The 111,741-nt window shown below is 40.0% G+C and overlaps 6 protein-coding genes across 6 annotated transcripts; all 6 read left to right on the top strand.

Annotated features, from left to right (window-relative positions):
• The first annotated feature begins 5,914 nt into the window (after positions 1-5,914).
• LOC132780079 (cytochrome P450 2G1-like) lies at positions 5,915-21,946 on the top strand. The gene is made up of 9 exons (XM_060783613.2): positions 5,915-6,094; positions 7,235-7,397; positions 9,673-9,822; positions 12,346-12,506; positions 14,514-14,687; positions 16,233-16,374; positions 18,119-18,306; positions 20,598-20,739; positions 21,765-21,946. Exons 1-9 carry the CDS (start codon positions 5,915-5,917, stop codon positions 21,944-21,946), a joined length of 1,482 nt encoding a protein of 493 aa, XP_060639596.2.
• A 7,751-nt stretch (positions 21,947-29,697) lies between these two features.
• LOC132780563 (cytochrome P450 2G1-like) lies at positions 29,698-44,928 on the top strand. Its single transcript, XM_067460915.1, has 9 exons — positions 29,698-29,877; positions 32,093-32,255; positions 32,540-32,689; positions 36,936-37,096; positions 39,396-39,569; positions 41,118-41,259; positions 42,935-43,122; positions 43,580-43,721; positions 44,747-44,928. Exons 1-9 carry the CDS (start codon positions 29,698-29,700, stop codon positions 44,926-44,928), a joined length of 1,482 nt encoding a protein of 493 aa, XP_067317016.1.
• A 3,881-nt stretch (positions 44,929-48,809) lies between these two features.
• LOC132780084 (cytochrome P450 2G1-like) lies at positions 48,810-60,233 on the top strand. Its single transcript, XM_067460916.1, has 9 exons — positions 48,810-49,003; positions 50,375-50,537; positions 50,620-50,769; positions 51,637-51,797; positions 54,759-54,932; positions 55,083-55,224; positions 55,974-56,161; positions 58,363-58,504; positions 59,522-60,233. The coding sequence occupies exons 1-9, from the start codon at positions 48,830-48,832 to the stop codon at positions 59,701-59,703; spliced, it is 1,476 nt and encodes a 491-aa protein (XP_067317017.1). The 5' UTR covers positions 48,810-48,829; the 3' UTR covers positions 59,704-60,233.
• A 3,898-nt stretch (positions 60,234-64,131) lies between these two features.
• On the top strand, positions 64,132-79,428 carry LOC137094920 (cytochrome P450 2G1-like). The gene is made up of 9 exons (XM_067460914.1): positions 64,132-64,391; positions 65,791-65,953; positions 66,036-66,185; positions 71,502-71,662; positions 74,677-74,850; positions 75,003-75,144; positions 75,865-76,052; positions 77,304-77,445; positions 78,536-79,428. Exons 1-9 carry the CDS (start codon positions 64,212-64,214, stop codon positions 78,715-78,717), a joined length of 1,482 nt encoding a protein of 493 aa, XP_067317015.1. The 5' UTR covers positions 64,132-64,211; the 3' UTR covers positions 78,718-79,428.
• A 4,452-nt stretch (positions 79,429-83,880) lies between these two features.
• LOC137094736 (cytochrome P450 2G1-like) lies at positions 83,881-94,235 on the top strand. Its single transcript, XM_067473453.1, has 9 exons — positions 83,881-84,167; positions 85,642-85,804; positions 85,887-86,036; positions 88,004-88,164; positions 90,898-91,071; positions 91,233-91,374; positions 92,131-92,318; positions 92,604-92,745; positions 93,859-94,235. The coding sequence occupies exons 1-9, from the start codon at positions 83,988-83,990 to the stop codon at positions 94,038-94,040; spliced, it is 1,482 nt and encodes a 493-aa protein (XP_067329554.1). The 5' UTR covers positions 83,881-83,987; the 3' UTR covers positions 94,041-94,235.
• Positions 94,236-98,191: 3,956 nt separating this feature from the next.
• LOC132770220 (cytochrome P450 2G1-like) lies at positions 98,192-111,311 on the top strand. Its single transcript, XM_067460913.1, has 9 exons — positions 98,192-98,540; positions 99,373-99,535; positions 99,618-99,767; positions 103,511-103,671; positions 105,416-105,589; positions 105,711-105,852; positions 107,057-107,244; positions 109,059-109,200; positions 110,839-111,311. The coding sequence occupies exons 1-9, from the start codon at positions 98,361-98,363 to the stop codon at positions 111,018-111,020; spliced, it is 1,482 nt and encodes a 493-aa protein (XP_067317014.1). The 5' UTR covers positions 98,192-98,360; the 3' UTR covers positions 111,021-111,311.
• The last annotated feature ends 430 nt before the right edge of the window (positions 111,312-111,741 follow it).

The following is a 111,741-nucleotide window of genomic DNA, read 5'->3' as shown; positions in this document are numbered from 1 at the left end:
GTCTTCTATTGATCTTGTTAATCCATCAGCTTTGAAGAAATAATTACGAAAGGGGATGCTCCTAGCAAGACTCACCTCTCTGCCTCTGTTTGGGAATTTCTTGCAGATCAAGTCATCAAAAGCTTAAACTCTCTCCTCAAGGTGAGTGATTGCCCTTTGAAAATGTTATCTGGTCATTTGAAGATAGTGCTACATCTAAGGAGATCATTAAAATTCACAGAAGCATTGGACTAGCTTCTCATTCCTCCTTGATCTGCATTCCTTCTCTTGCACAGACTTTAATGGAGCCATCCTTTCTCTTGGAGTGACCCAGCTAAGCATTAGATAATTTTGCCAACATTGCTTCTGCTTTCAGTAATGTGTTAAAAATATACATTGGACCCTTGGTATCCACCAGGGCTTGATTCAAAACCATGAATATCAAAATTATAGCTGTTCATCCCATTATTTTTAATGATGGACTAGAATGGCATCCTATATGATGACAAACAACTCACATGAATGTCAGAGAAGATCTGTAAAATAGCAGATCTGTAAAATAGCAGATCTGTAAAATAGCAGAAGGCTATGCACCTCTAAGGTCTACTTTCTGGAGGCATGGTTGGTTGAATCCATTGATCCAGAACCTACTGCTATGGAGGACCAATTGTATATAGTAAATGATACCTTCATTGTTTTACAACTAATAAAAATTGATAACTTGCTTTGGTGCAAGCAATAACATAGATATGCCTTCTGGACAAAATATCAAGAATACTGATTTACCAGGACAGAAACTATTACAGAATCCTAAAGTTGGAAGAGACTACAGGGGCTATTCATTTCATGTCCTATCTCTTGCCATGAAACAATCTATATAAATAAAAATGTAATGTTCGTTTGTGGGATTAACATAACTCAAAAACTCCTGGAGCAATTGACACCAAATTTGGATGCGATATACCTAACAACCCAACGAGTGACCATCATCCCTAAAAACAATAAAAAAACCCCAGAAATGTACTTAATCCCCCCCCCCCTAACAAAATAAGTTACAATGCATGCACAAAATGACTGCCCTGGCCACACCCCCTCCATCGTGAGGCAAAAGCCAGTCTGAGTTCCCCTACGGAGGTAGCGAAGATCGGGATACAAAAGTTTTAAATAAATAAATAAATAATAGATAAAGAAATAAATAAAAAGTGCACGGCCACACACATACACACACAACTGCCACAATGACCGTACATTCTTCCTCACCACACAATCGGAAGGCAAAAAGTAACGAGTAGGCCACCTTCCCTGAGAGGGGATGATACTGTGCCTATGTCTGGTTTGTTACTGATCGATTGTGTGAACATATACATACACATATATACATATACATATGCACACAGCAATATACACATATACACATGTACACATACATACACACATCTATACATATACACATGAACCCACATATGTACATATATACATATACACATACATAAACACATATATACACACAAATATACCTATAAACAAGCACACACACATACACAATATACATATATCCATACTTTTTTCAGAAAAGGTTGTCTTTGGATTCTGTCCTTAGAAGCCACCTTAGGTCTTGCTCCAGGAAAAGGAGACATATAAAATAAGTAGGTGAGGCAGGAAACACATAAATAAACAAACAAAATAAATATTGTGCTACTTTGTCATTTTTCTTTTCTTTTTTCTTCCCCATGTCATTGCATCAATTTAACTGTGTGGAAAGTTTGGTTCAAAATGTTGTTTCTATCGTCTCCATCTATTTTGTCTATTAACACAGACCATTTCCTAAACCAATCTTGTTCTATTTGACTATTTATATACTTGTTTTTCCTTTGATTGATAAAATCATTAATTATATATTCTGATAGATAGGCCCACCAGGTTTCCAAATCCCATTTTGTATCGTCTCTCCATCCCCGGGCTATTGTGGCCTGTATTGCGGCTGTAATATATTTTAGGATTTCTGTCCAATTATTGTTATCTTCCTTTGCCTTTATGGTGAGGGACATGAACCTGGCTTTATCCCACATTAATTCTTTCCCTATTATGTCTTCCATTACAGTCCTTATTTTACCATAATAGTTCTGGATTTTTCTACAATCCCACCACATGTGGGAGAATGTACCTATCCCCCCACACTTGTGCCAGCATTTGTTTGAGATATTTCCCATTATGTTTGCTAATTGGCTGGGGGTTCTATACCATTTGGAGATTATTTTCCTTTGGGTTTCCTTGATCCTCATAAGTTTAATTTTATGAATATTGTCAATCCAAGACACAATTAATTTCTCACTGAAGTTTTTCTCTTGTTTCCAATTTTATATAAGTGTTGTTTTTGTTTTGTAAGTTAAGGTGATTAATTCCTCATACAGTAGCCCAATAATCCCTTTGTCTATTTCTACTTTCCTTTTAATTCAGTTCTTGTGGGGTTTTTTGGGCTATATGGCCATGTTCTAGAGGCATTTCTCCTGACGTTTCGCCTGCATCTATGGCAAGCATCCTCAGAGGTGAGGTCTGCTGGAGCTGGGAAAAAAGGGGTTTATATATCTGTGGAATGACCAGGGTGAGGCAAAGGGCTTTTGTAAGTTGGGCTAGGTGTGAATCTTTCAACTGACCACCTTGATTAGCATACAATGGGCTGACTGTGCCTGGAGCAAACTCTTCTTGAAAGGTGATTAGATGTCCCTGCCTGTTTTTCTCTCTGCTGTTTTTGCTGTTGCAATTTTTGAATTTTTTAATACTGGTAGCCAGATTTTGTTCATTTTCATGGTTTCTTCCTTTCTGTTGAAATTGTCCACATGTTTGTGGATTTCAATGGCTTCTCTGTGTAGTCTGACATGGTGGTTGTGAGAGTGGTCCAGCATTTTTGTGTTCTCAAATAAAATGCTGTGTCCACAAAAATGCTGGACCACTCTCACAACCACCATGGTGGTTATTAACCTTGGAAGCCATTGTAGATCCTTCTATAGGAAAAGATGGCATATGAAATAAGTAAGTACAGTAAGTAAATAAATGTTATACCACATCGTTTTTAAACAAATTGAAAAGTTATAATTTTCTCGGTCTCCAAACCATCAGTAATGCACCTTACATGTTAATCATTTGGAGGCATTGTTACTTTACTAGTTAGAGTTTTGACTGACTGGTAACTTTCACTAATAGCTGATCCTTGTCTGTCACAGGTCCTGTATTTATTGGTTGTCTCCATAGCAGGATTTAGAAGTAACAGGGGGAAAAAGCCTGAACAGTCAGGTTGTATTACATACAAGGGCGGCTCAAACCATTACGCAAAGTAAGCATTTGCAGTATAGTTGATTTTGCCCAGGGGCGCTCTTGGGGGAAAATAGACCTTGAGATATGCGAGTTGTAGTTACTGGGATGTATAGTTCATCTACAATCAAATAGCATTCTGAACTCCCCCAATGATGGAACTGAACCAAATATGGCACACAGAACTCCCACGACGAACAGAAAATATATATCAGTGATTGGTGGGGGGGGGGGGGGCAAAATACTATTTGCTTACCATTGAAAATTACCTAGGGCTGCCTCTGATTACATACCTCAGATGGCAGACAAGTTCTGAATAACAACATATTTGACTGAAAATACCCTTTAGATGTTAACTGTATAAAGAATTTAGAATGGGATTTGGATACTTTCCCATGTGAATGCTGCTGTGTCTCAACACATTGATGTGCAACACGTCTACACTAAGATCCAGTAAAGGCTCTGACAGAGTATAAATCTGGATTAGCAAAACTGTAATGTATTCTAGGGTTACATTGTGGTGGATCTTCATTCCTGAGATCTATGAAAGCTAATCCTTTTATCTGTAGAAACTACGAACTGCAAATCCATATTTTCTCCTCTGAACCCAACAGCCACAGTACTGGCTAACCAAGGAAGAGTTGAGTGAATTTGACTTACATCTCATAGGCAGAGCATTCAACATATTTGCTTCTGGACCATTACATCCTACCAAAGAAACCCACAGTTGGTAAAATACATGGAACTTTGATTAGAGTGGATACATGACCAGAAAACCTGCACCTTGGAGTTGCGTGGTGCTGTTACCTTCTTGTTTTGTCATCTACCTTTTCTCTCTTGTTATTCCACCAGCTATGATGAAACTATCACACAAAGGGAGTTCTCCTAAGGGACCCACTCTCTTGCTCTATTTGGGAATTTCATACAGATCAAGTAATCAGAAACCATAAACCCTATTCTCAAGGTGAGTGATAGTCCCTTGGAAACAGTATGGACATTTCAGAGATTAGGACGTAAGTGATTATTCTCCATTTGTAGTAGGCTATAATTCTCCATTTATAATAGGCTGTTGTGATCCCATCGGGTCCGGGTGCTTTGCCAAACTTTGTTCTTGTTATTGTATTAGAGATTCTAAGGTACCCTCACCTATAAGATGAGGGAAGGTGTAATACTATATGTATATACACACAGCATGTATGTGTGTGTGTTTATTTACATACATATAGTATTAACCAAGCAAAATGGTTTATCCTGTTTTCTAAGGCAAGAGCCTTTTCCAAAACTGAAAGAAGCACTTGTTCTCTCCACTCTTTCAGTGTTTCTTTGAGGGGAGACATCAAATAATCTCCATTGCCATTTTCCCTCCCAGGCATTCAAAGAGTCCAGAAACTGTACTGAAGCAGGGAGAATGAAAATATGACAATGAGATCAATGCATATTTTATTTTGGAAAGCTGTACATCTTCTCAAACTGTGGCTTTCACCAAGTGCACAGGTTTTATTGTGTTAACAACAACAAAATATTGAAGTACTTTTTAAATTCCTGAAAGTGTTAGCAAATGGTCAGGAACTCCAAATTTGAAACACACAGTCAGACTTTGCCATTACATGTCTCCTTATTATTATTTTTCTGAGGTTTATCATCCTAAGAAAATTAGGAAGTGCTGTAAACAAATGGAAAAACAGCAATTTTTAAAGAGGTCAGTCAACATTGCATCTGTTTTCAGTGATGGGTTAAATATATACATTGGACCACCAGTATCCACCAGAGTTTGGTTCAAGCCCCCGCCCAATGGATACCAAAATGATAGGTGCTCAAGTCCTATTATTTTTAATGATGGAGTAGAATGATAAACCAAATATAAGATAGCAAACAACTCACATGAAAACCAGAGAGAGTTTGAGGGTCTTTGAAATGGCAGAAGGCTACAGATCAGGAAAATGCTTGGTGTCAAGGCAAAACCAAGATGTACATTTTGGAATTTTTGTCCCCAAATATTTTTGATCCATGGTTGGTTGAATCCATGGATGTAAAACCTGTGGCTATGGAGGGACAGCTGTATATTGTAAATGCAACCTTAGGTGTTTTACAGCTAGTAAAAATGGGTAATTTACCCAAGACATCTTAGAGCAGTGGTTCTCAACCTGTGGGTCCCCAAGTGTTTTGGCCTACAACTCCCAGAAATCCCAGCCAGTTTACTAGCTGTTTACTAGCCAAAACATATGGGGACCCACAATTTGAGAACCACTGTCTTAGAGTGTCTGCTGCAGTACAAATATTAAAACACATATGCCTTCTGAACATAATATCCACAACACTGATCTACCAGGAAAGAAACTATTACCGAATCCTAGAGTTGGAAGAGACCACAAGGCCTATTCATGTCATGTCCAGTCCCTTGCCATGAAGGAATAAACAATGATATGTTTTCCTTGTTCCATAGGTTAATGGTCAATATGATTGGTTTCTGTATGCTCTTATTGCTGACTTGTGCTCCAGGTCTGAGCAGTTATGAAACACAGAAGGCGGTGCCCAACCAACCTCAATAAAAGTCCATAAAGCCCCAGCTAGATGAGACCAGTGTTCACACTGTGCCAAAAGAGAAGGACATTTGACAACCTGCACCATGGAATGGGCTACTACACTCATTTCTCTCCTTGTTTTCTTTATTTCTTGCCATCTGCTCATATCATCTAAGAGGAAACAATTGCACAAGGGGAGACTTCCTCCAGGACCAACTCCTCTGCCCCTGATTGGGAATTTCCTGCAGATCAAGTCAAGTGAAACCTTAAAATCTCTTATCAAGGTATGGACCGTTTTTGGACTCTTTCGGACCTCTTATGGAGAAAAAAGACTTTTATGTTTAATGATCAGAAAGGATTGGTTATGGAAAGAAGTGTGCCTGAAACATTGGAAACTATCTTTATCTTCTTTATCTTTTTCTTTACTTTCTTTGTCTTTCTTCTTTCTTTGTATCTTCTATTGCATGGTTATAATCTGTAACAAAGAAGAACTGAGAAAAACGTCTTTCCAATGTGAACCTTAAATTTGCATACTTTTCTATATATTCTTGCATATATATCTCTGGACAAGATGTTATCTTTCCTTCCCTATCTCGTAGTTTGTTGTTTATGGTAAGACTCACATCTACGCTAAAGTACATCAGACACCACAAATGCTATTCTTTGTCTGGATTCGTTTCTGGGATATGTAGTGTGATTCTCCATTAATTGCTATGGCTCCACTCTGTGAAACTTGGAATTTGTAGTTTGGTGAGGGACTTAGAATTATTTGCTAGAGTTCTCTAGTAATAATGATTTAATTCACATGGCGCAATGCTAAGGGATCCTGGGGGCTTGAGTTTTACAAGGTCTTTTGCCTCCTCTGACCATGAGTGTTGGTGTCTCACTAAACTACAACTCCCATGACTCCACAATATTGAACCATTGCAGTTAAAGTAGTGTCAAACTGGATCAATTCTACAGTGTAGATGACCACATATATGGGAAAGAATGCTAGAGAACTCTTAGGCCGATTCTACACTGTCATATAAAATCCAGATTTATCTTCATTAACTGAATGATATTGCAGTGTAGATTCATATAATCCAGTTCAAAGCAGATAATTTGGATTATCTGCTTTGATAACATGGATTATATGGCAGTGCCAAAGGAGCCTTAGAATGTGTCTGTACTGCAGAACTCATACACCGTTTCAACTGGGATAGCTCAAGCATGTGGAACCAAATGTTCATCCGATCGGATCACTACTCTGATCAAGTGCTTGTTTTCAACTAAAATCGAGAATCTGCATTAAGATTCACCATATGTTGAAAGGTGCTTCTTGACCGCAAATGATGCAGTCATCTCTCTCAAAGGACACCATTACAAAATGTTTGCCTATCAAAAAGGTTGTGCTAGATGTGAAAGATTGATTTCCCCTACAGCTACGTGAAAAATATGGCCCTGTTTTCACCGTCTATTTTGGGACACGTCCAGTTCTGGTCTTGTGTGGACACCAAGCTGTGAAGGAGGCCCTGATAGACAAGGCAGAAGAGTTCAGTGGAAGGACTACCGTGCCTTCATTGGAGCCTAGCTTCCAAGGATATGGTGAGGCATCACAACTACATTTACAATAATGGTCCCATTCTTGTTTCTGCTTGCCATGTCATTTATTTATTGCAGAAGGCTTTCATGTCCGGAATCACTGGGTTGTTGTAGGTTTTTCAAGCTATATAACCATGTTCTAGAAGCATACTCTCCTGACGTTTCACTTGCATCTATGGCAAGCATATTCTGAGGTTGTGAGGTCTGTTGGAAACTGGGAAAATAGGTTTTTTTATATGTGTGGAATATCCAAGGTGGGAAAAAGAAACCTTGTCTGTTGGAGCTAGGTGTGGATGTTTCAATTGGCCACCTTGATTAGCATTTCAATGGTCTGACAGTTTTTAGGTGTGTCCTGTTACTGCCTGGGCAGTAATCTTTTGCTGTCTGTATGGTTCAGATATGTGGATGACACCTTCAGCATTTGGAGCCATGGAGAAGCAGACTAAACAGGTTCCTGGACCACCTTAACAGCATCTACCCAAACATCCAATTCACCATGGAAAAAGAAAATGGAGGAAAACTGCATTTTCTAGATGTCCTAGTCATCCACAAATCAGATCAACAATTGGGTCACACAGTCTATAGAAAACCTACACACACAAATAGATACCTACATAAAAACATCAACCATCACCCAAGTAAAAAAGAAGCATAATTAAAGGCCAGTAGACTGTGCAAAAAGAATCTGTGAACCCCACCTTCTTCAAGATGAACTGAACCACCTAAACTGGGCTTTACAGGCCAATGGATACTCCACCACAGACATCAGAAGTGGTGCAAGACCAAGAACAAGCCATGATAGTAAGGACAAAGATCCACCCAGAGGAAAAGTGTTCTTACCATTCATCAAGAGAACCACTGACTGCATAAGGAAGCTGCTGAGAAAACACAACCTGCAAACAATCTACAGACCCACTAAGAAAATCCAACAAATGCTACATTCAGCAAAGGACAAGAGGGATCCTCTTACTTCTGCAGGAGTCTACCGTATACCATGCAGCTGTGGACAAGTTTACATAGGGACCACCAAATGCAGCATTGCCCAGGCACAAATCAAGGAACATGAAAGGCACTGCAGACTACTTCAACCAGAGAAATCAGCCATAGTAGAGCACCTGATGAACCAACCTGGACACAGCATATTATTTGAGAACAGAGAAATGCTGGACCACTTTAACAACCACCATGTCAGACTACACAGAGAAGCCACTGAAATCCATAAGCATATGGAAAATTTCAACAAAAAGGAGGAAAGCACGAAACTGAATAAAATCTGGCTATCAGTATTAAAAAAACTCTCAAATTATAACAGTAAAACAACGCTCAAACACTCAAACACAGGGGAACTCCAGAAGGGAAACAATCAGGCACAGCTAATCACCTCTCAACAAAATATTCCCCCAGGCAGTAACAGGGCACACCTAAAAACTGTCAGGCCATCAAATGCTAATTTGATGTGGCCAATTGAAACATTCACACCTAGTTCCAACAGACAAGAGTTCTTTCTCCCACCCTGGACATTCATCAGCACTGCCTCCGGAAAATCCAGCAAATCTCTTGGGAAGACAAGTGGACAAATATCAGCATGCTGGAAGAAGCAAAGACCACCAACATTGAAGTGATGGTCCTCTACCATCAACTCTGCTGGACTGGCCAAGTTGTCCACATGCCTGATCACTGTCTCCCAAAGCAGTTGCTTTACTCCGAACTCAAGAATGGAAAACAAAATGTTGGTGGACAGTAAAAGATATTTAAAGATGGGTTCAAAGCCAACCTTTAAAACTCTGGCATAGACACTGAGAACTGGGAAGCACTGGCCCTTGAGCACTCCAGCTGGAGGTCAGCTGTGACCAGCAGTGCTGTAGAATTTGATGAGGCATGAATGGAGGGCAGAAGAGAGAAATGTGCCAAGAGGAAGGCGTGTCAAGCCAACCCCGACTGGGACCGCCTTCTGTCTGGAAAACAATGTCCTCACTGCAGGAGAAGATACAGATCAAGAATAGGCTCCACAGTCACCTCCGGACCCACCAGTACACTGATCTTGGAAGACTATCCTACTCGGACAACAAGGGATTGCCTAAGTAAGTAAGTAAATAAGTAAGTAAGTAAGTAAGTAATATAAACCCCATTTTCCTAATTTCCAACAGACCTCACAACCTCTGAGGATGTTTGCCATAGATGCAGGTGGAATGTCAGGAGGAAATGCTTGTAGAACATGGCCACATATAGCCTGAAAAACCTACAATAACCCATGTCATTTATCTCTTGGTGCCTTTAGGAGTGGCTTTTTCCAATGGAGCACGTTGGAAGGAACTGCGCCAGTTCTCCCTCACTGTCTTGAGGAGTTTCGGAATGGGGAAAAAGTCTATTGAAGAGCGAATCCAAGAGGAGGCCCAATTCCTGCTGGAGGAATTTCGGAAGACAAAGGGTAAGAGACGTGCCAAAGAGAGCTTGGACTCATTCTGTTCAGTGAAAGGACTGTAATCCTCACTCAAGCACAAAGTACCACAACCAGGCCTTGTAGTGAAGGGAGGAGGATTAGGGGTTGAAACAACCCTCGAAATTGGAGTAGAAAGGCACAGGCAATTTCACTCATTAACTTTGTCATCACATACTGAGGTCTACATTTTATTGCATGCCTCATGTTAGGAGTTAAATGTTGGCCTCATGATAGGCAGGATATGCATTTCCTGTGGATAAGAAGAGGCATCTAAGTTTTCAACCCAAATGGTTCAGCAGATTTCCCTGGTTAGCTTACTCATTTCATCTACAAGGTGCACTTAGTAAATAATGTGTGGTGTTTGGAGGAGAAGTTAGGGGTAAAGGTGGTCATCAGAAGCTTAGTGCATTGGTTGTTAAACCATTTGTGTGATGGAAAAATGCAATAGAAATTTTCAATGGACACCAAAAAAAAAGTACCAACAGAACAACTTGTGCTTGGCTGAAAACCTCTTGCTAATAGTGGAAAACATCCTGATGTAACCCATCATCGCGATAAAGGAAAGCAGAAGAAAACAGAAGGGAACAGAAATAAATTTCTGGCAATTATGGAAACTATTGTCCTTCAGAACCTTTACACAAAGATGGTAATTTCATGGCTTCATTGAGATCTCTTGCCAGATCAGGAGAAAATTACCTGAAAAGTCATTTTGAAACTGCAGCTATGAATGCCCAATATACTAGTCTTCAAATACAGAATGAGTAGGCATCTGTGGTGACAAGATAGTCCAAAATCGAAAGTTGCAATGCAATTTGGCAGATGTAACTTTTGATGTGAGTAGCTCAGAACAGATGGCAAGCTGTTTAACCTCAGTAGTCTGAAAGCCAAAACCAAGGTCACAACAACATCTGTTACAGAACTCCAATATGACAATGACAATGTAATCTGTGTGCATTCAGAAGAAGACCTACAAGTCACTCTAAACACCTTTGCAGAAACTTGACCATCAAAACCAAAGTGCTCTTCTAGCAGTCACCAGCCAATCCCTCTGTAATGCCAGAAATACAGCTTAATGGTGCAACATTAGAAAATGTCAACCATTTCTGTTACCTTGGCAGCCACCTCTCCACCAAAGTCAACATTGACACTGAAATACAACATCTCCTGTGCTCTGTGAGTGCAGCAATTTTCCCAATGAAGCAGAGAGTGTTTGAGGACCAGGATATCCATAGGGAGACCAAGGTGCTTGTTTATAAAACTATTGTCCGTCCAACCCTGTTTTATGCCTGTGAAACGTGAACTGTCTACAGACGTCACACTCAACTCCTGGAATGATTTCCTCAGCGCTGCCTCTGAAAAATCCTACAGATCTCTTGGGAAGACAAGCGGACAAATGTCAGTGTGCTGGAAGAAGCAAAGGCCACCAGCACTGAAGCGATGCTACGCTGGACTGACCACATTGTCCGAATGCCTGATCACCAAAGCAGTTACTCTACCCCCAACTCAAGAATGGATAATGTAATGTTTGGGGACAGGAAAAGATATTTAAAGATGGGTTCAAAGCCAACATTAAAAAACTGTGGTATAGACACAGAGAATTGGGAAGCCCTGGTCCTTGAGCATTCTAGCTGGAGGTCAGCTGTGACCCGCAGTGCTGTGGAATTTGAAGAGGCACGAATGGAGGGCAAAAGGGACAAATGAGCCAAGAAGAAGGCACGTCAAGCCAACCCAGACTGGGACCGCCTTCGACCTGAAAACTGATGCTTTCACTGGAGGAGAACATGCGGGTCAAGTATAGGGATCCACAGTCACCTTTGTACCCTCTGCCAGGACACTGCACTTAGAGGATGATCTTACTTGGACAACAAGGGATTGCCTAAGTAAGTAGGTATGTGAAAGAACTTCAGGAGATCTTTAACACAACAAGATCAATGGTTGAATCTATGGGTGGAGAAGTTAGGATTCCTCGCATATGTTCAAAACAGACTTGTCAAAGCATGAAAAGTCATTTTCAACGCTGAAACATTTGAAAACATACATAAGAAACACAATGGGACAATGAAGACTGACTGGACTTGCACTCTTGGGTGTCTGCTGAAGTCTATCAGTGGAGTCTGATTTCTGCCAAAGTGTATTGCCACAGTTTTCAAATATTACCTACAGACAATGTAGTATTCTTTTGTAACCACTAAATTACCAATTAAGAATCATTTTCAGGTGTTTAAAGGACTTGAAACATTGTAACTAAAATTCAAATTTGATTTAATTAAGTCTATACAAAATATAGAATTAATAATATAATTTAAATTATTTTGGGTTATGGACCTAGTCTTCATGATTCGCTAAAAAAAATGTTTCAACTCTCTCTCCCCAAATTTATTTCTGCCTATGGGCCTGATTACAGCTCCCATTGCATGTTAATTAGTGGACACAGGGTGCATTTGGTCCTGTTCTTTGCACCAGAAAGACCTGCTGTGAACTGATTCTTCATTCATTCTCTTTTCTGTGCAGAAAATCCTTTTGATCCTACCTTCTTCCTCGGCTGTGCATTCTCCAACATCATTTGCTCTATTGTTTTTGGGAACCGCTTTGACTATGAGGACAAAGAATTCCAGGCCCTCGTAGTGATGATACATAAATTCTTCTGGAAAATGAGCACTTCCTGGGCACAGGTACTCTTTCTGCCAGGGGCGGCTCAACGCATTACGCAAAGTAAGCCTTTGGAGTACAGTTGATTTTGCCCAGAGGCACTCTTGAGGCGATCTTGGGGGAAAATAGACCTTGGCATATGTAGTTACTGGGATATATACTTCACCTACAATCAAAGAGCGTTCTGAACTCCACCAATGATGGAATTGGACCAAATATGACACACAGAACTCCCACGATGAACAGAAAATATAGTGATTGGTTGTGGGGGGGGGGGGCACCAAAATACTGTTTGCTTACCATTGAAAATTACCTAGGGCCGCCTCTGCCTTCTGCAGTAACGCTCAGGTTAAATAATAACAAAACAATTTGTCTTAATCATTCCCCTGAGGTTTTCCTCTTCCTTTCCCATATACCTAGATGTTCAGCTCACATGTCCAGTCACAAATCCTCATGCTCTTGTGATCCCATCACCTATCCAACTGCTCTTCCTCTTCTTTTGCTTTCCATGAAGATAATCTTTCTCTCTTTCCACATGAGTGTTCTCTCTCTTTCCCCTATTTTCTCCTCCTACACCTCACTCACAATATTTTTCTTTCTTCATTTTCTGTCCTCACCTAAGTACTCATTTAGGGTTCTTTTTTCTTTTTTCATTTTGCCAAAGCCTTCTTGGGCTCCCTTTGTGAAGATCTCATAATTCTTGGTGTGGGAAGCCAAGTCAGCTTGTTTTCACTTCCACGATTTTGACCTTTCGGAAAATAAAGGAGTCAGCCTTGATTCCAGCTTCCCCTTTCCTGGTTAGGAACACTTCCCATCTATTGATTGATGATTATACTGTAGGCAACAGAGAGATTTAAATTTTATTTAAAATATAAAACACGTGGTGTTCTTTGCTCGTATGTGTCATATTTAGGTATCTCAATTCTATCGTCTTGAAGTAACATTTTTCTTTGACTCACAGACACAGTGATAGAATGTTTCTTTCACTTTCTATCCTGATCTCACTGTTCCTGCTGTATCTGTTGTCCCCAAGTCTCTCTATTTTCCACCAAAATGATCAAAGTTTTGAAAGTCAAGCACTCTTAGAAGACGATTAGGGAGTTAAGTATGTTTCGACAGGAGAAATGAAGGCTGAGCAGGGATATGGTGAGCCATGTTTAAATATTGAGGAGGGAAGAAGCTTGTTTTCTCATGCTGTAGAGACCAGTACAAAGAGCAGTGGCTTCAAGAGACAGGGGGGGAATCCATTTAAACATTAGGAAAAAAAAATCCTGACAGTAAAATCCGTTCAGCAGTGGAACATGCCACCTCAGAATGTGGTGGAGTGTCTCCTTCTCTGGAAAATTTTAAGCAGAGCTTGGATGATCATCTGTCAGGAGTGCTTTGCATGTTCTTGCATGGCAGGGAGTTGGACTGGATGGTCCTTGGGGTCTCTTCCAACTCAAAGATTCTATGATTTTACATCAAGCCTTTGCTTCTATTATATCTGTTATGCTGTGATATAAAAATTTAAAAAACTTACAAATTATGACTTCCAAGCCTTTCTTCATATTTTTTTGAACTCCTATTTTCCTATCCCAGGTTCTTTGCTCCCACGCTTTTGCTTTTCCATGTCTAGGGACCTCATCATACACATGAGCTCTCCCCACATCTTGTTTCCTTTCACCGGCAATCACCATCACATAGGGGAATGGGACATGGCACCCCCGCTCCTGTTTCCATCAGATTGGAGAAGGGTGGCAATACGTGTTGCCCTTTAACCCATCAAGTTGGAAAAGGGGAGAAAACACTTTGCGTCAAGTGTAATAAGATGGCACATTTGCAAATAATCTTTGAGATCACAATAACCCAGTTACTAAACTTAGGAGGCTCACATAGTTTTCAGGATGAATGGGATATATTTGCTCCATCCTATTCAGAACTAAATTGAGTTAGTGGATGTTCCCTTTGTTACTAGCAGCAGAAATCCTGTTGATGCTTAGATGGAATACAACAACTATCAGTTCAGCATGGTTTCTCTCCTTGTGCAGTTTTATGACATCTATGCCAACTACTTGAATTACATTCCGGGAATCTACAGTAAGATCTATGATGCCACGGACATGAAGCTCCTCATTGCCAAGAGAATCAAGAAGAACCAAGAGACCTTGGACCTTAATTTCCCACGTGACTATATTGATTGCTTCCTCATCCGGATGGAAAAGGTACATTGTTGGCGCATGAAGGTAGCAGGGCTCTGCATTAACTGTTAGTAATCTTTCTCACTTAGGGAAATGTGATAAGAAACCTTTAATCTATCCTACTTGTTTCCTCCCGGTGGCGTAGAGCAGGGGTCCTCAAACTTTTTAAACAGAGGGCCAGGTGACCATCCCTCAAACTGTTGGAGGGCCGGATTATAATTTGAAAAAGAAATATGAATGAATTCCTATGCACACTGCACATATCTTATTTGTGCCGTCGCACCTGGGGTCTATAGATCTTAATGAAAGAAACATGGACGTGACATCTCTCCCCAGGGGATTGCTTCTTGCCCTCCTTTAGAGAACTGGAACTTCCAAGGATCAAGACACTACAGATAACTCGAAATAGGCTTTTTTGTTCACAATGAGTTATCTTCCTTAGGCACAAACTTGATGTTTCAACAGGGGGTAAAGAAAATATACGTTACAGTCTCTAAAGTCTTGGGTCCAAGGAGTTTTGCAGCTGAGAAGCTTTCCAAGTTCCCTCTTTTCTCAATGGCTGTGACGGCCTGAGCCTTCGCAACCCCCAGTCCAATGACCTATAATTGAAGGCACAAAGTCTTCCTCTTGATGCCAAGGGACTGGTTTGAAGGCGCTTAAGATGAATAATGAATCTTAAGAGTACAAACTTAAGAATTGGTGAAGAAAGATGACTTAACTGAGGGCTTTCGGAGCTAAACCTTTTCTCACCTCCATCTGCTGAGATGTTTGATGGTAGAATGAAAGAAAAGCCCTGCCCTCTTCCCCAGGAAGGGGAGAAGCCAAACAATTAAGCAGGGGAGGAAATTCAACAGATGCAAACAACATTGATAGAAAGCATTAGATAGCCAAACAATTCAACTGTACATTCACATACAAGTGGTGCCTGATGCACCGTCACATTATTTGTAGTGCAAAAAACACTTTAAAACAATACAATAATTAAAATGTAGAACAATTTCAACAAATATAAATTTATTAGTATTTCAATGGGAAGTGTAGGCCTGCTTTTGGCTGATGCGATAGGATTGTTGTTGTTGTTGTTGTTGTTGTGTGCTTTCAAATCCTTTCAGACTTAGGTTGACCCTGAGCGAGGGCTGGGTAAATGACCTTGGAGGGCCGTATCCGGCCCCTGGGCCTTAGTTTGAGGACCCCTGGCATAGAGTGTTCAACCACTGAGCTGCTGAACTTGCTGACCGAAGGGTTGGTGGTTTGAATTCAGGGAGTGGGCTGAGCTCCCACTATTGGGGCAGCTTCTGTTGACCTAGCAGTTCAAAAACATGCAAACGGGACTAGATCAATAGGCATTGCTTCTGCGGAAAGGTAATGGAACTCCATGAAGTCATGCTGGCCACATGACCTTGGAGGTGTCTATGAACAACTCCGGCTCTTCGGCTTAGAAATGGAGATGAGCACCACCCCCAAGAGTCGGACACAACTAGACTTAATGTCAGGGAAAACCTTTACCTTTACTTGCTTCCAATCAGAAATGGAATTGTCTCATGATGTTTTATTCTTTCCTGCTTTCAGGAAAAAGACAATCCAGGCAGTGAATTTATTATCAAGAACTTGGAGCACAGCATTCTTAGTCTGATCCGTGGTGGATCAGAGTCGGGCAGTTCCACCCTGACATATGGCTTCCTGCTTCTGATGAAATATCCTGAAGTACAAGGTGTTGTTGTTGTCGTTGCTGATGATGCTAATATCATTAACAGTTTGCCCAAATTGGCAGGTTGAGTTTTACAGATTTGATCAATATGTTCTCGTAGGAATCTTTAATATTTCCTGGGAAATTCTATAGTCAAATTCTATGGTCAAATTTCACTTCCCCACAATCATTTGAGAGTGTTCAACCCCCTGTATCTATGTCTTCTGTGTCTATATATTTAGTCATTAGGGGCTTGAAAATGTTTAGGAAAAAGAAAACCTTGATTTGGCTGCATATCAAGCCTTACACTGATGTAAACCCCATTATTTTTATTATTATTTTTAACATTTTATCCAGCACATGTGGCCCGCACATTGTCACTGTGATTGTTTATTATAATGTTATATTATTAATGCATTCATATGTTTTTATGTAATTATGATGTTGTTGCTTGTTGCTTATGTTTTTGGTTTTATCTTGCTGTAATATGTTGTCTGGGCTTAGCCTCATGTAAACTGCCTCAAGTCCCCGATGGGGAGATAATGATAATGATGATGATGATGATGATGATGATGATGATTATTAAAAACTTTTATATCCCGATCTTCTCTACCTCCGTAGAGGGACTCAGACCAGCTAACAGCAAGGATTCAATGTTAGTAGTACAATCTAAAATCAAAACAGTCTAACAGTCTAAATTAAAATATATAGAGAGTAAAATACATATAAGCCAATTCGCCAAGATAAAATCATGTCCAATTCAATCTGCGTCTTGTGGTCCATACTTTAGTCAATTGCCATTCTCAGCCATCATTCTGGGAATGCCTCATTCCGTAGCCATGATTTTACTAGCTTCCTGAAGGTCAGGAGGGAGAGAGTTCCATAGCTAAGGGGGCCACCACAGAGAAGGCCGTGTCTCTCATTCCCACCAGACACGACTGCAAAAGTGGTGGGACTGAGAGCAGGGCCCCTCCAGAAGGTCTTAGAAACCTTGATGATTCATAGGGGAGGTTATATCCTGCCATTTCACTGATCCTCAGGTTCTTTGCAGCGTTGCTTGGCTTTTTATACATTAAATGCCATTTTACTACAGCACTGTCTATAGTAGAAGCTCAGCATCCAAATGTCCTGTAAAAACCTTTGGCAAATTCTGAGAGCCCATTGGACTTAATAATGTTTGAAGACTACAAGCAGGGGCGGCTCAACCATTACACAAAGTAAGCATTTGCAGTACAGTTGATTTTGCCCAGGAGTGCTTTTGAGGCGCTCTCAGGGGAAAATAGACCTTGACATATGCGATTTGTAGTTACGGGAATGTATAGTTCACCTACAATCAAAGAGCATTCCGAACTCCACCAATGATGGAATTGAACCAAATATGGCACACAGAACTCCCACGACGAACAGAAAATATATATCAGTGATTGGTTGGGGGGGGGGGGGGCAAAATGCTGTTTGCTTACCGTTGAAAATTACCTAGGGCCGCCTCTGACTACAAGATTACTAGTTCGTGATTTCAGAAATAAGTGGAAAGGAGAGAGATGACTGAAGAAGTGCAAGGTATGATAAAAACTAGTTATGGTGCTCTCTTTATAAGAGGAAGGCGCAATCAAGCCATGCAAGTTGTTGCTAGGGATGAGATGTCAGTCTTCCTGCAACAAATAGTATGGGATTTCATGTTGCTGTTTAGCGTAATTGGAAGTAGAATCTCAGTCCCCTTTTGAGAGTCAGAAACCGAAGGTGTTAATTATCCTCATATCTTTAACAGCAAAAGTGCATGAGGAAATTGATCGAGTAATTGGCCATAATCGTTTCCCAAACACTGAAGATCGGCGGCAGATGCCATATACAGATGCTGTGATCCACGAAGTGCAGAGATGCAGTGATATCTTTCCTATGGGTGCGGCCCACATGGTCACCCGTGACACTGAATTCAGAGGATATCAAATCCCTAAGGTACAGTAGCGGGGCAACAAGAATATGAGTAATTGAAGTTATTCATGGGACATTCCAATGTGATTCAATCCCACCTACAGTTGCCAGACTGTAGAAGAGTCAAGATGGTGTAAGTCCAATTTCTGCTACCATTATCCACTTCTTAAAATACTGGAAAGGTGGAAATTCTGTTATAATGGTGCAACAACAACCCACCTATTTTGTGTTCCAGTGGCCCCTGATAACTATATCTATGCTAGGGAAGCATTCTTATCTGAATGCACTTTAGTCCTACCTTGACATATTGGTGCAACAGGTTAAACCGCTGAGCTGTTGAACTTGTTGACCAAAAGGCTGGTGGCTCGAATCCAAAGACTGGGGTGAGCTCCTGCTGTTAGGAGCAGCTTCTGCCAACCTAGCAGTTTGAAAACATGCAAATATGAGTAGATCAATAGGTACCGCTTCTGCAGGAAGGTAATAGTGATCCATACAGTCATGCTTGTCACATGTTTACGGACAATGCCAGCTCTTCGGCTTAGATATGGAGATGAGCACCAACCCCTGGAGTCGGAAATAATTAGGCTTAATGTCAGGGGAAACATTTACCTTTACTGACATATTGAGTTCTTGAAGCTACATTCCACTTGAAAAACAATTCCAAATTTTTGGAGGTTAAGGTCACAGGTTCTATGTGATACAACTACGAAGAGACTCTTTGGTAGATTTTAGAAGAAAGATTAATAGATTCCATAATTCTGTAATGGGTTCATTTACACAGCAGAACTGATGTGGTTTGATAGCAATCAATGCAATGGGATCATGGAATTTGCAGATTTATAACTGGTGTGAAACTCCATTGTTTTTGTTGTGTTCATGCATCCATTACGGAATTATGACCATGAATTTAAGGCTGGATCTACACTGTTTTGAACTCGATTATATGAGTCTACACTGCCATATAATCGAGTTGAAAGCAGATAATCTGGATTTTATACGGTGGTGTAGATGGGGCTTAAGAAACAAGCAAAGAAGACAAATAAACACAGGCAAATAAAACCGTTCTCCATTCATCTCGCGGACTACCTAATTGAGTCTCATGAACCACCAGGGGTTGCCACAACCACAGCTTAGTGCAGTGGTTCTCAACCTTTCTAACACCGGGACCCCTAAATACTGTTGCCCCGACCCTTTAATACAGTTCCTCATGTTGTGGTGACCCCCAACCATAAAATTATTTTTGTTGCTCCTTTATAACTGTAATTTTGCTACTGTTACAAATCGTAATGTAAATATCTGATATGAAGGATGTGTTTTCATTGTTACAAATTCAACATAATTAAAGCATCATGATTAATCAGAAAAAATATGTTTGGGGGAGTATGGAAAACAGATGATGGGATTTGCAGTACCTTCAACCAATTCAGCACTGACTTACACAGACCACTGAGACCTCCACACAGAACTCTCATGTCAAACAAAAAATACTGGAGGGGTTTGGGAGGAATTGACAGTGATTTAGGGGTGATGTAGTTCACCTACATCTGGAGAACATTGTTAACCCAAACAACTATGGATCTGGACCAAATGTGGCACAAATACTCAATATGCCCAAATTTGAGCACTAGTGGAGTTTAGGGAAAATAGACCCTGACATTTGGGAGTTGTAGTTGCTTGGATGTATAGTTCACCTGCCATCAAAGAGCATTCAGAACTTCATCAACAATTGAATTGAACTAAACTTGGCATACAGGATTCCTGTGACCAACAGAAAATACTGGAGACATTTGGGGAAAATAGACCCTGACAATTGGGAGTTGTAGTTGCCTCACGCGGAGGACCCCTTGCATGCCTCGCTCCCTCGCCGGATGGTGAGAGCACAAGGCAGGCGAGGAGGGCTTTGCACGAGGCCAGGCCTCACACGAAGGAGCCCATGCCTGGCCTGTGCCCTTCGGATGAGGCCAGTGGAGGCGACCTCGCAACCCCTCTGAAATGGCCAGGCGACCTCCCTGGGGGTTGCGACCCCCAGGTTGAGAACTGCTGGCTTAGTGCCTTGCAGATGCTCAACTTGAATCTGAACAGTTCTGATCTTATCTCATTTTTGGTAGAACAGTTATTTTGCTTCTTACTCATCTGTTACTGTTTTTTCTCTCTCAAAAGACGATTGTACCCTGAAGCATCAAAAGGTCGAACTGCAAAGCCTCATTCCAATAAACCCGTGTTCCTCAGTCCTTACATCAAAAGAATGTTGTGCAAGATACTTGTTCTGGAACGGCATTTTGTCTTTCTGAGCTCATAACTCTTTTCTTTTCCAGGGGATGGCAGTCTACCCATTACTCAGCACTGTCTTGCATGACCCTACAATGTTTAAAAGCCCCAATGCTTTCAACCCAGAGAACTTCTTGGATGAGAATGGGCGCTTCAAGAAGAATGAGGCCTTTGTGCCTTTCTCCGCAGGTAGAACTCTCCTAAAAACACCAATAAGGAGAAGGATCACTCTCACATTTTGTTAGTTTATTAGCTTGATATCCCACGCTTGCTTTCAGACCTTGCTACAGTGGTCTCCTTATTCTCCCACAGCAAACATGCAAAATTATGAAGGGATTAAGAACTTTGTCATGTACTCTCTGGATTTCATTTCATAATTGTATAACCTTTGTTGCCCACTTCTTCCTCCTCCAAGGGTTCCCAGTCTTGTTTGAATAGTAAAGGGTCATTTTTCTGAAGATATCTTGTTAAAAAGTCAATTTTTGCTATTTCAGTTATTTTACTATCAATTCTTCCATGTTTGTTGTTTCTTCTAGCCTCCTCATCTGCACATACACAATTCTTGCTGCCGTTGTCATCAAAATGGCAGTAATAGAAATTTCAAATTATTAACTATTGCTATGCTGGGGAGGAAAGAGAAGGGAAGCATTCTTATCTGAATGCAGTTTAGCCCTACTTTGACATATTCCGTTCTCAAAGCCACATTCCACTTGAAAAGCAAATATAAATTTCTGGAGGTAAAGGTCACAGCTAAAATTACTAATTGCTTTCCTCAAACCCAAAATGATTGAAGAAACACATCCCTACTTGCAAGTAGCTCTAGAAATCAAAATCTATAACATCAAGCTCGACACATTTAGAAATTATTTTGGCTGACTTTAGATTTAGAGACACCACACTTAGGTTTCCCTAAATGAACAATGGGCCATCCACAATACCACAGAAAGGTGGCTGAAATGGTTATTCGAAATGGTTGAGATCAACTGCAAACCCATAGCAAGTTGGATAGAAAGGAAATCTTTTCTGAGTAGATATAAAACAATAAGATGGCTGGTTGGAGGGGCAACATCATACTAAGCCAGATATGATATGGACAAGACAAGGGGATTTGAGGTGAAATAACTTTTTTTGTTGCATCTTAGGAGGCATCTGATTACAGATAGCTAAATGTGTCTGTCCTTACCGCCTGGGAAATTCTCATATTTTTATTTCAGGGAAACGGAACTGCTTGGGTGAAGGCTTGGCCCGCATGGAGCTTTTCCTCTTCTTCACCACCATCCTGCAGAATTTCCATTTGAAGTCCCTTGTGCCCCCTGAAGATATTGACCTCACTTTTCAAGAAAGTGGCATTTCCAACATCCCACCCTTTTACCAGCTCTGTGCCATCCCACACTGACTCTGAAGTCCCTTTCTCCCTCAGCCTGGGACTCTTGCAGAAGCTGCATTGACAGACTCCACAAGAAAGAAGGGGACTTTCTCTGTTTTCTCGCTCTCAGAAAGAGGGCTGATTTTTGGTATAAAGAAATATATATGGTTTCTGGATTTTACCCCCTTTTTAGGTCTTCTTGTCCTGAGGTAATATAATAATAATAATAATAATAATAATAATAATAATAATAATCTTTATTATATTGTATTCCCAGTATATTAGATAAAAAAATAAGAAAGAAGAATATAGATAGAATTGGAGATTGGATAAAAGCAAACATGAGGAAGGAAACTATATTGAGAATTTAGAGATATTAGACTCTCATAGAATAAAAGAAGCGGATTGGGTACAATTATGGGATCAAAGATATTTAAAGAACGTATCGATACATGTTAAAGAAAATTATTACAAATTGGTTTGGAAATGGTACTTAACACCAGTAAAGATTGCAAATATTAATAGGAATTACACAAAAAATTGTTGGAGAGGTTTCCAGGAGGTGGGTACATATATACTAGGCCTGGGTAACAATGGAAAAATTTGTTTCTAAAATCGATTTGTATTTGGGGGTTTTTTTGTTTCGATATTTAAAATAATTACAAAATTTTCCTTTTAAAAAGTTCGATATTTACGAAATTTCGTAAATGGTAAAAAATTAACGAATCGATTTCCGAAACAATAACGAATCGATTCGTTAATGGCGGACGCGACCGTGAAATACGCTAAAAAACCTCCAAAACCTTCTGAAGCTTCCCTCTCCCTCTGTTGTTGACTGTTGGTGTGATATTATAATTTTTTTTCACTAAAAAAACCATAAAACTGGCCCAGACATGCGGAAATAATAACGAAACGACCTCAAAACAATAACGAAACGAATACAATATCGAAATACGAAGCATTTACAAAACGTTTTTGAAAATTCGTTTTTTTTAATAATTGCTCCAGAATGGTTCGTTATCGTTTTGTAATTGAAAAAATTAACGTATTATTAATGAATTACGAATTAACGAAATGAAACCGCCCAGCCCTAATATATACATATGTGGTGGCAATGTAAATATGTAAATGAATTTTGGGGGAAGGTATTTGGAGAGATAGAAGCTATAATGGATATAAAGATAGGGAAAAGTGCAAGTATTGCATTGTATATAATGTTAAGAAATTGGAAAAAAAACAGAGAAAGATGCAATAGATAACATGTTAACTGCAGCAAGATTATTGATAGCGAAGAATTGGAAAGGTAAAATAGACATATCAATTGAAGGATTGTATAAAGAATTATGGAAAATAGCAATAAATGATAAATTGACATGTAGGTTAAGAGTCAGGAAAAGGGTATGGAAGGAAAATGATTTTGGTAAAGTTTTGGGAAAATTTATTGAGAATGACTTAAAAGAAGTAGATGGGAACACAGAGGTGGGGGAAAAAAGTATACAAGATATATACACTTTGGTTGATGTAATGAGTTGAGAATGGAATATAAGATTATTGAAGGTATTGATGTATTCTAAGAAAACAAAAAAAATGTAAATATTGTATTCCCAGCTGGGTAACAAGGATTCTTTTCTAGCATTCCTTCTATTTTCTGAAGAATCACAAGATGGTGATGACTTTTAATTTAGTTATGTCTATTTATTGCTTATTAAGTATTTAAGTTGCCTTGAAATTATCCAATTTGAAATTTAGAATTTGTGAGAACAGTTATATGTTCATAACCACTTTGATTCTGGAGTTAGGCAGTCTAGTTAGCCCTCTGTACCCATGGATTCAACCATCAACAACTTGAAAATTAAAGAAATTCCAAAAAGTAAATCTGGATTTGATTGTTTTATGTAAGGGACATCATATTATTACCCCAATGAATGCAATGGGGGTTTAGCATCCATAGTGTGATATCCACAAGGGGGTCCTTAATCAAAACCCAGCTGATTCCATCTCCCAGCCCAGTGTTTCAAGTCCCCGTTCCTGTGACAGCAGCACACTGATTGTTCCACTTTCTCCCATGAGCACTCCCTAGTGTTATACCTTCATGCAAGGTTCGTATCACTGTTCCTCCTCAGAAGGTTGGGTCTTATTGGATACAAAATTTAATCCAACTGTTGTGTTATGCCAAGTCCTGGTTAAACAAAGATCTCCCTAGCAACTGAAGAGTCAAAGAAAGTCCCAATATAGTAAGGAAACAGTCCCAAATGCTTGTTAGGTTGGTAGCTTTAGCATACACACACACACACACACACACACACACACACACACACACACACACACAATCCATTGAGAGCAAGAGAAAGCCCAAATTCTGAGTTCAAGTTGCGGAGTCACCCCAAAAGTTGCGCAGTCACCCCAAAAGAATTTTAGAGTTTATTCAGAAATGAGCTTAATTTATTTAATGCTTAGAAGTCTGTTTGGGTTAAGGTTTGGGCCGCATGGAGCTTTTCCTCTTCTTCACCACCATCCTGCAGAATTTCCAATTCAAGTCCCTTATGTTCCCTGAAGATATTGACCTCACTCCTCAGATGACTGGTTTTGTCAACATCCCACCCTTTTATCATCTCTGCACCATCTCACACTGACTTTGAAGTTGCTTTCCCCCACACATGGAACATGATTGTTCCAAAAGGAACTGTGTTGTCACCTACTTTTGGGGTGGCATGGGATATACAGCCCAGCCTCAGACTCAAATCACTAGTACTTCTACATTACAAATTGCAATTTGTTTTGGGCACCATTCCACCAATGAATAAGTTACCAGCCCTATACTTTGGAGTAATTTCTTATTTAGGTGACTACAACCGTACCTTTGTCAGAGAATGTTGTCTTTGGATTCTGTCCTTAGAAGCCAACTTAGGTCTTGCTGCAGGAAAAGGTGACATATAAAATAAGTAGGTAAGGCAGTAAGCACACAAATATATATATTGTGTCACATTTTCAGTTTTGTATAAAATGTAAAGTGTTCCTTTTTAAAGTCCTCTGATCCTCTGATCCAGTTTACATGTTATTCATTTAGGGTGGAGGTGGTGATGTTTTTTTAACCAATTGGGTTTTGACCTTCATTGAAAAATTTTTTTGCAGTTTAATAAACCTGTTCCATGTTTTTATGATAGAACCAATTATGAAATGATATATATAAAACTGAGGAACAAAAATCATATTACATAATGTAATCAACTTGTCTTAGTCCCTGCCATGTATGTAAAATGCCCTGGGTAGTCACTTTCAACTAATCCATGTATTATTATGAAATTCAATCTATAAGCAAGGAGCCTTAAACAGGCTCCCACAAAGTTTACACCATTGTTTATACTATGCCTTGATGGGCTTTGCAAACCACAACATCTCTCTCTAAAAAGCCCAGTTTTGTCCTATATTTGAATAACAGCGTTAGTCTCATTTGGGCCCGTCCAAGCATTCAGGCCCCCAACCAATATTATCCATGAGCTGAGGAATCCCAAAGTGAGAGACAAGATATGCTTATCCAGCCAAGTTTGTAGCCAAGACAGGGGTGGGGGTGGCAAAGGTTTATGGATTCAAACCACCACTGAACATTTTCAGATTGAAAAAAAAACCCAGGTTTACTCCTGAATTTTAACTGGTCAATCAAATCCCAGTGCTAAGTCTACAAGAAGCAAAAATTAAGAGTCCCTTCAGAATTACAAGCACTATCTCAGCCAAATTTTGACAATTTATTCACCCTATCATTACCTACCTTTCCACCAATTTATTACATTGCAATAGCATCAAAAGCTGACACAGTGGAAGTTACCAAGTTTTGATGTTGTAGATGTTTAACCAATATTTTTGTCGTGAAGAAGACATAGTCCACCGGGACTGACACCTATCTAAGAAACTTGCAATGCTGCAATCTAACACAAAAGTGTTGGGTTATGTGCCATGAGAGGAGGATGTTAGCAGCATTTGTATGGTGTAACAAGAAGCCAAGTAAAGTTAAGCTGGGCCTTGGATCTTCATTCCTACAATCCAAAAAACTAAGTCTCTAATCCGCAGAAACAATAAACAGCGAATCCATATCTCCTAAGGACCCAGTAATCACAGCACTGATTAAAGAGGGAGAAAGCTGAGCAAATTTGATTTCTATCTCACAGGCAGAGCAGTCAATATTTTTGCTTCTGCATTATTACATCCTTCTTTCTTGTTATCTACCTTTCCTTTCATGTCATCCTATCAGCTGTGAAGAAACTATCACACTAGGGGAGGCTCTTTCTGTGTCCCACTTTCCTGCCATTGATACACTTTCATTTCAATCCTATCCTCCCATCTGGAAGATCATTGTTCTCAAAGGAGCTGGGTGCTCATCTGCTCTGAGAGTGGCATGGGATATATTCCTTAGCCCTCAGCCTCAAATGACCAGCACTACGACATTACAAATTGCCATTTCTTTTAGGTACCATGCCACCATAATATAAGGTACCACCCCCATGCCTGGGAGAAAATTGTTAAGGGCATGATGGCTAACATAAGAAATTACTTTTGTTGCTGAAGTTTGTCTTTGGTTATTAACCTTGGAAGCCATTGTAGATCCTTCTATAGGAAAAGATGGCATATGAAATAAGTAAGTACAGTAAGTAAATAAATAATTGTTATACCACATCGGGGGTTTTAAAGTGAAAAGATATAACTTTCTCAGTCTCTAAACCATCAGTAATGCACCTTACATGTTAATCATTTGGAGGCATTGTTACTTTACTAGTTAGAGTTTTGACTGACTGGTAACTTTCACTAATAGCTGATCCTTGTCTGTCACAGGTCCTGTATTTATTGGTTGTCTGCATAGCGGGATTTAGAAGTCACAGGGGGAAAAACCCTGAACAGTCAGGTTGTATTACATACAAGGGTGGCTCAACCCATTACGCAATGTAAGCATTTGCAGTATAGTTGATTTTGCCCAGGGGCACTCTTGGGGAAAAATAGACCTTGACATATGTGAGTTGTAGTTACTGGGATGTATAGTTCACCTACAATCAAAGAGCATCCTGAACTCCACCAATGATGGAATTGAACCAAATATGGCACACAGAACTCCCATGACGAACAGAAAATATATATCAGTGATTGGTTGGGGGGCGGGGGGAAGCAAAATACTGTTTGTTTACCGTTGAAAATTACCTAGGGCTGCCTCTGATTACATACCTCAGATGCAGACGAGCTCCGAATAACAACGTATTTGACTGAAAATACCCTTTAGGTGTTAACTGTATAAACAATTTAGAATGGGATTTGGATACTTTCCCATGTGAATGCTGCTGTGTCTCAACACATTGATGTGCAACAAGTCTACACTAAGATCCAGTAAAGGCTCTGACAGAGTATAAATCTGGATTAGCAGAACTGTAATGTATTCTAGGGTTACATTGTGGTGGATCTTCATTCCTGAGATCCATGAAAGCTAATCCTTTTATCTGTAGAAACTATGAACTGCAAATCCATATCTTCTCCTCTGAACCCAACAGCCACAGTACTGGCTAACCAAGGAAGAGTTGAGTGAATTTGACTTACATCTCATAGGCAGAGCATTCAACATATTTGCTTCTGGACCATTACATCCTACCAAAGAAATCCACAGTTGGTAAAATACATGGAACTTTGATTTAGAGTGGATACATGACCAGAAAACCTGCACCTTGGAGTTGCGTGGTGCTGTTACCTTCTTGTTTTGTCATCTACCTTTTCTCTCTTGTTATTCCACCAGCTATGATAAAACTATCACACAAGGGGAGTTCTCCAAAGGGACCCACTCTCCTGCTCTATTTGGGAATTTCATACAGATCAAGTAATCAGAAACCATAAACTCTCTTCTGAAGGTGAGTGATTGTCCCTTGGAAACAGTATGGACATTTCAGAGATTAGGACATAAATGATTATGTTCCATTTGTAATAGGCTATAATTCTCCATTTATAATAGGCTGTTGTGATACCATTGGGTCTGGGTGCTTTGCCAAACTTTGTTCTTGTTATTGTATTAGAGATTCTAAGGTACCCTCACCTATAAGCTGAAGGAAGGTGTAACACTATATGTATATACACACAACATGTATGTATGTGTGTTTATTTACATATGGTATTAACCAAGCAAAATGATTTATCCTATTCTAAGGCAAGAGCCTTGTCTGAAACTGAAAGAAGCACTGTTTCCCTCAACTCTTTCAGTGCTTCTTTGAGGGGAGCCACCAAATAATCTCCATTGCCATTTTCCCTCCCAGGCATTCAAAGAATCCAGAAACTAGATTGAAGCAGAGAGAATGAAAATATGACAATGAGATGAGTGCATATTTTATTTTGGAAAGCTGTACATTTTCTCAAACTGTGGCTTTCACAAAGTTCACAGGTTAACAACAAAAGATTGAAGGAACCTTTTGAGTATTTTTTAAATTCCTGTAAGTGTTAGAAAACGGTCAGGAACCCCAAATTTGAACCTTGGGTGGGAAACACACAGTCAAACTTTGCCATTACATGTCTCCTTACTTTTGTCTGAGGTTTAGCATCCTAAAAAAAAAAAAGGAAGTGCTCTAAACAAATGGAAAAACAGCAATTTTTAAAGAGGTCAGTCAACATTGTATCTTTTTTCAGTGATGTGTTAAATATATACATTGGACCCCAGAGTTTGGTTCAAGTCCCCGCCCAATGGATACCAAAATGATAGGTGCTCAAGTCCTATTGTTTTTAATTTTTTTTATAAATAATTTTTATTAAGGGTTTCCATCATATTACAAAAAAACTTGTTGAAAGAAAAGGCTAGATGTAGGGTGGGAATGGGAGTAGTGAGGGTTAAGATGGAGGGGTGTGAGGGGGAAGACGGGGAGGGAGGGGAGGGAAAGGATAAGGAGTCAAAGAGTGAGGGCGGGGGGATAAAGAAGGAAAAGTAAGAAAGAGTGGAACTAAGTAAGAAAGTGTTGGAGACAGATGCCCTATTGTTTTTAATGATGGAGTAGAATGATAACCCAAATATGAAATAGCAAACAACTCACATGAAAACCAGAGATAGTTTGAGGGTCTTTGAAATGGCAGAAGGTTAGGCTACACAGGCAAAACCAAGATGTACATTTTAGATTTTTTTGTCCCCAAATATTTTTGATCCATGGTTGGTTGAATTCATTGATGTAAAACCTGTGGCTATGGAGGACCAGCTGTATATAGTAAATGTCACCTTAGATGTTTTACACCTAGTAAAATGGGTAATTTACCTAAGACAGAGCAGTGGTTCTCAACCTGTGGGCCCCTGGGTGTTTTGGCCTACAACTCCCAGAAATCCTAGCCAGTTTACTATCTGTCAGGATTTCTGGGAGTTGAATGCCAAAACATATGGGGACCCACAAGTTGAGAGCCACTGTCTTAGAGTGTCTGCTGCAGTACAAACTTTAAAACACATATGCCTTCTGAACATAATATCCACAACACTGATTTACCAGAAAAGAAACTATTACCAAATCCTAGAGTTGGAAGAGACCACAAGGGCTATTCATGTCATGTCCAATCCCTTACTATGAAGGAATAAACAATGATATGTTTTCCTTGTTCCATAGGTTAATGATCAATATGATTGGTTTCTGTCTGCTCTTATTGCTGACTTGTGCTCCAGGTCTGAGCAGTTATGAAACACAAAAGGCGGTGCCCAACCAACCTCAATAAAAGTCCATAAAGCCCCAGCTAGATGAGACCAGTGTTCACACTGTGCCAAAAGAGAAGGACATTTGACAACCTGCACCATGGAATGGGCTACTACACTCATTTCTCTCCTTGTTGTCTTTATTTCTTGCCATCTGCTCATATCATCTAAGAGGAAACAATTGCACAAGGGGAGACTTCCTCCAGGACCAACTCCTCTGCCCCTGATTGGGAATTTCCTGCAGATCAAGTCAAGTGAAACCTTAAAATCTCTTATCAAGGTATGGACCATTTTTGGACTCTTTCGGACCTTTTATGGAGAAAAAAGACTTTTATGTTTAATGATCAGAAAGGATTAGTTGTGGAAAGAAGTGTGCCTGAAACATTGGAAACTATCTTTATCCTCTTTATCTTTATCTTTACTTTCTTTGTCTTTCTTCTTTCTTTGTATCTTCTATTACATAGTTATAATCTGTAACAAAGAACTGAGAAAAACGTCTTTCCAAGGTGAACCTTAAATTTGCATACTTTTCTAGATATTCTTGCATATATATCTCTGGACAAAATGTTCTCTTTCCTTGCCTCTGTCTTGTAGTTTGTTGTTTATGGTAGGACTCACATCTACGCTAAAGTACACCAGACACCGCAAATGCTATTCTTTGTCTGGATTCGTTTCTGAGATTTGTGGTGTGTGATTCTCCATTAATTGCTATGGCTCCACTCTGTGAAACCTGGAATTTGTAGTTTGGTGAGGGACTTAGAATTCTTTGCTAGAGTTATCTAGTGATAATGATTTAATTCACATGGCACAATGCGACGGGATCCTGGGGGCTTTAGTTTTACAAGGTCTTTCGCCTCCTCTGACCATGAGTGCTGGTGTCTCAATAAACTACAACTCCCATGACTCCATAACATTGAGCCATGGCAGTTAAAGTAGTGTCAAACTGGATTATTTGCACAGTGTAGATGACTACACATAGAGGAGAGAATACTAGAGAACCCTTAGGCTAATTCTACACTGTCATATAAAATCCAGATTTATATACATTAACTGAATGATATTGCAGTGTAAACTCATATAATCCAGTTCAAAGCAGATAATTTGGATTATGTGCATTGATAACCTGGATTATATGGCAGTGTCGAAGAAGCCTTGGAGCAGTGTTTCTCAACCTGGGAGACAGGACCCCTGGGGGGATCGCGAGGAGATGTCAGAGGGGTTACCAAAGATCATCAGAAAACACAGTACTTTTTGTTGATCATGGGCGGGTTTTGTTTTTTTTTGGATGTTTGGCCCAATTCTATTGTTGGTGTGATTCAGAATGCTCTTTGATTGTAAGTAAATCCCAGCAATTTCAATTCCCAAATGTCATAGAATTATAGAATCATAGAATCAAAGAGTTGGAAGAGACCTCATGGGCCATCCAGTCCAACTCCATTCTGCCAAGAAGCAGGAATATTGCATTCAAATAACTCCTGACAGATGGCCATCCTCTGTTTAAAAGCCTCCAAAGAAGGAGCCTCCACCACACTCCGGGGCAGAGATTTCCACTGCTGAACGGCTCTCACAGTTATGAAGTTCTTCCTCGTGTTCAGATGGAATCTCCTCTCTTGTAGTTTGAAGCCATTGTTCCGCGTCCTAGTCTCCAGGGAAGCAGAAAACAAGCTTGCTCCCTCCTCCCTGTGGCTTCCTCTCACATAATTATACATGGTTATCATATCTCTTCTCAGCCTTTTCTTCTTCAGGCTGTCATAGATGTCAAGTCTATTTCCCCCAAACTCCACCAATGTTAACATTTGGGCATATTAAGTATTTGTGCAAAGTTTGGTCCAGATCCATAATTGTTTGAGTCCACAGTGCTCTCTGGATGTAGGTGAACTACAACTCCAAAACTCAAGATTAATGCCCACCAGATCATTCCAGTGTTTTCTGTTGATCATGGGAGTTCAGTGTGCCAAGTTTGGTTCAATTCCATCATTGGTGGAGTTCAGAATGCTTTTCATTGTAAGTGAACGATAAATCCCAGCATATTGGGTATTTGTGCCAAATTTGGTCCAGTGAATGTAAATACATCCTGCAGATCAGATAGTTTACATGATGATTCATAACAGTAGCAAAATAACAGTTATGAAGTGGCAATGAAAATAATGTTATGGTTGGGGGTCAAAACAACATGGGGAACTGTATTAAGGGGTCACGGCATTAGGAAGGTTGAGAACCACTGCCTTAGAATGTGTCTGTACTGCAGAACTCATAGACCACTTCAACTGGGATGGCTCAAGCATGTGGAACCAAATGTTCAACCCATTGGATCACTACTCTGATCAAGTGCTTGTTTTCAACTGAAATCGAGAATCCACATTAAGATTCACCATATGTTGAAAGGTGCTTCTTGACCGCAAATGATGCAGTCATCTCTCTCAAAGGACACCATTACAAAATGTTTGCCTATCAAAAAGGTTGTGCTAGATGTGAAAGATTGATTTCCCCTACAGCTACGTGAAAAATATGGCCCTGTTTTCACCGTCTATTTTGGGACACGTCCAGTTCTGGTCTTATGTGGACACCAAGCTGTGAAGGAGGCCCTCATAGACAAGGCAGAAGAGTTCAGTGGAAGGACTACCATGCCTTCATTGGAGCCTAGTTTCCAGGGATATGGTGAGGCATCACAACTACATTTACAATAATGGTCCCATTCTTGTTTCTGCTTGCCATGTCATTTATTTATTGCAGAAGGCTTTCATGGCCAGAATCACTGGATTGTTGTAGGTTTTTCGAGCTATATAACCATCTTCTAGAAGAATTATCTCCTGACGTTTCGCTTGCATCTATGGAAAGCATATTCTGAGGTTGTGAGGTCTGTTGGAAACTAGGAAAATAGGGTTTATATATCTGTGGAAAATCTACAATAACCCATGTCATGTATCTCCTTTTGCCTTCAGGAGTGAGTTTTTCCAATGGAACACGTTGGAAGGAACTGCGCCGGTTCTCCCTCATGGTCTTGAGGAGTTTTGGAATGGGGAAAAAGTCTATTGAAGAGCGAATCCAAGAGGAGGCCCAATTCCTGGTGGAGGAATTTCGGAAGACAAAGGGTAAGAGATGTGCCAAAGAGAGCTTGGACTCATTCTGTTCAGTGAAAGGACTGTAATCCTCACTCAACCACAAGGGACCATAACCAGGCCTTGTAGTGAAGGGAGGAGGGTTAGGGGTTGAAACCACCCTCAAAATTGGAGTGGAAAGGCACAGGCAATTTCACTCATTAACTTTGTCATCACATACTGAGGTCTACCTTTTATTGCATGCCTCATGTTAGGAGTTAAATTTTGGCCTCATGATAGGCAGGATATGTGTTCTGGTACAGCCGCACCAGGAGCTCCAGCTTCCCTTGCTATTTGTTGATTACTGCATGTATTTTAAAGTTCTATGCCTTTGCAGTTAGATGGCTTTCCTTACTTTGCAGTTATTGGGTCAATTGCTTGTCAATTATCATTAGGTTCCCTAGTCCCGCCCCCTTTTTTGGGCTTTGGATTGGAAGTGAGCCATTTTGTTAGTTAGTATCAGCCAGGTTAGCTTTTGTATAGGATGTGTGTAACTTCCCCTGTACAAAGGCTTCAAGCTTTAAGAATTTCCAGGGTTACAGAAATTCCAACAGAAACAGAAAGGAAAGAAAACCAGAGGAGAACAGTTTTAAGAGTCTCCTAAGAACTCCAGGGAAGCATTCCCACAACTTTGGGAATTTTCAGGAAAACAGCCTTAAAGACTAAAGAACTCCAGCTGCAGAATATCCACTGTCTTGCTGGTTGGTCCACTCAGCGTCCGAGAAGCAGTTCGGCCCCGTAGTGGAGCACACATCAGTGAGGGTTGGATTTCAATCAGCCTGGGAGAAGTTAAAAATGGGAATTTTCCTTTAAAGAAAACGTTATTGAAGATAGTGCCTGTCCCCTGTGGACAAGATTGAGAGAACCAATACTTTATCAAGAAAGCCTTGAAGTTCCTGTTTGATTTCATTAATAAAGGCCTTTGTTGTACTTCTCTAGCCATCTGAAGATTCTTTGTAGTGGAAACCTCTGAGAACTTCTCCTTAGGATCCTGGCTTCCCACTGGGCAAAGGTTACACATCCTATTTTTAAAGTCAACTAATTACAGGCCCAGTGGCGACAGAACAATATGTATTTCCTGTGGCTAAGAAGAGGCATCTAAGTTTTCAACCCAAATGGTTCAGCAGACTTCCCTGGTTAGCCTACTCATTTAATCTACAAGGTGCACTCTGTAAGTAATGTGTGGTGTTTGGAGGAGAAGTTAGGGGTAAAGGTGGTCATCAGAAGCTTAGTGCATTGGTTGTCTGACCATTTGTGTGATGGGAAAATGCAACAGAAATTTTCAATGGACACCAAAAAAACCAAAGTACCAACATAACAACTTGTGCTTGGCTGAAAACCTCTTGCTAATAATGGAAAACATCCTGATGTAACCCATCATCACGATAAAGGAAAGCAGAAGAAAACAGAAGAAAACAGAAATAAACTTCTGGCAATTATAGAAACGATTGTCCTTCAGAACCTTTGCACAAAGATAGTAATTTCATGGCTTTGTTGAGATCTCTTGCCAGATCAGGAGAAAATTACCTGAAAAGTCATTTTGCTATGAATGCCCAATATTCTAGTCTTCAAATACAGAATGAACTAATAGACATCTGTTGTGACAAGATAGTCCAAAATCGAAAGTTGCCATGCAATTTGACAGATATAATTTTGGATGTGAGTAGCTCAGAACAGTTATCGTTCTTGGTAAGGTATGTTGTTGTCAAAGTTGCAGGAATAAGAGAAGACTTTAAAGACTTTAAAGTCTTTGAGAAGATCAGTGATATGATGGGTGGAGGACTTGAAGGCATTATTTTGAAAACACTGGAAAAAATGGGCTGAGCCTGCAATATTTGTGTGGACAGAGTTATGATGGAGCTGCTAATATGAGTGGTCATATTAGTGGTGCACAGGCAATTATATCACAGAAGTATCCGAAACTAAGAAACATCACGATTGGTTTGATGAAAATGACAAAGAGATCCAACAGTTAATTCATAAGAAAAGGAAAGTCTTCAAAATATGGCAGAGAGACACCAACTGCACTGCTAAGAAAAAGATCTATGCCAGTGCAAAAGCTGAGGTCCAAAGAAAGACCAGAGAACTCAAGAACATCTGGTTAACAAAGAAGGCTGAAGAAATCGAACACTTTGCAGACATCCATGATACTCAGGGATTTTTTAAAGCCACAAAAGTCATCTACGGACGAAGAAATCATGGCACACACCCTCTACTCTCATCAGATGGAACCAAACTTCTGAAGGATAAAAAAATCAATTGCATGCTGACATTTGTCCGCTTGTTTTCCCAAGAGATTTGCAGGATTTTCCGGAGGCGGATGGAATCGTTCTAGGAGTTGTATGTGACGTCTGTAGACAGTCCTCGTTTTGCAGGCATATAGCAGGATTGGGAGGACCATAGCTTTATAAACAAGCACCTTGGTATCCCTACGGATGTCCTGGTCCTCAACACTCTCTGCTTCATTTGGAAAAATGCTGCACCCACAGAGCTCAGGAGGTGTTGAATTTCAGTGTCAATGTTGACTTTGGTGGAGAGGTGGCTGCCAAGATAGCAGAAATGGTCAACATTTCTAATGTTACACCATTAAACTGCATCTCTGGCATTGAAGATGGATTGGCTGGTGACTGCTGGAAGATCACTTTGGTTTTCTTGATGTTCAATTACAGGTCGAGCTTCTCATATGTTTCTGCAAAGGTATTTAGAGTGGCTTGTAGGTCTTCTTCTGAATGTGCACAGGTGATGTTGTCATCAGCATACTGGAGTTCTATCACAGATGTTGTTGTAACCTTTGTTTTGGGTTTCACTCTGCTGAGGTTAAATAGCTTGCCATCTGTCCGATTGATGATTTCCACTCTGATGGGAAGCTTCCCATCAACAAGATGAAGTATCATAGTGATGAAGATGGAGAATTAAGTTGGGGCAATAACACATCCCTGTTTGACACCTGATTCCACCTTAAATGGGTCACTTTGGGAGCCACTGCTGTCCAAGACTGTTGCCATCATGTCATCATGGAGGAGCCACAGGATATTCACAAATTTATTAGGGCACCTGATTTTTTGGAGGATGGTCCAGAGAGCACTGCTATTCACTATGTCAAATGCCTGTGTCGAAAAAACTGTCGTATAGATACAGAGAACTGGGAAGCCCTGCTCCTTGAGCATTGTAGCTGGAGGTCAGCTGTGACTAGCAGTGCTGTGGAATTTGAAGAGGCATGAATGGAGGGCAAAATGGAGAAATGAGACAAGAGGAAGGCAAATCAAATCAACCCGGCCGGGACCACCTTCCTCCTGGAAACCGACGCTTTCACTGGAGGAGACTGGAGGTCAAGAATAGGGCTCCACAGTCACATTTGTACTCTCTGCCAGGACACTGCACTTAGAGTAGTGGTTCTCAACCTGTGGATCCCCAGATGTTTTTGGCCTTCAACTCCCAGAAATCCTAACAGCTGGTAAACTGGCTGGGATTTCTGGGAGTTGTAGGCCAAAACACCTGGGGACCCACAGATTGAGAACCACTGACTTAGAGGATTATCTTACTTGGACAACAAGGGATTGCCTACGTAAGTAAGTAAGTATGTGAAAGTATTTCAGGAGATTTTTAACACAAGAAGATCAATGGTTGAATCTGTGGGTGGAGAAGTTATGATTCCTCGATCAATGGTTGAATCTATGGGTGGAAAAGTTAGGATTCCTCGCATATGTTCAAAACAGACTTGTCAAACATGAAAAGTCATTTTCAACGCTGAAATATTTGAAAACATATATTAGAAGCACAATGGGACAATGAAGACTGACTGGACTTTCACTCTTGAGTGTCTGCTGAAGTCTATCGATGGAGCCTGATTTCTGCCAAAGTGTATTGCCACAGTTTTCAAGTATTACCAACAGACAATGTAGTATTCTTTTGTAACCACTAAATTACCAATTAAGAATCATTTTCAGGTGTTTAAAAGACTTGAAACATTGTAACTAAAATACAAATTTGATTTAATTAAGTCTATACAAAGTATAGAATGAATAATATAATTTAAATTATTTTGGGTTATGGACCTAGTCTTTTTGATTTGCTAAAAACATGTTTCAACTCTCTCTCCCCAAATTTATCTCTGGCTATGGGCCTGACTACAGCTCCCATTGCATGTTAATTAGTGGACACAGGGTGCATTTGGTCCTGTTCTTTGCACCAGAAAGACTTTCTGTGAACTGATTCTTCATTCATTCTCTTTGCTGTGCAGAAAATCCTTTTGATCCTACCTTCTTCCTCGGCTGTGCATTCTCCAACATCATTTGCTCTATTGTTTTTGGGAACCGCTTTGACTATGAGGACAAAGAATTCCAGGCTTTCGTAGGGATGGTACATAAATTCTTCAGGGAAATGAGCACCGCCTGGGCCCAGGTACTCCTTTTGCAGTAATGCTCAGGTTAAATAATAACAAAACCATTTGTCTTCATCACTCCCCTGAGTTTTTCCTCTTCCTTTCTCACATACCTAGATGTTCAGATTCCATGTCCGGCCACAAATCCTCATGCTCTTGTGATCCCATCGCCTATCCAACTGCTCTTCCTCTTCTTTTGCTTTCCATGAAGATAATCTTTCTCTCTTTCCACATGAGTGTTCTCTCTCTTTCCCCTATTTTCCCCTCCTACACCTCACTCACAATATTTTTCTTTCTTCATTTTCTGTCCTCACCTAAGTACTCATTTAGGGGTTTTTTTTCTTTTTTTGTTTTGCCAAAGCCTTCTTAGGCTCCCTTTGTGAAGATCTCATAATTCTTGGTGAGGGAAGCCAAGTCAGCTTGTTTTGACTACCACGATTTTGACCTTTTCGGAAAATAAAGGAGTCAGCCTTGATTCCAATTTCCCCTTTCCTGGTTAGGAACACTTCCCATCTATTGATTGATGATTATTAGGCTTGGGCAAGTTCGTTTGGAAGCTTCTAAAATCGTAATTAATTCGGATTAAAGTCCCTTTTGAATCAATTTTGAGCCATGCAGGAATAGTGGGAGGAGTAATTCCGAATTGAAACCACTTACCCATTGTTCGGAATTATTTTCAGGTGCCTCCCACAGTTATTTTGATTTTAAGACCATTAAGCAATTTTGGCAAAGCCTAACAAATGGTTTTAAAATCTCACGGTTTCCATTCTTTCCCTGGCAGCGAGCTGCGATGCAGAAGGATGAGGTGGGCATGGCTAAGCACAGCTCTTCTTGAAGGTCACACCCCAGTGGCCTTCAAGAAGAGCTGTGTTTAGCCAGCCCACCCCATCTCTCTGCACCACAGCTCACTGCAAGGGAAGGAAAACTGCGAGATTTTAAAACTGTTTGTTAGGCTTTGCCAAAATTGCCTAATGGTTCTGGAGGGAGGGAGGGAGGGAGGGAGGGAGGGGCACCTTCCATTAATGAAGCAAATGAAGCAATTCGGATTTCCTGATATTTCCAATCTTTTTTTCATTAAAGTTTCGAAAATCATTTCAAAATCGAATCGCCAGCGCCCACTATATATGAAATGAGTTTTGAACCTTTTTTTTGATCACCCAAGCCTAATGATTATACTGTAGCCAACAGAGAGATTTAAATTTTATTTAAAATATAAAACACATGGTTTTCTTTGCTCATATGTGTCATATTTAGGTTTCTCAATTCTATCGTCTTGAAGTAACATTTTCCTTCGACTCACAGACACAGTGGTAGAACGTTTCTTTCACTTTCTATCCTGATCTCACTGTTCTTGCTGCATCTGTTGCCCCCAAGTCTCTCCATTTTCCACCAAAAGAAGCCGATTAGGGAGTTGAGTATGTTTAGACAGGAGAAATGAAGGCTGAGCAGGGATATGGTGAGCCATGTTTAAAGCTTGTTTTCTCATGCTGTAGAGACCAGTACACAGAGCAGTGGCTTCAACAGACAGGGGAAAAATCCATTTAAACATTAGGAAAAAATCCTGACAGTAAAATCCGTTCAGCAGTGGAATATGCCACCTCAGAATGTGGTGGAGTCTCCTTCTCTGGAAAGTTTTAAGCAGAGGCTGGATGATCATCTGTCAGGAATGCTTTCATTGCATGTTCTTGTATGGCAGGGAGTTGGACTGGATGATCCTTGTGGTGTCTTCCAACTCGATGATTCTCTGATTTTACATCATGCCTTTGCTCCTATTATATCTGTTATGTTGTGATATAAAATTAAAAAAAACCCTACAAATCATGGCTTCCAAGCCTTTCTTCATATTTTTTTGAACTCCCAGGTTCTTTGCTCCCGCGATTTGGCTTTTCCATATCTAGGGACCTCATCATACACATGAGCCCTCTCCACATCTTGTTTCCTTTCACCGGCAATCACCATCACATGGGGGAATGGGACAAGGCACCCCCGCTCCTGTCTCCATCAGACTGGAGAAAGGGTGGCAATACGTGTTGCCCTTTAACCCATCAGGTGGGGAAAAGGGGAGAAAACACAACTTACTTTGCGTCAAGTGTAATAAGATGGCGCGTTCACAAATAATCTTTGAGGTCACAATAACCCAGTTACTAAACTTAAGAGGCTCACATAGTTTTCAGGATGAATGGGATATATTTGCTCCATCCTATTCAGAACTAAATTGAGTTATTGGATGTTCCCTTTGTTACTAGCAGCAGAAATCCTGTTGATGCTTAGATGGAATACAACAGCTATCAGTTCAGCATGGTTTCTCTCCTTGTGCAGTTCTATGACATCTATGCCAACTACTTGAATTACATTCCGGGAATCTACAGTAACATCTATGATGCCATGGACATGAAGCTCTTCGTTGCCAAGAGAATCAAGAAGAACCAAGAGACCTTGGACCCTAATTTCCCACGTGACTATATTGATTGCTTCCTCATCCGGATGGAAAAGGTACATTGTTGGCGCATGAAGGTAGCAGGGCTCTGCATTAACTGTTAGTAATCTTTCTCACTTAGGGAAATGTGATAAGAAACCTTTAATCTATCCTACTTGTTTCCTCCTGGTGGCATAGAGCAGGGGTCCTTAAACTTTTTAAACAGAGGGCCAGGTGACCGTCCCTCAAACTGTTGGAGGGCCGGATTATAATTTGAAAAAAAAATGAATGAATTCCTATGCACACTGAACATATCTTATTTGTGCCGTTGCACCTGGGGTCTGTAGATCTTAGTGAAAGAAACATGGACGTGACATCTCTCCCCAGGGGATTGCTTCTTGCCCTCCTTTAGAAAACTGGAACTTCCAAGGATCAAGACACTACAGATAACTCGAAATAGGCTTTATTGTTCACAATGAGTTATCTTCCTTAGGCACAAACTTGATGTTTCAACAGGGGGTAAAGAAAATATACGTTACAGTCTCTGAAGTCTTGGGTCCAAGGAGTTTTGCAGCAGAGAAGCTTTCCAAGTTCCCTCTTTTCTCAATGGCTGTGAAGGCCTGAGCTTTCGCAACCCCCAGTCCAATGAACTATAATTGAAGGCACAAAGTCTTCCTCTTGATGCCAAGGGACTGGTTTGAAGGCGCTTAAGATTCCACAACATCATCCAGGTGAGCTGGTTATGAAGAATGAATCTTAAGAGTACAAACTTAAGAATTGGTGAAGAAAGATGACTTAACTGAGGGCTTTCGGAGCTAAACCTTTTCTCACCTCCATCTGCTGAGATGTTTGATGGTAGAATGAAAGGAAAGCCCTGCCCTCTTCCCCAGGAAGGGGAGGAGCCAAACAATTAAGCAGGGGAGGCAATTCAACAGATGCAAACAGCATTAGATAGCCAAACAATTCAACTGTACATTCACATACAAGTGGGGCCTGATGCACCGTCACATTATTTGTAGTGCAAAAAACACTTTAAAACAATACAATAATTAAAATGTAGAACAATTTCAACAAATATAAACTTATTAGTATTTCAATGGGAAGTGTGGGCCTGCTTTTGGCTGATATGATAGGATTGTTGTTGTTGTGTGCTTTCAAGTCGTTTCAGACTTAGGTTGACCCTGAGCGAGGGCTGAGTAAATGATCTTGGAGGGCCGTATCCGGCCCCTGGGCCTTAGTTTGAGGACCCCTGGCATAGAGTGTTAAACCACTGAGCTGCTGAACTTGCTGACCAAAGGGTTGGTGGTTTGAATTCAGGGAGCGGGCTGAGCTCCCACTATTGGGGCAGCTTCTGTCGACCTAGCAGTTCAAAAACATGCAAACGGGACTAGATCAATAGGCATTGCTTCTGTGGAAAGGTAATGAAGCTCCATGAAGTCATGCTGGCCACATGACCTTGGAGGTGTCTATGAACAACCCTGGCTCTTCGGCTTAGAAATGGAGATGAGCACCACCCCCAAGAGTTGGACACAACTAGAGTTAATGTCAGGGAAAACCTTTACCTTTACTTGCTTCTAATCAGAAATGGAATTGTCTCATGATGTTTTATTTTTTCCTGCTTTTAGGAAAAAGACAATCCAGGCAGTGAATTTTTTATGCAGAACTTGGAGCACACCATTCTTAATCTGATCCGTGGTGGAACAGAGTCGGGCAGTTCCACCTTGAAATATGGCTTCCTGCTTCTGATGAAATATCCTGAAGTGCAAGGTGTTGTTGTTGTCGTTGCTGATGATGCTAATATCATTAACAATTTGCCCAAATTGGCAGGTTGAGTTTCACAGATTTGATCAATATGTTCTCGCTAGGAATCTTTAATATTTCCAGGGAAATTCTATAGTCAACTTCTGGTCAAATTCTATGGTCAAATTTCACTTCCCCATAATCATTTGAGAGTGTTCAGCCCCCTGTATCTATGTCTTCTGTATCTATATATTTAGTCAGTAGTGGCTTGAAAATGTTTAGGAAAAAGAAAATCTTGATTTGGCTGCATATCAAGCCTTACACGGATGTAAACCCTGTTATTTTTAATTTTTTTAACATTTTATCCAGCACATGTGGCCCGCACACTGTCACTGTGATTGTTTATTATAATGTTATCTTATTAATGCATTCATATGTTTTTATGTAATTATGATGTTGTTGCTTGTTGCTTATGTTTTTGGTTTTATCTTGCTGTAATATGTTGTCTGGGCTTGGCCTCATGTAAGCTGCCCCAAGTCCTCGATTATTATTATTATAAAGATTATTTATTTATTTATTTATTTAAAAGTTTTGTATACCTGCCTTCTCACCTCTCTTGAGGGACTCAGACCGGTTTCCAACCATAATATCACATACAATCAATAAAATATCATAATACATATTACAGTAAAACATTAAAACAGCAATTACAATCAATAACTATAATGGTCAGTCGTCACACTAAAATCGTTGCTCATCATCCTCCATCCATATCTCAGGGTGTTGGCTCACTCTTCGAATGCCTGTCTCCATAACCAAGTCTTCACCTGTTTCCTAAATGTCAAGATAGAAGGGGCGGTTCTGATCTCCAGTGGGAGAGAGTTCCAGAGTCGAGGGGCCACCACCGAGAAGGCCCTGTCCCTCGTCCCCACCAGACGCGCTATTATTATTATTATTATTTAAAACTTTTATATTCCGATCTTCTCTACCACCGTAGAGGGACTCAGACTTGCTAACAGCAATGCTAGTAGTACAATCTAAAATCAAAACAGTCTAACAACAAACATAAACAGTGAATTAAAATAGAGTAAAAATACATATAAGCCAATTCGCCAAGATAAAATCATGTCCAATTCAATCTGTGTCCTGTGATCCATACTTTAGTCAATTGCCATTCTCAGCCATAATTCTGGGAATGCCTCATTCCATAGCCATGATTTTACTAGCTACCTGAAGGTCAGGAGGGAGAGAGTGCCATAGCCAAGGGGGCCACCACAGAGAAGGTTCTTTGCAACCTTGCTTGGCTTTTTATACATGAAATGCCATTTTACTACAGCACTGTCTATAGTGGAAGCTCAGCATCCAAGTGTCCTGGGGAAAAAAAACTATGGCAAATTCTGAGGGCCCATTAATAAGGTTTGAAGACTACAAGATTACTAGTTCGTGATTTCAGAAATAACTGGAAATGAGAGAGATGACTGAAGAAGTGCAAGGTATGATAAAAATTATTTCATAGTGCTCTCTTTACAAGAGGAAGGTGCAATCAAGCCATGCAGGTTGTTGCTAGGGATGAGATGTCAGTCCTCCTGCAACAAATAGTAAGGGATTTCATGTTGCTGTTTAGCATAATTGGAAGTAGAATCTCAGTTCCCTTTTGAGAGTCAGAGACTGAAGGCATTAATTATCCTCATATCTTTAACAGCAAAAGTGCATGAGGAAATTGATCGAGTGATTGGCCATAATCGTTTCCCAAACACTGAAGATCGGCGGCAGATGCCGTATACAAATGCTGTGATCCACGAAGTGCAGAGATGCAGTGATGTCTTTCCTATGAGTGCAGCCCACATGGTCACTTGTGACACTGAATTCAGAGGATATCATATCCCTAAGGTACAGTAACGGGGCAACGAGAATATGAGTAATTGAAGGTATTCATGGGACATTCCACTGTGATTCAATCCCACCTACAGTTGCCAGACTATAGAAGAGTCAAGATGGTGTAAGTCCAATTTTTGCTACCATTATCCATTTCTTAAAATACTGGTTGCAACCCCCAGGTTGAGAACCGCTGGCTTAGTGCCTTGCAGATGCTCAACTTGAATCTGAACAGTTCTGATCTTATCTCATTTTTGGTAGAACAGTTAGTTTGCTTCTTGCTCATCTGTTACTGTTTTTCTCTCTCTCAAAAGACGATTCTACCCTGAAGCATCGAACAAGTTGAAGTGCAAAGCCTCATTCCAATAAACCCAAGTGTTCCGCAGTCTTTACATCAAAAGCATGTTGTGCAAGATACTTGTTCTGGAACTGCATTTTGTCTTTCTGATCTCATAACTCTTTTCTTTTCCAGGGGATGGCAGTCTACCCATTACTCAGCACTGTCTTGCATGACCCTACAATGTTTAAAAGCCCCAATGCTTTCAACCCAGAGAACTTCTTGGATGAGAATGGACGCTTCAAGAAGAATGAGGCCTTTGTGCCTTTCTCCGCAGGTAGAACTCTCCAGAAACACCAATGAGGAGAAGAATCACTTTCACATTTTGTTAGTTTATTAGCTTGATATCCCATGCTTGCTTTTAGAGCTTGCTACAGTGGTCTCCTTATTCTCCCACAGCAAACATGCAAAATTATGAAGGGATTAAGAACTTTGTCATGTACTCTCTTGATTTCATTTCCTAATTGTATAACCTTTGTTGCCCACTTCTTCCTCCTCCAAGGGTTCCCAGTCTTGCTTGAATAGTAAAGGGTCATTTTTCTGAAGATATCTTGTTAAAAAGTCATTTTTTGCTATTTCAGTTATTTTTACTATCCATTCTTCCATTTTTGTTGTTTCTACTAGTCTTCCCATCTGCACATACACAATTCTTGCTGCCGTTGTCATCAAAACGGCAGTAATAGAAATGTCAAATTATTAACTATTCCTATGCTGGGGAGGAAAGAGAAGGGAAGCATTCTTATCTGGATGCAGTTTAGCCCTACCTTGACATATTCAGTTCTCAAAGCCACATTCCACTTGAAAAGCAAATATAAATTTCTGGATGTAAAGGTCGCTGCTAAAATTACTAATTAATTTCTTCAAACCCAAAATGATTGAAGAACACATCCCTACTTGCAAGTAGCTCTAGAAATCAAAATCTGTAACATCAATCTCAACACATTTAGAAATTATTTTGGCTGCCTTTAGATTTAGAGACACCAAACTTAGGTTTCCCTAAATGAACAATGAGCCATCCAAAATACCATAGAAAGGTGGCTGAAATGGTTATTCGATATGGTTGAGATCAACTGCAAACCGATAGCAAGTTGGATAGAAAGGAAATCTTTTCTGAGTAGATATAAGACAATGAGATTGCTGGTTGAAGGGGCAACATCATACTGAGCTAGATATGATATGGACAAGGCAAGGGGATTTGAGGTGAAATAACTCTTTTTTGTTGCATCTTAGGAGGCATCTGATTACAGATAGCTAAATGTGTCTGTCCTTACTGCCTGGGAAATTCTCATATTTTTATTTCAGGGAAGCGGAACTGCTTGGGTGAAGCCTTGGCCCGCATGGAGCTTTTCCTTTTCTTCACCACCATCCTGCAGAATTTCCATTTGAAGTCCCTTGTGCCCCCTGAAGATATCGACCTCACTTTTCAAGAAAGTGGCTTTTCCAACATCCCACCCTTTTACCAGCTCTGCGCAATCCCACGCTGACTCTGAAGTCCCTTTCTCCTTCAGCCTGGGACTCTTGCAGAAGCTGCATTGACAGACTCCACAAGAAAGAAGGGGATTTTCTCTGATTTCTGGCTCTCAGAAAGAGGGCTGATTTTTGGTATAAAGAAATATATATGGTTTCTGGATTTTACCCCCTTATTAGGTCTTCTTGTCCTGAGGTACTATTGTATTCCCAGCTGGGTAACAAGGATTCTTTTCTAGCAATTCTCCTATTTTCTGAAGAATCACAAGGTGGTGATGACTCTTAATTTAGTTATGTCTATTTATTGCTTATGAAGTTTTTACGTTGCCTTGAAATTATCCAATTTGAAATTTAGAATTTGTGAAAACAGTTATAAGTTCATAACCACTTTGATTCTGGAGTTAGGAAGTCCAGTTGACCCTCTGTACTCATGGATTCAACAATCCAAAACTTGAAAATTAAAGAAATTCCAAAAAGTAATCTGGATTTGATTGTTTTATGTAAGGGACATAATTTCATTACACCAATGAATGCAATGGGGCTTGAGCATCCATAGAGTGTGATATCCACAAGGGGTCGTTAACCAAAACCCAGCTGATACCATCTCCCAGCCCAGTGTTTCAAGTCCTCATTTGTGTGACAGCAGCACACTGATTGTTCCACTTTCTCCCATGAGCACTCCCTAATGTTATACCTACATGCAAGGTTCATGTCACTGTTCCTCCTCAGAAGGTTAGGTCTTATTGGAAACAAATTTAATCCAACTGTTGTGTTATGCCAAGTCCTGATTAAACAAACAAAGATCTCCCTAGCAACTGAAGACTCAAAGAAAGTCCCAATATAGTAAGGAAACAGTCCCAAATGCTTGTTAGGTTGGTAGCTTCAGCATACATAGGCAGTTAGGCACATAAGCCATTGAGAGCAAGAGAAAGCCCAAATTCTGAGTTCAAGTTGCGCAATCACCCCAAAGGTTGTGCAGTCACCCCAAAAGAATTTTAGAGTTTATTCAGAAATGAGCTTAATTTATTTAATACTTAGAAGTCTGTTTGGGTAAAGGTTTGGGCCGCATGGAGCTTTTCCTCTTCTTCACCACCATCCTGCAGAATTTCCAATTCAAGTCCCTCATGTTCCCTGAAGATATTGACCTCACTCCTCAGATGACTGGTTTTCCCAACATCCCACCCTTTTATCAGCTCTGCGCCATCTCACACTGACTTTGAAGTTGCTTTCCCCCACACATGGAACATGATTGTTCTGTATTCACCCTATCATTACCTACCTTTCCATCAATTTATTACATTGCAAAGCATCAAAAGCCGACACAATGGAAGTTACCAAGTTTTGGTGTTGTAGATGTTTAACCAAAATTTTTGATGTGAAGAAGACATAGTCCACCAGGACTGACACCTATCTAAGAAACTTGCAATGTTGCAATCTAACCCAAGAAGTGTTGGGCTGTATGCCATGAGAGAAGGATATTAGCAGCATTTGTATGGTGAACAAGAAGCCAAGTAAAATTGACCTGGGCCTTGGATCTTCATTCCTACGATCTGAAAAACTAAGTCTCTTATCAACAAAAACAATGAATTGCTCCTAAGGACCCAGTAATCACAGCACTGATTAAAGAGGGAGAGAGCTGAGCAAATTTGATTTCTATCTCACAGGCAGAGCAGTCAATATTTTTGCTTTTGCATCATTACATCCTTCTTTCTTGTTATCTACCTTTCCTTTCATGTCATCCTATCAGCTGTGAAGAAACTATCACACTATCACACTAGGGGAGGCTCTTTCTGTGTCCCACTCCCCTGCTGTTGATACGTTTTTTTTTTCAATCTATCCTCCCATCTGGAAGATCATTGTTCTCAAAGGAACTGGGTGCTCATCTGCTCTGAGAGTGACATGGGATATATTTCTTAGCCCTCAGCCTCAAATGACCAGCACTACAACATTACAAATTGCCATTTATTTTAGGTACCATGCCACCATGATATAAGGTACCACCCCCATGCCTGGGAGAAATTTGTCAAGTGTGTGATGGCTAACGCAAGAAATTACTTTTGTTGCTGAAGTTTGCCTTTGGTTAATAACCTTGGAAGCTACCTTAGACCCTTCTATAGGAAAACATGGCATATGAAATAAATAATTACATTAAGTAAATAAATGTTATACCACATCATTTTTTTAAAAGTGAAAAGATATAACTTTCTCAGTCTCCAAACCATCTGCAATGCACCTTACATGTTAATCATTTTGAGGCATTGTTACTTTACTAGAGTTTTGACCAACTGGTAATTTTCACTAATAACTGATCCTTGTTTGTCACAGATCCTGTATTTATTGGTTATCTACATAGCAGTCACAGAGGGAAAAAACTCAGAACAGTCAGGTTGTATTACATACCTCAGATACAGGAGAGTTCTGAATAACAACATATTTGACTGAAAATACCCTTGAGGTGTTAACGGTATAAACAATTTAGAATGGGATTTGGATACTTTACCATGTGAATGCTGCAGTGCTACACATCTACACTAAAATACAGTAAAGGCTCTGACAGTGTATAAATCTGGATTAGCAAAGTTTTAATGTCTATGGTTACATTGTGGTGGATCTGCATTCCTGAGATCCATGAAAGCTAATCCTTTTATCTGCAAAACCACGAACTGCAAATCCATATCTTCTGAACCCAACAGCCACAGTACTGGCTCATCAAGGAATAGCTGAGTGTATTTGACTTGCATCTCATAGGCAGAACATTCAACATATTTGCTTCTGGACCATTACATCCTACCAAAGAAATCCACAGTTGGTAAAATACATGGAACTGGATTAGAGTGGATACATGACCAGAAAACCTGCACCTTGGAGTAGTGTGGTGCAGTTACCTTCTTGTTTGGTCATCTACCTTTTCTCTCTTGTTATTCCACCAGCTGTGTTGAAACTATCACACAAGGGGAGTTCTCCTAAGGGACCCACTCTCCTGCTCTATTTGGGAATTTCATACAGATCAAGTAATCAGAAACCATAAACTCTCTTCTCAAGGTGACTGATTGTCCCTTGCAAACAGTATCTGAGGAGACCATCAGGATTCACCAAGGCAATGGACTGCCTTCTTTTCTCCCTTTCATTTCCATTCTTGTTTCACACAGATCTTTGTGTATTCATCCTTCTTTTTATTTTTTTATTTTTTTCGGGAATGACCCAACTTAGCAATAGAAATTATTGTACACATTACTCCAACTCAAAAATAATTCCGTTCTTGTTGTTTAGACTTCAAACATGTATTATTATTGCCTTTGTATATTTTGGGATATTTAGATGGGTTTAATAACACTTCCATACATTCTACCAGGTTTTCCAGAACCAAAATTTCATCATACTGTATGCATATGATTTAAAATTGAACATTTCTTTCTTTACCTTAATATTATTTCATTTCAGGTGGCTCTGTTGTCAAAACCTGTGTCTACAGAGGATTGACTGTATATAGGAAATGATACCTTAGGTGTTTTACAGTTAACAAAAATGGATAACTTATGTAAGTTCACCTTAGAAGGTTTGCTGTGGTGCAAACATTAAAACACATATGCCTTCTGGACAAAATATCCACAACACTAATTTACCAGGAAACAAACTATTACCAAATCCTAGAGTTGGAAGACACCACGGGGGCTATTCATTTCATGTCCAATCCCTTGCCATGAAGGAATAAACATTATGTTTTCCTTGTTCCACAGTTTATGGTCAATATGGTTGGTTTCTTTCTGCTCTTACTGTTGTCCTGTGCTCCAGGTCTGAGAAGTTATGAAACACAGAAGGCGGTGCCCAATCAGCCCAATGAAAGTCCATAAAGCTCCAGCTAGATCAGGCCGGTGTTCTCACTGTACCAAAAGAGAAAGACAGTTGACAACCTGCAGCATGGAATGGGCTGCAACACTCATTCTCCTCATTCTTGTCTTCATTACTTGCTATCTGCTCATATCATCTAAGAGGAAACATAAGGGGAGACTTCCTCCGGGACCCACTCCCCTGCCCCTGATTGGGAATTTACTGCAGATCAAGCCAACCAAAATATTAAAATCTCTTCTTGAGGTATGGACGTTTTTGGACTTTTTCAGACCTTTTATGGAGGAAAAGACTTTTATGTTTATTGATCAGAAAGGATTGTTTATGGAAAGCAGTATGTCTGGCAAAGTGGAAGCAATTTTTATCCTCTATCTTTCTTTCTTTATTTTCATTGTCATCTTTCTTTCTTTGTATCTTCTATTGTTTTGTTATAAACTGTAACAAATAAGAACTGAGAAAAATGTATTTCCAAGATGAATGCTAAACTTTTCTAGATATTTTTGGATATATATCTCTGGACAAAATATTATCTTTCCTCTCCTCTGTCTTGCTATGTGTTAGTTGATGGTGGGACTCACATCTATGCTAAAGAACACCAGAAGGCCCAAATGATATTCTTTGTCTTGATTAGTTTCTGGGATTTGAAGTGTGATGCTCCATTAATTGCTATGATTCCACTCTGTAGAAAACTGGAACTTGTAGTTTGATTAAGGAACTTGGAATTCTTTGGTAGAGTGCCATTGACATGGCACAATGCTATGGCATCCTGGGGTTTTAGTTTTATAAGGTCTTTAGCCTCTGCCCATGAGTGATGGTGTCTCACCAAACTACAACTCCCATGACTCTGTAGCATTGAGCCATGGCAGTTAAAGTGGTGCCAAACTGGATCAATTCTACAGTGTAAATGACCACAAGTTCAGAAGAGAATACTAAAGAACTCTTAGACGATTGTACACTGCCATATAAAATCCAGATAATCTAGGTAAACATAACATTAAGTCTAGTCATGTCTGACTCTGTGGGGCGGTGCTTATCTCCATTTCTGAAGAGCCGAAGAGCCAGCATTGTCCGTAGACATCTCCAAGGTCATGTGGTCACATGACTGCATGGAGCGGTACCTATTGATCTACTACTGATCTACTCACGATTGTATGTTTGTGAACTGCTAGGTTGACAGAAGCTGGGGCTAACAGCTGGAGCTCATCCCAGTCCCCAAATTTGAACCTCCAACCTTTTGGCCAGCTAGTTCAGCAGCTCAGCGGTTTCACCTGCTGTGCCACCCAGATTATATACATTAACTAAATTATATGGCAGTGTAGACTCATATAACCCAGTTCCAAGCAGATAATATGTTTTATTGATTGTATGGCAGTTTAGAAGGTGCCTTAGAGTGCCTTAAAGTGCATCTATGCTGCAGAACTCACACACCACTTGAACTGGGATGGCTCAAACATGTGGAACCAAATGTTCATCCCATTGGATCACTACTATGATCAAGTGCTTGTTTTAAGGTGCTACCGCAAATGATGCAGAGTCATGTACATCAAAGGACACCATTACAAAATGTTTGCCTACCATTTTTTTCTGCTAGATGTAAAAGATTGATTTCCCCTACAGCTACATGAAAAATATGGCTCTGTTTTTACTGTCTATTTTGGGCCACATCCAGTTCTGGTCTTATGTGGACACCAAGCTGTGAAGGAGGCTTTGGTAGACAAGGTGGAAGAGTTCAGCGGAAGGACTACCACCCCTTCAATAGTGCCTTCCTTCGAAGGATATGGTGAGGCATCCCACTTACATTTACAAGAATTATTCCATTCTTGTTTCTGCTTGTCATGTCATTTATCTCCTGTTGCCTTCAGGAGTGTCTGAGTCCAATGGAGCTCGCTGGAAGGAAATGCGCCGGTTCACCCTCACCGTCTTGAGGAGTTTTGGAATGGGGAAAAAGTCTATTGAACAGAGGATCCAAGAGGAGGGCCAATTCCTGGTGGAGGAATTTCGGAAGACAAAGGGTAAGAGAGGTGCCAAAGACAGGTTGAAACATTTGAAAAGATACATAAGAAGCACAATGGGGCAAGAAAGACTGACTGGACTTGCACTCTTGAGTGTGTCCACCGAAGTTTATCAATGGAGTCTGATTTCTGTCAAGGTGTATTGACATAGATTTCAAATAATTCCAACAGACGATGTAGTATTCTTTTGTAACCACTAAATTTCCAATTAATAGTAATTTTCAGGTTTTATAAGACTTGAAATTTGTAACTAAAATAGAAATTTGATTTAATTAAATCTATATAAAGATATAGAATGAATAATACAATTTTAATTAATTTTTGGTATGGACTTATTCTTCATGGTTCGCTGAAAAGATGTTTCAACTCCCCCCCTCCCCATTTTTTTCTGTCTATGGGTCTGACTATAGCTCCCATTGCATGTTAATTAATGGACACAGTGTGCATTTGGTCCTTCTGTGGCCTGATTTGTTTTTAATTGTTTATGTGTTGCATGACTGTTACAGTGTTTTATTTTTATATGTTGACTGTTGTTTGACTTTGTACTGTATTTTAACATTTTGGATCCCTATGCTGGGAAAAAGGTGGCATATAAATATTTATTATTTTACTGACACAAAAACACAGCATGTCACAGCAAACGGGATCTGTATGCTGGATTTCGTATCACAAAATCACAAGTTGAATACTTCCCAAACGTTTAGGACTGTGTGATCTATTTTCGAATGATGCGTGCAGATCCAAGTAAGGTGGCTTTTTTCTGTTCACAGATTGTGGTTTTGTCAAAGTTTATTTATTATTATTGTTATTATTATTATAAAAACAATTATTATTATCAATACATTCATTCTCCTTGCTGCGCTGCAGAAAATCCTTTTGATCCTACCTTCCTCCTCAGCCGTCTATTCTCCAATATAATTTGCTCGATTTGTTTTGGGAAGCGCTTTGACTATGAGGACAAGGAATTCGAGACGCTCGTGGTGATGGTAAACAAATTTGTATGGGAGATGAGCACATCCTGGGCCCAGGTACTCCTTTACTCCTTTTAAAGTAATGCTTAGTTGGAATTATTACAAAACCATTTGTCTTCATCATACCCCTGTGTTTTTCCTCTTCCTTTCTCACATACTTAGATATTCATATCACATATTCAACCACAAATAATCATGCTCCTTTGCTCCCATTGCTTATCCAGGTGCTCTTCTTCTTTCACTTTCCATGAAGATAATCTTTCTCTCTTTCCACAATATTTTTCTTTCTCACTGCTCCATTTCCTGTCCTCACCTAAGTAAGTACTAATTCAGCCTTTTTGTTGCTCATTTTTGTCCCCTGTTAATTTTGCCAAAGCCTTTGTAGGTTCTCTTTGTGAAGATCTCATAATTTTTGGTGTGGGAAGCCAAGTCAGCTTGTTTTAAGTACCATGATTTTGATCTTCTGGGAAAATAAAGATGTTGTTCTTGATCCCAGCTTCCACTTTCCTGTTTAGGAACACTCCCCACCTATTGATTGATGATGATACTGTAGCCAACAGAGAGATTTAAAATAATTTTAATTTAAAATATAAAACATGTAGTTTCCTTTGCTCATGTGTGTCATATTTAGGCTTCTAAACTCTATTGTCTTGAAGTAATGTTTTTCTTTGACTCACAGACACAGTGATAGAACATTTCTTTAACTTTCTATCCCGGTCTCACTGTTTGTGGTATATCTGTTGTTCCCAAGGTTCTCCATTTCCCACCAAAATGATCAAAGTTTTGGAAACCACGCTATAGTGATGGAGGCTTTATTCGAGGAATAAAAATCCCTAAAAAGGCAGAACAGCACTTGTGATTGGAATGTGGCTTCTGTGATTAAAAGCCCAAAAACAAAAGCTGCACTAAGCTGAAAACCTTTTGAAAACCCCCTGGCCACCACCAAAATTAAAAGCACTAATAAGCCATTGGCTTACTGGAAGAATCTTAGGCAAGAGTGTGTTGGATTAGCCCTAATGCTTGTCTTCTGAGGTAACACCGAAAGATTATTCTTTAAATTATACACTGCTACCATTAGAATCTTGTTTGCTGCAGGAAACTGCTTTTAAAATTTCACCCACAGAGGCACACGTGAGGCAGATGTTGTGAACAACAAAGCATGATGTTTATTTAAGAGAACTTGAACAATTCAGGTATAAAGCTTAGCTGGTTTCAAAATATTGATTTAAAAGTGCGTGGTTACATTAAGCATTCAGACTTAGTTAAACAGGAACACTTCAATCTCCCTCCACCGAAGTTACTGACAGGATTTATTCTCTGAAAGTAATTCTAAACACAGCTCAGATAGTCCTATCCTGGATCTATCTCTTCACACCTCCACCAACTACCTCCCTAATAGCTGTAAAAATCTTCTCACTAGCTATCACTGCTAGCCAATTGACCAATTTCAGGCCTCTCTCACTAACCCTTCACCATCTCCTAACTCCCAGCTGCTTCTTCCTTGACTCCCCCAGTCAATCTCCTTCCACCCCCTGATTCAATCTTCCCAACAGGGTTTTAAAACCTTCCTTTAAAGTCATTTTTTTCTTTTGCCAAGTTAGGTTCCACCCACTCTAACTCAGCCAATTACAGTCTCCCCTCATTTCCTTCCAAAACTGCTCTTTCTAAACATGTCCCCTTCAGGAAATGAATAACTAAAATGGATTTTCTCCCGGCACCCTTTCCTAAATGGCTGCCGAACTTCTTGGGCCTACTTTTCCAGGCTTTTCCTAGCCTAACAGGGAGGGAATTCACTACACACGCCTATGAGGAACCGAGTATGTTTAATTTAGAGAAATGAAGGCTGAGCAGGGATATGGTGAGCCATGTTTAAATATTTGATAGGAGATCATATTGAGGAGTGAGCAAGCTTGTTTTACCATGCTATGGAGACCACTATACAGAGCAGTGGCTTCAAAAGACAGGGGGGAAAAAGATTCAATTTAAACATGTAAAAGTAAAAGTTGTTGAGCAGTGGAATATGCTACCTCAGAATTTGGTGAATTCCCTTTCTGTTAAGTTGTGATATAAACAAACATACAAGTCATGGCTTCCAAGCCTTTCATCATATTTTTCAAACTTCTGCTTTCCTATCTCACCTTCTTTGCTCTCCTGCTTTTGCTTAGTAGGCCTCTTCATTACTTCACTCCAAACCTCCTCTACCAACAAATTCCTGCAGTCATTCAGCAATTTAGGGCCCTTCCATACAGCCATATAATCCAGAATATCAAGACAGATAATCCACAATATTTGCTTTGAACTGGATTATTTGAGTCCACACTGCCATACAATTAAGGTCAATTTGGATTTTTTCAGCTGTGTGTGCCTAAGTTACATTCATTCTTAATGTTTATCACCAGCAATATTGAATATTTGCAAATAATCTTTGAAGTCACAATAACCCAGCCACTAAACCTGGGAGGCTCACATATTTTAGAATAGGGGTCCTCAAACTTTTTAAACAGAGGGCCAGGTCACTGTCCCTCAAACTGTTGGAGGGCCGGATTATAATTTTAAAAAAACATGAATGAATTCCTATGCACACTGCACATATCTTATTTGTAGTGCAAAACCCACTTATAAACAATACAATAATTAAAATGAAGAACAATTTTAACAAATATAAATTTATTAGTATTTCAATGGGGAGTTTGGGCCTGCTTTTGGATAGGATTGTTGTTGTTGTTGATGATATGTGCTTTCAAGTCATAACAGACTTAGGTTGACCCTAAACGAGGGCCGGGTAAATGACCTTGGAGGGCCATATCAAGCCCCCAGGCCTTAGTTTGAGGACCCCTGTTTTAGAAGGTGGATGAGTTGTAGTTGCTTCATTCTACCCTGAACAAAAGGGAAGTCTTGGATGCTCCCTTTGCTATTAGTAGCACCAAAAATCCTTCAAAAGCAAAATAAAGAATTGCTGTTGATGCATACATGGAATGCAAAAACTATCCATTCAGTATGGTTTCTCTCTTTGTGCAGTTCTATGACATCTATGCCAACTACCTGAATTACATTCCGGGAATCTACAATAAGATGTATGATTGCATGGAAGGAAGGCTCCTTATTGCCAAGAGAATCAAGAAGAACCAAGAGACATTTGACCCTAATTTCCCACGTGACTATATTGATTGCTTCCTCATTCAGATGAGAAAGGTACCTTGTTGATACATGAAGAGCTCTGCATTAACTGTCCAATAATCCTTCTCATTTATGGAAATGCAATAAGAAACCTTTAATATATCCTACTTGTTTCCAGTCAGAGTTGGAATTGTCTCATGATGTCTTGTTCTTTCCTGCTTTCAGGAAAAGGACAATCCAGACAGTGAATATAATACGAAGAACTTGGAACGGAACATTCTTAGTCTGCTCATTGGAGGAACAGAGCCAGGCAGTTCTACCTTCAGATATGGCTTCCTGTTTCTGATGAAATATCCAGAAGTGCAAGGTGTTGTTGTTAGCACAAATTGGCAGGTTGAACTTTTACAAATTTGATAAATACATTCTCTCTAAAAATGTTTAGTTTTTCCAGGGGAATTCTACAGTCAACTTCTGGTCAAATTCTATTGTCAGATTGCACCCTAATTTCCACCTCTCCATAATCATTTGAGAACAGCCAGCCCTTTGTATCTATGGGTTCGGCACCTATAGATTTAGCCAATCGTGACTTGAAAATATTTAGAAAGAAGCAACCTTGATTTCACTGCATACCAAGCATTACGGGGATGTAAATCCTGCTATAATCGACTCCTGCCAGTTCACTGATCCTCAGGTTCTCTGCAGCATTTGTTTGCATTGTTTGGCTTTTTATATATGAGATGCCATTTTACTACACCACTGTCTATAGTAGGACCTCAACATCCAAGTGTCCTGGATAAAAACTTTGGCAAATATTGAGGGCCCATTGGACTTAATAATGCTTGAAAACGACAAAGAGACATGCCAATAGTTGGTGATTTCAGAAATAACTGGAAATGAGAGAAATGACTGAAGAGATCAAGATATGAGAAAAACTAGTGTTCCCCCACAAGAGGAAGGCACAATCAAACCATGCAGGTTGTTGTTAGGGATGAGATGTCAAGTCTTCCTGCAACAAATATTGACGCCTTCATATTCTCATTTAGCCTAATTGGGAGTAGAATCTCAGTTCCTTTAAGAGTCAGAAAACCAAGGAGTTAATTATCATATCTTTAACAGCAAAAGTGCATGAAGAAATTGATCAAGTGATTGGCCCTAATCGTGTCCCAAACACTCAAGATCGGCGGCAGATGCCGTATACAGATGCCGTTATCCACGAAGTGCAGAGATGCAGTGATGTTCTTCCTATGAGTTTGGTCCACATGGTCACTCGTGACACTGAATTCAGAGGATATCATATCCCGAAGGTACAGTAGTGGGGCAACAAGTATACGAGTGATTGAAGGTATTGATGGGACATTCCATGTGATTCAATCCTCTCTACAATTACCAGATGGCAGATGAGTCTAGATTAGGGGTCCTCAAACTAAGGCCCGGGGGCTGGATACCGCCCTCCATGGCCATTTACCTGGCCCTCAGGGTCAAAACAAGTCTGAAATGACTTGAAAGCATGCACAAGGCCTCTTTTCCCGCTTGCCCAGCAACGTCACTGCGTGTCCCTTTCCCGGCGTTAGGAAGTGTGCGCCCTGCATCGCCCCTCCTTCTCCGCGCACTTCTTAACACTGGGAGAAGGACGCACGCTGGCGTTTTTGTCTCCCTTGGCCTGCGGGACTTGCCGCACGCACCTCCCATTGGGCCGAGCCCTGCTGTCCCCGGCCTCTTCCACCCTGTGAGCCTCCAGAGGTAAGTAGAACGCGCTCGGACCCAAAATGCGGGGCTTTGTCTTTCGCACAGCTCTCAGGCCGGGATGACAAGGGCTCGCTCTTTCAGGACCGAATTTCCCTTCTGAGTGGTCAATTTCTCTCACTTCCTGCTGTCTCACCCCTGTTCTTAACAAGGAATTGGATGTTTGGGACTGCCTATAGTCTTTTTTAATGGGTGGGTTGTTGATTTAATCTTCGAGATGTGAAATAAGAGGGATTTGGGCAGTGTTGGCCCTTTTGCAATTGGCTGGTCACTATCTGAAACCATAGTGTTTTTTGAATGGATTGGAATATTGGGTTGCTGTGAGTTTGGCCATGTTCTAGAAGCATTCTCTCCTGATGTTTCACCCATATCTGTGGCAGGCATCCTCAGAGGTTGTGAGTTCTGTTGGAAACTAGGCAAGTGAGGTTTATATATCTGTGGAATAACTACCAGGTACTGTTTACCCACAAGAATCAAGAAATTACATATATTAGAAACCAACTTTCTCATTTTACTTTCTTTTCAAGATCACCAGACTGGATCACAGCAACGTGTGTCAGGGGACAGCTAGTGTGTGTGTGTGTGTGTGTATCAAAGGTAAAGGTAGTCCCCTTTACAGGGTGTGGTGCTCATCTCCATTTCTAAGCCGAAGAACTAGCGTTGTCCGTAGACACCTCCAAGGTCATGTGGCCAGCATGACTGCATGGAGCGCCGTTAACTTCCCGCCGGAGCGGTACCTATTGATCTACTCACATTTGCATGTTTTCGAACTGCTAGGTTGGCAGAAGCTAGGGCTGACAGCGGAAGCTCACGCCGCTCCCCGGAATCGAACCTGCGACCTTTTGATCAACAAGCTCAGCAGCTCAGTGCTTTAACCCACTGCGCCACCGGGGGCTCCGTGTGTGTGTGTATATATATATATATATATATATATATATATGGATGGCATGGGACAACTTCAGCCCTCCATGTGTTTTGTACTTCAACTCCTACAATTCCAAACAGCCAGTAGGAAGTCCCAAATATCTGGAGGGCCAAAATTTGTTCATGCCCCAATATATATATATATATATATATATATATATATATATACACATACACACACACACATGCCCCTATATATATGGTTAGGGGGGGGGGGGCGCACCAAAATACTGTTTGCTTACCATTGAAAATTACCTAGGGCCGCCTCTGTGTAGATGCACACATTACAAAATTATGACCATGAATCTAAGGCTACATCTATGCTGCCATATAATCCAGATTAACAAAGTAGATTATCCACATTATCTGCTTTGGACTCAATTATATGAGTCTATATTGCCATATAATCAAGTTGAAAGCAGATAATCTGGATTTTATATAGCAGTGCAGATGGTTCCTGAGAAACAAGCAAAGGCAATTAAATTCAGGCCATAATAGTGTTCTCCATTCATCTCATGAGCTACTTAAATGAGTCTCATGAGCCACCAGGGGTTGGCACAGTCACAGTTTTAGTGCCTTACGGATGGTAACTCAAATCTTCGCAGTTCTGATTTTGTCTGTTTTTGGTAGAACAGTTAGAGTGCTTGCTTGCATATCTGTTGCTGTTATTTCTCTCTCAAAAGGTTGTACCATGAATCATCAAACATGTTGAAATGCAAAACCTAGTTCTAATAAACCAAACTGTTCCTCAATCTTTACATCAAAAGACTGCTGTGCAAGATACTTGTTCTGGAACTGCATTTTGCTAATCTGTGCTCCTAACTCTTTCTTTTCCCAGGGGATGACGGTCTACGCAATACTCAGCACTGTCTTGCATGACCCCACAATGTTTAAAAGCCCCAATGTTTTCAACCCAGATAACTTTTTGGATGAGAATGGATGCTTCAAGAAGAATGAGGCCTTTGTGCCTTTCTCCGCAGGTAGAACTCTCCTAAAACACCAATAAGGAGAAGGATCACATTCACATTTTGTTAGTTTATTAGCTTGATATCCCATGCTTGATTTTAGAGCTTGCTTCTGTGGTCTCCTTATTCTCCTTTCCATTGTGGCTGTATTTTGGCTATTTTTACAGGTGTCTTGTAATTTTGAAAAAGATTTCCATCAGTGAGTAATTTCTAAATGTTTTAATATTTTACTTTCCAGAGGCATTCTCACTTCTCTAGAGTTACTAGAGATATTTTCATCTTCATTTTACCAGCGGAGCATAAATTTTGGATAGTAATTTATTTCATGCTTGCAATATTTTGTTGAAATCAGTCTTTTCTTCCTCAAATTTTATGTGTATGTCTTGTTGGTAGTGATAGTGAATTTGTGTAAATTCAAACCAGTTCAGGTTGTAGCCTTGATTTATTCCTGTCCTTATTTTTAGTTGGAGATTGTCTCATGCCTTCTTGAGGAAATCCACATAGGCTTCTGTTTCCCTTGGGATATTTTTGTTTTGTGTAAATTTACAACCAGCAACCAGTTCAAATTAATTAACTTGGTTCATCATTTTATGAAATTCCTTCTGTGGGTCTTCCGATCTTAGGGTAATGTCATCTGAAGAATTGCATCCCTATTTACAAGGAGCTCTAGAAATCAAAATCCGTAACAGCAAGATTGACAAATTTCAAAATGATCTTGGCTGCCTTTCGATTTAGAGACACCAAACTTAGGTTTTCCCAAATGGACAATGGACCATCCACAATCTCATAGCAAGAGATGAATCACAAACCCATAGCAAGTTGGATACAAAGGAAATCTTTTAGGAGTAGATATAAGACAGTGAGATGGCTGATTGGAGGGGAAACATCATACTAAGCCAGAGATGATATGGACAAGCCAAGGGGATTGGGGGTGAAATAACTCTTTTGGTTGTATCTTAGGAGGCATCTGATTAGAGATAGTGGGATGTGTCTATACTTGCCTACTGAAAAAATCCCTTTTTTTTCTTTCAGGGAAACGGAGCTGCCTGGGTGAAGCCTTGGCCCGCATGGAACTGTTCCTTTTCTTCACCACCATCCTGCAAAATTTCCAACTGAAGTCCCTTGTGCCCCCTGAAGATATTGACCTCACTCCTCAGATGATTGGCTTGGGCAACATCCCACCCTTTTATCAGCTGTGTGCCATCCCACGCTGACCCTGAGGTTTCTTCCCCTCACACAACGAATATGATTGACCCCAAAGGAACCTATTTTTGGGGTGGCATGGGATGTACTTTACCCAGCCCCAGACTCAAGTCTGGGGTACTTCCACATTACAAATTGCAATTTTGGGGAGTCCCATTCCACCAGTGTATATGTTACCAACCCTATGCTTTGGAGTAATTTCTTATTTGGGTGATTGGAATCTTACTTTTGTCAGAGAATGTTGTCTTTGGATCCTGTCCTTAGAAACCACCTTAGGTCTTGCTCCAGGAAAACGTAACATATACAATAAGTAGGTGAGACAGTAAACATGTAAATAAATAAATATTCTGCTACATTGTCATTTCTGTATAAAATGCAGGATATTCCTTTTTAAAGTCCTCTGTTTCAGTTTACATGTTACTCATTTAGGGTGGAGGTGGTGAAGTTTCTTTACCAGTTGGGTTTTGACCTTCATTGACAAAGTTTTTGTAGTTTAACAAACCTGTTCCATGTATTCATGATAGAACCAATTATTAAATGACATTTATAACCAAGGAACAAAAATCATATAGTACTCGTTTTAGCCCCGGCCATGTATGTAAAATTCCCTGGGTATTCACTTTCAATTAATTCATTTATTATTATGGAACTCAAACTATAAGCAAGGAGCCTTAAACAGACTCACTCAAAGCTTACACCAGTATTTCTGCTATGCCTTGTTTGGCTTTGTGAACACACAACACAGCTCTTTTAAAAGAACTGCTTTGTCCTATATTTGAATAACAGTGTTAGTGTCATTTGGGCCAATCTGAGCATTCAGGTTGGTTGGGCATTCAAGATATACTGTTCCAGACAAGTCTGTGGCCAAGCTGAGAGTGGGGGTGGGGATGGTTTATGGGTTCAAACTACCACCGAAAAATTTCGGGTTAAAAAAAGGGGCTTACTCCTGAATTTTAACTAGTTAGCCAAATCCCCATGCAAAGTCTTTGAGAAGCAAAATTAAGAGTCCCTCCAGAACCACAAGCACTATCTCAACCAAATTTTGACTATTTATTAACACTATCATTAGCTACGTTTCCACCAATTTGCATTGCAATAGCTGATATAGCGGAAGTGAGAAAGTTTTAATGTCAGAGATGTTTAACCAATATTTTTGATGTGAAGATGGCATAATCAACTGAAACTGACACCAGAATCAGACTCCCAAGGTTAAATTCCATAAGAAAAGCTTAAGTTTAATACAAAAGCCAATTGGCTTTATCAAAACAGACAAAATTAAAGCAGTGGTTCCCAGCCTTTTTTTTGACCAAGGACCTCTTGACTAGGGATCACTTGAACAGGGGCCACTTTGGTCAGGGACCACTCTACATCGTTAGTACCAAAACAGTAACAAATTAGTTTTTGCTCAACTTTACATTCAGTTTGGTTATTTGGTGTGCTGATTCAGAAAATTGCTGATTCTAGTTCTATTTCTAGTTTCTGATACAGAGCATATGCCATCCAGTAGTCTCCATCTGCTCACCCACAGAAAATCATATTTACTAATTTAGAGCTGATGTGGTAATAGTAATCTTTCGTAGGTTGTCGGCCTCTCCCCTCCTGGCATCCCCATTGCCTCAGCACCATAAGAGGGTTTTGCGAGAACAGTCGCTCTTGTTTTGAGGCAATGGTGTAGTAATGGTGTGGCCACGGACATATTTTCATTCTTGCAGACACTGGTGGTCCACGAACATAAACACAACATACACTATACATCTAGTCCGAGAAAAATTATAAATATGCAAGTATGGAGAGAGAAAGTAGGTATCGCCAACTTATAACCAAATGTACCTTAATCTTAAGTATATACATCTAATGTCCCCATCCCCCTTATACTCTTTACCAATCTGATCAATGTACATCTGAGAAACCTGCAATATTGCTATCTAACAACAAGAAGTGTTGGGTTGTGCGCCATGACAAGAGGATGTTAGCAGCGTGTGTATGGTGTAACAATAAGCCAAGAGGCCTTAAGCTGGTCTGCAATATCCAAATGTTTTACAAGATAGTTATTTCCCCATGTAAATGCTGCTGTATCTCCAACACAACACAATCCAGCGTATCTGCACTGAGATCTAATAGTGGTTCTGACATAGTATACTTATGTATTTGAAGAATTGCATTGTAGTTTAGGATTACACAGCAGCCTTGGATCTTCATTCCTATAATTCAAAAAAAGTAAGCCTTTTATCTGCAGAAACAATGAACTGTGAATCCATATCTCCTATGGACCCAATAGCTACAGCTCTGATTAAACAGGGAGAGAGCTGAGCAAATTTGACTTTTATCTCACAGACAGAGCAGTCAACATTTTTGCTTCCACATCATTATATCCTTCTTTCTTGTTATCTACCTTTCCTATCTTATCCTATCAGCTATGAAGAAACTTAGTAAATAAATGTTATACTACATTGGTTTTTTTTAAAATAGCATTGATATTCCTTTTTCATTCTCCCAACTATCAGTAATTTACCTTATATGTTGTTACTTTACTAGTTGGATTTTTGACCATAATTGATAACTGATAGCTTTCACTAATAACGTATCCTTGTCTAGCATGAGTCCTATATTCATTGGTTGTCTGCATAGCAGGGTTTAGAGGTCACGGGGCGGGCAGAACAAACAGGTTGTGTTACATACTATGGATACAGGAGAATGCTGCATAACAACATATTTGACTGAAAATACCCTTGAAGTGGTCAGTGTATCAACAATTCAGAATGGGATTTGGATACTTTCTCATGCGAATGCTACTGTGTCTCAACGCAATGAAGTGCAGCACGTCTACACAGAGATCCAGTAAAGGCTCTGACAGAGTATAAATCTGGATTAGCAGAGTTGTAATGTAACTCTAGGTTACATTGTGGTGGGTCTTCATTCCTAAGATCCATGAAAGCAAATCCTTTTATCTTCAGAAACAACAAACTGCAAATCCATATCTTTTCCTTTGGAGACAACTGTCAAAGTACTTGCTAATCAGAGAAGAGCTGAGTGAATTTGACTTAATCAGAGAAGAGTTGAGCGAATCTCACAGGCAGAATATACTGAACAACATATTTTCTTCTAAACCATTACATCCTATCAAAGAAACCCACAATTGATAAATTATGTGGAACTGAATTAGAATGAATATCACACAAGGGGAATCCTCCTTGGGGACCCACTCCCCTGCCTTTGTTTGGGAATTTCCACAGATCAAGTAATCACAAACCATAAACTCTCTTCTTGAGGTGAGCGATTGCCTTTTGGAAACAGTCTGGACATTTCAGAAATAGCATTATATCTAAGGAGACCATCAAAATTCACTGAGGCAATGGACTGCCTTCTTATTCCCCCTTCATCTCCATTCCTTCTCTTGCACAGACCTTTGTGCATTTATTGGTTTTCTTAGAATGAACCCAATTTAGGAATAGATATTTCTTTACCTCAATATTATTTCATTTCAGATGGCTCTCAGTGGTACTTCTGCCATCAGAATAAACATTAGGAGGTAAGTGATTATTCTCCATCTGCAATAGGCTATAATTCTCCATTTGTAATAGGCTGTCATGATACCATCTGGTCCAGGTACTTTGCCAACCTTTGTTCTTGTTACTGCATTAGAGATTCTAAGGTACCCTCAGGTATAAGCTGAGGGCAGATGTGTGTATTTATGTGTATTTCTTTATATATAGTATCAACTCTTACAACACAAAAGGATTCGCCCTGTTCTCTAAGACATGAACCTTGTCTGAAACTTAAAGAAGCACTGGCTCCCACAACACTTTCAGTGCTTCTTTGAGGGGAGCCACCAAATAATCCCCATTGCCATTTCCCCTCCCAGGCACTCAAAGCAGACAGAGTGAAAATATGACAATGAAAACAATCCACATTTTATTTTGGAAAGCTGTACATTTTCTCAAACTGTGGCTCTCAACAAGTGCACAGGTTTTATTGTGCCAACAACAACGAAAGATTGAAGGAACCTTCTGAGTACTTTTTAAATTCCTGCAAATATTAGCAAAGGGTCAGGAACCCCAATTTCAACCTTGGGTGGAAAACCTTTTAAATCCCACAGTCAGACTTTGCCATTAATGTCTCCTTGTTTTTGTCAGAGGTTTATCATCCTATGAAAAATTTAAAGCTAATGAAAATGGGTAGTACAAACATTAAAACACATATACCTTCTGGACAAAATATCCACAACACTGATTTATCAGGAAAGAAACTGTTACAAAATCCTAGAGTTGGAAGAGACCACAAGAGCTTTCATGTCCAATCCCTTGACGTGAAGGAATAAACAGTATTTTTCCTTGTTCCACAGATTAATGGTCAATATGGTTGGTTTCTGTCTTCTCTTACTGCTGACTTGTGCTCCAGGTCTCAGCAGTTATGAAACACAGAAGGCGTTGCCCAACCAACCTCAAAACAACGCCAGAAAGCCCCAGCTCAATGAGGCTGGTGTTTGTACTCTGCCAAAAGAGAAGAACAGTTGACAACCATGGAATGGGCTGGTACATTCATTCTCCTTCTTGTTGTCTTTATTTCTTGCCATCTGCTCATATCATCTAAGAGGAAACAACTGCACAAGGGGAGACTTCCTCCGGGACCCACTCCCTTGCCCCTGATTGGGAATTTCCTGCAAATCAAGCCAGCTGAAACCTTAAAATCTCTTCTCAAGGTATGGACTCTTTTTGGACTCTATCAGACCTTTTATGGGGAAAAAAGACATTTATGTTTAATGATCCGAAAGGATTTCTTGTGGAAAGAAGTGTGCTTGGAAGAGTGGAACCTATCTTTATCCTCTTTATCTTTTTCTTTACTTTCTTTGTCTTTCTTCTTTCTTTGTATCTTCTATTGCATGGTTATAATCTGTAACAAATAAGAACTGAGAAGAACGTCTTTCCAAGGGCAACCCTAAACTTTTCTAGATATTCTTGCATATATATCTCTGGACAAAATGTTATCTTCCCTCTGTCTTGTAGTGCGTTGTTTATGGTAAGACTCACATCTATGCTAAAGAACACCTCACAGTGCAAATACTATTCTTTGTCTGGATTAGTATCTGAGATTTGTAGTGTGATACTCCATTAATTGCTATGGCTCCACTCTGCGGAAAGCTGGAATTTGTAGTTTGGTGAGGGACTTAGAATTATTTGCTAGAGTTCTCTAGTGATTATGATTTAATTGACATGCTATGGGATCTTGGGGGCTTTAGTTTTACAAGGTCTTTTGCCTCCTCTGCTAATGAGTGCTGGTGTCTCACTAAACTCCCTTGAGTCCATAGCATTGAGTCATTGCAGTTAAAGTGATGTCAACCTGGATCAATTCTACAGTGTAGATGACCACATGTTCAGGAGAGAATATTAGAGAACTCTTATGCCCATTCTAGACCTGGTTCCATCTTTCTTCAACTTCTTGCATTCTATTTTCATTACATTTTGAATCTTTAAGGTCAAGAATTATATTATGAATAAGTCTAGAGATCAGGCCATAAGAAATAGAATACAAATGTTATACAGTACATAAATCTAGAAGACTTCTCTCCAAAAGGATTAATATGTGAAAGAAAATAATCCTCGTGGTGGTGGTGAGACTTGTAACTGTTGTGTTTATGTATGTGTATGTCCTAAAATAAATAAATATATATATTAAAAACTCTTAGGCCAATTCTACACTGCCAAATTAAATCCAGATTTAGCTACATTAGCTGAATGATATTGCAAAGTAGACTCATATAATCCAGTTCAAAAAAGATTATGTGGATTATCTGCTTTGATAATCTGCATTATATTGCAGTGTAGAAGGAGGAGCCTTGGAGTGCATCTATACTGCGGAACTCACACACCACTTCAACTGGGATGGCTCAAGCATGTGGAACCAAATGTTCATCCCATTAGATCACTACTCTGATCAAGTGCTTGTTTTAAACTATAATGAAACTTTAAGATTCAGCATACATTGAAGGGAGCTACCTGACCCCAAATGATACAGTGTCATCTACCTCAAAAGTCACTGTTACAACCTATTTGCCTACCAAAAAGATTTTGCTACATGTGAAAGGTTGATTTCCCCTACAGCTACGTGAAAAATATGGCCCTGTTTTCACTGTCTATTTTGGGCCACATCCAGTTCTGGTCTTATGTGGACACCAAGCTGTGAAGGAGGCCCTGATAGACAAGGCAGAAGAGTTCAGTGGAAGGATTACCACGCCTTCATTGGTGCCTACCTTCCAAGAATATGGTGAGGCATCACAATTACATTTACAATAATGGTTCCATTCTTGTTTCTGCTTGTCATGTCATTCATCTCTTGTTGCCTTCAGGAGTGTCTTTTTCCAATGGAGCACGCTGGAAGGAAATGCGCCAGTTCTCCCTCACAGTCTTGAGGAGTTTTGGAATGGGGAAAAGGTCTATTGAAGAGCGAATCCAAGAGGAGGGCCAATTCCTGCTGGAGGAATTTCGGAAGACAAAGGGTGAGCTATGTGCCAAAGACAGCTTGAACTCATTCTGTTCAGTGAAAGGACTGTAATCACCAAAGCAAGCAAGGCCTTGTAGTCGGTTGGGGGGGGGGGGGGTGGGGAGATTAGGGTTTAAAATGTACCCCTGAAATTGGAGTGGAAAGGCACAGGCAATTCCACTCATTAACTTTGTCATCACATACTGAGGTGTACATTTTATTGCAAGCCTCATGTCAGTGAAATCGAGGAGGAATTTCAAAGGGTCTTGCCACCAAAGAGGGCTCACTACAATGGTGAGCAAAGAGAAGTCGCAAATTAAAAGATTTCCCTAAGTTCCCAAAAGAGTCTTACCAAAGTTGAAGCAAGCGCCACTGAGTTGATTTTATTGCGATCCAGCTGGAAAGGATGCAAAGCTGCAATAATTCGCCAAGCAAAGCATAACATGCATACAAATAAAAGCCTTATTTATACAGAAACAGAGCTGTTAGATTTGAATTTCCTGCTCCCCACCCCTCTGCTGGCTCGATGATGGTTGGCTGGCGTGCTACAGCTGGAAGGAGGCCTGGCCGCTTCCCGAGTGCCTGGACCAATGGCTGAGCTTTGGTCGCCTTGGCTCACTGACAAATCAGGAGAGAGAGAGATGGGACGAGAGGGAAACAATGGATTCTTGAGAGGATTATGGAGATAGGAAATATCCAAGGGGCCTGCGAGCCAGCCATTTCTATTGTCTTTAATTGGCTGTAATAAACGTTGATGTCTGGCAAGCCTGCCAGATCCGGATTTTCTTGGTGCTAGGATATAGGAACAATGAGGGGATTTTGGCTGAAGTTTCAGTGGAGGGAGATTCAAATGAGTAACAAATCAGGACAAAGTATCACTCAGAGAGAAATTTCAAGCATAATCAACATTTCACAAGAACATGTGGGTCACATTATTGCTTTGCTTGGCTATCGGAAGATCTGTGCACAATGGGTACCCAGGATGCTGACGCCTGAAACTCGCCTGCATGTTGCTTAAGTCTCATAGACCGACCGTCTGTGCAGGGTTCCATACTTCGCAGTTTAACAACACTACTGTTCAATGCTAAGGCTTCCCGCCAAAATGGAACTGTAGAGGAGAGTCTACTGAACAAGCCAGTGTCTGCCACATACTAGTACTGCCATCTGTTGAGGAGTTACGAAGGTGGAGGCATTATTTTCATTCAACCCTCATATATATAGATCACTGATCTTGATTTTTAGATATTTGATTTGAGACCCACCTGACTGCATTTTCTTCTATAAACTTGCACAATCTCTTCGATCCTCCAGGGAGGCCCTCCTCTCGCTCCCACCTCTATCACAAGCTCGACTTGTGGGGACAAGAGAGAGGGCCTTTTCTGTGGTGGCCCCTCAGCTTTAGAGCTCACTACCCAGTGAAATTAGGCAACCTCCTACCCTGACAGCCTTTAAGAAAGGCCTAAAGACCTGGCCTAAAGACCTGGCTCTTCCGGTGTGCCTTTGACGAATGAACAACAAATCCCCAAACCATGTCCATCCCAGTGTAAATCTGTCCTATTGATGCACTTTCTCTCACCCCTTAGTGAACATTAACCTCATAGTTTGCCCTTTCTGAATCTCCCCTCAGATACATTACTCTATTTATTTATCCATCTCACCCAAGGTTTTATAACTTTACCCTTTCCATTTGTTCCGCCCACTGTGTTTTAATTCCTCAAGCATTTTATTTTGCATTTGTTTATTGTATATTTTGTTATTGTTTGCATTTAACTTTGATGCTATTATTTGCTTGTTTGTATTTTACTTTGCATTACTGTATTTCCTGGGCTTGGCCTCATATTAGCCGACTCGAACCCCCCTGGGAAGATGGTGGCAGGGTAGAAATAAATATTGTTGTTGTTGTTGTTGTTGCTGTTATATTCCAATTTAGAGTGAATATAAGCAATATAAGTGATAGTTCCAAATGCTGTATTTCTTATTCTAATCAACATTTTTAGTGAAATTTGAACACAATTATAGATTTTATTATGTAGTTTCAATTTTACCCATGTAATTACCTTTAATAATTTTGAAATATTATTTTAAAAACCACCTGAAAGTTGTCATGTCACTGCTCTCTTGCTCTTCCCCCTTTCAGAGCTTTCTTTTCGAAAGCAGATGTGGGTCATTCCTTACTGTGCAATTTGTCTGCTAGCTTGAGTTGCTGTTCTGGACTTAAAGCTCTGTTAATTGCATTTAGTGTTTCCCATCATCCAGCTGACTCCAGAAGATGCATAAATGTCTATCAAAGCAACTGAGCATTTTTGAGTTCGTGGCAAAAAAGAAAAATATTGAAGGCCATTAAGGCAGCAGGTTGAGAGCCATTGCAGAAAATGGTACTGATAAAGACCCCAGAACATGCGCACCAGATGAAAACTGAGGAAACTCTGGAAACTGAAGTGCCTACCACTGATATGTCTAATCCAAGCACTGTCAAAGAAACCATGGGAGAGGATCAAAGACAAGAATCTGTGACATTGTTAGATCTTGGACTTTATGTGAACAAGACTGTTTCTGATGACCAAATGAAAACTCAGTTAGTGCAAATCCATAGACTCCCTTGCCAGGATATGTATTTTGTGTGGATAAGAAGAGGCATCTAAGTTTTCAACCCAAATGGTTCAGCAGATTTCCCTGGTTAGCCTACTTATTTCATTTACAAGGTGCACTCTGTAAGTAATGTGTGATGTTTGGAGGAGAAGTTAATGGTAAAGGTGGCCATCAGAATCTTGGTGCATTGGTTGCTAAACCATGTGTGTGATGGGAAAATGCAACAGAAATTTTCAATAGACATAAAAAAAACAAAAAAAAAAACAAAGTACCATCGGAACAAGTTGTACTTGGCTAAAAACCTCTTGTTAATTCACACTGGAAAACATCCTGATACAACCCATCATCACGATAAAGGAAAGCAGAAGAAAACAGAAAAAAACTTCTTGCAATTGTGGAATCTATTGTCCTTTGTGGCTGTGCTCAGTTTGGGCTGGGAAGGTGAGGAGACGGGAGGTGCGGGAGGCTTGCTTGCTTGCATTCATTCATTGCTGTGTGTTGGGACTCGGGAGAGCGAGGGCGGTTTAAGGAACTGGGAGCAGCGGGGAGGCATTGCTTGCTGCTCTGCCTGTGTGTGTGTTTGTCCCTGTTTCACCCAGTTGTTGTGGCTGTTTTCGCCCCACTACAGGGCGAGCACTTCATTTCTGTAGTTCCAACCAGTGCAGCCCTTTTGCCAACACAAAGTGCTTACAGTGCTCCTTATTTAATTTTATATATTATTTTTATTATTATTATTTTATTATTATTATTATTAAATATTTATATTATTATTTATTTCATTTATATAATAATATATTATTATTTTATTTCATTTTATATTATAATATATATTATCTAATTTTATATTATTTATTATTTATTATCAATATTTATTATTATTATTTATAAATTATTATTATTTATTATTATTTATATTTATTTAAATTTTATTATTATATTATTGTTTATTTCATTATATTATTTGACTCAGTTTTGGCTACTTTATATTATTACTTTTTTATTTAATATCTTAATATCTTATTCTATTTGATTATTTCATTTGATTTATTTTATGAAATTATTTTGTTTGTAGAGCATTTAGCATCGCGTCCGCCATTTTAACAAATCGATTCATTAATAATAACGAAATTTCGTAAATATCGAACTTTTTAAAAGGAAAATTTCGGAATTCTTTTAAATAACGAAACGCAAAAAACCCCAAAAAACGAATCGATTTTAGAAACAAATTTTTCCGTTGTTACCCAGGCCTACTAAATAGGTATCTGTGGTAGCAAAATAGTCCAAAATCAAAAGTTGCAATGCTGTTTTGCAGATGAAATTTTGGATGTGAGTACCTCAGAACAGTTATCGCTTTCGGTAAGGTATGTTGTTGTTAAAGTTGCAGGATTAAGAGAAGCCTTTAAAGACTTTAAAAGCTTTGAGAAGATCAGTGATATGACGGGTGGAGGACTTGAAGGCATTATTTTGAAAACACTGGAAAAATGGGCTGAACCTGCAATATTTGTGTGGATAGGGTTATGATGGAGCTGCTAATATCAGTGGTCATATTAGTGGTGCAGAGGCAATTATACCACATAAGTATTTGATGGCTGACCACATCTACTGCCATGCTCACTCACTAAATCTAACCTTAGCAAAGACTTGCAGCATTCTACCCATCAGAAACTACCAAGGAACAATATCATCTGTGTGCAATTTCTTCATAGCATCATCCATCAGACTGGAACTATTGAAGAAAAATATTAAAGGCCTATAAAAATATAGAATTTTTTTTCCATGAGTCAAGAGCAAACAGCCTGTTACTGCTTTGTGAAACCCGTTGGGTTGAGTGACATGATGTTTTGTTGTACGGAGTGTTGGTGAGAACACTTGAAGAACTAAAAGAGAGTCCTCTATATTACAGTGAAACTTCTTCCCAAGATTGATACTTTCTTTAGCTGTTCTGAATTTGTATTAACAACACACATCCTAAGAAAGCATTCGTCTTCATCCCTTCGTGTTGCCAAAACATTACAAACAGTAGATATGTGCATTTTCTATAGTCTATAACATGTTGACAGTCTCTTAGAAAAAGCTGGGGAGATGGGCACAGAATATGTGAAAGAATTTCAGGAGATCTTTAACACAGCAAGATCAATGGTTAAATCTATGGCTGGAGAAGTTAGGATTCCTCGCATCTGTTCAAGGCAGACTTGTCAAAGCATGAAAGGTCATTTTCAACTCTGAAACACTTGAAAACACATATAAGAAGCACAAGGGGGCAAGAAAGGCTCACTGGACTTGCACTCTTGAGTGTCCACTGAAGTCTATCGATAGAGTCTGATTTCTGCCTAAGTGTATTGACACAGTTTTCAAGTATTTCCAACAGACAATTTCCAACATCGTCTGTTGGAAATACTTGAAAACTGTGATAATACACTTGGGCAGAAATTAAGAGTCATTTTCTAATTACCAATTAAGAGCCATTTTCAGGTTTTTTAAAGACTTGAAACTTTGTAACTGAAATACAAATTTGATTTAATTAAGTCTTAATAAAATATAGCATGAATAGTATAATTTCAATTATTTTGGGTTATGGACCTACTCTTCATGATTCACTAAAAATGTTTCAACTCCCCCTCCCCAATTTTATGTCTGGCTATGGGCCTGTTAATTAGTGGACATAGTGTGTATTTGGTTCTATTCTTGTCATCAGAAAGACCTTCTGTGGACTGATTGTTCATTCATTTTCTTTACTGCACAGAAAATCCTTTCGATCCAACCTTCTTCCTTAGCCGTGCATTCTCCAACATCATTTGCTCTATTATTTTTGGGAAGCGTTTTGACTATGAGGACAAAGAATTCCAGGCACTCATGGTGATGACAAACAAATTTGTATGGGAGATGAGCACCTTGTGGGCCCAGGTACTCCTTTTGCAGTAATGCTCAGGTTAAATGATTACAAAACCATTTGTCTTCATCATTTCCCTGAGGTTTTCCTGTTCCTTTCTCACATACCTAGATGTTCATCTCAGGTATTCAGCCACAAATCCTTATGGCCTTGTGATTCAATCACCTATCCAGGTGCTCTTCTTCTTCTTCCGCTTTCTATGAAGATAATCTTTCTGTCTTTCCACATGTATGTTCTCTCTCTTTATTGTATTTTCTCCTCCTCACCCACAATATTTTTTTTCTCACTGCTCCATTTCCTGTTCTCACCTAAGCACTCATTCACCTTTTTTGTTGCTCATTCTTGTCCCGTTCATTTTGTCAAAGGCTCCCTTTGTGACGATCTTGTAATTCTTGGTGCGGAAAGCCAAGTCAACTAGTTTTCACTACCATAATTTTGACCTTCTAGGATAATAAAGGAGTAGGTCTCAATTCCAGCTTCCATTTTATTGACTGATGGTGATACTGTAGCCAACAGATTCAAAATAAGTTTAATTTAAAATATAATGATTTGCTTAAAAAATCCTCACGCCACAAATCCTCATGCTCTTGTGATCCCATCGCCTATCCAGGTGCTCTTCCTCTTCTTTTGCTTTCCACGATAATATTTCTCTCTTTCTATATGAGTGTTCTCTCTTTTTCCCCTACTTTATCCTCCTACACCTCACCCACAATATTTTTCTTTCTCACTGCTCTCACTCCACTGTATGTGGCATGTGGGTGGTGTATGTGTGCATGTGGCAGCTTTCTGATTTGCTGCCACTTTTACAGGCCACTGCATGGCCCACAAATGATGGACCAAACTTGGCATACATAACCCCCACTACAAACAGTAGATATGTGTTGTCGAAGGCTTTCATGGCCGGAATCACTCAGTTCTTGTGGGTTTTTTCGGGCTATATGGCCATGTTCTAGAGGCATTTCTCCTGACGTTTCGCCTGCATCTATGGCAAGCATCCTCAGAGGTCTGCTCGGGCTGGGAAAAAGGGGTTTATATATCTGTGGAATGACCAGGGTGAGACAAAAGGCTTTTGTAAGTTGGGCTAGGTGTGAATCTTTTCAACTGACCACCTTGATTAGCATACAATGGGCTGACAGTGCCTGGAGCAAACTCTTCTTGAAAGGTGATTAGATGTCCCTGCCTGTTTTTCTCTCTGCTGTTTTAATTTTAGAATTTTTTAATACTGGTAGCCAGATTTTGTTCATTTTCATGGTTTCTTCCTTTCTGTTGAAATTGTCCACATGTTTGTGGATTTCAATGGCTTCTCTGTGTAGTCTGACATGGTGGTTGTGAGAGTGGTCCAGCATTTTTGTGTTCTCAAATAAAATGCTGTGTCCAGGTTGGTTCATCAGGTGCTCTGCTATGGCTGACTTCTCTGGTTGAAGTAGTCTGCAGTGCCTTTCATGTTCCTGGATTCTTGTTTGGGCGCTGCGTTTGGTGGTCCCTATGTAGACTTGTCCACAGCTGCATGGTATACGGTAGACTCCTGCAGAGGTGAGAGGATCCCTCTTGTCCTTTGCTGAACGAAGCATTTGTTGGATTTTTCTGGTGGGTTTGTAGATTGTTTGTATGTTGTGTTTCCTCATCAGCTTCCCTATGCGATCAGTGGTTCCCTTGATGTATGGCAGGAACACTTTTCCTCTGGGTGGATCTTCATCTCTACTCTTGTGGCTTGTTCTTGGTCTTGCAGCTCTTCTGATGTCTGAGGTGGAGTATCCATTGGCCTGTAGGGCCCAGTTGAGGTGGTTCAGTTCATCTTGGAGGAGGTGGGGTTCACAGATTCTTTTTGCACGGTCTGCCAAGGCTTTGATGGTGCTTCTTTTTTGACTTGGGTGATGGTTGGAGTTTTTATGTAGATATCTATCTGTGTGTGTGGGTTTTCTGTAAACGGTGTGACCCAATTGTTGATCTGGTTTGCGGATGACTAGGACATCTAGAAAAGGCAGTCTTCCTTCCTTTTCTTTTTCCATAGTGAACTGGATGTTAGGGTGGATGCTGTTCAGATGTTCCAGGAACCTGTTGAGTTCTTCATCTCCATGGCTCCAAATGGTGAAAGTGTCATCCACATATCTGAACCATATAGTGGGCTTTTTGGTTGCTGTTTCAAGAGCTTGTTTTTCAAATTGTTCCATGTAGAAGTTAGCTATGAAGAGGCGATGAGCTGTTCCTGATTGTTTCTTCTCTGGAGTTCCCCTGTGTTTGCGTTTTGTTCTTTATTTAATGTTATAACAACAGTTTTTTAGTACTGGGAGCCAGATTTTGTTCATTTTCATGGTTTCTTCCTTCCTGTTGAAACTGTTCACATGCTTGTGCATTTTGATGGCTTCTCTGTGTAGCCTGACATGGTAGTTGTTAGAGTGGTCCAGCATTTTTGTGTTCTGAAATAACATGAAACATTCACACCTAGCTCCAACACACAAGAGTCCTTTCTCCCACCCCAGACTTTCCACAGATACATAAACCCCATTTTCCTACAGACCTCACAACCTCGGAGGATTTTTTTTGTCATGTCAGGAGCGATGTGAAAAACTGCAAGTTGCTTCTGGTGTGGGAGAATTGGCCGTCTGCAAGGATGTTGCCCAGGGGACGCCTGGATGATTTGATGTTTTTATCATCCTTGTGGGAGGCTTCTCTCATGTCCCCGTATGAGGAGCTGGAGCTGATTGAGGGAGCTCATCCGCCTCTCCCCAGATTCGAACATGCGACCTGTTGGTCTTCAGTTCTGCCGGCACAGGGGTTTAACCCACTGCGCCACCGGGGGCTCCTCTGAGGATGCCTGTCATAGATGCAGATAAAAAACCTACAACAACCCAGTGATTCTGGCCACGACAGCCTTAGACAATACATTGAATAGAGTATATTTGTTTCATCCTATTAAGAACAAAATTGAGGTCTTGGATGTTCCCTTTGCTACTAGCACAGAAACCCTGTTGATGCTTAGATGTAATATAGCAACTATCCATTCAGCATGGTTTCTCTCCTTGTGTAGTTTTATAACATCTATGGCAACTACCTGAATTACATTCCGGGAATCTCCAATACGATCTATGATGCCATGGACATGAAGCTCTTCATTGCCAAGAGAATCAAGAAGAACCAAGAGACCTTGGACCCTAATTTACTACGTGACTATATTGATTGCTTTCTCATCCAGATGGAAAAGGTACCTTGTTGGCGCATGAAGGTAGCAGGGCCCTGCATTAACTGTTAATAATCTTTCTCACTTAGGGAAATGTGATAAGAAACATTTAATCTATCCTACTTGCTTCCAGAGTTGGAATTTTCTCATTATGTCTTGTTCTTTCCTGCTTTCAGGAAAAAGACAATCCAGGAAGTGAATTTATTATGCAGAATTTAGAGGGCAATATTCTTAATCTGTTCATTGGAGGAACAGAGACGGGCGCTTCCACCTTGAGATATGGCTTTCTGCTTCTGATGAAATATTCTGAAGTCCAAGGTATTTCTGCTGCTGCTGCTGTTATTATTGCTGCTGCTGCTGCTAATATGATTAACAGTTAGGCCAGAGAGGCATGTCGAATTTTACAGATTTGATTAATATGTTCTAGCTAGGAATCTTTAACATTTCCAAGGAGATACCATGGTCAATATCTGGTCAAATTCAATGGTCAAATTTCACCCTAATTTCCACTTCCCCATAATCATTTGAGAAAGGTCAGCCCCTGTATCTTCTGCGTCTATAGATTGAGTGAATAATGACTTGAAAATATTTAGAAAAAAGCACACCTTGATTTGGCTGTAAACCAAGTCTTACATTGATGTAAACCTGGTTATATCCTACCACCATTTCGCTGATCCTCAGGTTCTCTGCAGCATTTGTTTGCATTGCTTGGATTTTTATATAAAAATCCAAACAAAGCTTATGAAAACTTTGGCAAATACTGAGAGCCCATTGGACTTAATAGTATTTGAAAACTACAGAGACCTGCCAATAGTTGGTGATTTCAGAAATAACCGGAAAGGAGAGAAATGATTGAAGAGGTGCAAGGTATGAGGAAAACTAGTACATGGTGCTCTCTCTACAAGAGGAAGCCACAACCAGGCCTGCAATGAATAGTAAGGGATTTCATGTTCCCCTTTAGTCTCACTGGAAGTATAATCTCAGTTACTTTTGAAAGTCAGAAACCCAAGGAGTTAATTATCCTTATACCTTTAACAGCAAAAGTGCATGAGGAAATTGATCGAGTGATTGGCCGTAATCGTATCCCAAACACTGGAGATCGGCGACAAATGCCATATACAGATGCCGTGATCCATGAAGTGCAAAGATACAGTGATGTCATTCCTATGAATGTGGCCCACATGGTCACTTGTGACACTGAATTCAGAGGATATCATATCCCTAAGGTACAGTAGTGGGGCAACAAGGGTACGAGTAATTGAAGGGATCCATGGGACATTCCACTCTGATCCAATCCCACCTATAGGAATATCTCCTCATTTCAACTACTATACTGCAGATGAGTCATGATGGTATAAGTCCAGTCTCTGAACCCATCATACAATATATAAAATATTGGAAAGATAGATATTCTGTTATAATGGTGCAATGATAACCTACCTCTTTAGTGTTCCAGTGCCCCTAACACTTATTTCTATAATGGGGAGGGAGAAGAAGGCTCACAATTTCATCCCTCCCTCCCCCTCGTGAAATCTGGAGAGGGTTTTTGTTTTCGTTCTGGTAAGTTTTGGTCCATTGATGCCAATGGGGAAACTTTAGAGGCTTGTTCTCCATCATTTTTACGCTTATCATCATAAAACTTGCCTTACTTTTAGGCCACATTCATGACTGCAAGCCTGCCAGGTTTCAGAACATTTCACAAATCCACTGATTTTTGGATTTTTTTAAAAAAAATCATAATATTTTAAAAAAACACATAAGACAGTGTTTTAGGAATTGAAGTCCCAAGTCACAAAAGGGCAGGAGAATGGACACAGTGAACTCGCTTCTCAAACACAGAGAGACTGAAATCTCGGCTGCCATGATGCCCCAGGAAGAAGCACAGAGGCTCCTTCAATGCCCACACCACACAAAGGGCTGCTGGGAAAGCAAGTCCCCATTTGCCTCAAGCAGGCACTGGGGACGGGGGGACGGGGGGACTTTGGGAAGGGATGGAGTAGGCTGCTGGGGGAGAAAGGAGAGGAGGAGCCACTGTTTGCTTGATTTCCAAGGCTGCCCACACACCGCCTCTGCTTCAGATAGAGTGCTGCTAATCCCCATTAGGCCCCCAGTATCCAAAAAGAAATGGCTGCTGTGATCTGGATCAGCTAACGCTTCGGCTGCCCCCCCCCCCCCCAGGCTTGTTTTTGCGGGTTCAGCACCCAAATTTCCCAAATACAGTACACCAAAATGATATCGTGCACTTGAAAAGCAATAACAAATCTCTAGAGGTTACAGTCACAAGTTCTATGTGATACAACTAAGAAGAAACGCTTTGGTAATTTTTAGAAGAAAGATCAACAGATCCCATATTGGGTGCATCTACACAGCAGAATTAATGCAGTTTGACATCAGTCAATGCAATGAAATTATGAGAGTTGTACTTTTACAATTGGTGTCGAACTCCATTCTGAGCTCCGAACTCTTTCCTTTTCCAGGGGATGATGGTCTTGCCATTGCTGAGCACTGTCTTGCATGACCCTACTATGTTTAAATACCCCAATGCTTTCAACCCAGAGAACTTCTTGGATGAGTATGGATGCTTCAAGATGAATGATGCCTTTGTGCCTTTTTCCTCAGGTAGAGCTCTACTAAAAACTCCAATATTCAGTTTTGTTAGTTAATTTACTTGATATCCCATGCTTGCTTTTGGGCTTGCTACTGCGGTCTCTTATTTTCCCACAGCAAACATGCTCAAAAATATAGGGGGTTAAGAGCTTTGTCTTGTACTCTCTGGATTACATTTCACTAGCGTATGGAAACGAGGAGGATTAGATAACGAGAAAATACTGGTTGAGAACTATTTTGTATTTGGACTCTCCTAGTCCACACAAGTCCAATTACCATTGTTTGTCTAAACAACCAACCACACTGTTTTGTGAACCCTAGTTGGCTGTTGTAAATTAATGTAGAAATTTGTTTAGATTTTATGTTATTATATTTTTTTTTACTACGTGTAGTTTAATTTAATGATGTTGGGTTAATTTATTGGTGTTAGGCTTTAATTTGATGTTAGTTCTTAATGTTGTTTTCATATGTGGGGTTTCTCTGAAAACATTCAACGGCATTGAATGTTTGCCGTTGTTATGTTGGAATCCGACCTGAGTCTCCTCGAGGAGATAGGGTGGAATACAAATAATAATAATAATAATAATAATATTTCATAATTGTATAACCTTTGTTACCCAATCAATCCTCTTCCATGGACACATATTATTCATGGACTGCACAGTTTGGGGAGAATTTCTTGCAGTGGGAAGAAAATTGCTAAAATTTCCCATTGCTCCCTTCAAACCCAAAGGAGCGAAGAATTGCATCTCTAGGGATCAAAATCTGCATCATCAAGATTGGCAAATTTAGAAATTATCTTGATTGCCTTTGGTTTTAGAGACACCAGACTCAGGTTTCCTCATATGAGCAATTGGGCCATTCAAATACCCCTAACAAGGTGTTTGAAATGGGTATTCCAAATGATTGAGATCAACCACAAACCACTAGCAAGTTGGCTATGAGGGAAAACATTTAAAACAATGAGATTACTGGCTGGTGGGAAAACACCACACAAACTTGGGGAACTTGGTCAGCAAGTTCATCAACTCAGCAGTTTAACCCGCTGCATCACCTGGGGCCAGCCCTTATTTCCTGATAAATTATCATATTTTTCTTTCAGGGAAACGGATCTGTCTGGGTGAATCTTTAGCCCGTATGGAGCTTTTCCTCTTCTTCACCACCATCCTGCAGAATTTCCAATTGAAGTCCCTTGTGCCTCCCGAAGATATTGACCTTGCTTTTCAAAAAAGTGGCTTTGCCAACATCCCACCCTTTTACCAGCTCTCCGTCATCCCACGCTGATCCCGAGGTCCCTTTCTCCTTCAGCCTGGGACACTTGCAGAAGCTGCATTGACAGACTCCACAAGGAGAAGGAAGGGCACTCCCTCTGTTTTCTGACTCATAAACAGGACTGATTAAAGAAATAAAATAGATGACTTCAAGATTTATCTCCCTTTTTATGACTTGTTGTACTGAGATACTATTGATTTCCTATCGGGGTAAGAGGAATGCTTCTGACTCATTTTTTTGGCCCTGCTTAACTGTCTGGATGTATCTCTCCTTATGAACCATCCAGGACTTTAAGATCTTCTGGAGAGGCCCTGCTCTCTGTCCCGACTTCTTCACAGATTCGGTTGGCAGGGACGAGAGATAGGGCCTTTTCAGTGGTGGCCCCTCGGCTATGGAATGCCCTCCCCAGAGATATTAGATTGTCTCCCACTCTCCTAACATTCTGAAAAAAAAAATCAAAACCTGGCTTCATGAGCAGGCTTTCTCAAATGCAATGTAGTAAATAATTACTTGACCTCGGAACGGCTGGACAATTGCAATCGGATAAAGATTCTGGAAATTAGATACGAAGGATTTATGTTTTTATGTTTTATTGATTTTATTGTTTATGGAATTTTATGGATGTTTATATGTTTTTAATTGTTTATATTATTGTGGCATCGAATTGTGCCGGTTTTGTAAACCACCCTGAGTCACCATCGGGCTGAGATGGGTGGTATAGAACTATAGTAAATAAATAAATAAATAAATAAATAAATAAATAAATAAATAAATAAATTTTGACTATTTCTTGGAGAAGCATAAGAGGGTGATACCTCTTTAGTTAGGGGTGTGCAACTCAGCTAAACCCCATACTGTTTTTGATGTCTGAAATCTATTGCCCCCTTCCCACCCCCACCCCCGATCCATTTTTGAGAGCCTCCTGAATCCTGGCATGCAAAATTCTGTTTTTGAACTGGCAGACGAAAGATTTGTTTTTGCTCCAGGAAGATCCGGCCCATTGGCAGCAATGCCGGGACTTCCCAGACTCCCTTTTCTGTCATTTTTTTTCTCCTCATATCATTCAACTAAAACTGAGTTTAAGGCATGACAGGAGGATGTTAGCAGCATTTTTATGGTGGAACAAGAAGCCAAGTGGAATTGAGCTGGTTTGCAATATCCAAATGTTTTACAAGATAGTTATTTCCCCGTGTAAATGCTGCTGTATCTCCAACACAACACAATCCAGCATACATTATGTGCACTGAGATCTAATAGAGGCTTTGACATATGTAGTATACATTTGTATTTAAATAATTGCACTGTAGTTTAGGATTACATAGCAGCCATGGATCTTCATTCCTATGAATCAAAAAATGTAAGCCTTTTATCTGCAGAAACAATGAACTGCGAATCTGTATCTCCTATGGGCCCAATAGCCACAGCTCTGATTAAACAGGGAGAGAGCTAAGCAAATTTGATTTCTATCTCACAGACAGAACAGTCAACATTTTTGGCTTCCACATCATTACATCCTTATTTCTTGCTATTGTAAGAAATTACTTTTGTTGCTGAAATTTATCTTTGGTTATTAACCTTGGAAGCCATCTGTGCTGGTACAGCTGTACCAGGAGATCCAATTCTGCTTGCTTTGCATTTAATGTTTGTTTGCAATCCCAGGCTTGGGATTTTGCAGCAGGGTGGCTTCCTGTTATAGGCTGCAATCATAGGGTAAGCCACCTGTCAATTATCGTTAGGTTCCCTGGTCCCGCCCCTTTTTGAGTTTTGGAGGGAATGGAAGCCTTTTTGAGTCAGTCTACACAGAGTAGCTTTCGCACAGGACATAAAACAAAGAGCTCCTGTAGAAAGCTTTGTCTTCTATGGCTTGGCCGGGGAGATATACAGCCTACAGCTTGGCCGGGGAGAAAAGGCCCCACAGCTTGGCTGTGGACTTTGCAGCCTTACAGCTCCTTTACTGAGGGACTTCAGCCGGCCATCACAGAAACCTGAACTCTTCCTTTTTCCTTGGAAGTCTACAAAGCTCTGCTTGGCAAGGGTCACTCGCGGAAGCCAGACGCAGTTGGTACCGGGTGCAGGGGCTCCACGTCAAGGCAAGTACAGGCTGCCCAGATTAGAAGTTAGGATTTCCCCATTAGTTAATTACAGTTAAGAAGATAGTGCCTGTTCCCAGTTAACAAGATTGCAAGAGCCAATAGACTGTTAAGAAAGCTTGAAAGTACCTGTTTGTCATCAATAAAAACTTTGTTGGATTTACTTTAAGCATTCTAAAGACTCTGTTTGGGGGAATCTAAGGGCCTTTAATCTGAGGCAGCCCTGGCATCCCGTTGGGCACACAGAATTTATGTTCTGTCTACAGATTTGCATAGGCCCAGCATGCGACAGCACACCATCTTAGTTTTTTTCTATACGGCAAAATGGTATATGAAATAAGCAAGTAAGTAAATAAATGTTATACCACTTTGTTTTTTTTAAATGGCATTGATATTCCTTTTTTATTCTCCTGACCATCAGTAATTCACCTCACATGTTGTTACTTTACTATTTGGATTTTTGACCATCATTGACAACTGCTAACTTTCACTAATAAAAGGTCCTTGTCTATCATGAGTCCTATATTCATTGGTTGTCTGCATAGCAGGATTTAGAGGTCACGGGGCAGGGGGGGGGGCAGAACAATCAGGTTGTGTTACATACCATGGATACAGGAGAATGCTACATAACAACATATTTAGAATGGGCACAACTGTCACAGTACTTGCAAACCAAGGAATAGCTGAATGCATTTTACTTATGTCACAGGCTAAGCATTCATCATATTTTCTTCTAAACCATTACACCCTACCAAAGAAACCCACAATTGATAAAATATGTGGAACTGAATTAGAGTGGATACATGACCACAAAACTTGCACCTTGGAGTTTGATGATACAGTTACCTTCTTTTTTGTCATCTGCCTTTTCTCTCTTGTTATTCTGCCAGCTATAATGAAACTATCACACAAGGGGAGTCCTCCTTAGGGACCCAATCCCCTGCCTTTTGTTTGGGAATTTCCACAGATCAATTAATCAGAAACCATAAACTCTCTTCTCGAGGTGAGTGACTGTCTTGGAAACAGTCTGGACATAGCATAGCAGTCAGAAATAGCATAATATTAATAATTATATAATACAATAATCCCTGTTGCAATGTCGAAGGCTTTCATGGCCGGAATCACTGGGTTGTTGTAGGTTTTTTCGGGCTGTATGGCCATGGTCTAGAGGTATTCTCTCCTGACGTTTCATCTGCATCTATGGCAAGCATCCTCAGAGGTAGTGAGGTCTGTTGGAACTAGGAAAAAGGGTTTATATATCTGTGGAATGACCAGGGTGAGACAAAGGACTCTTGTCTGCGGGAGCTAGGTGTGAATGTTTCAACTGACCACCTTGATTACCATACAATGGCCTGACTGTGCCTGGTGCAAACTTTTGTTGAGAGGTAATTAGATGTCCCTGCCTGCTTCTTCTCTGTTGTTGTGCTGTTACAATTTTAGAGTTTTTTAATACTGGTAGCCAGATTTTGTTCATTTTCATGGTTTCCTCCTTTCTGTTAACCTCACTACCTCTGGGGATGCTTGCCATAGATGCAGGCGAAACGTGAGGAGAGAATGCCTCTAGACCATGGCCATACAGCCTGAAAAAACCTACAACAACCCAATCCCTGCTGCCATTTTCCCTCCCAGGCATTCAAAGTATATGAAAATATGACGTTTAAATCAATGCACATTTTATTTTGGAAAGCTGTACATTTTCTCAAACTGTAGCTCTCACCAAGTGCACAGGTTTTATTGTGCCAACAACAACAAAAGACTGAAGGAACCTTCTGAGTACTTTTTAAATTCCTGCAAATGTTAGCAAAGGGTCAGGAACCTCAATTTCAACCTTGAGTGGGAAACCTTTTAAATCCCACACAATCAGACTTTGCCACTAATGTCTCCTTGTTTTTGTCAGAGGTTTATCATCCTATGAAAAGTATTCTCAACTAATAGAAAAAGAGCAAATTTTTAGAGGCCAAAAATCAGCGAACATTGCATCTGCTTTCAGTGATGGGTTAAATATATACATCGGACCACCAGTATCCACCAGAGTTTGGTTCAAGAGCCCTCCCCATGGATACCAAAATTATAGATGTTCAAGTCCAATTATTTTTAATGATGGAGCAGAATGACAACCCAAATATAAGATGAGAAACAACAACAACAACAACAACGTATTTATTTATAACTGGTCTCTCTCCCTGATTGGACTCAGGGCGGCTTCCAAAAACAACTCACATGAATGCCAGAGATAGTTTGAGAGTCTTTGAATTGTCAGAAGGCAAAACCAAGATTTACATTTTGGAGTTTTTGTCCCCAAATATTTTTGATCCATGGTTGTTTGAATCTATGGATGCAAAACCTGTGGCTATGGAGGAACAGCTGGATATAGTTAATGGTGCCTTGGGTGTTTTAAAGCTAATAAAATTGGTAATTTGCCTAAGATATCTTAGAATGTCTGCTGCAGTACAAACATTAAAACACATATGCCTTCTGGACAAAATACCCACAACACTGATTTACCAAGAAAGAAACTGTTACAAAATCCTAGCGTTGGAAGAGACTACAAGAGCTATTCATTTCGTGTCGAATCCCTTGCCATGAAGGAATAAACAATATTTTTTCTTTGTTCCACAGGTTAATGGTCAATATGGTTGGTTTCTGTCTGGACCTGTGCTCCAGGTGTGAGCAGTTATGAAACACATAACCAACCCCAATGAAAGTCCATAAAGCTCCAGCTAGATCAGGCCGGTGTTCGCACTGTACCAAAAGAGAAGGTCAGTTGACAACCTGCAGCATGGAATAGGCTGCTACACTCATTCTCCTCCTTGTTGTCTTCATTCCTTGCTATCTGTTCATATCATCTAAGAGGAAACAATTGCATAAGGGGACAAAATATCCACAACACTGATGTATCAGGAAATAAACTGTTACAAAATCCTAAAGTTGGAGGAGACCACAAGAGCTATTCATTTCATTCCAATCCCTTGCCATGAAGGAATAAACAATATTTTTTCCTTGCTCGACAGGTTAATGATAAATATGATTGGTTTCTGTCTTCTCTTATTGCTGACTTGTGCTCCAGGTCTCAGCAGTTATGAAACAGAAGGCGGTGCCCAACCAACCTCAATAAAACACCTGAAAGCCCCAGCTTGATGAGGCTGGTGTTTGTACTGTGCCAAAAGAGAAGGACAGTTGACAACCTGCACCATGGAATGGGCTGGTACACTCATTCTTCTCCTTGTTGTCATCATTTCTTGCTATGTGCTCATAACATCTAGGAGGAAACAATTGCAGAAGGGGAGACTTCCTCCGGGACCTACTCCTCTGCCCCTGATTGGGAATTTCCTGCAAATCAAGCCAGCTGAAACCTTAAAATCTCTTCTCAAGGTATGGACTCTTTTTGGACTCTATGAGACCTTTTATGGGGGGGGAAAGACATTTATGTTTAATGATCTGAAAGGATTTCTTGTGGAAAGAAGTGCGCTTGGATCAGTGATCTTTATCCTCTTTATCTTTTTCTTTACTTTCTTTGTCTTTCTTCTTTCTTTGTATGTTCTATTGCATGGTTATAATCTGTAACAAAGAAGAACTGAGAAAAATGTCTTTCTAAGGTGAACCCTAAAGTTTTCTAGATATTCTTGCATATATTTCTCTGAACAAAATGTTATCTTCCCTCCCCTCTGTCTCATAGTGTGTTGTTTATGGTAGGACTCACATCTATGCTAAAGAACACCACACAGTGCAAATGCTATTTTTTGTCTGGATTAGTTTCTAGGATTTGTAGTGTGACACTCCATTAATTTCTATGGCTCCACTCTGTGGAAACCTGGAATTTATAGTTTGGTGAGGGACTTAGAATCATTTGCTAGAGTTCTCTAGTGATCATGATTTAATTGACATGGTATAATGTTAAGGGATCCTGGGGGCTTTAATTTTACAACATCTTTTGCCTCCTCTGCCAGTGACTGCCAGTGTCTCACTAAACTCCTATAAATTCATAGCATGATACATTTCCACCCCGCCACAGCTGGGGAGAGAGAGATGTTTGCCTCTTCCCCCGAGTAGAGAACAATTAGGTCCTGTGGTACTACTTTGAATGGGGCGGAGCCAGGCTCACTGCACTGGCCTTCCCCCTTATTCATTCTGGAGCCGAGAATCGACCCACCACTCCTGCCCATCAAACAGTATATTAGGATTGCTGTTAAGGAGCCAGGAAGGAATTTTTTCCCCTTTTATGCTCTAGGAGGATTTTTTTCACCAACCCTATACTTTTGCAGGGCAGTTAAAGTGGTGTCAAACTGGATGAATTCTATACTGTAGATGACCACACATTCAGGAGAGAATACTAGAGAACTCTTAGGCCAATTCTTGATCAAATTTCATCTTTCTTCAACATTCTATTTTCATTATATTTTGAATAGTTTAAGGTCAAGAATTATATTATGAATAAGTCTAGAGATCGGGTCATAAGAAATAGAATACAAATGTTTTACAGTATTTAAATCTAGAAGACTTGTCTCCAAAAGGATTAATATGTGAAAGAAAATCATCCTCATGATGGTGGTGGGAAATGTAACTGTTGTGTTTATGTATGTATGAGCGCATATACTGCAGAACTCATACATCACTTCAACTGGGATGGCTCAAGCATGTGGAACCAAATTTTCATCCCATTGGATCACTACTCTGATTAAGTGCTTGTTTAAAATTTTAAAGAAACTTCCACATTAAGATTCAGCATACATTGAAGGGTGCTACCTGACCTCAAATGATGCAGTCCTCTACCTCAACGGTCACTGTTAAAACATATTTGTCTACCAAAAAGATTTTGCTAGATGTGAAAGGTTGATTTCCCCTACAGCTACGTGAAAAATATGGCCCAGTTTTTACTGTCTATTTTGGGACACGTCCAGTTCTGGTCTTATGTGGACACCAAGCTGTGAAGGAGGCCCTGATAGACAAGGCGGAAGAGTTCAGTGGAAGGACTACCATGCCTTCAATGGTGCCTACCTTCCAAGGATATGGTGAGGCATCACAGTTACGTTTACAATAATGGTTCCATTCATGTTTCTACTTGCCATGTCATTTATCTCCTTTTGCCTTCAGGAGTGGGTTTTTCCAATGGAGCACGCTGGAAGGAACTGCGCCGGTTCTCCCTCACCGTCTTGAGGAGTTTTGGAATGGGGAAAAAGTCTAGTGAAGAGCGAATACAAGAGGAGGTCCAATTCCCGCTGGAGGAATTTCGGAAGACAAAGGGTAAGAAATAGGCATGGCTAGGTATCGTCGGAATCTTCGTAATTTGGAATAAAGTAAGAAAAATTACCTTTTTGAAGCAACTTTGAAGTTTGTAAGAAAACCGGAAGTCCCTTTGCCCTTCTGAAGCTTTTTCTACCATGTTTGTTATTACTCATGAAGTGGGTTGGAGTTCTCTGGCTCAAGCCAGTGAAGTCAGTTTTAAACCAAAGAAGGAAGGAATTTCCTTGCCTCGGCTCAAGCCAGAGAAGCCAATTTTAAGCCAGAGAAGCCAGTTTTAAACCAGAGAAGGAAGGAATTTCCTCTGCTTGCTTTCCCCCGCTTCTGGAGTAAAACAACTACTTTCAAAGTAAAGACCAACCAATGAAACAGGAAATAACATTATCAAACCATTAACAAAAGAATTCGGAAGTCTGGAAGTTTGGAAAAGTTTTGAACATTTTTTTTCTGTGAAAATCAGAATTAAGTTTAGAATCAAACCACCAGAGCCCCCTATATCTGAAACAAATTTTAAACCATTTTTAAAATCTACCAAGCCTAGTAGGAAAGGTGGCAAAAACAGACTGAATGAATACTGTTCAGTAAAAGTACTGTAATCATCAAAGCAAGAGGGACCACAGCCAGGCCTTGTAATCAAGGGAGGAGAGTTAGCAGTTGAAACCACTCTCAAAAATTTTCACTTAAAAAAAACAACCAAGTTCACCCATGATTTTTAACTGGTTAACCACATTCCTACGTTAAGTCAGTGAGAGGGAAAAAATTAAAAGACTCTCCAGAACAGCAAGCACTATCAACCAAATTTTGACAATTTGTTCACACTGTCATTACCTACCTTTCGACTAATTTACACTGCAATAGCCGATATAGTGGAAACAAGCAAGTTGGCCCACCCAACTGGCAGGCAAAGCCCAAGTTTGCAACAAACTGAAAAGAAATGCATTTCTTAAAACCAACAAGACAACAGGTCCACTATTACCAAAGTAGAACAATACCAAGTATATATTTCACAGCTTGTACAAGATATAACAAGCAAAAAATCTACAATAAACATTAGTATGTTGTGTTCACAATACTAAATGTCCATCTGTCAGCAGTGCTTTGATTGTGGGGCAGGATTGAATGGCCCTTGGAGGTCTCTTCCTACCCTAGGATTCATTATTACTAATACTATAATTGTTGTTGTTATTATTATTATTATTATTAAGCAGACTTTCTCATTTCCATACCACCAGTCTGTGCCACAGCAGCGCATGACCGGGTACAGATATATATATATATATATATATAGCTGTACCCGGCCACGCGCTGCTGTGGCACAGTCTGGTGGTATGGAAATGAGAAAGTCTGCTCATAGGTGATATTGTGGAATATATAGGTGATGTTGTGGGATGGTGGAACATGTTGGAATAATAGTATTACGCAGTATAGGTGATATTTCCAAATGCTGTATTTCTTATTCTAATCAACATTTTAAGTTAAATTTGAACACAATTATAGATTTTATGAAGTAGTTTAATTTTTTACTAATTTAATTATCTGTGTCCACCGAAGTCTATTGATGGAGTCTGATTTCTGCAAAAGTGTGTTGACACAGTTTTCAAGTATTCCAACAGAAAATGTAGTATTCTTTTGTAACCACTAAATTAGCAATTAAGATTCATATTCAGTTTTTTAAGATTTGAAACTTTGTAACTAAAATAAAAATTGATTTAATTAAGTCTATATAAAATATAGAATGAATAATACTATTTTAATTATTTTGGGCTATGATTGGATCAACCAAGCCTAGTAAGAAAGCCTAGTTGAAAGAACGTTTCAACTCTCCCTCTCCAATTTCATTTCTGGTTATGGGCCTGACTACAGCTCCCATTGTATGTTAATTAGTGGACACAGTGTGCATTTGCTCCTGTTCTTGGCACCAGATAGACCTTGTGTGGACTGATTCTTCATTCATTCTCTTTGCTGTGCAGAAAATCCTTTCGATCCTACCTTTTTCTTCAGCCGTGCATTCTCCAACATCATTTGCTCTATTGCTTTTGGGAAGCGTTTTGACTATGAGGACAAAGAATTCCAGGCCCTCGTAGGGATGGTACATAGATTCTTCCGGGAGATCAGCACCTCCTGGGCCCAGGTACTCCTTTTGCAATAATACTCAGTTTAAATTATAACAAAACTATTTTTCTTCATTACTCCCCTGAGTTTTTCCTCTTCCTTTCTCATGTACCTAGATGTTCATCTCACACAGGGCCATAGCCAGATTTTTTTCTTTTTTGGGGGGGAGGGGGGTGGTAGTGGTTGAAATTTGTCTTAGAGAATCATGATGAGTAGTAATTTAAATAGTATGGTTCATTCTATATTTTATATAGACTTTATTAAATCAATTTAATTTTTTGCTTCTAATAGACTTAGCATGGGAATTTGGTTAAACAATTTAAACTCATGAGTAAAGCAGGTTTTTTAAAAATCTGAAATTTGGGAGGGGGTTTGAACCTCTATTACTCCCCCCCCCCCCCCAGCTACCGCTCTGACAATCCTCATACTCTTGTGATCCCATCGCCTATCCAGGTGCTCTTCCTCTTCTTTCGCTTTCCTACACTTCACCTACAATATTTTTCTTTCTCGCAGTTCCATTTCCTGTCCTTTCGAAAGTACTCATTCAGCTTTTTTGTTGCTCATTTTTGTCCCCTGTTCATTTTGCCAAAACCTTCCACAAAACCTCACAACCTCTGAGGATGCTTGCCACAGATGCAAGCGAAACGTCAGGGGAGAATGCTTCTAGAACATGGCCATACAGTCCGAAAAATCTACAACAACCCTTCCTAGCTCCCTTTGTGAAGATCTCATAATTCTTAGTGTGGGAAGCCAAATCAATTTGTTTTTACTACCAAGATTTTGACCTTCTGAGAAAATAAAGGAGTCAGTCTTGATTCCAGCTTCCCTTTCCTGGCTAGGAACACTTCCCATCTATTGACTGATGATGATACTGTAGTCAGCGAAGAGATTTATATTAAATTTAAAATATAAAACATGTGGTTTCCTTTGCTTGTATGTGTCATATTCAGGTTTCTCAATTCTATGGTCTTGAAGTAGCATTTTCTTTGACTCACAGACACAGTGATAGAACATTTACTTCACTTTCTATCCTGGTTTCACTTTTCCCGGTATATCTATTGTCCCCAAGTCTCTCCAGTTTCTGCCAAAATGATAAAAGATTTGGAAACTGAGTCCTATGAGGATCTCATTAGGGAGTTGAGTATGTCTAGTTTGGAGAAATGAAGGCTGAGCAGGGATATGGTGAGCCAGGTTTAAATATTTGAAAGGAGGGCAAACTTGTTTTCTCATGGTATAGAGACCAGTACACAGAGCAGTCGCTTCAAAAGACAGGAGAAAGATTCAATTTAAACATTTCTGACAGTAAAAGCTGTTCAGCAATGGAATATGCCTCCTCAAAATGTTCTGGAGTCTCCTTCTGTTAAGTTGTGAAATAAAGATAAAAAACCTACAAGTCTGGGTGGTTCTTGGGGTCTCTTCCAACCCGATGATTCTCCGATTTTACATCATGCCCTTCCCCCTGTTATATCTGTTATGTTTTGATGCAAAAAATAAAGAAAACAATAAGTCATGGCTTCCAAGACTTTTTTCATATTTGTAGAACTTTAGCTTTTCTATCCCAGGTTCCCTGCTTTTGCTTTTTCATGTCTTGGGACCTCAGTCATACACGTGAGCCTCCCCCCCCCCCCAATCTTGTTCCATTTCACCCTTAATGACCATCACATGGCAGAACGTGACAAGGTGCCCCTGTTCATGCCCCCATGAGACTAGGGAAAAGGCGACTAAGGAAAAGGCATTGATCTTTAACCCATTAGATAGGGAAAGGGAGAGAGAAACATGACTTACCTTGCTTTGTCAGTGAGGAATCGTTTATTTATTTATTTATTTATTTACTGCATTGCATACTGCCTTTCTCAGCCAGAGGTGACTCAAGGCGGTTCACAGTTGGCAGCAATTTGATGCCACAACAAATATCAGAGTAGAGTTAAAAACAATTATAAAACCAATTCAACATTAAAAATGTAATATAAAAGAAACTGTAATATCGATAAAAACAAAATCCTCAGCGTCCCCTTACTGAAATAGTAGTCCAATTGCATTGTTGGTCATCATCTTGCAATCAGGGGCGGCTTAACCCATTACTCAAAGTAAGCGTTTGCAGTATAGTTGATATTTCCCAGTGGTGCTCTTGAGGCGCTCTTGGGGGAAAATAGACCTTGACACATGCGAGTTGTAGTTACTGGTATGTATAGTTCACCTGCAATCAAAGAGCATTCTGAACTCCACCAATGATGGAATTGAACCAAATATGGCACACAGAACTCCCACGATGAACAGAAAATATGTATCAGTGATTGGTTGGGGGGGGGGGGGAATACGGTTTGCTTACCATTGAAAATTACCTAGGGCCACCGCTGCTTGCAATACATCCTTGATTCAATACATCCTTGATTACATCTTGCAATACATCCTTGAATCATCTTGCAATACATCCCTCCCACTTCAGGGATCAGTGAGGAGGAACCAAGCCAGTGTCATGTAATGGTGCCCATCCACAAAGATTAGCAAGGGGCCAAAAGTCTCATATGCTAAGGTGACATATTTGCAAATAATATTTGAGGCCACAATAACTCAGCCACTAAACCTGGGAGGCTCACATATTTTTGAGGATGAGTAGGATATATTTGCTTCATCCTATTCAGAACAAAATTGAGGTCTTGGATGCCCCTTTGTTACTAGCACCAAAACTCCTGTTGATGCTTAGATGGAATACAACATCTATCGGTTCAGCATGGTTTCTCTCCTTGTGCAGTTCTATGACATCTATTCCAACTACCTGAATTACATTCCGGGAATCTACAGTAAGATCTATGATGCCATGGACATGAAGCTCTTCATTTCCAAGAAAATCAAGAAGAATCAAGAGACCTTTGACTCCAATTTCCCACGTGACTATATTGATTGCTTTCTCATCCAGATGGAAAAGGTACCTTGTTGGCGCATAAAGGTAGCAGGCATCTACATTAACTGTTAATGCAGTTAATCTTTCTCACTAGGGAAATGCGATAAGAAATCTTTAATCTATCCTACTTGCTTCCAATCAGAGTTGGAATTGTATCATGATGTCTTGTTCTTTCCTGCTTTCAGGAAAAAGACAATCCAAGCAGTGAATTTATTATGAAGAACTTGGAGATCAGCATTCTTAATCTGATCCTCGGAGGAATAGAAACAGGCAGTTTCACTTTGAGATATGGCATCCTGCTTCTGATGAAATATCCTGAAGTGCAAGGTGTTGTTGTTGCTGCTGCTGCTCTTAATATAATTAACAGTTAGGCCAAAGTGGCAGGTCAAACTTTACAGATGTGATTAATATGCTCTCGCTAAGAACCTTTAATATTTCCAGGGAAATTCTATGGTCAACATCTGGTCAAATTCTATGGTCAAATTTCACTTTAATTTCTCTTCCACATAATCATTGGAGAATGGTCTGCCCCCTGTATCTATGGCTTCTGCATCTATAGATTTAGTTAACAATGACTTGAAAATATTGAGGAAAAAGCAGGCCTTGATTTGGCTGCATACCAAGTCTTACACAGATGTAAACGCAATTATATTCCCCCACCATTTCACTGATCCTCAGGTTCTCTGCAACTTTGTTTGGCTTTTTATATATGGGATGCCATTTTACACCACTGTCCAAATGTCCTGGATGAAAACTTTGGTGAATACTGAGAGCCCATTGGACTTTAACATATTTGACAACTACAAAGAGATCTGCCAATAGTTGTTGGTTACAGAAATAACTGGAAAGGAGAGAAATAATTGATGAGGTGCAAGGTATGAGGAAAACTAGTACATGATGGTCTCTCTACAAGAGGAAGCCAGAACCAGGCCATGCAGGTTATTGCTTGGGATGAGATGTCAGTCTTCCTGCAATGAATAGTAAGGGACTTCATGTTCCCCTTTAGTCTCATTGGAAGTACAATCTCAGTTCCCTTTGAAAGTCAGAAACCCAAGGAGTTAATTATCCTCATATCTTTAACAGAAAAAGTGCATGAGGAAATTGATCGAGTGATTGGCCCTAATCGTGTCCCAAACACTGGGGACCGGCGGCAAATGCCATACACAGATGCCATGATCCACGAAGTGCAAAGATACAGTGATGTAATTCCTATGAATGTGGCCCACATGGTCACTCGTGACACTGAATTCAGAGGATATCATATCCCTAAGGTACAGTAGTGGGGCAACAAGGGTACGAGTAATTGAAGGTATTCATGGGACATTTCACTATGATTCAATCCCACCTATAGGAATAGCTCGTCATTTCTACTACTATACTGCAGATGAGTCATGATGGTATAAGTCCAGTCTTTGAACCTATCATACACTGTTTAAAATATTGGAAACAGAATATATATATATATATATATATATAACATAATATAGTGGATATTCTGTTATAATGGTGGAATTGCATGTTTACTAATCTGAGCTCCCAACTCTTTCCTTTCCCAGGGGATGATGGTCTTGCCATTGCTGAGCACTGTCTTGCATGACCCTACTATGTTTAAATACCCCAATGCTTTCAACCCAGAGAACTTCTTGGATGAGTATGGATGCTTCAAGACAAATGATGCCTTTGTGCCTTTTTCCTCAGGTAGAGCTCTACTAAAAACACCAATATTCAGTTTTGTTAGTTAATTTACTTGATATCCCATGCTTGCTTTTGGCGCTTGCTACTGTGGCCTCCTTATTTTCCCACTGCAAACATGTACAATAAGAGTTAAGAGCTTTGTCATGTACTCTCTGGATTACATTTCACTAGGATATGGAGAGAAGGAGGATTAGATAATGAGATATTACTGGTTGGGAACTATTTCGTATTTGGACTCCCCTAGTCCACGCCAGCCCAATCGTTTGACTACACAACCCACCCACCCCTCTTTTTTGAACCCTAATTGGCTGTTGTAAATTAATGTGGATGTTTGTTTAGATTTTATGTTATTATATATTTTTGACTACATGTAGTTTAATTTATTGATGATAGGTTTAATTTATTGATGTTAGGCTTTAATTTGATGTTAGGTTTTAATGTTATTTTCATATGCGGGATTTCTCTGAGATTTTATGTTATTATTTGTTTTATGAAGGCATTGAATGTTTGCTGTTGTTATGTTGGAATCAGACCCGAGTCTCCTCGGGGAGATAGGGCAGGATACAAATAAAGTTTATTATTATTATTATTATTATTATTATTATTATATTTCATAATTGTATAACCTTTGTTGACCATTTAATCCTCTTCCATGGGCAAGTATTATTCATGGACTGCACAGTTTGGGGAGAATTTCTTGCAGTGGGAAGAAAATTGCTAAAATTTCTCATTGCTCCCTTCATACCCAAAGGAGCGAAAAATTGCATCTCTAGGGATCCAAATCTGTATCAAGATTGGCAAATTTACAAATTATCTTGATTGCCTTTGAATTTAGGGACACCAGACTCAGGTTTCCCCAAATGAACAATTGGGCCATCCAAATACCCATAACAAGGTGGCTGAAATGGTTATTCCAAATGATTGAGATCAACCACAAACCCCTCGCAAGTTGGATATGAGGGAAATCTTTTAAGACAATGAGATTGCTAGTTGGAGGGAAACACCACACAAACTTGGGGAATTTGCTCAGCAAGTTCAGCAGCTCAGCGGTTTAACCTGCTGCATCACCGGGGGCCAGCCTTTACTTCCTGATAAATTATCATATTTTTCTTTCAGGGAAACGGATCTGTCTGGGTGAATCCTTAGCCCGCATGGAGCTTTTCCTCTTCTTCACCATCATCTTGCAGAATTTCCAATTGAAGTCCCCTGTGCCCCCCGAAGATATTGACCTCACTTTTCAAGAAAGTGGCTTTGCCAACATCCCACCCTTTTACCAGCTCTCCGTCATCCCACGCTGACCCTGAGGTCACTTTCTCCTTCAGCCTGGGACTCTTGCCGAAGCTGCCTTGACAGACTCCACAAGGAGAAGGAAGGGCACTTCTTCTGTTTTCACACTCATAAACAGAGCTGATTAAAGAAAAATAAATAGATGGCTTTTTATGACTTGTTGCCTTGAGATATTATTGATTTCCTGTCTGGGTAAGAGAGATGCTTTTGACTCATTTTGACTATTTCTTAGAGAAGCATGAGGGGGTGATACCTCTTGAGTTAGGGGTGTGCAACCCGGCTAAACCCCATGCTGTTTTTGGTTTCCGGATTTTGTTGCCCCCCCCCCCCTCCCGAGATCCATTTTTCGGGAGCCTCCTGAATCCTGGCATGCAAAATTCTGGTTTTTTGAACTGGCAGACAAAATATTTGTTTTTGATCCATGAAGATCCAGCCCAACATCCTCCTGTCATTTTTTTCTCCTCATATCCTTCAGCTAGAACTGGGTTTAAGGCCTGACAGGACGATGTTAGCACCATTTGTATGGTGTAACAAGAAGCCAAGTGGAGTTGAGTTGGTCTGCAATATCCAGATTTTTAACAACATAGTTGTTTCCCTATGTAAATGCTCCTATATCTCCAACACAACACAATCCAGCATATCTGCAGAGAGATCTAATAGAGGCTCTGACATAGTATACTTCTATATTTAAAGAATTGCATTGTAGTTTAGGATTACATAGCAACCTTGGATCTTCAATCTTATGATTCAAAAAAGTATTTTATTTGCAGAAACAATTAACTGTGAATCCATATCTCCTATGGACCCAGTAGCCACAGCTCTGATTAAACATGGAGAGAGCTGAGCAAATTTGACTTCTATCTCACAGGCAGAGCAGTCAACATTTTTACTTCTGCATCATTACATTCATCTTTCTTGTTAGTTATCTTTCCTATCTTATCATCTTATCAGCTATGATAATCAACTACCAAGTTTGCAAATGTTGTGTTTTGTCTGTTTGTTTGTTTTGTTCTGTTAGGAATGTAGTACAATAGTCTGGTTGCCCCTGACATGATAAATAAATCAACTATGAAGAAACTATCACAGTAGGGGAGGCTCTTGTGGTGTCCCACTCCCCTGCCACTGACACATTTTCTTTTCAATTTATTCTCACACTTGGAAGATCATTGTTCTCAAAGGAATTGGGTGCTCATGTGCTCTGAGAGTGGCAAGGAATATATTCCTTAGCCTTTAGCCTCAAATGACCAACACTACTACATTACAAATTGCCATTTCTTTTAGGGACGATTCCACTATTGTATAAGGTACCACCCCCATGCCTGGGAGAAATTTGTTATGGGTGTGACGGCTATTGTAAGAAATTACTTTTGTTGCTGAAGTTTATCTTTAGTTATTAGCCTTGGAAGCCATATTAGCTCTTTCTATAGGGCCGAATAGTATATGAAATAAGCAAGTAAGTAAATAAACGTTAGACAACTTTGGTTTTTTTTTAAAAATGGCATTGATACTCCTTTTTAATTCTCCCAACCATCAGTAATTCACCTTACATGTTGTTACTTTACTAGTTGGATTTTTGACCATAATTGACAACTGATAACTTTCACTAATAACTGATCCTTGTCTTTTATGAGTCCTGTGTTCATTGGTTATCTGCATAGCAGGATTTAGAGGTCACGGGGGGGGGGGGGGGGGGGGGGGGAGTGGCAGAACAATCAAGTTGGGTTACATACCTTGGATACAGCAGAATGTTGCATAACAACATATTTGACTGATAATACCCTTGAAGTATCAACAATTTAGAATGGGAATTGAATACTTTCCCATGCGAATGCTATTGTGTCTCAATGCAATGCAGTGCAGCACGTCTATACTAAGATCCAATAAAGGCTCTGACAGAGTATAAATCTGGATTAGCAGAGTTGTAATGTAATCTAGGGGTACATTGTGGTGGGTCTTCATTCCTAAGATCCATGAAAGCAAATCCTTTTATTTTCAGAAACAACAAACTGCAAATCTATATCTTTTCCTCTGGACCTAATTGTCACAGTACATGCTAGCCAAGGAATAGCTGAGTGAATTTGACTTACATCTCACAGGAAAAGTATTCATCGTATTTTCTTTTAAAGCATTGTTGTTGTTCATTTGTTCATTTGTTCAGTTGTCTCCGACTCTTCGTGACCTCATGGACCAGCCCACACCAGAGCTCCCTATCGGCCATCACCACCCCCAGCTCCTTCAAGGTCAGTCCAGTCACTTCAAGGATGCCATCCATCCATCTTGCCCTTGGTCGGGCCCTCTTCCTTTTACCTTCCACTTTCCCCAGCATCATTTTCTTCTCTAAAGCATTACATCCTACCAAAAAACCAAAAACCACAATTGATAAAATATGTGGAACTGAATGAGAGTGGATACATGACTACAAAATCTGCACTTTGGAGTTTGCTAGTTCAGTTACCTTCTTTTTTGTCATCTGCCTTTTCTCTCTTGTTATTCTGCCAGCTATAATGAAGCTATCATACAAGAGGAGTCCTCCTTATGGACCCAATCCCTTGCCTTTGTTTGGGATTTTCCACAGATCAAGTAATCAGAAACTATAAACTCTCTCCTCGAAACAGTCTGGACATTTCATAAATAGCATTATATCTTAGGAGATTCACTGAGGCAATGGACTTCTTATTCCCCCTTCATCTCCATTCCTTCTCTTGCACAGACCTTTGTGCATTTATCAGTTATCTTGGAATGACCCCAATTTAGCAATAGTTATTTTGGACGCATTACTCTAACTCAAAAATATTTCCCTTGTTGTTTAGACTTCAAACATGTATTATTATTGACAATTTAGATGGGTTTAATAATACGGTACTTCCCTCCAGCAAAGGATCGATGCCTTGTCGCGGCACTGGAGCTTGAGCACTTCAATGATGCCAAGAGTGAAACCGTGAAGGGACACCCTAGGCCTGATGGTCATGGCAGAGATGTCAGACCAAATGCAATCCCTGGGGAAGGTAATGGCAACACACCCATAAAGAAGCACCACAAGGAAGGCTGAGCGAAGACAGATAGATGCTTTTGAACTGAGAGTGGACCGTGAGAAGATCCAATGGAACTGCTCATTAGAGGGAAGGATATTAGAGGCAAAGATGAAGTACTTAGCCACATAATGAGAAGACAGGAAAGCTTGGAGAAGACAATGGTGCTGGGGAAAATGGGGAAAAAAAGGAAGAGGAGCTGACCAAGGGAAAGATGGATGGATGGCATCCTTGAAGAGACTGGCTTGACTCTGAAGGAGCTGGGGGTGGTGACAGCCAACAGGGAGCTCTGGCGTGGGCTGGTCCATGAGGTCATGAAGACTTGGAAGCAACTAAATGAATAAACAACAACAATACTTCCATACATTCTACTAGGTTTTCTAGAACCAAGATTACATCATATGCATATGCTTTGAGTTTGGTTTGTTTCTTTACCTTAATATTATTTCATTTCAGATGGCTCTCAATGGTACTTCTGCCGTCAGAATAAACATTAGGAGGTAAGTGATTATTCTCCATTTGTAACAGGCTAAAATTCTCCATTTGTAACAGGCTGTCATGACACCATCTGGTCCAGGTATTTTGCCAACCTTTGTTCTTGTTATTGCATTAGCGATTCTAAGGTACCCTCAGGTATAAGCTGAGGGCAGATATAATACTATATGTATATACACACACCATGTATTTGTGCATATTTATTTATATATAGTATCAACTCTTATTAAGACATGAGCCTTGTTGGAAACTGAAAGAAGCACTAGCTCCCACAATGCTTTCAGTGCTTCTTTGAGGGGAGCCACCAAATAGTCCCCATTGCCATTTTCCCTCCCAGGCATTCAAAGCAAAGAGAGCGAAAATATGACAGTGAAATCAATGCACATTTTATTTTGGAAAGTTGTACATCTTCTCAAACTGTGGCTTAAAATCTTAAAATGTCTGCTGCAGTATAAACATTAAAACGCATATACCTTCTGGACAAAATATCCACAACACTGTTTTACCAGGAAAAAATCTGTTACAAAATCCTAGAGTTGGAAGAGACCACAAAAGCTATTCATTTCGTGTCCAATCCCTTGCCGTGAAGGAATAAACAACTATATGTTTTCCTTGTTAATGTCCAGGTTAGTGGTCAATATAGTCGGTTTCTGTCTGCTCTTACTGCTGACTTGTGCTCCAGGTCTCAGCAGTTATGAAACACAGAAGGCGGTGCCCAACTAACCTCAATAAAACATCATAACCCCAGCTCGATGAGGCCAGAGTTCGTACTTTGCCAAAAGAGAAGGACAGTTGACAACCTGCACCATGGAATGGGCTGATACACTCATTCTCCTCCTTGTTGTCATCATTTCTTGCTATCTGCTCATATCATCTAAGAGGAAACAATTGCACAAGGGGAGACTTCCTCCGGGACCCACTCCCCTGCCCCTGATTGGAAATTTCCTGCAGATCAAGCCAGCCGAAACCTTAAAATCTCTTCTCAAGGTATGGACTCTTTTTGGACTCTTTCAGAACTTTTATGAGAAAAAGACTTTTATGTTTAATGATTAGAAAGGATTTCTTGTGGAAAGAAGTGCGCTTGGATCAGTGGTAGCTTTTTATCCTCTTTATCTTTTTCTTTACTTTATTTGTCTTTCTTCTTTCCTTGTATGTTCTATTGCATGGTTATAATCTGTAACAAAGAAGAACTGAGAAAAATGTCTTTCCAAGGGGAACCCTAGACATATCTAGATATTCTTGCATATATATTTCTGGACAAAATGTTATCTTCCCTCCCCTCTGTCTTGTAGTGCGTTGTTTATGGTAAGACTCACACCTATGCTAAAGAACACCTCACAGTGCAAATGCTATTCTTTGTCTGGATTAGTTTCTAGGATTTGTAGTGTGATATATATATATATATAACTCTTAGGCCAATTCTACACTGCCATATAAAATCCATTAACTGAATGATATTGCAAAGTAGACTCATATAATCCAGTTCAAAGCAGATAATTTGGCTTACCTGCTTTGATAACCTGGATTATATTGCAGTGTAGAAGGAGCCTTAGAGCGCATCTATACTGCAGAACTCATACAGCACTTCAACTGGGATGGCTCAAGCATGTGGAACCAAATGTTCATCCCATTGGATCACTACTCCGATCCAGTGCTTGTTTTAAACTGTAACGAAAGTCCACATTAAGATTCAGCATACATTGAAGGGTGCTACCTGGCCCCAAATGATGCAGAGTCATCTACCTCAATGATCACTGTTACAACATATTTGCCTACCAAAAAGATTTTGCTAGATGTGAAAGGTTGATTTCCCCTACAGCTACGTGAGAAATATGGCCCTGTTTTCACCGTCTATTTTGGGACACGTCCAGTTCTGGTCTTATGTGGACACCAAGCTGTGAAGGAGGCTCTGATAGACAAGGCAGAAGAGTTCAGTGGAAGGATTACCATGCCTTCAATGGTGCCTACCTTCCAAGGATATGGTGAGGCATCACAATTACATTTACAATAATGGTTCCATCCTTGTTTCTGCTTGCCATGTCATTTATCTCTTGTTGCCTTTAGGAGTGGCTTTTTCCAATGGAGCACGCTGGAAGGAACTGCGCCGGTTCTCCCTCACCGTCTTGAGGAATTTTGGAATGGGGAAAAAGTCTATTGAAGAGCGAATCCAAGAGGAGGCCCAATTCCTGGTGGAGGAATTTCGGAAGACAAAGGGTAAGACATAGACATGGTTAGATACCATTGGAATCTCCGTAATTTGGAATAAAGTCAGAAAAATTACTTTTTTGAAGCGATTTTTGACGTTTTTAAGAAAACTGAAAGTCCCTTTGCCCTTCTGAAGCTTTTTCTGCCATTTTTATTACGACTCATAATGTCAGTTGGAGTTCTCTGGCTCAAGCTAAAGAAGCCATTTTAAGCCAGAGAAGGAAGGAATTTCCTGGCCTCGGCTCAAGCCAGAGAAGCCAGGTTTAAAGCCAGAGAAACTGGTTTTAAAGCCAGAGAAGCCAGGTTTAAACCAGAGAAGGAATGAATTTCCTCTGCTTGCTTTTCCCTGCTTCTGGAGTAAAACAACTACTTTCAAAGTAAAGACCACCCAGTGAAACAGGAAATAACATTTTCAAACCATTAACAAAAGGATTCAGAAGTCTTGGAAGTTTAAAAAAATACATTTTGAACCATTTATTTTGGATCAACCAAGCCTAGTAAGAAAGGTGGCAAAGACAGACTGAAGTAATACTGTTCAGTAAAAGTGCTGTAATCATCAAAGCAAGAGGGACCACAGCCAGGCCTTGTAGTCAAGGGAGGAGAGTTAGGGGTTGAAACCACTCCCAAAAAAAATCAGGTTAAAAAAACCCAGGTTCACTCATGATTTTAACTGATTAACCACTTCCCTATGCGAAGTCTATGAGAGGAAAAATTAAAAGACCCCCCTGAACTGCAAGCACTATCTCAACCAAATTTTGGCAATTTGTTCACACTGTCATTACCTACCTTTCAACTAATTTATACTGCAATAGCCGATATAATGGAAACAAGCAAGTTGGCCCACCCATAACTGGCATGCAAAGCCTAAGGTTGCGACAAATTGAAAAGAAATGCATTCCCTAAAACCAACAAGACAACAGGTCCACTATTATCAAAGTAGAACAATACCAAGCATATATTTCACAGCTTGTACAAGATACAACAAGCAAAAATCTTGCATTCACAGTACAAAAAGGTAAATCTTCCTCGTAGGAGAGAGTTTGCAGTCACAGGTTCTTTGAAAGAGATTCTTCCTTCAAAGTAATAGTTTCATTTACTCTCTTATTCCTCATTACCGGTTTCGACTTATACAAAGTCTTCTTCAGGTGGAGAAATACAAAATAAAGTGGACCTAAAGGGAACGAAAAGATAAGAAGGTTTCTTAATAGCAAGTATGTTCATATAATACAAACATGAAAATATTAAAAGACTGTAATAGTATTGTGAACTTAACATACTTATTTTTATTGTAGATTTTTGCTTATTGTATCTTGTACAAGCTGTGAAATACATGCTTGGTATTGTTCTATTTTGGCAATAGTGGTCCTGTTGTCTTGTAGGCAACGCCTAAGGCACTGTGGGGAATTAGAAGGTCCTCATGAAGGAGACCTGATTTGGTGTGGGTGGTTGACAGGTTCATAGTCTAATCCCCTGAAAGTCACAGTACTTAAGCAGTTATAGTTTCTCAGCCATAGAGTAACTTATACACACTCAGATTAAATATAAATCTCCATTATATTACTTAATTATGGTGAATATCCTGGCAGTGTTTTCCAGGGCAGTACTTTTGTCTTCCATTTGGGTGATTTTAGTCTCAAAACAGTCCATAAGAAAAACTTAAGTCTAAATACAGTTTATGATGCTTCCAGATATATAACAACTCTGATAATTTGTGCTAGTTTTAAAAGTTTACACTTTAATTTCTCCTAAACTATCAAGTATTTTTGAATAACTAGATATCAGATTGAAGGTATTTTATAGGCTTGTTTGATTTTTAAAAATGGTTCAAAACTTGTTTCAGATGTAGTTGCTGGTGGTTCGATTCTAAAGTCAATTCCGATTTTCACAGAAAAAAATGTTCAAAACTTTTCAAAATTTCAGAGACATCTGATTCTGTCTTTAATGGTTTGAAAGTGTGATTACCTGTTTCATTGGATGGTCTTTACTTTGAAAGTAGTTGTTTTACTCCAAAAGCGAGAGGGGGGGGGGCAAAGGGAGGAAATTCATACACTCAGGTTTAAAACAGCTTCCCAGGCTTGAGACAGAAGCGGGGGAGATGAAACAGAGGAAATTCATCCATTCTGGTTTAAAACCGCTTCCCAGGCTTGAGAGAGAAGTGGGGGAGAGGAAAGGGAGGAAATTCATCCACTCTGGTTTAAAAAGGCTGCCCAGGCTTGAGACAGAAGTTGGGGGAGAGGAAAGGGAGGAAATTCATCCACTCTGGTTTAAAAAGGCTGCCCAGGCTTGAGACAGAAGTTGGGGGAGAGGAAAGGGAGGAAATTCATCCACTCTTGTTTAAAATGGCTTCTCTGGCTTCAATCGAGGCCAGGGACCAGAAGCGGGGAAAAGCAGAATAATTTCCGACTCACTTACTGCTTCATAACAGAAATGGCGGAAAAAGCTTCGGAGGGGCAAAGGGACTTCCAGTTTCCTTTAAAACTTTGAAATCGCTTCAAAAAGCAAATATTTCTGAATTTATTCCAAATTACGAAGATTCCGACTGAACCTAACCATGCCTAGTATTTTATGTAGTTTCTGAAAATTTGATAATACGTAATATGGGTCATTGATCTTGATTTTTTAGATCTTCCAATTTAAAGTGTGTGTGTGTATGTGTGTGTGTGTGTGTGTGTGTATTAGGCCTGGGTAACAACAGAAAAATTTGTTTCTAAAATCGATTCGTTTTTTGGGGTTTTTTGCGTTTCGATATTTAAAAGAATTCCGATTTTTTTTTAAAAAAAGTTCGATATTTACGAAATTTCGTAAATGGTAAAAAAAATTACAAAACAATAACAAAACAATAACGAATCGATTCATTAATGGTGGACGCGACCGCGCAATACGCTAAAAACCTCCAAATGGGACAGGGGGAACTTCTGAAGCTTCCCTCTCCCTCTGTTGTTGACTGTTGGTGTGATATTATAATTTTTTTTCACTAATTAAACAAAAAAACAACTATAAAACTTGCCCCAGACATGCGGAAATAATAACGAAACGACCTCAAACCAATAACGAAACGAATACATAACGAAATAGGAAGCATTTCCGAAACGAATTGAAAAATTCATTTCGTTTTTAATCTGCTCCAGAATGGTTCGTTATTTCTTCGTTAACAAAAAAAATAACGAATTTTTAACGAATTACGAATTAACGAAACGAAACCGCCCAGCCCTAATATATATGCAATATAGGTGATATTTCCAAATGCTGTATTTCTTATTCTAATCAACATTTTAAGTGAAATTTGAACACAATAATAGATTTTATGATGTAGTTACATTTTGTACTCATTTAATTATCTGTGTTCACCAAAGTCTATTGATGGATTCTGATTTCTGCAAAAGTATGTTGGCACAGTTTTCAAGTATTTCCAACAGACGATGTAGTATTTTTTTGTAACCACTAAATTAGCAATAAAGAGTCATATTCAGTTTTTTAAATATTTGAAACTTTGTAACTAAAATAAAAATGATTTAATTACGTCTATATAAAATATAGAATGAATAATACTATTTTAATTATTTTGGGCTATGATTAGTTTTAAAAAAAATGTTTCAACTCGCCCTCCCCAATTTAATTTCTGGTTATGGGCCTGACTACAGCTCCCATTGTATGTTAATTAGTGGACACAGTGTGCATTTGCTCCTGTTCTTGGCACCAGATAGACCTTCTGTGGACTGATTCTTCATTCATTCATTCTCTTTGCTGTGCAGAAAATCCTTTTGATCCTACCTTCTTCTTCAGCCGTGCATTCTCCAACATCATTTGCTCTATTGCTTTTGGGAAGCGTTTTGACTATGAGGACAAAGAATTTCAGGCTCTCATGGTGATGATACATAAATTCTTCTGGGAGATGAGCACCTCCTGGGCCCAGGTACTCCTTTTGCAGTAATACTCAGTTTAAATTATAACAAAACTATTTGTCTTCATTACTCCTCTGAGTCCTTCCTCTTCCTTGGCCATAGCCAGATTTGGGGGGGGGGGGGGGGGGGGGGGGGGGTTAAATTTTCCTTAGAGAATCATGAAGAGTAGTTCCATAACAAAATAATTTAAATAGTATGGTTCATTCTGTATTATATATAGACTTAATTAAATCAATTTAATATTTTGCTTCTTATAGACTTAGTATGAGAATTTGGTTAAGCAGTTCATGAGTAAACCAGGTTTTTTTTAAATCTGAAAAATGGGAGGGGGGGGTTGAACCCCTACTACCCCCCCACCCCCCCCCCCCCCCCCCCCCCCCCCCAGCTAGAGCTCTGACAGTCCTCATGCTCTTGTGATCTCATCGCCTATCCAGGTGCTCTTCCTCTTCTTGTGCTTTCCATGAAGATATTCTTTCTCTCTTTTCACATCAGTGTTCTCTCTCTTTCCCCTATTTTCTCTTCCTAATCTTCACCCACAATATTTTTCTTTCTCACTGCTCCATTTCCTGTCCTTACCAAAGTACTCATTCAGCTTTTATGTTGCTCATTCTTGTCCCCTGTTCATTTTTCCAAAGCCTTCCACAAAACCTCACAACCTCTGAGGAAGCTTGCCACAGATGCAGGCAAAACGTCAGGAGAGAATGCTTCTAGAACATGGCCATACAGTCTGAAAAACCTACAATAACCCTTTCTAGACTCCCTTTGTGAAGATTTCATAATTCTTGGTGTGGGAAGCCAAGCCAATTTGTTTTTACTACCAAGATTTTGACCTTCTGAGAAAATAAAGGAATTGGTCTTGATTCCAGCTTCCACTTTCCTGGTTAGGAACACTTCCCATCTATTGACTGATGATAATACTGTAGTCAATGAAGAGATCTGAATTTAATTTAAAATATAAAACATGTGGTTTCCTTTGCTCATATCTGTCATATTTATGTTTCTCAATTCTATGGTCTTGAAGTAGCATTTTCCTTGACTCACAGACACAGTAATAGAACATTTATTTCACTTTCTATCCTGGTTTCACTCTTCCCGGTATATCTCTTGTCCCCAAGTCTCTCCAGTTTTGCCAAAATGATTAAAGATTTGGAAGCTGAGTCCTATTCGGATCCCATTAGGGCAGTGTTTCTCAACCTGGGGGTCGGGACCCCTGAGGGGGTCGCAAAGGGGTGTCAGAGGGGTCGTCAAAGACCATCAGAAAACACAGTATTTTCGGATGGTCATGGGGATTCCATGTGGGAAGTTTGAGCCAATTCTATCGTTGGTGGAGTTCAGAATGTTCTTTGAGCCAATCTTAAGAAATGGGGCTACAAAGTTGAATCCACGACATGCGAGTGTGGAGAAGAGTAAACCACTGATCACCTGCTGCAATGCAACCTGAGCCCTGCCACATGCACAATGGAGGACCTTCTTGCGGCAACACCAGAGGCACTCCAAGTGGCCAGATACTGGTCAAAGGACAGTTAATCAACTATCAAGTTTGCAAAATTTGTGGTTTTTTATCTGTTTGTTTGTTTTGTTCTGTTAGAAATGTAATACAATGGTATGGTTGCTGATGACACGATAAATAATATCCTATCCAGAACAAAATTGAGGTCTTGAATGATTCCTTTGTTACTAGCAGCAGAAATCCTGTTGATGCATAGATGGAATACAACAACTATTGGTTACAAAATGGTTTCTCTCCTTGTGCAGTTCTATGACATCTATTCCAACTACCTGAATTATATTCCGGGAATCTACAGTAAGATCTATGATTCCATGGACATAAAGCTCTTCATTGCCAAGAGAATCAAGAAGAACCAGGAGACCTTGGACCCTAATTTCCCACGTGACTATATTGATTGCTTCCTCATCCAGATGGAAAAGGTACCTTGTTGGCGCATGAAGGTAGCAGGTATCTGCATTAGCTGTTAATAATCTTTCTCACTAGGGAAATGCGATAAGAGTTGGAATTGTCTCATGATGTCTTGTTCTTTCCCGCTTTCAGGAAAAAGACAATCCAGGCAGTGAATTTATTATCAAGAACTTGGAGCTCAGCATTCTTAATCTGATCTTCGGAGGAACAGAGACAGGCAGTTCCACCTTCAGATATGGCATCCTGCTTCTGATGAAATATCCTGAAGTGCAAGGTGTTGCTGTTGTTGCTGTTGCTAATATCATTAACAGTTAGGCCAAAGTGGCAGGTCGAACTTTACAGATGTGGTTAATATGCTTTCGCTAAGAATCTTATATATTTCCAGGAAATTCTATGGTCAACATCTGGTCAAATTCTATGGTCAAATTTCACTCTAGTTTCCGCTTCCACATAATCTTTTGAGAACGGTCAGCCCTGTATCTATGTCTTCTCCATCAATAATAATAATAATAATAATAATAATAATAATAATAATAATCTTTATTTAACATAAAATATAAACAACAAAATAACATCACAATAAAATCAATAAACCAATCAAGGAAAATAAACAGTACAAAGTAACATAATGGAGAATAAAACACAGTGGGCAGACCAAATGCACGACATAAAATGATAGAACACGGTATGAGATAGCAATGTAAAGGTACATTTTGGGGGGAGGAGCTCATAGGAGACTGAACAGTGGAATTAGACTTTCAATAAGTGCAATATGAGGGAAACAGTTTAGGTGAAACAACAGGACTGGAATATATGGTCACTCTCCAAAGGCAAATCGGAAATGCCAAGTCTTTAGATCTTTCTTTGCTAGGGTGGGGGCTTGCCTAATCTCACCAGGTAGCGAATTCCATAGCCGGGGGGCTACAGCGGAGAAGGCTCTCTCCTGTGTTCCCACAAGTCATGCCTGTGATAGAGGAAGAGGTGAGAGGAGGGCCTCCCCCGAGGATCGGAGGGAACATGCAGGTTTGTGGAAGAAGATGAGGTTATAGATTTAGTTAATAATGGCTCGAAAATATTTAGGAAAAAGCAAACCTTGATTTGGCTGCATATCAAGCCTTACATGGATGTAAACGTGGTTATATCCTACCACTATTTTACTGATCCTCAGGTTCTCAGCAGCTTTGTTTGGCTTTTCATATATGAGATGCCATTTTACACCACTGTCCATAGTAGGACCTGGAAAGGAGAGAAAGGATTGATGAGGTCCAAGGTGTGAGGAAAACTAGTTCAGAGTGCTCTCTCTACAAGAGGAAGCCAGAACCAGGCCATGCAGGTTATTGCTTGGGATGAGATGTCCGTCTTCCTACAATGAATAGTAAGGGACTTCATGTTCTCCTTTAGTCTCACTGGAAGTATAATCTCAGTTCCCTTTGAAAGTCAGAAACCCGAGGAGTTAATTATCCTCATATCATTAACAGAAAAAGTGCATGAGGAAATTGATCGAGTCATTGGCCCTAATCGTGTTCCGAACATTGAAGATCGGCGACAAATGCCATATACAGATGCCGTGATCCATGAAGTGCAAAGATGCAGTGATGTCATTCCTATGAATTTGGCCCACATGGTCACTCGTGACACTGAATTCAGAGAATATCATATCCCTAAGGTACAGTAGTGGGGCAACAAGGGTAAGAGTAATTGAAGGAATTCATGGGACATTCCACTGTGATCCAATCCCACCTATAGGAATATCTCCTCATTTCAACTACTATACTGCAGATGAGTCATGATGGTATAATTCCAGTCTCTGAACCCATCATACACTGTTCAAAATATTGGAAACAGTGTATGATGGGTTCAGAGATATATAACAGGATATATTGGATATTCTGTTATAATGGTGCAATGATAACCCACCTCTTTAGTGTCCCAGTGCCCCTGACACTTATTTCTATATTGGGGAGAGAGAAGAAAGGTCGCATTTTCATCCCATCTCTCCCTTCCAGAAATCCGGAGGAGGTTTTTGTTTTCGTTCCGGTAAGATTTGGTCCATTGACGCCAATGGGGAAACTTTAGAGGCTCGTTCCTCCATCATTTTTAGGCCTATCAGCATAGAACTTTCCTCACTTTTAAGCCACATTTATGACTGCAAGCCTGCCAGGTTTCAGAACGTTTCACAAATCCACTGATTTTTGAATTTTTTTAAAAAAATTACCATAATATTATTTTAAAAAACCCACAAGAGAGTGTTTTAGGAATTGAAACCCCAAGTGCATGTCACTAGAGAGTAGGAGGACAGACACAGTCAACTAGGCTTCTGAAACACAGAGAGACTGAAATCTCGGCTGCCATGATGCCCCGAGAGGGAGCACAGAGGCTCCTTCAATGTCCACACCACACAAAGTGCTGCTGGGAAAGCAAGTCCCCATTTGCCTCAAGCAGACACGGGGCGGGGGGGCTTTGAGAAGGGATGGAGTAGGCTGCTGGAGGAGAAAGGAGAGGAGGAGCCACCGCTTGCTTGATTTGCAAGGCTGCCCACACATCACCTCTCCTTCAGGTAGAGTGCTGCTCATCCCCATTAGTCCCAGGGTATCCAAAAAGATCTGTCTGCTGTGATCTGTATTAGCTAAGGCTTCGGCTGTCCCCTATCAGGCTTTTTTTGGGGATTCAGTAGCCAAATTCCCCAAATCCAGTACACCAAAACGATCTCATGCACACCCCTAGCTGGATCCACTTTAGCTCTACCTTGACATAGTCAGTTCTTGAAGCTATATTCCACTTGCAAAGCAATAACAAATCTCTAGAGGTTACAGTCACTAGTTCTAGGTGATACAACTATGAAGAAATACTTTGGTAAAATTTAGAAGGAAGATTAACAGATCCCGTATTGGGTGCATTTACACAGCAGAATTAATGCAGTTTGACATCAGTCAAAGCAATGGAATCATGAGAGTTGTTCTTTTACAATTGGTGTCGAACTCCATTGTTTCTATAGTGTAGATGCACCCATCATGGAATCACGTGCTTCCATGTAGTCAGCCTTCAATCTAAGAAACAAGCGATGAAGGCAATCAAATGCAAGCAATGTGAAATGTTCTCCTTTCATCTAACACCTAACTGAGTCTCACGAGCCACCAGGGCTTGCCACAACCACAGATTAGAGCCTTGTGGATGCTCTCCTTGAATCTTCCCAGTTTTGATCTTAACTCTGTTTTGGTAGGACAGTTAGCTTGTTTGCGCATCTGTTACTTTTTTTCTCAAAAGAAGATTATACCATGAACCATCAAATAAGCTAATTAAATGCAAAGCTTAGTTCCAATTAACCCAACTGTTTGTGATCTTTACATAGTACACCTTGATGGATTGCAAGCGGATGAAAGAATGCTGTTCAAGATACTGTTCAAGATATAGTGGATATTCTGTTATAATGGTGGAATTGCATTTTTGCCAATATGAGCTCCTAACTCTTTCCTTTCCCAGGGGATGATGGTCTTCCCATTGCTGAGTTCTGTCTTGCATGACCCTACTATGTTTAAATACCCCAATGCTTTCAACCCAGAGAACTTCTTGGATGAGTACGGATGCTTCAAGATGAATGATGCCTTTGTGCCTTTTTCCTCAGGTAGAGCTCTACTAAGAACACCAATATTCAGTTTTGTTAGTTAATTTACTTGATATCCCATGCTTGCTTTTGGCGCTTGCTACTATGGTCTCTTTATTTATTTTATTTTTATTTTTGTGCAAACATGCACAAAATGTAGGGGTTAAGATATTTGTACTCTCTGGATTACATTTCACTAGGATATGGAGAGGAGGAGGATTAGATAAGGAGAGATTACTGATTGAGAACTATTTTGTATTTGGATTCTCCTAATCCACACCAGCCCAATTGTTTGACTACACAACTCACCCAACCCCCCTTTTTTGAACCCTAATTGGCTGTTGTAAATTAATGTGGATGTTTGTTTAGATTTTATGTTATATAATTCTGACTACATGTAGCTTACTTTTTATGTTAGGTTTAACTTATTGATGCTAGGCTTTAATTTGATATTAGGTTTTAATGTTGTTTCCATATGTGGGGTTTCTCCGAGATTTTATGTTAGTATTTGTTTTATGAAGGCATTGAATGTTTGCCGTTGCTATGTTGGAATCCATCCTGAGTCCCCTTGGGGAGATGGAGTGGAATACAAATAAAGTTTATTATTATTGTTATTATTATTATTATTATATTTCATAATTGTATAGCCTTTGTTGACCATTTAATCCTCTTCCTTGGGCAAGTATTATTCATGGACTGCACAGTTTGGGGAGAATTTCTTGCACAGAGAAGAAAATTGCTAAAATTTCTCATTGCTCCCTTCAAACCCAAATGAGTGAATAATTGCATCTCTAGGGATCCAAATCTGTATCAAGATTGGCAAATTTAGAAATGATATTGATTACCTTTGGATTTATTTATTTATTTACTTTGCTTATATACCGCTGTATCTCAAGCCCGAAGGCGACTCACGGCGGTTCACAAACAGTAAAAACAGTAGAAACAGCAGTGGTTCCATACAACATATAACAATTGACTTAACACATTATCCATAAATTACCAATAAGCAATTACAATGCACAATTATTACAAAAAACAACCGTACCCAATCTTCTCATCATCCAAGCGTAGTCCAGGTTTGTCGTCCATTGTTCCATTCCTATGTTCCATTACCAGATTGCACTAAATTACTCAAACGCCTGCACAAACATCCAGGTCTTCACCTTTTTGCGGAATACCATTAGAGATGGTGCTAGTCTAATGTCCGTGGGAAGGGCGTTCCACAGCCGAGGAGCCACCACCGAGAAGGCCCTATCTCTCGTCCCCGCCAGCCGAGCTTGAGAAGCAGGCGGGATCGAGAGCAGGGTCTCCCCGGAAGATCTCAAACTCCTGGTGGGTTCATAGGCAGAGATGCGGTCAGATAGGTTGCTTGGGCCGGACACCAGACTCAGGTTTCCCCAAATGAACAATTGGGCCATCCAAATACCCGTAACAAGGTGTTTGAAATGGGTATTCCAAATTATTGAGATCAACCAGAAACCACTAGCAAGTTGGATATGAAGGAAATATTTTAAGACAATTAGATTTCTGCTTGGAGGGAAAACACCACACAAACTTGGGGAACTTGGTCAGCAAGTTCAAAAACTCAGCGGTTTAATCCGCTGCATCATCAGGGTGCCAGCCTTTACTTCCTAATAAATTATCATATTTTTCTTTCAGGGAAACGGATCTGTCTGGGTGAATCCTTAGCTCGCATGGAGCTTTTCCTCTTCTTCACCACCATCCTGCAGAATTTCCAATTGAAGCCTCTTGTTCCCCCCAAAGATATTGACCTCACTTTTCAAGAAAGTGGCTTTGCCAACATCCCACCTTTTTACCAGCTCTCTGTCATCCCACGCTGACCCTGAGGTCCCTTTCTCCTTCAGCCTGGGACACTTGCAGAAGCTGCCTTGACAGACTCCACAAGGAGAAGGAAGGGCACTTCTTCTGTTTTCTGAATCATAAACAGGACTGATTAAAGAAAAATAAATAGATGACTTCAGGATTTATCGCCCTTTTATGACTTGTTATCCTGAGATACTACTGATTTCCTATCTGGGTAAGAGGGATGCTTTTGACTCATTTTGACTATTTCTTGGAGAAGCATGAGAGGGTGATACCTCTTGAGTTAGGGGTGTGCAATTCAGCTAAACCCCATGCTGTTTGTGGTGTCTGGATTTTGTCCCCCCCCCCCCCCAATCCATTTTTCGGGAGCCTCCCAAATCCTGGCATGCAAAATTCTATTTTTTGAACTGGCAGCCAAAAGATTTGTTTTTGGTCCAGGAAAATCTGGCCCATTGGCAGTAATGCTGGAACTTCCCAGGCTCCCTTTTCTGTCATTTTTTTCTCCTCATATCCTTCAACTAGAACTGGGTTTAAGGCATCAGACTTAATAAACCATCATTTCTGGGATCCTTTCTCCTTATATCCTGGTTTTAAGGCATCATACTTAAGAAACCACCTTTTCTGGCATCGATTCTCCTCAGATCCTTCAATAACACCTGGGTTTAAGGCATCAGACCTAAGAAACATCATTGCTGGGATCCTTTTTACTTATATTCTTCAATAACACCTGGGTTTAAG

The sequence above is a fragment of the Anolis sagrei genome, chromosome X (assembly GCF_037176765.1).
Source record: "Anolis sagrei isolate rAnoSag1 chromosome X, rAnoSag1.mat, whole genome shotgun sequence".
In the NCBI taxonomy this organism is placed as follows: domain Eukaryota; kingdom Metazoa; phylum Chordata; class Lepidosauria; order Squamata; family Dactyloidae; genus Anolis; species Anolis sagrei.
This window is presented reverse-complemented; position numbering and strand designations above follow the sequence as displayed.

Excerpts from the sequence above, each read along its gene's own strand:
- LOC132780079 (XM_060783613.2), top strand. The coding sequence starts at position 5,915 with ATGGAATGGGCTACTACACTCATTTCTCTCCTTGTTTTCTTTATTTCT. Across the intron at positions 12,507-14,513 it reads TGAGCACTTCCTGGGCACAG|TTTTATGACATCTATGCCAA; the intron begins GTACTCTTTCTG and ends CTCCTTGTGCAG. Across the intron at positions 16,375-18,118 it reads GAAATATCCTGAAGTACAAG|CAAAAGTGCATGAGGAAATT; the intron begins GTGTTGTTGTTG and ends TATCTTTAACAG.
- LOC132780563 (XM_067460915.1), top strand. The coding sequence starts at position 29,698 with ATGGAATGGGCTACTACACTCATTTCTCTCCTTGTTGTCTTTATTTCT. Across the intron at positions 39,570-41,117 it reads TCCTCATCCGGATGGAAAAG|GAAAAAGACAATCCAGGCAG; the intron begins GTACATTGTTGG and ends TCCTGCTTTTAG. Across the intron at positions 41,260-42,934 it reads GAAATATCCTGAAGTGCAAG|CAAAAGTGCATGAGGAAATT; the intron begins GTGTTGTTGTTG and ends TATCTTTAACAG.
- LOC132780084 (XM_067460916.1), top strand. The coding sequence starts at position 48,830 with ATGGAATGGGCTGCAACACTCATTCTCCTCATTCTTGTCTTCATTACT. Across the intron at positions 50,770-51,636 it reads GGAATTTCGGAAGACAAAGG|AAAATCCTTTTGATCCTACC; the intron begins GTAAGAGAGGTG and ends GCTGCGCTGCAG. Across the intron at positions 55,225-55,973 it reads GAAATATCCAGAAGTGCAAG|CAAAAGTGCATGAAGAAATT; the intron begins GTGTTGTTGTTA and ends TATCTTTAACAG.
- LOC137094920 (XM_067460914.1), top strand. The coding sequence starts at position 64,212 with ATGGAATGGGCTGGTACATTCATTCTCCTTCTTGTTGTCTTTATTTCT. Across the intron at positions 65,954-66,035 it reads GCCTACCTTCCAAGAATATG|GAGTGTCTTTTTCCAATGGA; the intron begins GTGAGGCATCAC and ends TGTTGCCTTCAG. Across the intron at positions 75,145-75,864 it reads GAAATATTCTGAAGTCCAAG|CAAAAGTGCATGAGGAAATT; the intron begins GTATTTCTGCTG and ends TACCTTTAACAG.
- LOC137094736 (XM_067473453.1), top strand. The coding sequence starts at position 83,988 with ATGGAATGGGCTGGTACACTCATTCTTCTCCTTGTTGTCATCATTTCT. Across the intron at positions 84,168-85,641 it reads CCTTAAAATCTCTTCTCAAG|CTACGTGAAAAATATGGCCC; the intron begins GTATGGACTCTT and ends TTTCCCCTACAG. Across the intron at positions 92,746-93,858 it reads CTTTGTGCCTTTTTCCTCAG|GGAAACGGATCTGTCTGGGT; the intron begins GTAGAGCTCTAC and ends TTTTTCTTTCAG.
- LOC132770220 (XM_067460913.1), top strand. The coding sequence starts at position 98,361 with ATGGAATGGGCTGATACACTCATTCTCCTCCTTGTTGTCATCATTTCT. Across the intron at positions 103,672-105,415 it reads TGAGCACCTCCTGGGCCCAG|TTCTATGACATCTATTCCAA; the intron begins GTACTCCTTTTG and ends CTCCTTGTGCAG. Across the intron at positions 105,590-105,710 it reads TCCTCATCCAGATGGAAAAG|GAAAAAGACAATCCAGGCAG; the intron begins GTACCTTGTTGG and ends TCCCGCTTTCAG.